This window comes from Macaca thibetana, chromosome 8 (assembly GCF_024542745.1).
Source record: "Macaca thibetana thibetana isolate TM-01 chromosome 8, ASM2454274v1, whole genome shotgun sequence".
NCBI lineage: Eukaryota > Metazoa > Chordata > Mammalia > Primates > Cercopithecidae > Macaca > Macaca thibetana.
In genome coordinates, this window is record NC_065585.1 from 34810495 (window position 1) to 34954673 (window position 144179).

Consider the following 144179-nt stretch of genomic DNA (forward strand, 5'->3'; position numbering starts at 1 on the left):
AAATACCATGTCGGTGATTTAACTCATGTGTGATCATTCATAATATTCTAATCTCTCTATGGTTTATTTTCTTCACATATACAATGGAGATCATAAGAGCTGTACTATGCAGTTGTTGTGACAAAACTATATATGATTTACCTCTTTTATTTCATCTCTACCTCCACTCCCCCAAATTATTTCAGTGGTAATTTACATTGAGAAATTAATCAAAAAGTTTCCTCATGAGAAATCAGCAGTTAATTCAACTCAACAAAATGTTGTTTTGTGTTTACTAAATACAAAGCACTATTCCAGGTTCCTTGAGCATAAGAGTAGGCAAAAGTTCCTGACTTTATGGAGCTTACATTCTAGAGATAAGAGATGTATACTAAAACCCAGTGCATATCGCAAGTCAGATTCTTCATTCTTTCAACATGTATCTATTATCTCCTGTAGTTTTAAGTATGTCAGAAGATGTTAATTCCACAAGAAAAGAAGGAAAATGGGACAAGGACTTAGAAGACTGGAGGGAAAATACTTTATTATTTTATGTAGAATGGAGGAAAGGGAAGAGTCCCCTCATAAGCAGATTTTATCAGTGAAAATAAAGACAAGAATAAAGTGAGGGAGTGAGTTGTGAGGATGTCTAAGGAAAAACATTCCAGGAGAAACAATAAGTGCAAGGATTCTGAGGCAGGAGCACGTTTGGCTTATTCAAGACATTTAAGGAGGCTAATGTAGACATTTATGGAGGCTAATGTAGAAGGGTAGAGCAGCAGCTGATATAGCAGGCAGAGGGCCAGAAAGCATGTAGCTTTGTCAGCTATTTTATTAAATTTGCCTTCTACTGAATGCATTTGAAGACTCTGAAGTTTTGGCACAGCAATTTCATAATCTGACTTAAACGTTGGACTCTATGACCACAGCCATTTTTTTCTGTAGCTTTCTGACACAAGTATGTGGATGAAACACATGAGACAAGTGAATTGTTTTTGGGTAAGAATCCTAAATTCTAGGTTAACTAAGTTATCATATCTATATTATAATAATTCATGTTGCCTAGACTAGAAATAGAACTAACCAGCCTATTCCATTCTTTCTTGATTCTGGGTCTGATTTCTTACCTGATCTTTTATAAGGAAAATAAGGAAATAAGATTTTTTTTTTCCAAATCATCTGAGATTTTTGAGACCTCTGAGCCTCTAGTTATCACACACTTCTCAGGTGGTGATTTCTATCCTACACTATCCCTACACACTCATGTTGAGTAGAGAAGTACCAGGAGATATCCTGGGCTAGTCACCTGAATGATAAATTTATTCGACTCAGCCCTTGATGTCCTGCCCCCTTCTGATGATCAGAGTCACTGACTTGTTTCTTTTCTCAATGACCTTTTGGCACAAAGAACACAAAGAAACTTTGGCATATAAAATTTAATGGAACATTCACTATATTCCCTGATGTGATCTTTCTTGTCTGAAAACCAGTACCTTTAACTACATAGAGCCTAGAGTTGAGAGAACAGAAAGCACAATTGCACGTGGATCACTGAGAATGCCTATAAGAGGAGGCTCCTACTCTACACTTGGGTTCTCAGATCCATATATTCTATCTACTGGAGACATGGCACTATTTGCCACTCACTGTTTTGGGATGAATCTTTTATCACAGGGAAGGGCACCTATCCTTACAGAATATCATCACCAAGCTGAATTCCCAGCTGCACTTTCATTAGTCTGTTTAATCACATTATCAGGAAAGCAGTTGTCTGTCTGGATGGTCTGAAGGGTGGAATATGTAAAGAGACGTGTTCATTCCCTTGGCCACGTACATTCAGCCACAGCTCCTTTGCTATGAAATTGTTCCCTGTGTTTGAAGTAATCTTACCCAAGACCATCCTTGTCAATGGATCAAACACCCTTTAAAAATGTGAATAGTGGTGTTTCCTGAAACTTTGCTGGCAGGAAACACAAACCCATACTTGGAATATGTGCCAATTCCCATCTGAAAGAATCACTTTCCCTTCTAAAATAAAAAAAAATTCAATATATTCAATTAGTCACCAAGTGAGTGATTGCTCCCTTTAGGGGGATGCTTCTATTAAAGTGTGGATCTCTGTGATTGTAGTTTGGATCTTCAGTAGTGACAGTATACATACAAGATTTGGTAATTGAGGCCCCATGATTATTTACTCCATTAATAGTCTCTACCCCTACTACCACGGCTATTCAATTATGTCAGTACTAGGATAGTTAATGACCAAGACTGGTTGATGTTGAAAGGCCACATCGCTGTGTTTACTTGATTATCTTTACTCACATGGTGGATGCTCTCTGATAGTTATTAATGTGATAAAAAGATATTCACACTTTGTATTCATTCTCATTGGTCTAGCCATATTCTTTTTTTCGGATTACCTATACCTTATTATCTAAACTTTTTCTTAAAGATCCCTGAGCAACCATCTAAAGTATCACTGCTCAGTAGTCAATATGCATATTTACATTAGGCCCTTTGCTTTTCAATATACAGTGATGATGAAGTGCTCTTATCAAACTTGTACCAATTAAGAGAATTCCATCTCCATAAGTAGAGTTGTAGTGCAGTAGCTGCCCAGTATCAACTTGTACCACGCACAAAGTTCAATTCATGAAACAGGGTTAGATTTTTCTTCAACAATCACTAGTCAAAATATGTTCCTTACACACACAGGTGGTCACACCTGTGAGCTGAGGGGTATACATTGGGAAATGATATGGTATCTGGATTAGTCAGGGTCCTCTAGAGGGAGAGAACTAATAGGATATATACACACATATATATCCTGTTAGTTATATATGATATATATATTATTAAATATATATATATATATTAAGGGGAGCTTATTAAGGAGTATTAACTCACATGATCACAAGGTCACAAAATAGGCCATCTGCAAGCTGAGGAGCAAGGAAGCCAATATGAGTCCCAAAGCTGAAGAACTTGAAGTCTGATGTTCAAGGACAGGAAGCACCCAGCACTGGAGAAAGATGTATGCTGGGAGGCTAAGCCAGTCTAATCTTTTCACATTCTTCTGCCTGCATTTTATTCTGGTCGCACTGGCAGCTGATTAGATGGTACCCACCCAGGTTAAGGGTGTGTCTGCCTTTCCTAGTCCACTGACTCAAATGTTAATCTCTTTTGGCAACACACTCACAGACATACCCAGGATCAATACTTTGCATCCTTCAATCCAATCAAGTTGACACTCAAGTTTAACCATTCACAGTGCCCGATAGGGAAGATGACATTGATGTCTGGATGACTTACATGTGCCTTCTGCCTTTGCTCATATCTGATCCTGAATGGATTGCTTCTGGGGCCACCCAAGTTTGTGGGTTTTTAAGTCTTGACAGAACCCCGCACTTTAAGGATATTTCTGGCAACATAATCACTTGATGTCCCATAGATAGGCATTTCTTCTCTAAAAGTGCTTAGTAGAATACACAATGATGGTTTTGGAATAGTGCATATTTAACAGTGTATATTCCTCTGTATTTTGGTCAAAATACATGACCTATGTCGTGAATACACTAAAGTCCATTCTTAGTTTTCCTTAATGGGCCCATCAGCAACTTTCTAACACTATAGGGTCTTCTGAGTATTTCTAACACTATAGGGTCTTCTGAGTCATATGACCCAAGTGGCAGACATGTCTTTACCACACACATCACAGAGCCATTTATATTTTGTGCATGATTGAAAACTGTAAACTGAAATCTTCTCTCTCATTTGTATTTATATTTTGTGCATGATTGAAAACTGTAAATCTTTTCTGTCATTTACAAAATGTGCCAGGACAATATGCCCAAGTATAAAATCTACTCTATCCAGAACGTGAAAAGACTTAGTAGGCATCATGGTGAATAAAATTGTGGGATGTGATAATTCTTCCCTTCTGCTGATGGACATGGTACCATATATCCTATATCATTGCCCCACTTGAAAACTTCACTGATATGTTTAATCCCTGGATATTCGGTGGGTTTATCTCCTATCTTTTGGAATTCACATCTTACCAAACTCCAAAGCACTCTTCAGTACCAGCACATTCAGTCTTATGAATAGTATGACATCAATATACTGAATTAAATAGAGATATAACAGGTACCGTCTTCATGCATCCTTTGGGTATCTAAGATGCCATTAATATCTGGTATTTACCCCCTAAAAAGTGAGAATATTCTTTATTTGCTAACTTAGATGTGAAGTGTAATTTCAGAAACAGGCTTGGTATTCATCATTATGATAACTCTTATCCCCCAGACCAATAAATTGATGTGGAGATTTTAATCAATGCTCAGGAATGTCTATTAAAATTGTACCAAAGGGAACATTGAATAGAATTACTTTATCTTATTCCTCCCACTAAGTATAACTAAAAACCCTGGACAAACAGAAGAAGACCATGAAAAGATGAGAGAAGAGGGAGACAGACTAGGGACCTTAGGATCAAGGGCAAAGATAGTGATTAGTTTACAGGGTTTCTTTTTGTCTGATATACTCAAAACTTGGAACTCAAGAAGCTGGAAACCAAGAAATAAAATCAGGTACATAGAAAACAAGGAAATAATTTTTAAAAAATGGCCCCTCAATGTGCCTAATGTGTCTAACCAAAGGACCAGGAAAGTAACATCCAAGGAAGACAGAAGACTTGAAGAAAAAGTTGATTACTCTAACCAAATACCACACACAAAAAAACCATGCCCCACTCCTACCCGTACTATCAAAGGCAAGTGGATAGCATAGACTTCCATCACCAACAGACTGTAATGAGGTAGGGTATTTTTTTAAAAAAAGGCTAAATAAGAATCAAGGACTTCCACCTTTGCTGGGTACTATGTAGGAAGTCTGTCCCTCCCCTTTTCTATTGGGATGATGTCAGAGGAGGCCTAGTTGAGAGTGAGAATTTTACCAATACCCATTAGTAATGAGGCCAGCCCCACCACTCTAATGCCAGTGATACTCACGTGAGGAGTTTAACAAGGATCTACTACCGCTCTCAACAGGAAGGTATCTGTGAAAGACTACTGAGAAGTAGATACTACCATCCCCATTCAATAGCATCTAAATACTGCTTCTGATGTGTTAATGAAGGAAAAGTGAGAAAACTGGACATCAGCCTCTATCTGGCAGAGACGAGGCAGTAACACACTTCTCCTGTTACAGCAGTGTCAGAGACAGGCAGCTATAAAAAATTTTAACTTGATTGAGAGGTTCATAACATAATAACCAAAATGTATAAGTTTGTAATGAAAATTATTTGTTATACCAATAACCAGTGTGATCTCAAATTGAATGAAAAAAACTCAATGGATGCCAACTCATTAATGATGGATATGTTATAATATCTGACAATATTTGACAAAGATTTCAAAGCAACCATCATCAAAAAAAGTCACAATGTGCAGCTACAGACATTCCTGAAAAAACAGAAACTTCTAAAAATAAGACCACAAGTCTCAGAAAATACATAAAACATTTAAAGAAGAAATAAATGTACACTTTTAACTACATATATACGATAACTGGAATGTTGAAAACTCAATGGATGGACTGAAAAAGAAGAATGGAAAACAGAGGAAATAATTAGTGAACTTAAAGATAGACTAGAAACTAATCTGAAAAACAGAGAAATGGACTGGGAAAGGGCTAGTAATAAACAGAGCCTCAAGAACTGTGAGATTATTAAAAAGTACCTAATATCTACCACTCACATCATAACATGCATGGAAGGAAAGAGAAAGAAGGCAAGGCTAAAGAGCATTTGAAAACAGAATAGGTAAAACTTTCCAAAATTGACAAAAGACAAGACAATGGAATCAAGAAACTGAGTGAACCCCAAACACGATAACCCCAAAGAAACTCACACTTCATTGTAATCAACCTCCAGAAAGCTACAAACAAAGCAAAGTCCTGAAAGCAGCAAGAGAGGAATGACACTTTACCTATAGGGAAAAGCTATTTGAATGACAGCAAGTTTCTTACCAGAAACTATTGGGGCCAGAGGGAAGTATCACAGTATTTTTCCAGTGCTGAATAAAAAGGAATTGTCAACTCAGAATGCTGTATCTAATGCAAATGTTTGCTAAGAAAAATGGAGAAATTAAGACATTCTCAGATGAATGAATACTAAGAAACATCGTTGTCCATATAACTATCCTAAAATAGCTAAAGAAAGGTCTCCAAATAGAAAGGAAAGGATAAAAGAAGGAATCTTGAAACACCAAGGAAAAAAATAACAAAATAATAGTAAAAAATAGTTAGATTTAATCCATTATTTCTCTCTTGTTTCTAAAGAAAATTTATCTCTCCTCTTTCTAAATTATGTTTGACTTAGGAAGAAAAAAAATTAAAATATTGCCTGATGTATTCTAAATGTATGTTCTGATATTAATTTTATGTGTCAACCTGCCTAAGCTTTGGGCCCAGTTCTTTGGTCAAACATTAATATAGATGTCACTGTGAAGGTATTTTATAGATATTATTAATATGTACAATCAGTTGACTGTAAGTAAAAGAAATTCATCTTGATAATGTGGGTGGACCTCATTCAATCAGTTCAAAATCTTTAGACAAAAGTTGAGATTTCCTAGAAAAGAAATAATCCTGCTTTAAGATTGAAACATGAAAATCTTAAGTGAGTTTACAATATGCTAGTCTGCCCTACAAATTTCAGACTCGAGCCTACAATATAAAATCTAACTTAAGTTTACAGCCTGCCAATCTGGTTTATACACCTTAGGAGGCTCCAAATCCCTGCAGAATACTGAATGATACATATGCAGGTAAAATATTTAATACAAATATATTAAAATTATTAAGTATAAAATAATATAGAGGAAGATAGATTTATACACTTCACTTGAAGCAGTGAAATTACAACACCAATAGGCTGACATAAGTTATACATATATACAACGTAATACATAGGAAAACCACTAAGAAACATATAAAATAAATAAAGGGAAACAACTATGTATACATTTTTAAAAATCTTTACACAATACAAGAAGGCAGAAAAAGAAAACAAAGACACATAAACACAAAAAAACAGAGAGAACAAACGGAAAGAAACCAAAAATGTCAGACTCAGACCCCATCCTATCAAATATCACATCAAATGTAAATAGTCTTAAGCGATTAACGTAAGGACAGAGATTGGCACATCATATGAGAAAAATGTGACCCAACCATATGTTTATAATAAAGTCACTTCAAATATTAAAATGTAAATAGATTTAAAATAAAAGGATCAGTCTTTAAGGATTTCTAGGTATAAGATCATATCATCAGTAAACCGAGAAAATTTGGCCTTTTTATTTCCAATTTAGATGCCTTTTATTTTTATCCTCATTACTCTAGGACTTCAGTAAAATTTCAGGATACAAAATCAATGAGAAAAAATCGGTAGTATTTCTATACACCAATAAAAAGCTGAGAACCAAATCAAAAACTCATTCTTATTTGCAATAGCAAAAAACAAACAAATAAACAAACAAATACCTAGGAATACACTTCACTAATGAGGTGAAATATCTCTTGAAGAAGAAGTACAAAACACTGATTAAATAAATCATAGATGACGCATGTGGAAAAATATTCCTATGATCATGGATCAGAAGAATCAGTATTGTTAAAATGACTATACTGCCCAAAGCAATCTACAGATTCAATACAATTTCCATCAAATTGCAAATGCCATTCTTTATATAATTTATTTGAAAATCCCAAAAGTCATATGGAGCCTAAAAAGAGCCCAAATAGCTGAAGCAATATTAAGCAAAGAGAATAAAGCTGAAGGTATTGCATTACCTGTCTTCAAATTATACTGCAAGGCTACAACAACCAAAACAGCAAAGTATTGGTATAACAAAACAAACACATAGATCAATGGAACAGAATAAAAAACCCAGAGATAGGCCAGGCATGGTGGCTCAAGCCTATAATCCCAGCACTTTGGAAGGCCAAGGAGGATGGATCACGAGGTCAGGAGTTTGAGACCAATCTGGCCAACATAGTGAAACCCTGTCTCTACTAACAATACAAAAATTAGTTGAGTGTGGTGGTGTGCACCTATAATCCCAAGCTACTCAAGAGGCTGGGGCAGGAGAATCATGTGAATCTGGGAGGCGGAGGTTTCAGTGAGCAGAGATCGCTCCATTGTACTCCAGCCTGGGCAACAGTGAGAGACTACTTTTCAAAACAAAAATAAAAACAAAAACATAAGAAAACAAAAAACAGAAATAAAGTCAAATGTGGATAACTAAGTGATCTTTGACAAAGTAAACAGAAATATACATTGGGAAAAAGACACCCTATTGAATAAATGGTGGTGGAAAAATTGGAAAGTCATATGCAAAAGAATGAAACTGGACTCCTATATCTTACCACATACAAAAATTAAACTCAAGATGGAGTAAATACTTAAACATAAGACCTGAAACTATAAAAACCCTAGAAGAGGCAGGGCGTGGTGGCTCATGCCTGTAATTCCAGCACTTTGGGAGGCCAAGGTGAGCAGATCACAAGGTAAAGAGATCGAGACCATCCTGACCAACATGGTGAAATGCTGTCTCTACTAAAAATACAAAAATTATCTGAGCTTGGTGGTGTGCACCTGTATTCCCAGCTACTCAGTAGGCTGAGGCAGGAGAATCACTTGAACCCAAGACGCAGAGGTTGCAGTGAGTCTAGATAGTGTCACAGCACACCATTCTGGTGACAGAGGGAGACTTCATCAAAAACAAACAAACAAACAAACAAACTCTAAAGAAAACCTAGCAAAAGAAACAGTCAACTGTGTAATTAAACCACCTACAGCATGGGTTAAAATAGTTAACTATGCATCTGGCAAAGAGTTAACATACAAAATCTACAAGAAAGTCAAACAACTCAACAAGAAAAAAACAAACAACCCTATTAAAAAGTAGGCAAAGAACATTAACAAACATTTTTGAAAGAAGACATGCAAGTGCCCAACAAACATCTAAAATATTCTTAATATTAATAATCATCAGAAAAATGTAAATTAAAACCACAATGTGACACCATCTTATGCCAGTTCAAATGGCTATTAAAAAGTCAAAAACACCAGATGTTAATGAGACTGCAGAGAAAAGGGAACACTTATACAAATGTTGGTAGAAATATATCTTAGTATAACCTCTATGGAAAATCATACAGAGATTTCTCAAAGAGTTAAAATAGAACTAGATATTCACTAAAAGAAAAGAAATCATGTTATCAAAAAGACACCTGCACTTATATGTTTATCACAGCAATATTCACAAAAGCAAAGTCATGGAATCAATCTAAGTGTCAAACAAGGGATGATAGGATTTAAAATGCAGTTTATATAGATACATCCAAATGCTATTTTATTCAACCATTAGAAAATAATAAAACCATGTATTCTGCAGCAACATCAATGGAACTGGAGGCCATTAACCTTAATAAAATGACTCAGAAACAGAAAGTTGAAAGCCACATGTTCTCACTAATTAGTAGGAGCTAAACAGTGGGTACATATGAACATTCAGAGCAGAAAATTAGATACTAGAGAGTTCAAAAGATGGGAGGGTGGGAGGAGAGCCACAGATGAAATACTACCTACTGGGTACAATGTACACTATTCAGGTGATGGGTAAACTAAAAGTCCAGAGTTCACCACTACTCAATACATCCATATAACACAACTGCATTTATACCCCTAAATCCATAAACACTTAAAAAGTAAAAGAAAAATCTAAACTAAAAGGATGGAAAAGATACATTATGCAAACATTTGTGAAAAGGGAACAGAATTAATTAATATCTCAATTAATATATTATTATAAAATAAAATAGATTTTGGAGGAGAGAATATTATCAGAAACAGGGAGTTCATTATATAATATTAAAATTGCCAGCTTCCACAGAAGACAACAATCCTAAATGCATATGCACTAAAAAACAGCTGCAAAAATAGGTGAAGCAAAAATGGATAGAACTGCAAGCAGAAATAAACAAATGCAAAGTTATAGTAGGAGAATTTAAAACTCCTCTTTCACAACTAATACAAGAATTAGATGACAGAAAATCAGTAGAGATATAGATGAACTAGGCAACATTGTTAAATGGGGAAAATTTAACTGACATTCATAGAAATACTCTTCCCAACCAAAGCAGGATACACATTTATTTACAGTGCCCACAAAATGTCACCCAAAATAGGTTATTTTCTGGGCCATAAAACTAAGAATTAAAATCATACAAAGTATGTTCCAATCACAATGGAATCAAAATAAATCAATAACAGAACGTAAGAAATTCTCCAAACATATAGTAGCTAAATACATTTCTGAATAATTCACGGGTTAAAGAAGTATTCTCTAGGGGAATCAAAACATACCTTAAGCTGAATATAAATGAAAGTAAAATATATCAAACATTATGGAACACAACTAAAGTAATACTGAAGAGATATTTGTGGCACTAAATATATACAGTAGAAAAGAAAAAGAGTCTCAAATCAACGATTTCGCTTCCACTTCAAGGTAGTAGAAGGAAAAACAGCAAAATAAATTTAAAGCAAGCACAAGGAAGAAAAAAGATAAGGGCAGAAACCAATGAACTTGAAAAGAGAAAAAGTTATAGAAAAAAAATCAATAAAATAGACCTGATATTTTTAAAAGAATAAAATGGAAAAACCTGTAGCAAGACTGACAAAAAGAGAGTAAAGACAAACATTATCAGTATCAGGAATGAAATAGAGCATATAACTACAGACCCTGCAGACATCAAAAGGATAACACCAATTGTATGCAATCACTTTTTAAATAGAAAAAGAGTCATCACTTGCCACTTTTTAAATGAAGTGAGTAATACCCTGGTTCCAAAATCAGAAACACAGAATAAAGAAAACTACAGATCAGTATCTCTCATATCCCTATATATCCCTCATGAATATAGGTGTAAAAATATAACTAAATATTATAATAATCAATAGAAATAATTTATATAAAAAAGTGGATTATACACCATCACCAAGTGAAATTCTTTCCAGGGATGAAGGCTGTTTCAATATTTCAAAATCAATCAATGCAATTAACCAAAATAACAGGCTAAAGAATAAATATCACATGATTACATTCACTGTTGCAGAGAAAGCATTTTACAGCATTCATCATTTATTTATAAGAACAATTCTCAAAAAATAATGAAAAGGATTAGAGGAGCAATTCCTCTACTTGATGAAGAGCATCTACAAAAAAACCTGCAGCTAATTTTATACTTCTTAGGGAAAGACTAAATTCTTTATTCCCAATCTTAAATTCTTTACACCTAAGATTGGGAATAAGGCAAGAGTGTTTGCTTTCACTACTCTTATTCAATGCAAGGCTGGAAGGTCTCAGTAGTGCAATAAGGACAAAAGTGGAAATAGAACACATGCAGATCAAAAAATGAAAAATAAAACTTTTCTATATGCAGGGCCACAGGACATAAGATAAACATAATAACCAATTTTATTTCTGTATTCTAGCAATGACACACAGACGCCACAATTTAAAATGCAATACAGTGTAAAACTGTTTTCAAAAAAGAAAATATTTAGAGGTATAAATGTAACAAAGCATGTATAGGACCTCTACGCAGAAAACTATCCACCATAGACAGAAGAAATTCAAGAATATGTAAAAACTGGGGAGATGATACTGTATTATTGAGTTGAAAGAGTCATAGAAAATATGTTATTTGTTTCTCAACTGATATATACATTTAACATAATTCCCATCAGTTACAATGACTTTCATAGTTACAGAAAGACTAATATTTATATGAAAAAAGAATAAATAACTAGAGTACCTAAGAACATTTTCATGAAAAATGGTGGAGAAATCAGTCTACCTGATTTCAAGACCTATTAGATAGCTGTAGTAACCAAGACTGTTGGCTATTGGTAGGGAGATATACATATACATTAATGAAACAAAATAGAGAAATCTAAAAAGCACAAGAATATGCCCAACTGACCTTTGATGAAGTGCAAAGAAATTCAGTGGAGTGACTGCCTTTTCAGCAAATAATGGAGTAATTAGACATCCATGAGGGAGAAAATGAATCTTGAACTAAATCTCAGAGATTATGCAAAATTTCATTCAAAATGAATCATGAATTCTAAATGTAAGTGTAAAACTATAAAACTTTTAAAAATATTCAGGATATAGAGGAATACAAATAATTTTTGGCCTTGACATCAAAAACAAAATCCATACAAAGCAAAAAATCATAAATTGGGCTTCATCAATTTTCTTTCATTATCTGCAGAAGACCCTGTTCAGAGGATGATGAAATAAGCTCCAAACCACATATCCAAAAAAGCACTATATCTAGAACATATTTAAAAAGCTCTCAAAACTCAACTGTAAAAGAGCAAACAATCTAATGAGAAAATGGGAGAAGACATGAAGAGCCATTTCACAAGAGAATACACAGATGGCAAACAAGCACATGAAAAGATATTCAATGTCATCAGCCATTAGGGAAATGCTGATTTAAAGCACAATGAGATATCACTACACCTATCAGAATAGCTAAAATAAAACACAGTGACAACACCAAATATGGTTGAGGATGCAGGGAAACTAGCTTACTCATATATTGCCAATGGAAATGCAAAATGACACAACCCACTCTGGAAAATGGTTTTGCAGTTTCTTTAAAAACAAAACAGCAACAGCAATAACAATAACAAAACAACAAGAAGTAAAATGTATCTACCATAAAACTCAGAATTGCACCTCTGGGAATTTATAACAAAGAAATAAAAAATTATGTTCACATAAAAACTTATGCACAAATATAAATCGCAACTTTATTGATAATAAGCAAAACCTGGTAGCAGTTCAAATGTCCTTCAGTGTATGAATGGTTAAGTAGCTTTAATGAATCTCAGAGTACTATATTGAGTGAAAAATAATACAATCTGAAAACGTTCCACACTATATGATCCCATTCATTGAAAAGTCTTTACATGAAAAAATTAGACAAATAAAAGACTAGTGGTTTTCAATGTTTATGAAGGTGGTGAGGACTGTATGGAAGTAGATGAGGCTACAAAAAGGTAACACGAGGGACTCTTGTGATCAGTCTTCAATATTTTGACTAAATAAATGGCAATATCTTTGTTGTGATAGTGTAGTTTTGCAAAAGATTACCATTGGTTAAGCCTGGGTAAAGAATATATGGTATCTCTATATTATTTCTCAGAATTGCATGCAAATTTACAATTATCTCAAAATAAAAAAGTTTGCTTTAAAATATGTAAGCAATTGACAGCAAGAGAAATTATTACTATGTGAGTCAATGAAAGCAATGGGCTTACTGTGAGCCAATCTGGGTCATGAATCCATTTATTACCTGATCACCATGCCCTTGTACCCAATCTAACAAAGGTCATGGTGATTTTCATTTCTCTGAACATCATTGACAATTTGGATCATGTATCCAATAGCTCTTAAACTGTTTGTGTATTAGAAAGTGACTGATGGACAGTTAACCAAGTTACTCAATCTAAAGCTTTGCTTTAGATATTTTGGGGAAAAGACTGAAGGTGTCATTACTGTTTACACTCATTACCATGTTGCAAGACTCTCAAAAGGTACTTGTTTTTTAGCCAATGAGTTCCAGATCTAAATAGTTACTCAGATCTGGAAATTAGGCAGGCTATTTTGCCCATTTAAAAAAAAAATTAGAGCATCTGCATTCAGTCATCAGATAATCAATTTTTGATATCATTTGGTTGCATGGGTTGAACAAAATTCTTATCAGATACTCATCTATCTTGATCCTGAGAATTTTGTGCTCTGTAAGCCATATTATGAGTCAAGATTTTAAGCTGCCAATCCCATATTCCCACTAGCAGGAAACATCTAAAATTGACATCCTAACACCACAGTTAAAAGAACTAGAGAAGCAAGAGCAAACACATTCAAAAGCTAACAGAAGTCAAGAAATAACTAAGATCAGAGCAGAACTGAAGGAGATAGAGACACAAAAAATTCCTTCAAAAAATCAATGAATCCAGGAGCTGGTTTTTTGGAAAGATCAACAAAATTGATAGACCGCTGGCAAGACTAATAAAGAAGAAAAGAGAGAAGAATCAAATAGATGCAATAAAAAAAGATAAAGGGGATATCACTACCGACCCCACAGAAATACAAACTACCATCAGAGAATACTATAAACACCTCTATGCAAATAAACTAGAAAATCTAGAAGAAATGGATAATTTCCTGGACACTTACACTCTCCCAAGACTAAACCAGGAAGAAGCTGAATTCCTGAATAGAACAATAGCAGGCTCTGAAATTGAGGCAGTAATTAATAGCCTACCAATGAAAAAAAGTCCAGGACCAGATGGATTCACAGCTGAATTCTACCAGAGGTACAAGGAGGAGCTGGTACCATTCCTTCTGAAGCTATTCCAATCAATAGAAAAAGAGGGAATCCTCCATAACTCATTTTATGAGGCCAGCATCATCCTGATACCAAAGCCTGGCAGAGACACAACAAAAAAAGAGAATTTTAGACCAATATCCCTGATGAACATCGATGCAAAAATCCTCAATAAAATACTTGCAAACTGAATCCAGCAGCACATCAAAAAGCTTATCCACCATGATCAAGTGGGCTTCATCTCTGGGACGTAAGGCTCATTCAGCATACGCATATCAATAAACATAATCCAACATATAAAGAGAAACAAAGACAAAAACCACATGATTATATCAAAGATGCAGAAAAGGCCTTCAACAAAATTCAACAGCCCTTCATGCTAAAAACTCTCAATAAACTAGGTATTGATGGGATGTATCTCAAAATAATAAGAGGTATTTATGAGAAAGCCACAGGCAATATCATGCTGAATGGGCAAAAACTGGAAGCATTCCATTTGAAAACTAGGACAAGACAGGGATGCCCTCTCTCACCACTCCTATTCAACATAATGTTGGAAATTCTGGCCAGGGCAATCAGGCAGGAGAAAGAAATAAAGTGTATTCAATCAGGAAAAGAGGAAGTAAAATTGTCCCTGTTGGCAGATGACATGACTGTATATTTAGAAAACCCCATCGTCTCAGCCCAAAATCTCCTTAAGCTGATAAACAACTTCAGCGAAGTCTCAGGACACAAAATCAGTGTGCAAAACTCACAAGCATTCCTCTACACCAATAACAGACAAACAGAGAGCCAAATCATGAGTGAACTCCCATTCAGAATAGCTTCAAAGGGAATAAAATACCTAGGAATCCAACTTACAAGGGATGTGAAGGAACTCTTCAAGGAGAACTACAAACCGCTGCTCAACAAAATAAAAGAGGACACAAATAAATGGAAGAACATTCCATGCTCATGGATCAGAAGAATCAATATTGTGAAAATGGCTATGCTGCCCAAGGTAATTTATAGATTCAATGCCATCCCCATCAAGCTACCAATGACTTTCTTCACAGAATTGGAAAAAACTGCTTTAAAGTTCATATGGAAGCAAAAAAGAGCCTGCATTGCCAAGACAATCCTAAGCCAAAAGAACAAAGCTGGAGGCATCATGCTACCTGACTTCAAACTATACTACAAGGCTACAGTAACCAAAACAGCATGGTACTAGTACCAAAACAGAGATATAGACCAATGGAACAGAACAGAGCCCTCAGAAATAATAGCACACATCTACAACCATCTGATCTTTGACAAACCTGACAAAAACAAGAAATGGGGAAAGGATTCCCTATTTAATAAACGGTGCTGGGCAAACTGGCTAGCCATATGTAGAAAGCTGAAACTGGATCCTTTTCTTACACCTTATACAAAAATTAATTCAAGATGGATTAGAGACTTAAATGTTAGACCTAAAACCATAAAAATCCTAGAAGAAAACCTAGGCAATACCATTCAGGACACAGGCATGGGCAAGGACTTCATGACTAAAACATCAAAAGCAATGGAAACAAAGGCCAAAATTGAGAAATTGGATCTAATTAAACTAAAGAGCTTCTTCATGGCAAAACAAACTACTATCAGCATGAACAGGCAACCCACAGATTGGGAAAAATTTTTGCAATCTATCCCCCATCTGACAAAGGGCTAATATCCAGAATCTACAAGGAACTTAAACAAATTTACATGAAAAAATCAAACAACTCCATCAAAAACTGGGCAAAGGATATGAACAGACACTTCTCAAAAAAAGACATTTATGCAGCCAACAGACACATGAAGAAGTGCTCATCATCACTGGTCATCAGAGAAATGCAAATCAAAACCACAGTGAGATACCATCTCATACCAGTTAGAACGGTGACCATTAAAACGTCAGGAAACAACATGTGCTGGAGATGATATGGAGAAATAGGAACACTTTTACACTGTTGGTGGGACTGTAAACTAGTTCAAAAATTCTGGAAGAATGTGTGGCAATTCCTCAAGGATCTACAACTAGAAATACCATTTGACCTGACCATCCTATTACTGGGTATAATCCCAAAGGATTATAAATCATGCTGCTATAAAGACACATGCACACATGTGTTTATTGCGGCACTATTCACAATAGTAAAGACTTGGAACCAACCCAAATGTACATCAATGATAGACTGGATTAAGAAAATGTGGCATATATACACCATGGAATACTATTCAGCCATAAAAAAGGATGAGTTCATGTCCTTTGTAGGGACATGGATGAAGCTGGAAACCATCATTCCGAGCAAACTATTGCAAGGACAGAAAACCACACACCACATGTTCTCACTCATAGGTGGGAATTGAACAATGAGAACACTTGGACACAGGAAGGGGAACATCACACACTGGAGCCTGTCGTGGGGTGGGGGGAGGGGGGAGGGATAGCATTAGGAGATATACTTATGTAAATGACGAGTTAATGGAACTCCAACATGGCAGCACATCATCATAACACATGCATACGTGTGTAACAAACCTGCACGTTGTGCACATGTACCCTAGAACTTAAAGTATATTAAAAAAAAATTATCAAAGTAACTATAGCACAAAGCTTTTGTCAACACATGACTTACAATAATTTAAAATGAAACAAACAAAACCCTAGACCCTAGATAGACTAAATCTAGGTGATTGGTCAACTAAAAGATTCTGTTGGAAGAGAGATGGGAACTGCATGCTATGGAACACTAAGAATTGAAGAGAAAAAGAAAGAGAGAGAGATGCCTAAATGCCATCTCTTTATGAATGGACAAGGATTTCAGAGAGAAGTTACACAGGTAGATGCTGGAACAAGAAGAGTTGGGAATGAGGAGAGCAAACAACATGATGGGAAGCTGGAATCCCAGCAGCTTAAATGGCTAAACAGCTTTCAGAGAGGGATATCTAGAAATTAACACAGCATCTTCACTGTTGTGGCAAAAATGCTTTTCTCCTTAACAATTCAGTGAATCTTTGTAGACAAACAAAAGAGCGCTTTTCTTAGTTGTTCTGTAAGTAAGAAAAGGACAGGGCTTTTTATCTAGACTCACATAGTGAGGACAGGAAAAAAAAAAAAAAAGCTGAATGAGAGATCTCTGAACTCAATCAGCAGGTAGAGACCCTGAACCTATATATTCAATAAATAAATGCATTCATTCACATGAATATGAATATCATTTCATTTTAATTGGAATGACTATATTCTCAGACATGGAAAAGACACAAGAACATACTTCTAAGTAAAAAAATATATATATTTGATAATTGGGCAACCACGGGAAAATTCGAGCAAACACAAAACATTTAATGAAATCTATATTTTGAGAAAACCGAGCAGCAGAGGCATTTCTAACGAGGTGTCTATCAAGCTCTGATCTGTCATGCATAGGTTGAATACCATTTATAAAATATGTACCTATGTCTCCCTTTCATGTTAGACCTAAAAGTACCTATCTTTGAACATTCTATTCTCTGGGGTGAATCTAAGCAGCAGGTAAGAATTCCTGCTGTGGTTCACTTAGAAACAGAGAGAATCAAGTTAACATAATAACAAAGAAGGGCTCAATATATAAAAGGTGGGCTGGAAAATATATTCCAATATTTTAGTGAGAAGTGTTTTGGCTTTCAAAAGGCTGAGCATCCACCTGTGTCACCAAACAACTCATCATGTGAAGAGAGAGATTTAAGGAATAGATTTTGCAGTAACTTTTGGTTAAATCAAATATTCTAGGTAATGGGAAAAAGAAACCTTTTATAGAGTAGCTATCATTAGATGTTAAGGTGCATATTCACTAGGAGATATGTTTAGTTTCTAATGCAATTCAAAAATAATAAATACATATCAAAAAGTCTAGCTTTGATCTTTTTTGTGTGTGAGTAACCTATCAATTTTGATTTGGGAAAACAGGCCTAACAACTAAGAGTGCAATATATGAAAATGAACCAAAATTGATTCAAAAACCCATATGGAATTGAAAAGAAGATTATCTCTATGTATACCAGAAAGACCATAAAGAATTCTGATTCTTTTTACACATATACAACTTACAATCACAAATCACTAGCATTAGTATGTGGACCTTAGGATTATGAATCAACAAATAGTGACCCAGTATGTCACTGGGTCACTATTTCGTACATTATTACTAAAGTAATAATACTTTCTATTCCTTCTGAGGTTAGTACAATCCAATCTCAGATGGCTTTCATTGTTAGAACTTTGAAATAACTACAATTGCATTAGGTAATTGCATGAGCTAACTGAGATTTCAAAACAGTACTTTTTATTAAGAGTTCTAAAAACATATTGATAGAGTAACTACTCTTGGGTGACCTGTCAAATTATAATTTGAGCTACATAAGAGCAACGTATATGTAAGGAGTTGAGTTACATAGCTCAAGAATAATTTCCAGACTTAAAATCTCATGGTTAATTGCTGATACAATATGCAATAGTTTTTTTCTCCCTTGCATTTCTCCTTTCCTTTCCTCACTACTTCCCTTCAACAGACACTAAGTACCTAATATTTCCAAAATTATACTAGATTGTCCTTATACTTTATTTTTATAACTATATCATGAAGTATATAATTATCCATTAGCTAAGCACAAATGGGATGTATCTAAGATCTGAAACTCTTTCTGATATTCAGTCTTTCTGGTATTCATTCCCAGAAATATTACATTAAAAAAAATGTATAGCTTAATAAAAGGAATTATACATTATACTTATTCATTAAATGTTTCCAAACAATCCTTTTAGTGGTATTCAGTAACAAATTTATCTCTCTTTTCTATCCATTCAATAAAAAAATTAATTGGGTGAAAATAAATATTCAATAGTTGAGAGCTATCATTTTCTCTGTTCACTTTCCTCCTTGGAAGACTTTTAAACTGCAGACCCAACATCCTGGGTCCTCCCATTGTTCCTTATATGATGTGGTCTTATGTTCCCCTAGCATATAATCTCCTCCTCTGGGTTAGGTTTCTAGTAATTTGTAGCCTTTTGAAAACAAAATACCTAAAATGTCACAAAATACTTCAAAAGCAGACTGACTAATATTGAGTAGCATGTAACTCTAACTCTAACCTCCCTTTTTTCTAGATATTATTTTTCTGTTTAAGCAACATATGCTATGAATATCAATGTATTTTCTTTGAGATTATATATATACATTCTCCTTATTTTGTTGATATGTTATTTGCAAATACCAATTTAAATAATAGTTTAGAAACTAAACTTTCAAATTTCTATGAAAAAACACAAATGCATCATGAACATAGACTTTTCTGTATTCTTCCTGAAACACAGAAGGCTTGCTCCTGCCTTAGGGTCTTTACATGTGCCGATTGCTCTCAAAATTCTCAGGTCCAGTTGTCTGCATAGCTCACTTATTATCTCACTTCAGATATTTGTTAAAATGTTACCTTTTCAGGAATGACTTCCCTGATCACTCCATTGAAAATCATAAACTCCCATCTTGAAATTTTCTATCTCTTTATCCAACCATTATTTTTGTCCAATTTTTATTTACGTTACCTATTTTTGGAAATTGACTGTCTTGCCCTACTATTTTAGAATTTTAGTTCCCCTGATGCCTGGAATTTTTTTCTATTTTGTTTACTGTTGTGTTCCCAATGATACAACAGTGGCAGAAAGAAGCAGATGTTCAATAAATATTTAATAAATAAATGCTTTCTTTTGACAACATGTAGTAATTTCACATCTTCTTTTTTTCATTGAAAAGGAACTCAAAGTCTGGTAATTTAAAAAGTGACTGAGAAGCAAACACAATAAATAAAATTTAGACCCAGTTAATCAAAACACAAAATATGTTTTGTAATATATATAAACATTTCAAAAATGGAATACAGATGTTTTGAAATTCACCTTCAAAAGATGACTCCAAAATCATTGATGAAAACATTATTGAAAAGGAAAATGAATGACTTCTTTGATAGTATTCAAGTATAAACCATTTTTAATATAAATTCTAACATTTCTATGAAAAACAACTTCACTGCCTGTTTGATAATATTCTATTTTAAGTCTTTATTGGTGGAAATTACAATTTTGTAACCAATGTAAAAATCAGTCTGTAAAGTGACTCATGAAAATTTATCAGGATGTTATTTAAGATCATGTTACTTTTCATTTAAATGACATTAATAACTCGTTAATTTATATTTCAAAGTAAAATGTGCATGTAAATCACAATTATTAATCTTCCACAAATCCTGCTACTACACAAAATTTAAATGTCTTTTTATTTCTTTTACTTCCATGGGGTATAACTGGATTTTAATTATATTAACTTAAAAAAGTCACCTGATTCTGAAGTTCAAATTTAATAACAAAAATAAACATACTAAAATACAACTTGTCTTTTCAAATAGGTACTAATGCTTTTTATTTTTGTTTTCTGTTGTTGCTGTTGTTACTTGAGCAAAAGGAAAGAAATATCAAAGACAAATGGACTACAAAGGAAAAATAACAAATACTTTGCTGTCTAAATCATAAAATAATACTAGATTAAGGCATCTTTCTTTCCTCAGGTAAACTATCAAAATTCAGAACTTAAATGTCAAACCTGAATGTCCAGATGCATTTGTACTAGACCAATTAAGGTTTCTTTAAGTTTTATGATTTTTAAAATATTGTGCCTCTTCAAATGTTTTAAATAAGACGTACTTGTGGTGTTATATGGCCATAATGCTAATAAATACAAAGTTAAATATTAACAGCAGCCCCAACCTCAACTGCATGCCAACCCTGTATCTCAATTTTCTTAACAGAATTCGGTGTTCTTTTAGATGAAATCTATTCAAACATTAGGCATGAAAATGTCTGCATCATTTAGGTAACAGAGATCTTTGATTTTAAATAATTAATTCTTTTGACTTTAAGGGCCGTCATAGTATTTTATGTGAGAATTCTAGGTAATACAACTATATCTATTTCTATTGAATTCAAGAAAAAAAAATAGATATGAAGAAATGTTTTCCCCTCCAAATTTTGCTATGAGAAAAAGCCAATGCACTACAACTGCCCTAATCAGTTATCTGATCCATGTACTTGTAAAGTATTCCGCAAATAATTTCATCATTACCAAAAAAAAAAAATTAGGCTGGCTGAAGTGAGGGAGTTGATTTGATTTTTTAGCAGAAATAAAGAGTTAGCAGATTCTTTTTTCATTTAATCTTTCAGTAAACATGGAAGAGGGCTTTGTATCAGTGTATCCTATGGTTCTAATGGCTAGGAGAGGATTCTTACATATTCCTAATTGTTCTTCCAGGCACTGACTCCCTGCCCTATGCTGGTCAAAACTCACCCGGCTTGCTATCTTCTCATCAGATTAAATAAATGGTTGAGAACCAATAATGCCTATTATAAATTGTATCTATTTTCATCCGCACTTATTTTCAGAGAATGAATAAGAAAAGGCAGCGGGGACCCACTCCTTTGGATTATTTATCAAAGAAAAAGAGAAGTCATCATGAAGCTAAACTCAGATTAGACAATCACCAGAAAGTGCTGTGATTTGGAAGAAATTCCAGACCACATTGAGCACTTTTTTTAAACTTAAATAATGCATTCGCAGTTTTTTTTTCTCATCTAGTGATGCTGTCCGCTCCAAGGACCCATTGCATATAAAATTTATATATTCAGAGAGTTATCATCAAGAGTGTTTACCTGACTAATCATATTTAGGTACAAAAACAAATGCAAGCAAGAATCACAGCTGCATTTTCTAAAACAAACTGAAAGGAGATCATGATCTTCAGCATAGTGAATTTTTATAACCCAACCTAGAATTTTGGCTCCAGATGTGAAAATTTAGAAATTTTCTATCAGAACTTTCCCAAATCAACCAGACATTCTTTTTAAAGAAACGATTACACTATTTACAAAATCAGTAGCATATAAGGCCTAGAAGCAACAGCTGCAGGGACTATTAAAAGGACAGAGTGTACTATTATAGCCATTGTACAAGAGCTCCAGGCTGGGCATTAATCTTATATCTGCATATCTGAACCTACCCTATCAGAAAATTTGTCTCCATATGAGATGGTGTATATGCTCCTGAATTTTTATTCTTATGAGTCAAAAGTAAGACAGCTTAACTAGAATTTGAAAAGAGAAAATGAGAAATATAGATGTATATAATATTACAGGTATTTTTCAATAAAATAATTTTTGTGAATTCAACATATGCATATTGAGTGGGGTGTGTGTGTGAGTCTGTGTGTGCATGTGTGTGCTATAACTAGATTCCAAGCCTGTCATCAATCACCAGTAACAGAGGCTAACACCAGGACAAAAGTCAAACTGATAACCTTTACTTTAGAACAAAGCTGGAGGCATCACGCTACCTGACTTCAAACTATACTACAAGGCTACAGTAACCAAAATAGCATGGTACTGGTACCAAAACAGACATATAGACCAATGGAACAGAACAGAGTCCTCAGAAATAATACCACACATCTACAGCCATCTGATCTTTGACAAACCTGAGAGAAACAAGAAATGGGGAAAGGATTCCCTATTTAATAAATGTGCTGGGAAAATTGGCTAGCCATAAGTAGAAAGCTGAAACTGGATCCTTTCCTTACTCCTTATATGAAAATTAATTCAAGATGGATTAGAGACTTAAATGTTAGACCTAATACCATAAAAACCCTAGAGGAAAACCTAGGTAGTACCATTTAGGACATAGGCATGGGCAAAGACTTCATGTCTAAAACACCAAAAGCAACGGCAGCAAAAGCCAAAATTGAGAAATGGGATCTCATTAAACTAAAGAGCTTCTGCACAGCAAAAGAAACTACCATCAGAGTGAACAGGCAACCTACAGAATGGGAGAAAATTTTTGCAATCTACTCATCTGACAAAGGGCTAATATCCAGAACCTACAAAGAACTCAAACAAATTTACAAGAAAAAAACAACCCCTTCAAAAAGTGGGCAAAGGATATGAACAGACATTTCTCAAAAGAAGACATTCATACAGCCAACAGACACATGAAAAAATGCTCATCATCACTGGCCATCAGAGAAATGCAAATCAAAACCACAATGAGATACCATCTCACACCAGTTAGAATGGCGATCATTAAAAAGTCAGGAAACAACAGGTGCTGGAGAGGATGTGGAGAAATAGGAACACTTTTACACTGTTGGTGGGATTGTAAACTAGTTCAACCATTATGGAAAACAGTATGGCGATTCCTCAAGGATCTAGAACTAGATGTACCATATGACCCAGCCATCCCATTACTGGGTATATACCCAAAGGATTAAAAGTCATGCTGCTATAAAGACACATGCACATGTATGTTTATTGCGGCACTATTCACAATAGCAAAGACTTGGAATCAACCCAAATGTCCATCAGTGACAGACTGGATTAAGAAAATGTGGCACATATACACCATGGAATACTATGCAGCCATAAAAAAGGATGAGTTTGTGTCCTTTGTAGGGACATGGATGCAACTGGAAACCATCATTCTCAGCAAACTATCACAAGAACAGAAAACCAAACACCGCATGTTCTCACTCATAGGTGGGAACTGAACAATGAGATCACTTGGATTCGGGAAGGGGAACATCACACACCGGGGCCTATCATGGGAGGGGGGAGGGGGGAGGGATTGCATTGGGAGTTATACCTGATGTAAATGACGAGTTGATGGGTGCTGACGAGTTGATGGGTGCAGCACACCAACATGGCACAAGTATACATATGTAACAAACCTGCACATTATGCACATGTACCCTAGAACTTAAAGTACAATAATAATTTAAAAAAAAAGAAAAAAAAATCTCACAACCAATGTACAAAAGCGACTGTGAAGAAGTAGTCATCCCAGCTTGGTGCAAGAAAAGAAATTCCACTTGTACAAGGACCTTGGATCTCTCTTTATATAAATTATTATATATTATTAAGGTCCTTATTTGGGCTTGATAGCTGAGTATTATGTTAGAACTGCCCTACAATCCTTATAAAATTTATACACAGGGCTATACCAAATGAGGTTTCTCTTTAAAAAATTAGCATAATTGTTACGTTAGTCTTTAACGCATCTCATTTTTCTTGTTAATTCATTGCCATTCCATGCTGTACTTTCAAACCTTTTACTCCAGCCCACTGCCCCACAAGCCAAGGAATTTGCTGATCAGCATCATCTTTTGAGTAATAGTTATTTATGCTTATTTATCAACCAGTTATATATTTATTGTAATAGCTTGGTCTAAAAACATGAAGTGAAATGTGCTTTTTCTTATTAAAATAACTTAGGTGGAAATAAATATAATTTTATAGAGATCTTCTGCTACACTAATAAGTCATATATTAATAGTCTAGTAAAACAGTATATTGGTATAAAGATTTAACATATTTCCTTAAATTTGATAGTGCATTTGGACAGTTAGATCGCAAACTGATGATATTCCATTTTGTCTTAAAAATGAAAAATATTTCCCTTCATCCCTGAAAAGGAAGACTGTCCATCCCAAACAACTGTCATCTTTCACTGAGGTAATAACACAATCCATGAGTATGTCATTCATTTTTCATCCATTCTTTTATTTATAAAACCATTTATTGGACACATTTTATGGTGTGCTTGTTATGTGCCAGTGTATTGTGCAATAAATGTCCTATGATGAATAGATTCCGGATGGAAAAGGACTGTTGGTAAAAGACAATCATAATTAACCAGGATTCCAGTAGATTCTTCCTAATGTGAGGTGTGTGTATGTGTGTGTGTGCGTGCATGCTCGCACATGCTCGTGTTTACAGAACAGATTTAACGTGAAAAAAGCTTGCTTTTTAAAGCTACACCATAAATTTAAATCTTACACCTGCTACTTATTACCTGAGCCATCATGACTATATTACTTAATTTCTTTAAATCTCATTTTTAGCAGTAAAATTGATATTGAAATCATCTCATAGGATTGTTGTGATAATTAAATGTTTAAAGTATGTAAATTACTTAGAGAAGGAGATAGAATTAATTGGTATATGAAGGATATCTGTTATTTTTTTGAACTATGTATTCAGTATCACTTATGTGTGATGTTTTATGTGTCAACTTAGGTTATGTCACCCAGTTATTTAATCCAATACTAATTTTGACATTGATGTGAACATATTTTGTTGCTGTGATTAACACCTACGATCAGTTGATTTTAAGTAAAGGTTACTTTGGATAATATGATTGGGCCTCATCCAATTAGTTAAAAAGGCTTTAAGACGAAAACCCTAGATTTTTGCAAGGGAAGAGAAAATTATGTTCAAGATATCTACATTAACTCCTGCCTGAGTTCCCAGCCTGCTGGCCTGCTCTATAAATTTTTAACTTAACAGTCCCAAAAATCATGGGAGTTAATTCCTTAAAATGAATCAAACCTCTTTGAGACTGGGTAATTTATAAAGAAAAATGGTTTAATTGACTCACAGTTCCTCATGGCTGGAGAGGCTTTAGAAAACTTACAATTATGGCAGAAGGGGAAGCAGGTAAATGTTACATGGAGGCAGGCGAGAAAGAGAGAGAAGGAGGAACTGCCAAATACTCATAAAACCATTAGATCTCGTGAGAACTCACTATCACAGAGAATGAGGAAAAGCACCCTTATGATCCAGTCACCTCCCACCAGGTCCCTCCCTTGAAATGTGGGGATTAGAATTTGAGATGAGATTTAGGAGACAAAAACCAAACCATATCACTTTCCATGATTAAACAAGATACAGCTCACCATGTTGTTCAGTAATTATATAGTCTTCTATAATGTATTATAATACTTAATTAAACATCTTAATTTAGTCTTAATTTATTTATACATACATTTTGTTGTAACATTGAATGGGATATGCCTATTTAATTATTTTTTCTTTTCCTTTCTTTTCTTTTTGGAAATGGAGTCTCACCTTGTTGACCAGGCTGGAGTACAATGGTGCCATCTCAGCTCACTGAACCTTCATCCCCCAAGTTCAAGCGATTCTCCTGTCTCAGCCTTCCAAGTAGCTGGGATTACAGATTCATACCACCATGCCCAGCTAATTTTTTGTATCTTTAGTAGAGACCGGGTTTCACCATGTTGGCCAGGCTGGTCTCAAACTCTTAACCTTGTGATCTGCCTGCCTCATCTTCCCAAAGTGCTGGAATTACAGGCATAAGCCACTGCGCCTGGCCTGTCTGTTTCACTTTTAATTCTAATATTGCTGATTTAAAACATTTAATTTTACATAATGTAACTTACTAATCATTTGGATAAATTATTAATTTCAATATATAGCTTTTTTTGGATTTTCTGTGGAAATTTATATATCTTCTAGGATTCTAGGATTTTCTGTGGCTCAGTTTACAACTTAAACACATTTCATTATTATAATTATTTATATATGTATATCATTGCCTGGGATCTCCACTAAAATGTTCAACAGAAAGGAATGGAATAATACCAAGAACATTCAACAATCATAAAATTGTATTTATCCAAACGTTACTTTAAAAAATTTGAATCCATAAAATGAAACTGAATTTTAAAAAAGTTTGAAAATCTCCTCATTATTTTTAGTTTCTAATTTAATTCAGCCGTTATCCAGAATATGTGTGATAATGATTTTTAGAAATTTGTTGTGTCTTATACTCTATATATCACATAGTTAATTATTTAGTTTATATATGTATAAGTCCATTTTCATGCTGCTGATAAAGACATACCCAAGACTGGGGAATTTACAAAAGAAAGAGGTTTATTTGAACTTGCAGTTCCACATGGATGGGGAAGCCTCACGATCATGGCAGAAGGCAAGGAGGAGCATGTCTTACATGGATGGCAGCAAGCAAAGAGAGCTTGGGCAGGAAAACTCTTCCTTATAATAACCATCAGATCTCATGAGACTTACTATCATGAGAACCGTGTGGGAAAGATGTGCCGCCATGATTCAATTACCTCCCACAGAGTCCCTTCCACAACACATGGGAATTCAAGATGAGATTTGGATGGGGACACAGCCAAATCCTACCATTCTGCTCCTGGCCCCTCCCAAATCTCATGTCCTCACATTTCAAAACCAACTGGGCCTTCTCAACAGTCCCCCACATTCTTAACTCATTTCAGCATTAACTCAAAAGTTCACAGTCAAAAATCCTATCTGGGACAAAGCAAGGCCCTTCCGCCTAGGAATCTGCAAAATCAAAGCAAGTTAGTTACTTCCTAGATAGAATGGGAGTACAGGTATTGGACAAATACAGTCATTCAAAATGGGAGACATTGTCGAAAACAAAGGGACTACAGGCCCCATGCAAGTCCGACATTCAGCAGGGCAGTCAAATCTTAAAGCTCTAAAATGATCTCCTTTGATTCTGTCTCACATCCAGGTCATGATGATGCAAGAGGTGAGTCCCCAGGGTCTTGAACAGCTCTACCCCTGTGGCTTTGCAGGGTATAGCCCCCTTCCTGGATGCTTTCAGGGGATGACAATTGAACAAGCAAAAAAGCAACCACCACAAAATGGGCAAAAGGCATGAACAGACCCTTCTCAAAAGACATATATTTGGGCAGCAAACATGAAAAAATACTCAGCATCACTAATCACCAGAAAGATGCAAATCAAAACCAAGGCAAGATACCATCTCACACCAGTCAGAAGGGCTATTATTAAAAAGTAAAAAACAACACATTCTGGCAAGGTGGCAAGAAAAAGGAACACTTATACAATGTTGGTGGGGAGGTAAATTAGTTCAGCCACTGTGAGATAGCAGTTTGGAAGTTTCTCAAATAATTTAGAACTACCATATGACCCAGCATACCCATTACTGGGTATATTTCCAAAAGAAAATACATTGTTCTACCAAAAAGATAAGTACTCTTGTGTGTTCATCACAGCACTATTCACAATAATAAAGACATAGAACCAACCTAGGTACCCATCAACAGTGGATTAAAGAAAATGTGGTACACAATAGAATATTATCATGTACCACAACCTTATAAAAGAATGAAATCATGTCCTTTGCAACAACATGGATGCAGCTGGAGGCCATTATCCTAAGCAAATTAATGTAAGAACAGAAAACCAAATTCCACATATTCTCATTTATAAGTGGGAGCTAAACAATGGATACTCATAAAGATGGTAACAATAGACACTGGGGACTACCAGGGAAGAGAGGAAGAAGTGGGGAAGGGTTGAAAAACTACCTGTTGGGTTATTATGCTCTCAGTACCTGGGTGACAGGATCAATTATACTCCAAACCTCAGCATTATGCAATATACCCACGTAAAAAACCTGCACATGCATGCCCTGAATTAAAAGTTGAAATTATGTTTTAAAAAAGAATCAAAAATGAAATTTATCACCATATGCTAAATGTCTAATTTCCTTTTATAATCCATTCAGTTTTTAATTTGCCTTTGCTAAGAGTTTAAGATATATAACATTTTAGGATGCTTGTATTTTCTAGGGAGTTATTTTTTAATTGGCATTTATTTAATTGGTTTAATATTTTATCTTTTTCTTTCTTCATGTGTGGCTTTGTTTTCAGTGTGTTTTCCATAAGTTGTATATATCTGAAATTGGTGTGTGTGCACATGCATATGAGTGTGTGTGTCTGTGTGTTTTTTCCTAAAAAAATCCCATAATTGGATATTTTTAGTGATTATTTTTACAAACTATTAGAGGCGGGGTACAGAGAGGGGGGGGGGATCTTTTAGGCACTCATCAACCACTTTAAGAAAAAAGAAAATATGACAATGTTGCTAAAGCCTTTACTATATTCCTCCCCAGTGTTATCTTTTCTTCTTCCTTCCCCAAGGATAATCACTATTCTGAATATTATATTTAATATGTGTGTGCTCTTCATTACATCACATTTGCATGTTTTGAATAATCTATATGAGTGTATATGTATATACACAGTTGGCATCTCTATTTTTTTAAATTATTCTCAAGTTATTATGTTAAAGAGTGTATAGTTCCTTCATTTCCACTTCTGTATAGCACTTTTTAGTATTCCATTATGAATACACCAAACAATGTATTCTGAATCTTGTTGACGGGCACTTACGTTTATTCAAGTTTTTGCTATTAAAAACAATGCCAATATGAGCATTATTGCAAGCCTACTGCATGTGTGCTGAACTATCTCCAGGAAGCCATGAGCATATTCCAGTTTATTAAATGATGTCCAATTTTCTTCCAAAATGATTAAACCAATAGAAAAGTCCATGTGCATAATACAAAGGTCTGTCATAAAATGCTTTAGAAGTATTTCCTTAACAAGGAAGGCATACTATTATATGAGTAAAATAAATCTCTTTCAATTGGGAAAGTTAACATATTCAAATACTGTTATTTATTATACAGACCAAATTAAAATTTCCCACTCATCACAATAATATGCATTATAGCTAAACAAACATTAATGACTCAAAAGTCATCCTAATTGGTTTTCATGACTCTTTGGTTTTCATGACTTTCTTTATGACTACTTTAAAAACCTACTTTAAAACCTTCACCATCCCCATCACCAACTTTCTTTGCCCTCATTGGTGAAGTTTGATCATGAGCATAGTTCTCCTTGACACCTTTTCTAAAAATCCATGGAAGCTAGAAATTTAACAACCCCATCTGGGCAAAGATGAACAGACTCTCAAAAGAAGACATTCATACAGCCAACAGACACATGAAAAAATGCTCATCATTGGCCATCAGAGAAATGCAAATTATTCTCCACCAAGAATGGCAATCAAAAAAGTCAGGACAACAAAAATGGACACCTGGAGAGTTTGATGTTAGGAACACTTTTACACTGTTGGTAGGGAAAACTAGTTCAACCATTATGGAAAACAGTCATTATTCCTCAAGAAACCTCAACCATTATGGAAAACAGTATGGCGATTCCTCAAGGATCTAGAACTAGATGTACCATATGACCCAGCCATCCCAAATTTATAAATTATGCTGCTATAAAGACACATGCACACGTATGTTTATTGCAGCACTATTCACAATAGCAAAGACTTGGAATCAACCCAAATGTCCATCAGTGACAGATTGGATTAAGAAAATGTGGCACATATACACCATGGAATACTATGCAGCCATAAAAAAGGATGAATAGGGACTTGGATGCAGTGAATCCATCATTCTTAGCAAACTTGCATGTTCTCACTCATAGGTGGGAACTGTGAGATCAGACTTTGAACATCACACACCAGGGCCTATCATGGGGAGGGGGGGAGGGGGGGGGGGGGGAGGGATTGCATTGGGAGTTATACCTGATGTAAATGAAATGGGTGCAGCACAGCAACATGGCACAAGTATACAATGTTTTATGCACATGTACCCTACAACTTAAAGTATAATAATAATAATAAATAAATAAAAAAAAAAAAAAAAAAAATAAGGTAATAAAGTGATGAAATTTTTTTTCATTTATATATTTAAATGGTTACTTTAATTCATATATTTGTTTAAACTCTTTTTTGAAATGCTCATAATCATTAAGCAACTTATAGAGTGAGATTTTGAGTGTGTGAACATAATTTTCATCAAAGGTTTTCAACTTGCAATAATTTAGCAAATGTATGTCTTCTAAGTTGTGAAATTCCATTCTAATTAATTATATAATTTCCCCCATCCCATCAGTCATTCTTTTCTTTACTGCTTTTTTTTTTTCCTTCTTTCCAACCTTGGTTGAATAAAAAAATATCTCTTCTTTACTTCCTAAACATTTGGTTTAGTAGTTATTGAGTATATTTCCACTATTTTTATAGTTATATTTTTTCAACTTACATACCTCAGAAAATTTTCTAACAAAGCATAAAATCATAACTTTTCTAAAACATCTAATAGTATTCACAGTTCCTACCAATTTGTCTGTTAAAAATTATAATTTAATTTTTCTTATAATTAAGTTATGAATTGTGATAAAAAACGATCTTAGCCTAATTTATTTACTTTTATCTCTTACCCACCATCAGAATTTTATAACGTCCCTGTTTCATTTTTATAACTTTAAAAATGCACATACCCTACTGGAATTGTTTTTAACTGGAAGTGTTAATTAAATGTAATTATTTGTAAAATTTTCCTCTTAACATCTTTTCATATCTCACATATTTCTATACTTATTAATATTTAATAAGGGCTTCCTGGAAGTGAATTCTCTTAATTTCTGTTTTCATAATCTATTCATATTTTATGTTTGTTATGATATTTTTTCTTGATTTATGCTGAACAAAAATTCTATAGATTTGTGCTGCAGACTCTCCAACTATTCTCCCCACCCCTTAAATGTTCTGTCATAATTGTTAAATCTCTTATTTCTTCTTGTCTGTAATCTGTGGGAATTCCTCCATATTAAATTCCCATTCATCAATATTTATTTGCATGTTTATCCTAGGATTATCCTTCCAGTGTAGTATTTTTATTTCAGTTGTGAAATGCTTTATTTCTAAGATTCTAATTTTTTCATATTTACACGTTTTTGTTCCTCCCTACTTCTTTTTGAGGGTTTCTTTTTTAATCGATGTAATTATTTCATGAGTATGAAGAATTATAATTCCTCCAACTCTCAAATTTAATTTTATCTTACATAAATTATTGTGTGGTTGTTGATTTTTTAGGGGAGATACTGTTTTCTCAATGTTAAATGCCTTCATATATTTTAGAATTTTATTGTTAGATTGAGATTAACCCTCTCTTTCTCACTCTCTCTCATTTCTCCTCTCGTTTCTCTTTGTTCACTCTTTTCTATTTCTTGATTTTAAACAGTTTTATCTTAAGACTTGGGCTCCCATTTCAAAAGCAAATATATTTTATTATGGAAATTGGAGATTCTTGCTCCTGTCATAGAAAGGATATTAAAAATAAAGCTATTGACTGGATAAGTTAGTTCCGTTTTTTCTTAATGAAACAAGGTTCATGTTGTCTCTTGTCACTAAGGCTGCAATTCACTATGAGATGCACTTCAAGTAACCAGCAGAAGCATATAGTTCAGTCTCTTTTTCAAAGTAGAAGAGACCCAAATTTTTCCTTAGATTAAGAAATAAATCTGAATCTAGATCGAACTCATTTGGAAATTGTTTAATCTTTACTGTTCCACAGACATGCTTTAGTGACTAACTCTCAACCTGGAGTCTCGTAGGTTCATGGTTTTCTATACCTTTCTATTCTGCTTTTGTTTTATGAAAATGTGATATGATATTTGCAAACAGAAATAATATATTGGTTTTCTGTTTTGATATTGTGTCTGTCATTCTGTTAAGTCTGTATTAGAGAATGGAGCAGAATGTGAGGTCTTTGCATTGATGTGACCAGAACCCAGTATCTGCTGGCATGTTCTGTGGTATTCGTGCAAAAATTTAAGATTGATATCCTGAGAAGCTACACAGCTAGACACTAGAGCTCTCTCTGTGTAAATTGCATGTGTATTTCACTGCAGCCTATGTGTTACAATCAGTAAATTATCAGATATCAAAAGTTCAGAAAAGCAGTAAGCAAGGAGGGTGGTATATCAATGTCTCAAGGTGAGAGTCAATTTGAAATGTGAAAGAGGAAACAATAAAACTTTCACATAGGAACAAAAATTAGAAAACATTTAGTCTGTACATTGCTCTCCTATCTCATGTCTTCTATTTTGTGTGTGATAAGGGATAGAAAGTCAGATACTTTGTTTATGGTGGGTTAATGCATGTAATGGAGTAAAATGGTCAAAAATTGAGGAGAGTAGAAAAAGTACATCATAATACTTCTCTAAAGTGGGTGAGAGGACTTCTATTTTTGGAAAGGTGGAGTAAAAGTACCCTTAGAACAGATATCGATTTTCAGATTTAAAACAACTCAACACATGGCCAGGGCAGTGGATGAAAATTAACACATATATCAAAGCAAATATGAAATTTCAAGACAGCATGAACAAAAACGATCCTCTCAGCTTCCAGACAGCAAAACAATAAGTCCTAAGAATTCTTTCTTATAAAGCCATTGATATATGTGTTTCTCAAAAACAAGGAAATAAATCATTAAAGAATAAGACATAGCATCCAGGCAGAGAAAAAAAAAGATAGAGGCAAAAGAAACCTCATAGTGCCAGAGAGAAACAAATTCAGACTGAAGCATGTCAGAAGAAATTGAAGTATATAATATAGTTCTAAATTTATGGACAGTAGATTTTTCACAAGTGGGGAGATTTTGAGTGTTAATCGTAGGTACCTCATAAAGAAAGCAAATGGAAACATTTGCTCAATGAAAAAAACTTGAACAAGAAATAAACATATTCATAATAAATAATAATTATCATTTTTCCTCACAAATATGAATATTTACCTAATCACGATAATATAAATTTTCACTTATCTAGTCAAAATTATAACTGATGAATGAAGTGGGAAGAGGGGGACAGACAACACATGTTCTGTGTTTGCATCTGAATGTTTTAAGAACTATAACCACAACTTCAGTGGTAGCTAGTCAGTAGATAATATCTAACACTAAAACATTTAAAAGCATATATTTTTTAAGTGTTTAGAGATACATACCAAAATAGCTAAAGACTTGAATATGATGGCCTATAGGGAATTGGAAGCTGGGAAGATGCTATTTTTATGTAACACACCTTGAAGTTTTATTTAACACTTTATATATAAATATAAGTATTTTTATGTATTCTTAATATGAATATATAACTACTTAAATATAATTTTATTTTCATCAAACAATGTAACTTATACATAGGCAGACAAAGCTATGAATTTATATATGAATTTATCTTCTACATATTTATCTATGAAATCTTTGGCAATATTCTCAACCTCTTTGAATCTAAAATTTTTCGTCTGTGAAATTAACATAATACAATCTACCTAAAACAGTTGCTAGTAAAAGGAAGTTATAGGCCATGTAATACTCTTGATATGTTGTCCATCACATAATGGGGACTAAAGATATGAAGTTTAAAATATACATAATTGAAAATTGATTTGTAAAATATTTCCAAAGCTTTTTAATGGCTATTTTGCATCTTGTTAAATTAATGTCTTTCCACTATAATGTACAAGATAATTATGTACTCTAGCAGATGAAAGTTTAAGGGATAAGATGAATAGGGTAAAATAAAACTATTCATGTAGACTAAAACTATTGAAAGATCAAATACGTCTGTAGAAAGGTTTAAGATTTAGATTAATATTCAATTACTGACCATTAAGAGTCTGCTTTTTTATTGATATATTTATTATCTCTACATGGTAAAATGTTGAGCGCAATTAGCTTTACAGTGGAAATTATAAGATTAATTATACCCGTTGCTTTTGTTTCTGCTCATAACTTGTTTTTTGACTGCAGCATCCTTTTGCTCCGAGTCCGGCCAGTCCTGGACTGAGTGCATCGCATCGTCTTATTGCCGCTCACCTTTGCAGAGGATGCAAAACCAAAGCTATTTCACTTTCTAAGGGTCTTTCTGAACAACAACAGAAGTTTACCTCACAGTGAGGTTTTATATGATGTTCCACAACAGAGATTATCTTATACTTGGGGAAGAGATGTCGTTGGGCCCAAATGGAGCCTATTTGAAATGTGAATTTTATTTTGATTTCTTAAAATTGTTAAAGATGAATAGTTAGAAATAAAATTGGACAGAAATGTTTATCATTATTATAGACATTTATTTTGAATATTTATGGCATAAATATACATTTCAACAACTTTATAGATGTCCTAATTGACTAATAGTGATGGGACTGTCTTACACACAATTACGTACAATTCAATGTATAAATTTACCCTCTCTCCAACTTGTGGGCAGGGTATGAGATGGGAAGAGGGACCAAAGTGTTTTTTTTTTTTTTTTTTTTTTTTTTTTTTTAATTTTGAAACAGGTTAATTTTTATGAAAACTTTGATGCTCTTTTTAATCTTATTCTGTTTTTTTTTTGTTGGTTGGTTGGTTGGTTGGTTATTCTTGTTTCCCCTACATTTGTGCAAATAACAGCTAACATTTATTGAACATTTTTTGATTATTATGGTAAATTCCATTTCTATATCTTTTCATTCAATCCAGATGATAATCTCTGATTTTTTTAACTATTCACTTTCTCATTTTACTTTTTCATGTGGAAAAAAGAAATTGAAAGTATGGAAGGGCAAATGCATGGCCCAGAAACTCGGAGCTAGTAAGTTATTTATGTATTTATATAGATATGTATGTACTTATTCATTTTAAATGAAAAATAAAAATTTGTATGTATTTATCATGTACATGTTGTTTTAAAATATGTACATATATGGAATGACTAAATTGAGCTAATTAACATATGTATTACTTCACTTTTTTCTGTAAAGAACAATTAAAATCTACCCTCTCACCAACTTTTAATACAATACATTGCTATTAACTACAGTGATCATGATGTACAATAGATCTCTTGAACTTATCTTCCTCTCTAACTGAAATTGTGTATTCTTTGACCATCTCCCCAAGTGTCCCCCTACTCTGCCCAAAGTAAGCACCATTCTACTCTCTACTTCTTTGAGTTCAACTTTTTTAGATACTACAAATAAGTGAGATTATGCAGTATTTGTCTTTCTGTGTCCAAATTATTTCACTTAACATAATGTCCAACAGGTCCATCCATGCTGTTATAAATGAAAGGATTTCCTTCTTTTTAAAAGCTGAATAGTCTTCCATTGTGTATTTACCAAATTTTATTTATCAATTTATTCACTGATAGGCACTTAGGTTAATTACATATTTTGGCTATTGTAAATAATGCTTCAATGGCCATGGGAGTGCAGATAGCTCTTTGGCATACTGTTGTATTTTCTTTTGAATATATACCCAGTAGAGGAATTGTGGGAACATATATTTATATTTTTAAATTTTTGAGGAACTACTATACAGTTTTTCATAATTTTGTGCCAATTTATATTCCTGCCAACAGTGTTCAAGACTTCCTCATTTTCCACATTCTTAATAAAACTTGTTCTCTTTCTTCTTCTTTATAGTAGCTATTCTTACAGATGTGAAAGGAAATCTTACTATGGTTTTAATTTACATTTCTCTAATGATTAATGATTTTGAGCATTTTTTATATCTCTGTTGGCCATTTATATTTATCCTTTTAAGAAATAACCAGTCAGATCATTTGTCTATTTAAAATCTAGGCCTAGCGCAGTGGTTCACACCTGTAATCCCAGCACTTTGGGAGGCCAGGGCAGCAGATCACTTGAGGCCAGGAGTTCAAGACCAGCCTGGCCAACATGGTGAAACTCCATCTCTACTAAAAAAAAAAAAAAAAAAAATTAGCCTGCCATGGTGGCACATGCCTGTAATCCCAGCTATTCGGGAGGCTGAGGCAGGAGAATCTCTTGAACCTGGGAGACGGAGGCTGCAGTCAGCCTAGATCACGCCACTGCACTCCAGCCTGGGCAGAAAAGTGAGATTCTGTCTCAAGGAAAATAAAATACCTGGTTATTTGTTTTCTTACTACTGAGTTGTCTGGATTCCTTAGGTATTTTGGATATTCACTTTTCACCAGATACATTGTTTGCAAATATTTTCTCCCATTCTGTAGGCTGTTTCTTTACTCTGTGGATTGATTCCTTGGCTGTGCAGAAACGTTTTAGCTTAATGTAATTCATTCATTTTTGCTTTATTGCCTGTACTTTTGGATTTACATGAAAAAATACCATTGCCAATGACATGGAGGTTTTTCCTTGTTTCCTTCTAGTAGTTTTACAGTTTCCAGTCTGCCATTTAAGTCCTTATTTTGCATTTATTTTTATGTATGGTGTAAAATAAAGTTCTGGTTTTATTCTTGTGCATATGAATATCCAGTTTTTCCAATGCCATTTATTGCAGAAATTGTTCTTTCCCCATGTGTGTTCTTGGCATCTTTGGTGAAAACCAATTAATTATAAATGTACGGAACAATTTCTGGGCTTTCTATTCTGTTCATTTGGTCTATGAGTCTGTTTTTATGACAGTACAATGTCAGAGCTAGTAATTTTGATGCTACACCCACGTAACCAAGTATTATTTCTTCACTATGTCATGTTATCTTTACGAGAAAAGTAGGAGGTTCATTGAAAAATATGCATAGACAAATATTTTCAAATAATTGACACTTTTTCTTAAACTTTCATCATTAAAACTAAATTATTTTGAATTCAATAAGCATTCTTTTAAAAATAGGTATGTTAGTTAAATGATACTGTATTAAACTGAATATAAAAGTATTTAATATCATAGGGAAGACTACCAGTTATTTGCACAAAAATAATTCAAAGAGAAAACCTCTTATTTCTTGAACTAGTTTCACATCAACAAAGTCATACTTTCACCTGGAGAGAGAAAGTAGAGTTAGTGCCTACATGTTGACAAACAATAATGCAACCCAAGTATTTCCAGTGTTCTGGGAAATGGTTTCTCCTCAGTCCATATGCTATGAGTCCAAGTCCTTTATTTGGGTACTTCTGACATTGAGTTTGGCTCAATGATTTCAATGAAAAGTTCATTCCACACCAGACCAAACCAGAAAATTTCACTAACTTACATTACCACTGGGCTTTTTCCCTTTTTTTCAGATTTCTAGAAGTGAGGGGTTGCCAGGATTGTATACTAGTGTCTGATAGGAGAAACTTAAGAATTTGAAGTTGTAATAGGCCTGATTCTGCTGGTCTACATCTCTCTGAATTTTATTTAAATTATATCTGCAGCATGAAAGGTGGTCTTTCTTACAAATTGGATTTTATGAAATTAATTTTCTGCATGCAATTGGATTTTATTTAGAGCAAATGGGTTGTTCTCAGATGTGTAAATACCACTACCTGTCACTTGGCACATTGCCCCATGATGAAAAGTTATGCACCTCTGAGACTTCAATCATTCTTTCAAGCCTAGAACATCATTTAGCTTATTCCAATAGAAATTTGCTAAATGCTAAGGTAGCATTTAGCACACTCTAAGATTTATACTCATCTGAAAATGACTCTATTATCTTATTGGTTCAAAACAATTATTGTTGTAAATTTTTTAAATGTGGAAGTTTTTATCAGGCAATATAATGCTTAAGAATTAGGACTGCTTGGTTCTTTTAGTTTCATTTGTGTAATGTTGCTTTTAGAATTTCATAGTTTAGACACATAACATTTTTCTAAGCAGAAATCAAACTGCCTTATATTACAAATAATAAAGTAGCTTCAGAAAATGACTTGCAGAACAGTAGGTGTCCACTACTATCTCTTCCTCTCTCTCTCTCTGTCTCTCTCTCTCTCTCTCTCTCACACACACACACACACACACACACACACACACACACACACAGAGTCCCCACATTGTTGTTTCACTGATTGCCTTTCTTTTCTTTTTTAAAATATTTTTTGTCTGTTTTCTCTAATAAAAATCTCTTGACCTCCAAATAGAATATTTCCTCCTGGTATGCAATCTTCCTACCATGACATTTATCATATTTCATAGTTTACTTAATTACATATCTGTGCCCACCAGACTCTATACAATTTGTAACAAGGACCATGCCTATATTATTCCTGATCATATCCCTAGAATTTTGCACAGTGTAAGGCATATGGTATAGTCTCAGCAAATATTTGTCGAACGAATTCAGGAATTAATATGATTTTAACTCAAGACTCAAATAATGATCCATGATTACCTAGCCTGAGCTTTTGAAAGTATATATTGTGTGAATACTTCTCAATATACTTTTATGTATGCAGTTTCCTGATTACCATCATATCCCACACAATGACATTATTTTTATTGTTTCCTTCTTCCTAACAGAATATTTTAATGAAAACTACTGAAAATAATTTCTTCTAAACAGAATAAAATATTAAATAAAAACTTTAAATAAAATATTAGATTTTGTTCTGTTTACCATGAAGAAAATCAGAAGAGTGTGTGAGTGTGTGTGTACATGTGTATGGGTATGTGTGTGTGTGTGTGTGTGTGTGTGTGTTCCTTAAGGTAGCTGATAAGGCACATTTCAAGGATGAGAAGGAATCCTGGATTATGTTAACCACCATAAATAATTGGAGGGCACACGTCTTGCTAACTATAACTATTCAGATGTCAATCAGAGGCTCATTAGCCTTACAAATATCAATCTCAAGTGCTCTCTGTACTATGTGTGTTCTCAGAAGACTAATGAGTTACACTAGACGTATATAACAAAGCCCCTTATATGAATGCATTTTCCCACTATCTGGGTATCACACAAATGCTGTGATGAAAGTTAAGGCAAATGAAAAAGCACCACTGAAAAATCAAAGGTCAACTTTAAGTCACCTTAATATTACTGGGGAGAGAATTGGGGAGGAAATGATGAAATGGTAAGGAAGTATGATTTCCTATAGCCAATTCCACATACATAAAATTAACAGAAAATCTATTCAGAACCCATTGGAGACAATTGTATTGGAGACAATACAAAATAGGAAGCTTACATCTGTAAATATACTAAACATATATACTTTTTCATGTAAACAGTGGCTGATCCGGAATTATAGTTATTAATTATGCCGACATTTTGTTTACAGAAAAAAAAATTTTCATCTTTGAAATGCTAACCTTAAACTAATGTTAAAATTATACAAAGCATCTGTAACAGAAAAACAGCCACAATATGAGCCAAACAAGCAAATGCTTGACCATAAATACATGGATAATTGTTTCTAGTCCCATCATTTACTACCATTTTGGCCTTAATTTTTCTAAGCCTCAGTTGTCTGATAATGCAAAATAGTCCCACCTGAGTAGGTTTCTAGTGAAGATTAATAAGATAAAGCCCTTAATACAGTTTGTGCTACAAAGTAGGCATCCAATAACAAGTATTATTGTTTACTTGATTTAGAATATGAGAAGACTCAAATACACATATATTGCCAATTATGCTAGAACATAATTTTTAAACTAGTAAATTAATTTTTTAAGCCATTCCTGGTTTTTTAAATGCAATTTTTTCCTCAGTAACAGATAAATAAGCAAGGATAATTTAATGACAGTTCCAGCATTGTTTGTTCATTTTTTTGTTTCCCCTGAGTCCCTATCATTGCCTGTTTTATTTTCCATTGCTTAACAGATTGGAAGTGAAAAAACATAAGCAAAGAAATACAGCTAAAAAAATAGTCCCCATGTTGATTGAAGTTATTTCAAGAGGATTTCAACAAATTCCCTCTTCATCAACCCAGATTAGTTGGAAAGCCTTTGGTATTTGTCATTCTTCACAGATCCTAATGAACAACTTACTTTGGCAATATGAACTATCCCAATCCAGCTATCTCATCTGGACGTTTTTCCTATTAGCTAACTTCCTGTGGCTCAAAAGATAGCAGTACAAAGATCTGAAAAAACAAAAGGGCAAAAAGTGAGTTCTAGACATCATCCCACTTTCTCCAATACCCAGGCACTCATATTTCCTGTGCCCAGTTTCTTTTGGCTAAGTGAAAGTTAAATGACTAAATATGGGAGAGTGGCAACTTGGATTGCCAGAACAATTTTCAACATTAAGATTGTGGATTGTCCTTAACTTGCATATTGCTGCGGACTTGACATAGTTTCATTGTTTTATGACTCAGAATTACCTACAGAAACAGAACCAATAAGAGATGATAGATATTTACATAGATAGATAGATAGATAGATAGATAGATAGATAGATAGATAGATAGATAGACAGAGAATTTATTAGGAGAATTGGCTCCCACGATTATGGAGGCTGAGAAGTCACAATATAGGCCATTTGCACTCTGGAGAAACAGGGAATTCAATGATATAACTCTCAATCTAAAGCCAAAGGCCTAAGAACCTGGAAGTTATTAGTGCAAACCCCGGAGTTCAAGTGCCAGAGAACATAGTAGTTCCAAAGTCCAAAGGCAGAAAAGAAAGTTGTCCCAGCTCCCAAGAGGAGAAAAGGAATTCACCTTTGCTCTGTCTTTTTATTCTATCCAGGCCCTTAGTTAATTGGCTAGTGCCCACCTACATTGGTGAGGGTGAAACTTTCTTAGTAGACTGATTCAAACGTCAGTCTATTAAAGACTATTATTTCAGGCACAGCCAGAAATAAAGATTTACCAGCTATGTGACTATCTAGTCAAGCTGAAACCTAAAATTAACCATCACAGGTACCATTTATTAAGGCAAAATATAAGGAAATAAATTAATTATGAAGAAGCCATTTTATTTTCTAAACTAAAATAGATATCAGGGCAAATGAAAAGTAAGTATAAGATTTGGTGTCTTCCCCAAAATAACACATTACATAAATAGATCTATATTTTAAAAGCACATAAAGGAGTCACAAAGTATAAAACAACAATCCAAAAGGTACCAAAGGGAAGACCATGTAACACAGGGAAATTAGAGTAAGAAGAAACGAAAGGCCAGGCGCTATGGCTCACGCCTGTAATTCCAGCACTTTGGGAGGCCGAGGTGGGCAAATCACGAGGTCGGGAGATCGAGACCATCCTGGCTAACACGGTGAAACCTCGTCTCTACTAAAAATACAAAAAAATTAGCCGGGCGTGGTGGTGGGCTTCTGTAGTCCCAGCTACTTGGAAGGCCGAGGCAAGCAGGAGAATGGCGTCAACCAGGGAGGCAGAGCTTGCAGTGAGCCGAGATTGCACCACTGCATTCCAGCCTGGGCCACAGAGCGAGACTCCGTCTCAAAAAAAAAAAAAAAAAAAAAAAAAAAAAAAAAAAAAGAAGAAACTGAAACAAACAAACAAAAAAAGAAAAACAAATACACTAAGCATACAGAATGTTTCCACTTTCTATGAGTTATTTTCCTAGGTGACATTTAAAAACAAGCATAAATAAATGAAAGGAAGAAATCATGCTGAGATAAACAAGCAGAGTTGCCCAGTATGGAGATGAATATATGATAGCAGATAACACTAAACATGTAAGAAAGTGTCTATACACTTAAAACACAGGGCTTTTTGTTTTTTTTTTTTTCCTGTAGTTTTTCTAGGAGATAAGAGTTGAAGTCTTTATGTGCTAGTCAGAAAATGTTTTACCGCATCCATTTTTCTTTGTATGGATAGATGCAGAGAGCAGCAAAAGTGGACTGAGCAGCTTTTCTTGAGCCTAATATATTTTGGTATTTCTTTTTTAAGAACTGCAAATGACCTGTGAAAAGGGAGGATATACAGTCAACTTTATTTTCAAAAAAAATTATCCATAGAGCATTTTGTAATTTGTCAACAGCTCTGTACTCTTGGGGATGATCAGCTCCAAAATTTTCTGGAACACTTCCATATCTCAGACAGGTAGAGCAAAACAGGAGCTGTTCTTTTAAAACCAGTGGTTTTGACTATTGTCTAAAAATAAAAATAAAAAATAGGAACTCCTTCATGAAAGATAATGGAAACTAATTAAAAAGAATAAATGTTGTATACTTGCCTAGGTAATAATGACTTTTATGCCTTTACATCCTCTTATCAGTCAAAATGAACCTACATGGTAAAACTTCTGTATTTGCACCATAAACAAGAGCGCAGACAAGATTATAGAAATAGAAACCTCTTTTGTTTTTTCCATTTTTGTAAAAGTAAAGGAAAGTAAGTTTTGTTGTTTACAGTGCAATTACTGTGAGGTGACAGTTACTTATGTGTTAATCAATAAGGCAATACTCATTTCTCTCTAGGATTTCATGTTTGGAGATGACCTGAGTTAAACAGGACTGGTCCTTAACTCAAAATCAAATTTGGTTTATAAATAAAATTTATCTCATACCTTCTAAAAGTGTGAGCTGGTCAGTCATATCATTCAATTCCTCATCTACCCTCATGAGAGTACCTGGTTACAACAGGCAGTCAAAATGGATTAGCAATTTGAAGCATAACTAATTTTTAAAAGAGACATTAAAGCTTCTCCTCAGTGGAATGTTGACTGTCGTAACAATTGAAAATGGGTCATTTACAACTAAACACATGAAACCATTTCTACAGTTAAAGCATTGTCATTTTTATAATACCTGAAATAACTAACACAAACAAAAAATACATTACAAAAAGCCATTTTGAAGTCTTTATGTAAATTAAAATTTTATGACATTAAAACAAATGTGAATTTTGTTTCTGGAAGTGTGTGCTTTTGAATAAGCATTTGCTAAACAAGGTGTGAAATGTTTTGTGTGTACTTTCTTATGTAATCCTCAAATATGCTCTATACAGTACCTCACAGAGGAAAAAATCGCAAAACATTTTACGTATTTGAAGTTGTCTGCATCTGAGCTTTTGGTATGTCATCAGAATATTCTGTAGCAAACTCATTTGTTAGTAAGTATAGTAATACTGTTTCAGATTACTTATGTTATATGAGATTTATGCTTTAGATCGAATGCATACATATATTTGAAGAGAATTGTTTGAATATGCTGTACATGTATTTGAAGATATTACATTGTCCAAGTGCATCAAACTACCAGTATGTTATAAAAACATTAAGCTGCAAAACATTAAAAAACCTTATTCAATGTTTTATATTATTAACTTTCTATGGCTTAATTTTTTAAATATTTCAGTTTTCAATATTTAGACTACTGTGTAGTCTAAATATTCTGTCATGGGATAACCTAAGGCATAGTTTTAAAACTTGAGCCTTTGTGAAACTGTTTTTTGATGTTCTTAATAGCTGTCTTCCAAATAAATTTATAAAACAAATCTATTTTTAAGAAAGTATCTGCCTATAGTGTAAATGATTAGCCACTATTGTGCAAATATATTTCAAAGCACCCCAAGACGCTGGATGTACAAGCATCAATGAAATAATCACAATGTTAATAAAATACAAATATAAAATACAATATGCACTCCAAGTTTAAATACACTGGTTAATTTAGTTCACCTATCTTGCAAAGTTAGGTTACCATAATTATTATAATTGATCACCACACACAATTTTTATGACATTTAAAAATCTATGCAATGGTTCAGTGACTTAGAATATGCACTTTTAAATACAGGACTAGGACATTCTCAATATGGCCCTGTAGGACAGATTAACATTGGCATGTAAGATTTCCTTTGTGCAACCATAGACATGAACCAAGATCAATCATCAAATCAACAGTCAGAAACAGCCCCGGGCTACAGAAACACATTTTTTAAAAGGTCCCCTCTCATACCCTAACTCCCCACTGCAACCAGCCTGGATTCAGTAGAAATCTGACAATTCTGAAATATTAAAAATAAAGATACTAGTAAAATTGAACTTGAAATATCTTTTTTAAATATCCCCTTAACTGAATACTATGACCCAGAGCTTTACCTTTGAATCAAAAGATTGGTTTGTGGAGATGCCAGAAAAAAATAAAAATGTGGTAAATCTGTATTTACAACAGAATATACATACAATTAATGTGCACTTAGAACAGACATGCATATTAATTAGATTGAGTGGCATATTTATGAGCTTTAGTAATAGGCTGAAATAAGTTGACCATCAAATGAGAGATCAAAGGATTATCATAAAAAATAAATTTGCATGACAGATAAAAGTTATTCTTACATTCATGTGGACAAATTGTCTTTTAGCCAAAGCAGCTATAACTTGCAGCTGATATATGAAATCAAAATTGTTCAGCACATCCCCCAATATCTTGCCATATTAATTAGAAAGCTTTCTACACTATTACAATTTAGCCATGAAACATGACATCAAAACTTCAGATTAACTGCTAACTGGTGATTTACATGATAAAAGTCATATTTGCAGTTGGAAAAAAGAAAATGGCCAAGGAAAATTGTGAACTGCAAATGCAGTAAAATCAAACCTGTATAAGGTCTTCAAGAAGTAGACAGTGATTTTGAATTGCTTATGCTTAAGAAATGCAATAATTTTACTTTAGAATAAATGTTTGCCCATAGTTAGATATGACATATTTTACCAACCTATAACCCCCTTTATTTTTTCTTTAAGAGATAGAATCTCACTCTGTCGCCCAGGCTGGAGTGCAGAGGTGCAATCTCGGCTCACTGCAACCTCCGCCTCTGGCGTTCAAGCGATTCTCCTGCCTCAGCCTCCCAGGTAGCTGGGATTACAGACATGCACCACCATGCCTGGCTAATTTTGTATTTTTAGTATAGGCGGGGTTTCTCCATGTTGGTCAGGTGGGTCTCGAACTCCCGACCTCAGGTGATCCTCCCACCTCGGTCTCCCAAAGTGCTGGGATTACAGGCATGAGCCACCATGCCCAGCCTCCTATAAACTTTTTAGTAGCCCTACGCATGCTGACATTTTGCTACAGAATGAAGTTTTGAGTAAATATTATCAATGACACAATTAAACAACTAATGATACATAATAGTGTTTTAGATAGTAAAGGATTAGGTTTAACCACATGCAACAAAAACATCAAAACAACGGTAGCTTAAATAAAGTCAATTGTTCCCCCATAAAGCAAAGACCTCTTGTGTTTTTGCTTTATCATCTTGATTGCATGGATTTCTTTTCAAAGGGTACAATATAGTCCAGGAAACTTGCAGTTCACATAATCATACGCATATTACACATAGCAAGAATTCAGAAGAAAGAAAATTATCAATCTCACTGAAAGGCAGCTCCTATATCTTTCTCAAAATGCTCCACGACACTTTCATTTGCATCTCACTGGCTAGAATTTGGTCACAGGTCACTCCTAGCTACAGGAAATGTTAGAAATGTGGTCATTGCTGCCTAAATAAAAATAGAAGTTACATTAAGCAAGTAGAGGATTGATATTAAGTGAAAAATTATAGTTTGCTAGAAATAGTATTTTGGGTCACAGAGGCTCCTGTTTTTTCTTGTTTGTTTTTTGTTTGTTTTTCTTATTCCATCATATCCTAACTTCTTTAAAATAAACTGTTAAGTCTTTAGATGAGTGACATAGCAGTGCACATAATGTGTACGAAACCTAGAGAAAGTTCTGTAAGGACAGCAGATACTGCTATATTGGTTTCAGCCAATCTAGACACTAAAATTATGATGCTACTTTACAGTAGCATATACTGTGGCAAATTACCTATGTAAAAAATTATTTAAACTACTGATTCTTTTATGTGCAGATTTTAGAAATATTAAAATTTATTCTGTTGAGCATTATTAAACCTTCTGTGTGTTGAAGGCCTAGTCCCATAAACTATGAGCAACATCTGAAAACACCCTGATGATAACCAGAGTGGCTGGAGAAATGCTCTCTGCATTGTCACTGCTGGCATCTATTTGATTTCTTTCCCCCTCCATGATGTATACTAGAACTTCAGATTGTTCTTTTAAGTCCCTTATCACTAAATCCTACTCACTTCCTTATGTTTATGCTTCAATAGAGTCATTAAATATTGAGGCTTCTCTTGTTGCTTTGAGATTATTGTCTTTACTCTGTTTCCCCAACTTTGAATTATCCAGGCAAACTCAAAATGCAATCACAATGTAGTTTATAAGATGGCAGCAGAGGGAGATTTGATATAAACAGATAAGCTAACATAAGGATGAAGGCAAAGGTAAAGATTTTAGAGATGTAGCCACAAGTCACAGAATGCCAGTAGCCACTGGAAGCTAGAAGAAACTAGGGACAAATTTTTCTCTAGAGGTTTCAGATGGAGTATGGCCCTTTGACACTGTGACTTTGGCTCAGTGATACAGATTTCACACTCTAGCTTTCAGAAAAGAGAATAAACTCCTGTTATCTTAAACCACCCAGATTGTGGTAATCTGTTACAGTTTCCACAGGAAACTAATACAATAATTTTATACAAATAAAAATATTTTGAGTCTTAATTATTGCCTTTATTTTTTAACATGGATTATTTTTTCTTCCTGCTTACCTGCACAACTAAAATTCTACTCATAATTGACTTCCAAAAACTGATAGCAGGATGACTTTTTGTAACCACTACACACTGAGAGGAGCTGTTAGAGGTTATCCATGACCTATACGATATATCAGGCTGTATACGTGACACTGGATACAAAACAGTAAACTAGAAGTTGCAGGTCCTTTCTGCAAAGATTTTACAGTCTGTTGGAACACAGTAACAGGTAAAACAATAAATGTTTAACTATGTTATGACTCAATGTGGACTAGCAATAGAAGGACTCGTTTTAGATTGGGTGGTCAGATGCAACTGTCATGAATAGATTATAACATTTAATTTGAAACCTAAGGAATGTCAATACCGCAATGATATTATAAGTAAAAATTAACATGTAATTTTACTCTGGGTTTCAATACAATAGTGGCTTATAAAATCAATTAAGTGAATCATGACTAGTCATTAAAATTTTAAAAAATATTCAGAGATATCACATATGGTAAGGATAAGAATCAGCATTGTTTTGTAAACTCTAGTTTTAGTTTTTACACACACACACACATATGCACCCACACATGTTGCGTCATGGTATGCAGTTTATTTCTGATTGTGAACTATGGCCACAAAAGCTGAAAAGACAATATTCCAGGTAAAGGACACAGTAGGTATATAGGTCTTAAAGAAAAACAACAGTTTGAACTATCTAAAGAACTAAAGCACCTCCGTGGACCCTACCTTAGTGAACACTGGGTGGAACAGTGGTGGCGTGGGGCAGGCATGTGGAGGAAGGAGTTAGGCATGAGGATGGTAAAGTCAGCAGGGCCTGCTCATGCGTGCTGTTAATTAGAGGCCCTGCCTTCTATTTACACATTTACTCAGTTGTGTGAAAAACATATTGGAAAAATCAAGAGTAGAAGCAAGAATGCCACTCCGCAAGATCCAACAGTGGTATAGGCAGGAGATATTGGTGATTTATACACAGGTGACTGAGATGGTAGAAAGAAGATTCTATTGGGAAAAGGTTGAAAGGTATGTACTACAGTAATGCCAAAAATATAATGTTTGCGTACTTTGGATTTGGTTTTCTTTTTACCTTTCTTCATATCTTGTATCTGGATAGTACTCATCATATATCCATAGAATTGGAAGAAGATATGTTATTGTATTTAAATTAAATGTATTTTATTTTCTTGCCTTAATCTGATCTACATTTTTCCTTTACTTGTCTCCTTTCTATTTCTTCAATTCCTTTTGTGATTTTCTGAAAAACAAGGACTACAACGTATTTGAAATTGATAAAAATCAAAATGAAAATGAAGGAAAATTAAAATAAATTCTTTGTCCTTCTAAAGATGGCCATGCAACATATTATCCAGTTTCAGAATCTTACCTACCTTCAACTGACAACTTGAGGCTGTGGTCAGTCAGCTGATTCCAGGACCAATGATGCTCCTAGGGGTACATCACTCAGTCCACACATTTCTGTTTTGAAAATACACAACAGGTTAGTGACCGTAAATATTTTGTTGGTAGTTTCCTTACTTTTGCTATTTGTTTTTATTTTCCATTTGAACATATTTTCTGCCTTTCCCCCTAAGCATAGCAGGCATAACCTCCTCTAGAAATGTAAAGAATCAGAGGTAGAATGGGGTTCTGAGGTAACTCATACTCTATATCAATGTATTTTAGTGCTATTTTAGTGACTTTTCCAGACCAGTAAGCTTTTGTGTTTTGTTTTGGTTTGTCTCTCCCTCTCTCTTAATTCTACCATATCTCATATGCAGAAATAAGGTGCAGAGAAAATTGCTAGGAGAATTTGGCATGTGAAAATCAATTTACATTCTCTTTTCCCATCTGAGCTGCTTCCTCTTTGGGTCATTCATAAGGTGCCTGTGGGTAGAGATATTTTATTTAATGAGGATGAATTCTTTCCACATTGTGCTTACACACCCTGGTCAATCAGCACATCCACACAAGTCCTCAAATGCAGTAGAAGGGAAGTACCACACTCATGATTTACCAGTCCAGTGCTTTACCATTCCCCTCATCTCTTAAGGAAAGCTAGTTTGGCAAGCTGTAGGTATACTTTTATGCATTTGCTAACGGCAGTATTTCTGTGTATAAAATTAATACCTCCATGTATGGGGGTTCCCCTTGTGTGTTTTCCAAACATAGTTTCTATCCAAAATGGCTTTAGCATTTTCTGAAGCAAAAAAGTCCCTTATTGTGGTCTTTGGTTGTAAATTCTGTGTCCCCTCCTAAGTTTTTACCCATATGATTTTACAAGGTTAGTAGGCTGAGAAAAGTTTGAGACACTGTGACACGCACACAAAGCGTTAATAATCCATACAAGTATCTCTTAAATAATCCATTTAACAAATACTTTTAAAATCACACATGTGATTCAACTTATAATCACAAGTACATTTTTATCTTAAGTGTTGATAGTACCTGACTGTGCTAAAAATGGGCATATTTGTGGTGCTCACAGAGCAATGGTCTAAGGACTGTACTAAATCTTATTGTTATATACAAATACATTTTGCTTCAATGAGAGAAAACTCACAACACGCAGACAGTGACCAAGTGGGGACCCTCGATGTCTGATTCAGGAACTTCAGGCTTTTACAATTTAGTACAGAAAAATCCATTCCTTTTGGCCTTAATGTATCATCTACGTTTATTCCACATTTTAAAAAAAATCAAAATAATAAAGACAAGAGGGAAGATAAGGTAAGCCATGAAATCATTTCAATAAGTTCCACCTACATTTTTTCTTTCATTTTATTCCTTGCTGCTTTATGGGAACAGTATTTTCTAATATCAAGATAAAAAATCTGGAAGAAGTGAGTAATCCTATTTCCAGTTGTTAGAGTTGTATGAGTGTTCAGGAACTTGTATTGTGTTATGCTTTCAAATTCCATTAATAGTCATTTGCCTTGACAGAAAAATCTCTGCTATTCTGTACTTTTTTTAAAACTAAAACCCCTCTAATGGATTTTACCAATAAGCAAGTGCTTGAGTCTCAGTTTTGTGAGCTGAGACTGGCACCTACTGGTAAAATAATATAGATCTCAGTTGAAATAAATTTTTTCAGTCATAGGTAGAAGTATATGGTTTCGTGGGCTACTGTGATATTGCTTTCTTTCATTTGAGTTAGTAATATCAAAATTAAAAAGTATAAATTCTCATTTTCTATATTCATATTATCCAAGTAACATTTAAAAGATAAAAGGCGGCTAATGTCCACTGATTTCAAGAAACTTAATAAATCTATAAACTACTTAAATTTCCAAACAAATTAGAATGAATCTGTCTGAATTTATTATCAAGAATAAGTGTGTCCCACGGAACTGAGTTAAGAACTATAATGGACAATACATAAATGGTCTCATATATGCCTCAACATTAATTTGAAATCAGGAGTGCCTTATCTCATAAGGTAATTCTATCACTCGTGTTTCTAAATCCAGGCTGGATAAATATCAGTCAAGAAGACCATACAAGTGATTTATGTAATAAACATGAGGTAGACGATAACATTTAAGATACTTGTTTTCTGTCCTTCATGTCGGTTCTTACAGACCTGGTTTGTAGCATCAAGGTCTACAGAGTTGCCTAAACCCAAAAACGTAAGAAGCATTCTTGATTTCTTGTTTGTCCCTACTCTTTTCATCCATTTCCTTAGTAAGTTTTAGCTCTCCATCAGACATATGCCCTATATTCATCTGTTTCATTTAAACTTTACTGCTCCCCTTGCCAAATCACCATCTTCTCACCTGGAATACTAGGCTGTTAGTTGACAGTGGTGGGGGGAGGATCTTCTGTTTTATTGCAATTCTAATAATCCTATTCTGAACACAGCAGAGTGATATTTAACTGTAAATCCCATATTTAAATTGCATCATGAGCTACAGAAGAAAAAGAAATGTTTCTGTATTCAGGATGGTGTTTGGCACATATTCTATCTACTGTATTAGCAATATTTGCTATTACATTATGCTAATTAAAATTTCTTTACATTTCAAAAACAGGATACTAAACTCCCTTAAATCACAAGGCAAATTTAGCTAGATGATTTTTTTTTAAAGATGTATAAATCATAATTCATAGGATTAAATTTGTTCTTAAATTGATTACATATTTGATACACTATACTACAGAGTCTCCAGTTTTATGAATATCTTAGCACAGAGAAAGTTTACATTTTATTATTGCAATTCTATAGATTTTTGTCCTGGGAGTAATAAAGTTATACATGTTAATTATTTGTCTTCAACCTTTTCCATTAGGTAGTATGAACATCTAAATTATAGGTGTCAAGTGCTACTTTGGATATTCAGAATATTTTTAACAGCTTTATTAAAGTATAATTGACATTGAGAATTATATGCTCTCTCTCTATATATATGCTATAAAAATATACTTCCATTTCTCCTTGACCAATTGAGTGAAGTTTACTTTTACATATGTTATAAACACTTCAATACATTATTATTTTTGTTTAACAATTATTTTTTAAAGAAAGTGGCCAGGTGTGGTAGCTAATGCCTGTAATCTCAGCGTACTGGAAGGCCAAGGTGAGAGGATCTTTTGAGACTGGAGTTTGAGACCAGCCTGAGCAACATAGAAAGACCCCCATATCTACAAAAATAGAGTTAGTCAAATGTAGTTGCACACGTCTGTTGTCTCAGCTACTTTGGAGACTGAGGTAAGAGGATCACTCAGCACAGGAGTTTCAGGCGGCAGTGAGCTATGATCATAGCACTGTACTTCAGCCTAAGTAACAGAATGAAATCAAAAAAAAAGAGAAGGAAGGAAGGAAGGAAGGAAGGAAGGAAGGAAGGAAGGAAGGAAGGAAGGAAGGAAGGAAGGAAGGAAGGAAGGAGGGAAGGAAGGAAGGAAAGAAGGAAGGGGAAAGAAGGAAGGGAAAAGAAGAGAGAAAGAAAGAAAAGAAAAGAGAAAGAAAAGAAGGAAAGAAAGAAGAAAGAAAGAGAAAGAAAGAAAGAAAGAAAGAAAAGAAAGAAAGAAAGAAAAAGAAAGAAAGAAAGAAAAGAAAGAAAGAGAGAAAGAAAGAGAGAGAAAGGAAGGAAGGAAAGAAGGAAGGGGAAAGAAGAGAGAAAGAAAGAAAAGAAAAGAGAAAAGAAAGAAAGAAAGAAGAAAAGAGAAAGAAAGAAAGGAAAGAAAGAAAAAAGAAAGAAAGAAAGAAAGAAAGAAAGAAAGAAAGAAAGAAAGAAAGAAAGAAAGAAAGAAAGAAAGAGAAAGGAAGGAAGGAAAAGAAAGAAATTAAACTAATAAGTAATTCTGTAATTTGCTATAAGAAAAATTTGATAAAATAGATATGTTATCTAAAAAAGAACTAAGATCAGAATATTTATCCTTGTGTAGATCCATATTTCTTTCTCTTTTTGTCTACAGTCTGAAATTATTATATTGTAATGAATTATGCTGGTAATGAGTTACTTCAGCTTTTGCACGTATGTCTGGAAAAGTCCTCATTTGCTATTATTTTAAAGCCAATTTCACTAGGAATAGTTTCCTAGGTTATTATCTTCTGCCTTTTCGTTGTGCTTTAAAGATGCTGCTCAATTATCTTCTTACTTACATTGTAACTGGCAAGAAATATGTTGTCATTCTTATCCAAGTTCCTTTTTATACAACATATCTTTTTTTGCTCTAACTAATATTATGATTATTTTTTCTTTTTTACTGGTTTGAGCAATTTGAATATCACGTATGTTGGTAGAATTGTCTTCATGTTTCTCGTACTTGTACTTGAAGTTTACTGAGCTTCTTGGGTACAAGGGAATAGAGAGGTCACAAATTTGGAAACTTTTTAGCCATAATTTCTTCAAATGTTATTGTCTACCCTCTCTCTCCTCTCAAGGATCAGAGAGCAGAGATCTGTACCCAGGCGAAGGCAACAGGGAGGCTTTTGCTTGGTGATAAAGCATTGAAAAACCACACAAGCCATTGCGGATTGCAAATAGAAGTTGAATTAAAAGAAACAAAGAAATATTTATGAATTTTGTTGTCATACCAAATAACACAAGCAGTTTAAATTAGTGAACTTTCTTTTGTGCCATTGCATTGCTTTAGTGTAACATAGAAACTTCCTTGAGTTGATTATAATATGATACGTAACCATTTAAAAAAATGACCCAATGTGAGCCTTTGACTTGCTCTGGACCAAGTCTCTTCATACAACCTTTTTCCTCACCACATTTTAAGCTTCAGGAAAACAAAGGCAATGTCTGGCTTTTTTCCCATTGCTATATTCTCTGTACCAAACATAGTGCCTGTTATATAAAGGGGACTCAAAAATTGATGTACTAAAAGAATAAGTCATCAACAGCTAGAAGAATTGGAAGAGAAGAATGAGAAGAAGTATTTGTATTTGAGAGAACAGCATATATGTAGGCAGAGAGTAATAAAAGAGCATATTGCAATTAGGTTACTGTAGGTACCTTTATAGAACAAAGAAAATTCAGAGGGGAATGATAATGGAAGTCACAAATAGCCTCATAGAGCTGAGAAAAAAGAAATGCTGCTTTATGGTGGAAACTTCAGTGAAATATTGAAACATAATCAACTTATGGATTAAAATGAGTAGGTTTAAATTTTTGAAAGTTCATGCAAAAATCTAGAGGCTAGATTGAAAGTGGTAAAAACATGAGAACAATAAACTAATTAGAAGTCTATTGCAGTAGGTAGAAGCACCTGAGCTAAGAGAGAAGCAACAGAAATAAAATAGGAGGAAATCTATTCAAGATAATTATAAAAATCATATTCTAAAAACATGTTTTCTTTCTTTTTTAGGTGAAGGAGTGGTGAAAAGAAGTATTTTCAATCTATAGGTGGCATCAAAATCATGTTGGGGAAGAAAGAAAATAAATTAAGGTTTAAAAGCTTGAGGTTGAGGTACTTGTGAAAAATCTAAGTGAAAATAGCTACTTAGCTTTAAAGTTCTGAGAGCTAGTATTCATTCATTCAGTTCATCAGTGATTGTTTACTGAGAATCTTTTCTTGTGTGTTCCAGGCACTGTTTTATAGGTGCTGAGGGTTCGGTAGTGAAGAAGTCCTTGCACTTATAAAGCTGAGAATATAAAGTGGGTATAAACAAAAATCAAGGAGACAAATGAATACATAGTGGAATTTCAGTTAGTGATGGGTAATGGGAAGAAAATAAAGCAGTTTCAGTGTCTAGAGTAGAGGCTATTTTAAATTGGGTAGTCAGAAATCCTTGTAGGCTAGGAGATGATATTTAAACACAGACTTTCATAATGAGAATGAATTTTGTCACATTAGCTAAGGGAGAAGAAAATGTTAAGTGGTGGCAAGTTGTCAACATTGTCAAAACCTACAGAGATATAACAAAATCAGGATATATAAATGTTCTTTGGCGCTAGCTATTTGGAGGCTACTGGTGACCAAAATGAGAACAGTATGAGTAGGAGAACAGATGTTGGATTGGAAAAGAAAAGAGTAACTGGGTTTGAAAAAGAACAGTTAGCATAATTTTTAAAAGAAAGCTTGATGGCAAAAGAACAGAGAGAGAGGTAGGACTGATTCCAGGAGAGACTGGAGAGTAATTTGTATGTTTTTCCAATTATATTTTTATGACTCTTCATAGTACATTTTATGCAGTCCTCTTGAGAAAATATAATCGAACTCACTGAGAAAATAATATGTTATTTTGGGGTGTGTGATAATATATTTTTCTTAGACCATTAATTCCATGGAGAACTAAAGTGGACAAAAGCTACAGTGCTATAAGTAAAATCTCTGCATGCTCCCTGACATAGAGCATTGAAATCCAGCCACTCATGGCTTATACCGTAATGGTTTGGGCTTAGTATTTTTAAAACATTTTTAAAATTAAGGGGTGAGACTTGTTCCTTGAATCATTGTTTTTATAACGAGATTTTAAACTATCCTTTAGAGAATGATTAAAATATTTGCTCTTTCTGATTTAACATCATGGGAGCAAGTCTTGGTAAAAATGTTACACTTTCAATAATAAACATGCAGATATGCCTCTAAAAATAAAAGCTGAAAGACTAAGTATAATTTGGTCTAATAATCTTAGTTCCACCATGCTGGTACTCTTGAGTGTATAAGCAATTCTTATTGTACCAAATAACCCTTAAAATGTATTGTCAAACGATGACAACAATCGTTATTTTCTTCTCCTTTCAGTGATTGTTCCTTTGTATTATCAGGCAGTGATGCTTTTTCTGATTTTTAAAGTAAGATTTTCTAGCTATTTTTTGAAAGCTTTTATCAAGAAAGCCTCTGGTGCTGAAAATTAAATGTCTCCAGCAATGTGTTTTGTCATTAGAATGTGAACTAATGATCTGATTGGGTCTCTACCTAGAAACTGCTCAGGAGACCTAGATTTTAATTGAGTCTAGCAAGTTAAATAGGGCTGTGTTTGCCATGCTAGGCAACCTTCAGGTCTCAGACAAGTTGCTGAGCATTTTTCATTACCAATTAATGTATGACACTTTAAATAATATGGCTTTGCTATTCTTTACTGAAAAACAACTAGGGCAGGGTTCTTAAATGAAAAAAATGTTAAGAATATCTTCAACTCCTGCAATTAGATTTCTATTCAGAATTCCCTGCAATTATTTCTAAAGGTAGAAAGGTGACTCTAAGACTTTCCACATTCTTTAATAATCTAAACCTTTCTCACCACAAGAACAATGTCTACATTATGTGCGTGCATAGTTGCTGAAAATACTTAGGAAATGACAATGCTTTATCATCATTTGGTGAATAACAAATATATGACTTTTCTTTTGGATCTGCCAAATCATTATTAATTGAATCAAATTATTGTACAGGCTAAACCATTTTTTAAACTAGGCTTTAGGGGACTCAGATTTTTTTTTTTTATCAAGACCTTCCAGAGAAACATGAGTCTGTAAATTAATCTTTACACTGCTTTGTCTATAAAAGTGAGCAAAGAGAATGTAAATAGCTATATTTATTCTATACTATAAATTCAGACTTCATTATAGGCAGACTTCATATTTTCTCTTTTCTAAAATGTTGTTTGGAAACTGGTTGTTTTCAACTTGAAAGATATTTCTGATAGCAAGAAAATTAAAATTGATGATAAGTATTTAAGCTCCCACAAGTCCTATATATTAGATATTGTATAGTCTACTCATATTACTAATTGAAATAAAATTACATTGAGAGATTTATATAGAGGGTGGAGGTTTTTAAGTCTTACTTCTCAACAAAATATAGGCTTTTGGAGGGATAGAAGGAGATGTAAATTGTGGGAAAGAATTACACGATAGCCACATACAAAAAATGAAATACCAAGAAATACAGCTAACCAAAGAGACAAGAGATCTCTACAAGGAGAATTACAAAGCATTGTTGAAAGAAATCAGAGACGACACGAATAAATGGAAAAATTTCCATGATAATGGAGTGAAGGAATCAATGTTGTAAAAATGGCCTATACTGCCCAAAGAAATTTACAGATTCAATGCTATTCCTATAAAACTACCAAAGTCATTCTTCACAGAATTAGAAAAAAAGTATTTTAAAATTCATAAGAAACCAAAAAAAAAAAAAAGAGCCCAAATAGCCAAAACAATTCTAAGCAAAAAGAATAAAGCAAGCATCACACTACCAAAATTCAAACTATACTATAAAGCCACAATAACCAAAATAGCTTAGTACTTATACAGACACAGACACATAGAGCAATGGAGCAGAACAGAAACCTCAGAAGTAAAGCAGCACAGCTACAATTACCTGATATTCAACAAGGATAATAGAAACAAGCAATGAAGAAAGGACTTCCCATTCAATAAATGGTGCTGGGATAGCTGGCTAGCCATATGCAGAAGAATGAAACTGGACCCCTATCTTTAACCATACACACACAAAAAATGGATGTTTTAATTTATGTATGTCAAAAGGGTCAATGAAGTTACTTAATCTATTAATCACCTCATCAATTTATCATTATTTTGTAGTGGGAACATTAAACATCTATCCTTTTAGCACTTTTGAAATATAAAATACATTGTTCTTTGTGGTCACCATTCAGTGCAGTAGAGGACTAAAACATATTCCTTCAGTCCAACTAAAACTTTGTACCCTTTGGTCAACATTTGTCCTTACCCCATCACCTAGATTGCCATGTAGAGTGTACTATCTGTCTAAATTAAATTCAAGATAAAGAAGAAAGAATAAGAATAAACTGTTTCCTTTTATTTTCCTGTATTCAATACTGGTCTTCAGCAAAATTTTCCAAAGTCCTGTGTACACCCAAATCCTACTGTCTCTCCAGCTTCATAGGTTGTCACAACTTTCTCATAAAGGGCAAAGGCCCTCTAAAGAACCACTAAACCAAGTCAAGAGACTAACAATTGGAGAGTAATTTTTAACATACATAACAGACAAATAATGACTAATCTTACATAGCGCTTTTTACATATTGTTACAAAAAGAAAAAAGCACTACAGAAAAATGTTCAAAAGAAATGAATAGGTAGTTCTGAAAAAATAAATGAGAAAGTGTCTCATGCTCATTTGAAAGGATATTCCACTTCTCAAAGAAATGAAAGTTAAAATAATCCTTTGGAAATCACTTTCATCTACCAGATTTAAAAATAATGAACATTTTGTTATATTTAATTCTCTCAAATGAATGGAAATTTAGAAAATCTTATTAACATTAGCGGGAAGATAAAATGATACAAGGTGTAGGAACAGCAATTCAGCTAAATTGGTCAGTGATTAAAATGCACAAACCAATTTTTTTTGTAACTAAGTCGAATTTTAACTTTTATCTTTTTATAAACTTTTATTTTAAATTCAGAAGTGCAGATACAGGTGTGTTACATCAGTAAACTTGTGCTGTGGGAGTTTGTTGTATAGAATATTTAATCACCCAGGTACTAAACCTGGTAACCATTAGTCATTTTTCCTGATCCTCTCCCTCCTCCCACCTCCCACCCTATGATAGGCCCCAGTGTGTTGTTCTCCTATGTATCCACGTGTCACTAAACGCAATTGCAACAAAAATATTGTTTTATCTTTATTCTGTTTAAGAATGTATAATAGACATACCAGTCTGTAGGTATGTAAGCATAGTCAAAGAAAGCAAAGACATACATTCTTTGATAGTAACACTAAAATTATCTGAAACGGTAAATGACTAAAAGATAAGTTTATGTGCCATTTGATACTTATGTACCATAATATATTTCATTAGAGAGTAGTTTATTTCACTGCCCTTTAGTGAAATAAATTATGGTATGTATGCCTCAATGAAAAAGAATGAAGCAAATTTAGGCATCAAAATAAAGATACTAGAACAAAGGTATTAGCATGGTCTTATTGGTATAAAACATGTCAGAAATACATGGAGGGATACTCAAAACTCTTCATGCTGCCTATGTGGAATAAACTTGTAGCTCTAAGGTGAGAGGGAAACTATGTTTTAGAGCAAATTTTTTTCTACATTTTTAATATTTAACATGTGCATGTAGTAATATTTTCTAAAGGTGGTTCTGATACACAGGCCGTTATTTTTAAAACGTTTTCTTCTTTATCCATATAATCTGGTTTTTACTAAATTGAATTAAAATTTGAATATATTCAATAGCCTTATAATCTGCAATTTCAAAGATGTTTTCAGGGGAAAGGAAAAAGATAATTGAGAACATATTCTATGCTCTGTCCATCTTGCTTCTCACAATTTTCCTATGAGGTAGACTTTGCCATCTATTTTATTGTTGACAAAACATAATCACTATATTAGTTTGCTCAAAGTCACAAACTAGAAAGAAGCAAAACAAAAATTCAGAGTTTAGTCTTTGATGAAAGACTAAATTTTAAAAAATGCTACAAATAAAAATTTTCAGCTGGCAAATTTCAGTGATATGAAAAATTTCAGTCATAATTGAATAAAATCAAATCAGGAAAAGACATTTTGTTTCTCTAGTTTATTGTTTAGATACCTTTTTGCACTTTTAAGATGCTTAAGTTTTTATATTTTCTTCCCTTTTTCACCTTTTAGCTTGTGGATTCTCATGAGGTTCCTTCCCCACAAGAGTGGTTAAAGAAATAGCAGCTGGCAAGAATCAGTGCATAAAGACAGAATCCCTTATGAGGAATATGTAGAGGGGAATAAAGACGGCACTTGGGAACTCTCAATATGTGAGGTATGGGGGAAGATCATAGCTTCCATTACAATTATGTCCACATCATTGTATCAATACATAAAGTGAGAATTTAAAAACTCACACAAAGAGGTCTTCATGTTTTAGGGTAGTAATATTAGTAAAAATAAAACAGGACTGCAAAGCCAACCTCACAGAGAATTTGGGAGCAAATACCCTGCCCAAGTCTAAAAATTAAGACTTGTAGGTATTGCCTCTGTTTCCCCCCAAAAAAGTTGTATAGATTTCTAAGATTAGGAGCATATAGAAAGATCAAGTAAAACAAGGAGAAAAGATATTTGCTTCTTTTAATATTATATTCCATAATGAAGTACCAATGAGTTTATAGTGGAAATTAAAAGATTCACACAAAGACATTACTATATTTTAGATCAATATTATTAATTTAACTGCACAAAGTTCAATCAAATAGAATGCAGCATTTAATCAATTTGTTACATATGGCCTATCTATAGGAACAGAATTTATTTACCTGCTATTGAGACTTTATTTTAGTTCAGTATTATCTGACAAATTTGTTTAAGCACCTCATGTATCCCAAAATTTACTAGGCACAGATAGAGAAAAATGAGTAAGACAGGATTCTTGACCTGGACAATTTCACTATATTCTTGGGTATGACACTACCTGAGTTGTTTGAAAAAATGTTGAGCTACCAGATTGATAACATCACTTATATTTACCCACTAACTTGAAAGAAATCAGATTTCATATTTGCTGGGAAATATCTAAATCTTGCACTAAACCTAGTGACATGTTGTTCTGTTTTTCAACTTGTGTATTACACTGTGTCAATCTTTTGATTTCACAGTCCAGAAGAGACAAAAGCATAGAATGAGGCCCAACCACAGTCTACTGTTGCCTAAATAAGAAATCTTACTTTCCTTATACTGACATTAATGGGATGTTTTATCCTGGTACAGGCAGAACGCTAAAAGCCTGACACTGTCTTAAAAAAAAAATGTCCTAAGTCTTGAGATTCTTACTGTCATCTTGGAAACAAGTGTATAAGACAAAAAAAATGAAAAGTAAGAGAATGTTTTTCAGAAAATATCACAGAAATCCATTACATAATTAATTAAATCTGTGAAATTAGGAAATTAGCTTACATGTAATCTCTTTCCAAGAACTTCATATTTAAACCCTAGCTGAGATACATGTCTTCTTTTATATTCACATAAAACATTTTTCGGGGAAGTAGAATAGCTTATTATATTTAAACCCTGAAATTAATAGGATTTAACAACATAAATTTGTGTTCATGCATGACAAAAGATGATGACAAATTATTCCAGTGCCCAATGTGGGTTTAAGTATTTTTACCTCTCTGTGGTTTTGCATGCTTGTTTCCTTTGCAATAGCTATGCATAGATTTTGTGTATGTCTTTCTAGTTATTAATTACTTTCAAATGCAGCAAACATGTCATGAAAAGTATTGTGGGGAGGAGATGTGGTAATTCTCAAATTATATTTAGATTGGCTGTCTCAAATCCCTGTAACCTAATTTGTATTTCCTTCCCATAGGGCACATTACCCCCTCCCATATCTTCTCTGCATCAAGTTTTTGATAATTCAGTGAAACTTACTGATTATCACCTGCTCTCGAGGTAGTCATCTAGTGATAGGCATAGTCTCTTTCTTGTTGTGCCTCACATTCTAAGCTCAAAATTTAGTTTTATCAATTGTTGTGGTGGTGGTTGTGGTTGTTCAATTTTGTTTTTTCATGTACTGTGGGTTTCAATTGTGCCTCTCAGACTAAGACACTCTCCTATTTCAATATGATTAGCACCAATAAAAACCCAAGCTTGAATAATGTGAAACAAATTCAAGTATGTGCACGTAACCTGGATATTCGTTAGGCCTCACAAATGTATGAGCCTGACTTAGGGAAGATCATTGTATCTGTAGGTTTGTTTACTGACACAGCCACTGTTTATGCTGTGGTACCTGATATGGTTTGGCCAGGTCCCCACCCATATCTCATCTTGAATTCCCACCTGTTGCATGATGAACTAGCTGAAAGATAATTGAATCATGGGGGCAGCTCTTTCCCTGCTGTTCTCTTGATAGTGAATAAGTCTCATGAGATCCGATGGTTTTAAAAATGGGAGTTTCCCTTCACAAGCTTTCTGCTTGCCGACATTCATGTAAGATGTGACTTACTTCTTTTTGCCTTCCACTATAATTGTGAGGCCTCCCCAGCCATGTGGAACTATAATGCCATTAAACTTCTTTATTATTATTATTATTATTAATATACTTTCAGTTCTAGGGTACATGTGCACAACGTGCAGGTTTGCTACATATGCATGCATGTACCATGTTGCTGTGTTGCACCTATTAACTCGTCATTTACATTAGGTATATCTCCTAATGCTATCCCTCCCCTCTCCCCCCACCCCATTACAGGCCCCAGTGTGAGATGTTCCCTACCCTGTGTCCAAGTGTTCCCATTGTTCAATTCCCACCTATGAGTGAGTGGTGTTTGGTTTCCTGTCCTTGCAACAGTTTGCTCAGAATGATGGTTTCCAGCTTCATCCATGTCCCTGCAAAGGACATCAACTCATCCTTTTTTATGGCTACATAGTACTCCGTGATGTATATGTGCCACATTCTCTTAATCCAGTCTATCACTGATGTACATTTGGGTTGGTTCCAAGTCTTTGTTATTGTGAATAGTGCTGCAGTAAACACATGTGTGCATGTGTCTTTATAGCAGCATGATTTATAATCCTTTGGGTTTATACCCAGTAATGGGATGACTGGGTCAATGGTATTTCTAGTTCTAGATGCTTGGGGAATCACCACACTGTCTTCCACAATGGTTGAACTAGTTTACAGTCCCACCAACAGTGTAAAAATGTTCCTATTTCTCCACATCTTCTCCAGCACCTGTTGTTTCCTGATTTTTTAATGATTGCCATTCTAACTGATGTGAGATGGTATCTCATTGTGGTTTTGATTTGCATTTATCTGATGGCCAGTGATGATGAGCATTTTTTCATGTGTCTGTTGGTTGCATAAATGTCTTCTTTTGAGAAGTGTCTGTTCATATCCTTTGCCCACTTTTTGATGGGGTTCCTTGTTTTTTTCTTGTAAATTTGTTTGAATTCTTTGTAGATTCTGGATATTAGCCCTTTGTCAGATGAGTAGATCGCAGAAATTTTCTCCCGTTCTGTAGGTTGCCTGTTCACTCTGATGGTAGTTTCTTTTGCTATGCAGAAGCTCTTTAGTTTAATGAGATCCCATTTGTCAATTTTGGCTTCTGTTGCCATTGCTTTTGGTGTTTTAGACGTGAAGTCCTTGCCCATGCCTATGTCCTGAATGGTATTGCCTAGGTTTTCTTCTAGGGTTTTTACGGTTTTAGGTCTAACATTTAAGTCATCTTGAATTTTTAAGTCATCAAGATGAATTAATTTTTAAAATTAATTCATCTTGAATTAATTTTTGTATAAGGTGTAAGGAAGGGATCCAGTTTCAGCTTTCTACATATTTCTAGCCAGTTTTCCCAGCACAATTTATTAAATAGGTAATCCTTTCCCCATTTCTTGTTTTTGTCAGGTTTGTCAAAGGTCAGATGGTTGTAGATGTGTGGTATTATTTCTGAGAGCTCTGTTCTGTTCCATTGGTCTATATCTCTGTTTTGGTACCAGTACCATGCTGTTTTGGTTACTGTAGCCTTGTAGTATAGTTTGAAGTCAGGTAGTGTGATGCCTCCAGCTTTGTTCTTTTGACTTAGGACTGTCTTGGCAATGTGGGCTCTTTTTTGGTTCCATATGAACTTTAAAGCAGTTTTTTCCAATTCTGTGACGAAACTCATTGGTAGCTGGATGGGGATGGCATTGAATCTATAAATTACCTGGGGCAGTATGGCCATTTTCACAATATTGATTCTTCCTATCCATGAGCATGGTATGTTCTTCCATTTGCTTGTGTCCTCTTTTATTTCACTGAGAAGTAGTTTGTAGTTCTCCTTGAAGAGGTCCTTTCCATCCCTTGTAAGTTGGATTCCTAGGTATTTTATTCTCTTTGAAGCAATTGTGAATGGAAGTTCATTCCTGATTTAGCTCTCTGTTTGTCTGTTACTGGTGTATAAGAATGCTTGTGATTTTTGCACATTGATTTTGCATCCTGAGACTTTGCTGAAATTGCTTATCAGCTTAAGGAGATTTTGGGCTGAGACGATGAGGTTTTCTAATTATAAAATCATGTCATCTGCAAACAGGGATAATTTGACTTCCTCTTTTCCTAATTGAATACCCTTTATTTCTTTCTCCTGCCTGATTGCCCTGGCCAGAACTTCCAACACTATGTTGAAAAGGATTGGTGAGAGAGGGCATCCCTGTCTTGTGCCAGTTTCCAAAGGGAATGCTTCCAGTTTTTGCCCATTCAGTATGATATTGGCTGTGGGTTTGTCATAAATAGCTCTTATTATTTTGAGATATGTCACAGCAATACCTAATTTATTGAGAGTTTTTAGCATGAAGATCTGTTGAATTTTGTCAAAGACCTTTTCTGCATCTATTGAGATAATCGTGTGGTTTTTTTCTGTGGTTCTGTTTATATGCTGGATTACGTTTATTGATTTGAGTATGTAGAACGAGTCTTGCATCCCAGGGATGAAGGCCACTTGATCATAGTGGATTTTTGATGTGCTGCTGGATTAGGTTTGCCAGTATTTTATTGAAGATGTTTGCATTGATGTTCATCAGGGATACTTGTCTAAAATTCTCTTTTTGTTGTTATTGTTGTGTCACTGCCAGGCTTTGGTATCAGGATGATGCTGGCCTCATAAAATGAGTTAGGGAGGATTCCCTCTTTTTCTATTGATTGGAATAGTTTCAGAAGGAATGGTACCAGCTCCTCCTTGTATTTCCAGTAGAATTCGGCTGTGAATCCGTCTGATCCTGGACTTTTTTTGGTTGGTAGGCTATTAATTGTTGCCTCAATTTCAGAGCCTGTTATTGGTCTATTCAGGGACTCAACTTCTCCCTGGTTCAGTCTTGGGAGGGTGTCCAGGAATTTATCCATTTCTTCTAGATTTTCTAGTTTATTTGCATAGAGTCATTTGTATTATTATCTGATGGTAGTTTGTATTTCTGTGGGATTCATGGTGATATCCCCTTTATCATTTTCACTGGGTCTATTTGATTCTCCTCTCTTTTCTTTATTAGTCTTGCTAGCGGTCTATCAATTTTGTTGATCTTTTCCAAAAACCAGCTCCTGGATTCATGGATTTTTTTGAAGGGTTTTTTTTGGCTCTATCTCCTTCAGTTCTACTCTGATCTTAGTTATTTCTTGCCTTCTGCTAGCTTTTGAATGTGTTTGCTCTTGCTTTTGTAGTTCTTTTAATTGTGATGTTAGGGTGTCAATTTTAGATCTTTCCTGCTTTCTCTTGTGGGCATTTAGTGCTATAAATTTCCCTCTACACACTGCTTTAAATGTGTCCTGGAGATTCTGGTATGTTGTGTCTTTGTTCTCGTTGGTTTCAAAGAATATCTTTATTTCTGCCTTCATTTCGTTATGTACCCAGTAGTATTCAGGAGCAGGTTGTTCAGTTTCCGTGTAGTTGAGCGGTTTTGAGTGAGTTTCTTAGTCCTGAGTTGTAGTTTGATTACGCTGTGATCTGGGAGACAGTTTGTTATAACTTCTCTTCTTTTACATTTGCTGAGGAGTGCTTTACTTCCAACTATGTGGTCAATTTTGGAATAAGTACAAAGTGGTGCTGAGAAGAATGTGTATTTTGTTGATTTGGGGTGGACAGTTCTGTAGATGTCTATTAGGTCTGCTTGGTGCAGAGCTGAGTTCTATTCCTGGAAATCCTTTTTAACTTTCTGTCTCATTGATCTGTCTAATATTGACAGTGGGGTGTTAAAGTCTCCCATTATTATTGTGTGTAGTAGTCTAAGTCTCTTTGTAAGTCTCTAAGGACTTGCTTTATGAATCTGGATGTTCCCATATTGGATGCATATATATTCAAGATAGTTAGGTCTCCTTGTTGAATTGATCCCTTTACCATTATGTAATGGCCTTTGCCTCTTTTGATCTTTGGTGGTTTAAAGTCTGTTTTATCAGAGACTGGGATTGAAACCCCTGCCTTTTTTTGTTTTTCATTTGCTTGGTATATCTTCCTCCATCCCTTTATTTTGAGCCTCTCTGTGTCTCTGCACATGAGATGGGTCTCCTGAATACAGCACACTGATGGGACTTGACTCTTTAACCAATTTGTCAGTCTGTGTCTTTTAGTTGGAGCATATAGACCATTTACATTTAAGGTTAACATTTTTATGTCTGAATTTGATCCTGTCATTTTGATGTTAGCTGGTTATTTTGCTCGTTAGTTGATGCAGTTTCTTCCTAGCATCAATGGTCTTTATAATTTGGCATGTTTTTGCAGTGGCTGGTACGGGTTGTTCCTTTCCATGCTTAGTGCCTCCTTCAGGAGCTCTCATAGGGCAGGTCTGGTGGTGACAAAATCTCTCAGCATTTGCTTTTCTATAAAGGATTTCATTTCTCCTTCACTTATGAAACTTAGTTTGGCTGGATATGAAATTTAGGGTTGAAAATTCTTTTCTTTAAGAATGTTGAGTATTGGCCGCCACTCTCTTCTGGCTTGTAGAGTTTCTCCTGAGAGATCCGCTGTTAGTCTGATGGGCTTCCCTTTGTGGGTGACCTGATCTTTCTCTCTGGCTGCCCTTAACATTTTTTCCTTCATTTCAATTTTGGTGAATCTGACAATTATGTGTCTTGGAGTTGCTCTTCTTGTGGCGTATCTTTGTGGCAGTCTCTGTATTTCCTGAATTTGAATGTTGACCTGCCTTTCTAGGTTGGGGAAATTCTCCTGGATAATATCCTGTAGAGTGTTTTCCAACTTGGTTCCATTCTCCCTGTCACTTTCAGGTACACCTATCAGATGTATATTTGTTTTTTTCACATAGTCTCATATTTCTTGGGGGCTTTGCTCATTTCTTTTTACTTTTTTTTCTCTAAACTTCTCTTCTCGCTTCATTTCATTCATTTGATCTTCAATCACTGATATCTTTTCTGCCACTTGATCAAATTGACTACTGAAGCTTGTGCATGCATTACATAGTTTTCATGCCATGGTTTTCAGCTCCATCAGGTCATTTAAGGACTTCTCTACACTGGTTATTCTAGTTAGCCACTTGTCTAATCTTTTTTCAAGGTTTTTAGCTTCTTTGCTATGGGTTTGAACTTCCTCCTTTAGCTCGGAGAAGTTTGGTCATCTGAAGCCTTCTTCTCTCAACTCGTCAAAGCTATTCTCTGTCCAGCTTTGTTCCATTGTTGGCGAGGAGCTGTGTTCCTTTGGAGGGGGGAGAGGTGCTCTGATTTTCAGAATTTTCATATTTTCTGCTCTGGTTTTTCCCCACCTTTGTGGTTTTATCTACCTTTGTTCTTTGATGATGGTAACGTACAGATGGGGTTTTGGTGTGGATGTCCTTTCTGTTTGTTATTTTTGCTTCTAACAGTCAGAACCCTCAGCTGCAGGTCTGTTGGAGTTTGCTGGAGATCCACTCCAGACGCTGTTAGCCTGTGTATCAGCAGCAGAGGCTGCAGAATAGCGAATATTGCTGAACAGCAAATGTTGCTGCCTGATTGTTCCTCCGGAAGCTTCATCTCAGAGGGGTACTCGGCTGTTTGAGGTGTCAGTCTGCCCCTACTTGGGGGTGCCTCCCAATTAAGCTACTCGAGGGTCAGGGACACACTTGAATAGTCAGTCTGTCTGTTCTCAGATCTCAAACTCCATGCCGGGAAAACCACTACTCTCTTCAAAGCTGTCAGACAGGGGCATTTAAGTCTGCAGAGGTTTCTGCTGCCTTTTGTTTTGCTATTTCCTGCCCCCAGAGGTAGAATCTACAGAGGCAGGCAGGCCTCCTTGAGCTGCAGTGGGTTCCATCCAGTTTGAGCTTCCTGGCTGCTTTGTTTACCTACTCAAGCATCAGCAAGGGCAGGCACCCTTCCCCTAGCCTTGCTGCCACCTTGCAGTTTGATCTCAGACTGCTGTGCTAGTAAGGAGCGAGGCTCCGTGGGTGTTGGACCCTCTGAGCCAGGCACCGGATATAATCTCCTGGTATGCCATTTGCTAGGACCATTGGAAAAGCACAGTATTAGGGTGGGAGTGACCGGATTTTCCAGGTGCAGTCTGTCATAGCTTCCCTCGGCTGGGAAAGGGAATTCCCTGACGCGTTGCACTTCCCAGGGGAGATGATGCCTTGCCCTGCTTCAGCTCACACTCAGTGGGCTGCACCCACTGTCCTGCAGCCAATGTCCGACAAGCCCCAGTGAGATGAACCCGGTAACTGAGTTGGAAATGCAGAAATCACCGATCTTCTGCGTCACTCACGCTTGAAGCTGTAGACTGGAGCTGTTCCTATACGGCCATCTTGGAACTGCCCCTCTCCATTAAACTTCTTTCTTTTGTAAATTTCCCATTCTTGGGTATGTCTTTAATCAGCAGTGTGAAAACGGACTAATTCAGTACCCAACATATGGCCACTGATTACTTCTTGTTCCTTGATACTTGGGGCATCTTTATTCTCTTTGGTACATTCCTCCATAGTTTAATAAATGTCCCTTCTTATGATTTCCACATCTCATCCTCTCTCCCGAAAAGAAGTACATTTTTCTTTCAGAGATTGTTGGGGAAGAGGAAGAGGAGTTCTTTAGCAGAGAGGGTGACACTCCCAGTGAAACAGTGCTTTAGTTTTCATGCAGCACTTTCCTTCCAGTTCTTTTAAATAGAGCTCCTGGGATTGGGAATGCCAAGGCCTGTTGATAAATAACTGTTTATATAACTGATATGTTTTGGCTGTGTCCCCAGCCAAATCTCATCTTGAATCGTAGTTCTTATAATCCCCATGAGTCATGGGAGGGACTTGGTAGGAGGTAATTGAATCATGGGGTGGGTTTTCTCTTGCTGTTCTCAGGAGAGTAAGTCCCACCAGATCTAACAGTTTTATAAAGGGCAGTTCTCCTCCACATGTTCTCTTGCTTGCCACCATATAAGATGTGTCTTTGCTCTTCCTTCCACCTTCCATGATGACTGGGAAGCCTCTCCGGTCATGTGAAACTGTGAGTCAATTAAACCTCTTTTTTTTATAAGTTACCAGTTTCAGATATTTCTTCATAGCAGTATGAGAATGGACTAATACAATACCTGTAAAGATTCTGTGACAGTCAAGAAGCTTAGTTTGACCAGAGTACTCAAAGCATTTTCAGGGTAGGGGCTAAAAAGCTGAGTTTATATGAATACATAGGCATATACATATGCACATACACACACACACACACATGCATATACATGTTTTTATATATATAAATGACATTTTATATGTATATATGTTTTTATATATATATAATGTTATATAGAGAGATCAAATGTTACATAATTTTACAGAATTATATTTAACATCTCCTAAGTTCTTTAAATATAAAGCAACCCCCAACTACCACATTCACTTATTTTATTTAGTCCTTAAAAAACTGAGGGGTGTTGATTACTATATGTTTTAAACCCAACAATCAAGAATGTAAGCAACTTGCTCTGTCATATGACTATTAATGTGTATAGCCAGCAGTGCAGCCAGTTTTAAAAGGCATTGTGGTCTACATTCTTTCCATTACTCCTCATCTCATCCTATTATTGACCCATCATAGTTGATATAGGAAATCAGTAATAAAAATATAAAATTTTAAAGAGTTTAAGATTCTCGTGTTGTAATTGAATTATTTGAACTGAATAACTGGCCAGTGGATTTGTAAAGTTACACAGATTGCTCATGATTGAGGTAGGACTATAGGCAATATTTTGATTCTTGGTAAATCCTTATTATTCTGATAAAGCAACATGCTCCAAGGAAGTCATTAATATGTGTTATCATTAGTTAGGCTAGAATTAGTGCCGGGACTCAAATCCATACTATGTTTTCTACAATAAGACTGCTAGGACATAAAATAGGGACCATGGGTAATTAATTGATATTTCCTCTAATGGAGAAATAAATATTTTAAGACACCATGAAGAGAAATTTGCTGAAATTTTAAAATAAAATTTGAAGAAACATTTTTATATCTAGCAGTAAAAATTAAATTAAATACACTAAAATCAGTGCAATAAAGAAATAGAATTAATTAGACACTCAAAACAGAGAGTTTTTATAACAACTAGATATTTAGAGAAAACAAAATGAAAACTTTTTATAGCCACTTATGTATTTCAACACTAGTATTTTTCATTCAGTTTACATTACTATCTAGAGAGCAACTATTCTAAGGCTGTTTGCTAGCCACAACTTTTTTGGTTTACAAAAAAAAGTGAAAATAATATTTTTTATAAAACAGGAATTTATTGACATACATACCTTAAAAGTATTTTAACAGAGGCAAGCGTGACTGGATCTGCTGGATTAAATAATGTTACTGAATTCCAGTTTCTTTCTGTCTCTCTATTCTGCTTTTCTCTGTCTCTATTCCCAGGTCCTTAACCACCCCTGACTTGAATAATCTTTATTACCAGCAATATCAGTTGGAAAACATGGACCTTCTTCCTAAGCACTCCATAAGTTTACATGCCTGAACTCATTCCTAGAGTCAGAAGTATATAACAATCAGATTGGCCAAGCCCAGGTCACATGAACTGGAATATGATGATGGAATCAACTCCATAGGAGGTTGTTAAAAGATGTAGGGTGTTTTCCCAAAAAAGGGAAGGGTATTAATGAGAATGGTGAAGATGCTTGGGCAGAATAAAGCAAATGGTATCATCATCTAGACCTGTGTCTCAAAGAGCTTACAATTTAGTAAGTTAAAGCAGTAGGCTCATAATCATAGTTACCACTGAATCCCACAATTAAATGTAGCTTTTTACCAAATGATGGAGTAATATTTTATTCAAAAATTTTACTGAGTTCAAAGCAGAGCTTTTCTGGGTTCAAAGCCATGCTATAAGCTATGCTGTAGAATTGATGAGGCATAAGTGAAACAGTTTCTGGTTTTAATTTATCTTCTTTGAGGGACACAACATGATACCATATAGGTATGTAGGTAGATACATAGATAGATAGACCACTAAAACTGTGTCAAACAAAAAAAAAATGTATAGACAAGGGAGATAAAAATACATTAAAATCAAAATATTCAAGATTTATTCTTTTTTCTTTATTTTACTAGTTAGGAGACTTTGAGCAATGCAACTAATTTCTCTAGGTTTTATCTATAAAACTGAAATAATAGCATTCATATATGTCATACTTTTGTGGGAGTTAAATGTGACAAAATGTCTGAGAATTCTGTGTCATTGGTGAAACGCTTTCCCAATGAAGGCTTTAAAAGTGTTCCACATATAAATAAGTAGTTTGTGCTAATTTGTACCATTAGCTTACTGTCTGTTCAGTTCTATTAATTTACTTTTGGGTTCAGTGGCTGTTTGAAGTTTCAAAAATAATAATAAACAAATATATACATATATGAGACATATATATGTCATTTAAATTAATTGAGGAAACTTTGGGCATTAAATGTCCTTAAAACCCAGGGAAAAGCTAAATTAGCAATGAGAAATAAATTAACAGTCTGATTTGTTTTGGCTGTGTCCCACCCAAATTTCATCTTGAATTGTAGCTCCTATGATTCCCACATGTTGTGGGAGGGACCTTGTGTGAGATAATTGAATCATAGGGGTGGGTCTTTCCTGTGCTGTTCTTGTGATAGTGAATATGTTTCATGAGACATGATGGTTTTATAAAGGGGGTTCCCCTGTACAAGCTCTCTTTCTTTGCCTGCTGCCTTCTGTGTAAGACATGACTTGCTCCTCCTTGCCTTCCACAATGATTGTGAGGCCTCCCAACCATGTGAAACTGTAAGTCCATTAAACCTCTTTCTTTTGTAAATTGCCTAGTTTCAGGTATGTCTTTATCAGTGGCATGAAAATGAACTAATATACAGTCATTTGTAAAAATCTGTCATGTGAGAGAAATAAGACATAGTTTTACACATACAAATTGAGAAGTGACCATTTCAAAAGAAAAGAGTATAATTACCAAAATATACACTGACAGAGCACTCTGTGTAAGGCAAGGAAGCTGTTTTAATTATTGCCTATGTTGAGGGGTTAGTGTAGAAGATGGAGGTCAAAAATCTTTTTTGTAAAATGTTAAATATTAATGATTTTAGGCTTTGAGAACCAAAAAGTCTATTATAACTACTCTGTCATTCTAGCACAAAAGCAGCTATAGATAATATACAAACACATATGTGTGACTGTATGCTAATAAAAACTTATACACAAAAAACTACGGATTTGGTTGAGGGCTGTAGTTTATAAACCCTTGGTTTAAGGCAACAAAATCATTAACAAATTTAGCGAGACATAAGTCAAATTTGTTTTTCCTTTCTCATGTCTAGCTTTTGCTAGCTTTTTGCAAAAGGCAAAGTGGAAGGAATGATTTTAAAAGTGTCATAATATGATAAAGTATTATTGTAAAATTTTACCTGAAGCATAAAGTGTCTCAAAAGTCATTTTTACAAGACCCATTTTGATGTAATTTAACTAAACAATGCAACTGTATCAAAAAATCACTGCATCTTTGACAAAAATTTACTTATCTCACTTACCAAAAAAGATGCCATTTCCATTAGCATCACTTAAAAATTCAAAACTCTTTAATTCATATAGAGGCAGTTGAAGATCAACTTTAGATTTTCCATTAATTCACAAAACAATTACCAAGGAAAGGCCTTAATTATCATGGGTTGCTTTTACAATTACATAGAAAAAGGTAATCACCTGTCAACTGAAAAGAGAAAGATATGTATTAATAATAATAATTGTGTATGTTTGCATATGTGAGAAAGAAAGCAGGGATATATGATATGTAAATAGATATATATCTATGAAGATGAATAAAAATAGTGGGAAATGGAATATTCATCTATTTTTAACTTTCTGGAACCATTTCAGCATTTTTTATAACCACTCTGCCAATGTTGAGGAATTATTCTTTCCTACTCTCCCATGAGCTTCTCCCGTTTTCTACACATAGGCCTGAATACTTGGTCCAAGAAGAGATAGTAAGAGCGTCCATCCCTTCCAATCACAGTGCTTGGCTGAGAAATGGGGGAGTTGATACAACCCCTTCAAAACTTTCCCTGGAATTTAATGACTGAAGATGGGAAAGTCACTATGTAGCCTGCCAGAATTATGCTAGATGTTTATGGAAATATTTTCTGATTATGAATTTCTCTCTATATATGTACATGAAAAGATAAGATCATCATATACTCTTGTAGTTGTCTTTTATGGGAAAATATACACTTTTATTCATAATTAAATTGTAACTTACTTATATTACTGTAAGTTATCCAATTCAGTTTATTAGGATCATAATATTTTGCATACACACAGATACAAATTTGTCCCTCCAAAAGAATTTACCACGTAGTCTCTCAAATAAGAAATGACATTTACAGCTAATATCCAATGAACATATACTGTGTGCCAGACATTGCTTTCATGTAATAATTTGTGTAATCCCAATAAAATCGCTATCAGGTGGTGGTTGCTTTTGTTATTATTATTATTATTGTCATTATTATTATTTCTTTACAGAGATGGAAACTAAGGCCCAAAGAGGTCCAATAACTTGTCCATGACAATATAAGAACTGGCATAACTGAGATTTGAACCCAGCAATCTAATTTCATAAGACCAGCTCTTAACCACTATGCTATTGTTCTATGTATCTGAGAACAAGTATCTGAGAATGTTTACTATGCTCTTGTTAACGTAAGTATTAGCAGCCTTTCAGATTTTATCAAATTAATGGTTTAAAACATTTCGCTTCAATTTATTTGATCAATAGCAGGTTTAAGCATCTTTGTAGCTGGCCATTGGTCATTTGCTTTTCTTTTATGAATTACCCCTTCAGAGGTGTTTTCTATTTTTCTGTTAGGCTACATGTGTTTTAATTATCGATTTGAAGGAAGTCAGTCTGTTATAGGTGTTGCAATAATTTTCCTTTATCTTGGCATTTACCTTTTATATCTATTTATGATTTTCTCTCTGTAAAGACATTACAAAAGTTTCATGTGGTCAAAACTATCAATCATTTCCTTTATGAATTATTGATATTGTGACTGGCTGAAGAGAAACCACTACTAGAGAATACAAATACATTTTCCCCTAATGGTTTTGTTTTATTATAATGTTAAAATATTTAGCATTTTGAATTCAGAAATAAAAGACCTTAATGTATCTTCATCAAAATTAGTAAACAATTACCTTTGTCTATTGAAAAATCATTTCCCACTGATTTTAAATGCCACATACATAATTCCCAAACTTCTACAAATCCTTGGGTCCTATTTCTGAAGCTGCTCTTTTATTCCATTGATGTACGTTTCTTTTCCTAAGTCAGTAATTTATTTCTATTACTTCTAGACATTAGTAATACTTGTAGACACCAGTTAAAGCTGGTCCCATTAAATAGTTATTTGTTTTCAAAACATTTTACCTATTGTTACAAATCTTCCAGATAGGCATTATAGTAAGTGTTGCATATTAATATAAGTATACTTAACACTCTTACTATATTAAATCTGGAAAATGTTTATTCACACTATTTGTACAAGGCTTTTATCGTTATACCTTAAATCTTATATATTACCTAGACATTTCTTATCCACTTGTTTTGATGTTGCTATGTGAGCGTTATATTTTTCTCCCTCATATTTCATTACTACTTTTTAATTCACCACACCCAAATTAGCTTCATTTTTAACCATATTTTTAAATTTTTAATTGAGATATAAAATGTGTATATATTTGCCACATACGACTTGGTGATTTTGAAGTATGTATACATTGTGAAATGGCTAAACTGGACAAATTAATATAATTTTGAACATTGCTACAAGAGTAGATTTTAAGTTTTTTCAACACAAATAAGTGATGTTTGTGAGATAATGAATTACTGCTTTTGTATCAAAATTTTGCCTATAATTCAGTCATTCCACTAAACTTTTATTTCAGTCCTAACAGTTCGTAACTGAATTAATAGCATTTTCCTGATAGATAACTCTATTGCTATCACTAAGAATCACTCATCTCCTTTCTAAATCTGTAGTTCTTTATATTTATTCTTTATCTCATCTTGTTAGAAAAAAACATTCAAAAAATAGTTGAATCATATTTACATTGCACTATGGTAATATCATATTTGGTTGATGACATTGACAGAAATTAGTATCTTTTACAGAATCTCAGAACGTGGCTTTATTTTGGAAGAAGATTGTTACAGATGTAGTTAGCTAAGATGAGGTTATCGTAGCAGGACAAACATCACATTAAAACAGAGTCAGAGATTAACATAAACCCAGGGATGCTCAAGAATGCCACCAACCATCAGAAGTTCAGAGGGAAGCAAGGAGCAGATTCTCTCCAGTGCCTGCTACAGGAACCAGCCCTGCCAACACCTTGATTTTGGATTTTTAGCTCCCAAACTAGGACTGAGAGAGAACAAATCTCTGTTGTTTTAAGTCACCTACTTTGTGGTACTTTGTTGCAGCTGCCCTAGAAAACAAATACATGTGTTGACTGTAGCTTTTACTAAGGGAAGATGACATCTTTAGGGTTCTAAAGATATTCTTCATCAAGTTTAAGAAATATCCTTCTACTCTTCTTTTACATAAAGTTTATACTATGTTTGTTAACTAGAATCACTTCTCAGCAGGCATAATTAATATGATCCTATTGTTATTTTCTTCTTTATTAATATTGTGATAGATTGCAAGAACCTCGACAAAAGCCTCTCTTCCCTTCCTGTATGTACAAATCATTACAATGTGCTTTTGCAGTTACTGGGCATTAAGAGGAGAGTTCTGGTTTTCCATCCTTTGAAGTTCTGCTGTCTTTGTGCCTTACCTTGTGCAACAGAATGTAGCAAAAGAAATATTTTTCTATTCCAGGACCAGGCCTCAAAAGAACTTGCACTTTTTGGTGCTTCCTTTTGGAACCTGATCACCACCATCTGAGCAAGTCTGGGCTAGACTGATGGATGATGGATTCTTCCTGAACTGACAACCAGCCAGCTACCCTATAATATAACTATGGTTATCAAGTGCTAAGAAACCACAGAGGCATGACTGAGTCTAGCCAAAGTCAGCCAAGCCCAGCCCAGACTAGGCACACTGCTCAGCTGACCCACAGACTCAGAGGGATAATTAATGGCCACTGGTTTTGGCCGCTAGGATTTGGAGTGATTTGTTATGCAGCAAGAACAACTGCTAAAAATATAAACAACTAAATAAATATATGTACATGCATATATAAACTATATAAAAATATACAGCTGATACATATATATACATATATACAGTTTATCAATAGATTTATATAATTAAAGCATCCCTCTTTTTAAAGAAAGGGTCGTGCTATGGAATTATTATAAAATAGTGTTAGATCCAAATTGTTAACATATCATTTAGAATTTTTTAAAATCTATGATCCTGAATAAACAATCTTAATTCTCCAGTCAGTAAAATACATTAATATGGCATTAGAATTCAAATCCTAATAGGAGTAGAAATAAATTATTTTTGAGTCAATGTAAGATATTGATAAAATCGGGCAAACTTGGTTTGGCAATTGGGGTAGGGATAAATCTATTTCAAATTCATACAGAAATAAATTTGAAGCTAAAGTTTTTAAAAATTATTTTCAAATGGAATCAGTATTCAAAAACAAAAGTGAATCTTTGTAATATCTTGGTCTTAAAAATTATTTTAAAAGACAATCAGAGGCAGAAATAATAAAGAAATTAGTGATATTTTTAATACAAACACTTTCACATTCTTGTAATTTAATCATAAAGGAAAACAACCCCAAAACAAAACCCTGTAATTATAAATGTAAACGACAAATGGAAAATAATTTACAATGGTTATGCTAAAATTATTAATATACAAATATATACTTAAGTATTAACAGTAAAATCATGTACCATGCCATGAAAACAAATATGTAATAGATATGACTAAGTAAGTCTTTGAGAGTAGAAATTCAAATAGCTATTTATGGGCATTGGAAAACTGCCCCTAAACTCAGGAAGAGGAGAAAGAAAGCCACAGCTCATAAGTGATGCATGTCATGGGCTCTGGAGTGAGGACAGGAGAAGTATCAGAGACATTTGTCATTCTTGACTTTTGTCATTTCCCCTGATGAGAAGTCCTTACATGCCTTTCCTTTGCTTCTCCAAGTTCTTTTTCAAAGATTCAGTTCAAATCCCACCTCTTCAACAATTATCTCACTAGCCCATCTATCCAAGCCTATAATAATTATTGCCTGTTCGCATACAACTTAAAGCCTGAATCCTACCTTTGGCTCTGGTATGTCTTACTTGAAAGGTCATTCATCTGTTCATCCTATAGGCTCTATCGTGTCAAAATGTGCTTCTTTCTAGAATGTAGAATTTTGCTTCAGTACATAATCTACATAAATAACATATACACAGATATGTGACCAATCACATTACTTCTTTGTCTTTCAGTGATTGGTCACTGCATGTGTGATAATCACTTTATATACCAATAGTTAAATGTTATTATTTATTGGTATCTAATAAGAAAGGTGTTGCCTTCTTGTCTCCCACTGATAAATCTACATGACATTTTCAAAAGGGGATAATAAAAGAGGGACTTGGCGGTCAAAGATGAAAGTATAGCAAAGAAAAGAAAAGTTAAAATTTTGAAAGTGAAATTTGAATCAAAGGTACAAGGAGTTGTAGAAGAAATCTGTGTGTGAGTATGCTGACACTGCTACCATTTAAGACTCTAGATGTGTTGCCTGATGAACTTAGTGAAGGCAAAATTATTTAGGTAAATGAGGAAAGGGGTTGTGAGGTTCTGTGTCCCAGAGAAAGTGAAAATGGCAACAAAAACAACAACTACAAAACACATTTTACGTTAAAGAACCATTTAGAGTTATTTCATAAGATTGAAAGCACAAAGAATAAAATGTTGAAAGTTGATCAAACTTAAAAAGGAGAATGCTCTATTGTAATTTGTAAGACAAATGCAGAAGAAAAGCAATGCTCCAACTATGTTGGATAAGATTTTTTTATAAGAAATAAAGCAACTTATTTCCCAATGTTTCTATTTTAAATAACAGTGTACTGGCCGGACATGGTGGCTCACACCTGTAATCCCAGCACTTTGGGAGGCCAAGGTGGGTGGATTACCTGAGGTCAGGAGTTTGAGACCAGCCTGGCCAACATGGTAAAATCTTGTCTCTACTAAAATACAAAAATTAGTCAGACATGGTGGGGATATCTGTAATTCCAACTACTTGGGAGGCTGAGGCAGGAGAATTACTTGAACCCAGGAGGCAGAGGTTGTAGTGACCCAAGATTGCACCATTGCACTTCACCCTGTGCAACAGAGAAAGACTCTATCTCAAAAAACAAAAACAAAAACAAAAAAAAAAAAAAAGAAAGAAAGAAAAAAAAGAAAAAGAAAAAAATTTACAGTGTACCAAATATTCATTTTACTAATTTTAATATCTACATATACTAATACCTACAGTAAGATAATTTTTAATGTGTTGACAAAAATGTCTGAAGTTCAGAAACAATTGTAATTTATCCCATTGATTATTGAGATCATTTTGTATGCTTTCAGCTTTCATAGTCATTTTTGCATTCCTGCACTACTGCATTTCCTTCCCTCCAGATAGATATAAACATAGAAAATGCATACGTACATACATATAGCAGTTAATAATAAATGCTATCAGGAAAAATAAAATAAGTGGTACAGAGTGATAGGTGTAGCTGGTCGAGAAATATATTTCTATTGTCATAAAATGATTCTTTCAGGTAAGTTTTTGTTGTCCTCCACCTTCTCACCCCTTCTACATTATATATGAGTGAATTAAGGCTAAGAAATAAGTAAAGTACTGATCCATGGTCATGAAAATATCAAGTGCTAGAGCTTGGAATCAGACTCATCTTTATCTGAATATAGGCCACATTCTTTCCACTATACTATGCAACTTCCCCAAAGAATTTGTAAACATGTAAATGCTGAATGCAACTTTAATGTAGTAGGTCTCTTAAATGACTTTAGTTGATAGTCTGTAGTGCAGCTAAAGCCATTCATATACAGGTTTTGCTGATTGAGAGGCCCACAGTGTGATCAATAGTCTAGTCTTTTTGAGTCTAAATAAACAAGACTTTCAGCAGCTCACTGCCAACAGCACTTCAGGTATTCCACAGTCCGTTTTACTGGTCAAACATTGGCATGTTACCAAAAGACAGTGAAAAGAGTATTTGCTTAAACTAACACATGTTCCATTTAGAAAGAAAAATCATATAGCAACATGACTTCACAAAGGAGAGTAACTGTAGATAGCAGTGTAACTGCTTTGAGAGATGTGGATAGAGATGGTCTATGATTTCAGAACATTGCTTTTTCCTCCTGGGAAAATTAAATTCTGATAAAGATCTCTAAGTATAGGGAACTAAAATTGGTCTTTGATTTCTTTGCATTTAATGGTCTTTAATTCTCTTGCATCTAAAAGTCTTTGGCAACCATGCAATCATCAAAACACTTCAGCAACTTCTTAACTAGGAAACTTAACACCTACTTACACTATTGTTAGCTCCAGTAGTTCAAAGAATGCAAAGTCAATAGCAATTAGGAAAGAAAACCTCTGAAAAAGGGAAAGATAGTAATAAAGCACCTAATTGTTTCTCTTAAAACCCACTCCCTTGGTACCTTCAAATGTTAATGAAATGTCATTTCCCCATGACAAGTGGCACACAGATCTTTTTCTTCTTGGGTAGGAAAAAAGGCATACTGTGACAACATATATAACACTATTCATTACTAAAACTTACATTATTCTAATGTTACTGGCTTATAATTAATGTGTAAGTGATTCTAGAAGCTTAACCCCTAGTCCCCTATTTGTTGCTTAGCAACAATCAAGCTGAGTAAAATACTGCTAGGCTATTGACTATGGGTCACTATGGGAAAACCGGCTTAAGAATTATTCAGTTGGGATTGCTTTCTCTGGAGTCTTTTAAGCATTATCTCTATGTAATTTAGTTGAGGCAAACTTGCCTTGCTAATGGGAAACCCTGTCTAAATAAATGTAGTGCCATATGAAGACAGAATTACTTACTGTTGACTTTTTACTACAATGAATATGAAGATTATTTTTCAAGAACACATTGAATTTCACTGTTCCTAAAAATGTCTTGTTTAAAATATAAATCAGTGTTAATTGCCCTTTATGGTATAAATGCAATGATTGTTTCTTTTCCTTGAGGCTCAGCAGAATAAGCAGGTGTAACTCTCTGGGCATTGTACATGGCTGGGGAACATTTCTACGTCAACTAATGCAAATTCAAGTGAAAGATGGAGCCAGTCATCAAAAAAAAAAAAATTCAGACTCCAATTTCTTCTAATAAAAACACAAGAAATCAAGACAAGTGTAAAGAATTCAGTTGTGTTAAAATGGTCCAGAGAATCATGTGGTTGTGTGTACTACTTTCATGACAATTTGCCACCTAATCAACTCAATTGCTACTTTTGGCAGCCGATAGGTCAGATAAGAAACTGATCTGAGGAAAGATTAAAGTCAAATGCTTACATGAATCTCTCTCTCCTTCTCTCCCCCTTCCTGCTTTGAATTTTCCATGTATTACAGAGATATAGGCATATAAAATATTTATCTATCGTTCTAAAAATAAAATGAACATTTATTGTTACTGATTCAAACTTCAGTTTTAGTAGGGAGAAAAGGGATTATAGTTAACCAGTCAGCAATTTCTCAACTTCAGTGGCAGCCAATGTGACATTAGAGTGTTACTGTTCTTTTTTTCTTTTCTTTCTTTCTCTTTCTTTCTTTCTTTCTTTCTTTCTTTCTTTCTTTCTTTCTTTCTTTCTTTCTTTCTTTCTTTCTTTGTTTTTGTGAATAGCAAGACGATGTGAAATCTCTCCATTTTTAAATGTAGGTTTTATACACACACACAAATTTTTAAAAATCCTGTGAAGGCCAAAAACAAAAAAAAGAAAAAACCAGATATCTGTGACCATTTCATCCCAGAGCTACCAAATTATAACCTCTAATTTATATAGCCAAAACAAAAATATGGAAATGTAAATGATGTCCTTAAGGCAAGGAATTTGTACTTGTAGATTTTTGCTATACATGAAACTATGAAAACAGGTAAAAAAGCAGGTGTTTGATTGGGACTCACTTAAATATTTAGTGAAGGAAACAAATTATTTTCCCATAACTTTTACTGTATGTTTTTATCCATTTGGAATATTGATTGAAATGTGTCTTATTCTACTATATAAACAGAATAATTTTTTATCATTTATTCTATTAATATGTTACTAAATTAAATAAAACATATATGCTATGAATGGAAGATAATGCACAAAAATTTGTCACCCAAATTTATACTGACTTAAGGTTTCTGTTAGATATAAAACTATAATATCAAAATTATTATTATTATTATTATTATTTTTTTTTTTTTTTTGAGACAGAGTCTGGCTCTGTCGCCCAGGCTGGAGTGCAGTGGTGTGATCTCGGCTCACTGCAAGCTCTGCCTCCCAGGTTCACGTCATTCTCCTGCCTCAGCCTCCCAACTAGCTGAGACTACAGGTGCCCGCCACCTTGCCCGGCTAGTTTTTTGTATTTTTTAGTAGAGACGGGGTTTCACCAGGTTAGCCAGGATGGTCTCGATCTCCTGACCTTGTGATCCGCCTGCCTTGGCCTTCCAACATCAAAATTATTTTAATCCTTATCCAGACGATGTTAGAAAAACTAATTCACCTCTTAACTTTTACCTAGAATGCTGCTAAGACATCAGTGAAAACATTCTTTATTCTGATCTTAATATCATTTGATAGTATGCCACAACGTTCATAAGGAAGGCCTATAAAGAAATAGCCCACACTGAGATGAGTAAATATGTGGTCGTGCAAAGACTTTGTTAATATGCAAACTGAATCACATAACTAAAACTAATTCTGCACTTAAGTGATTCCTGCTAATTAAAGATCTGAAGTGAATATAAAATAGGTACAAGCAAAGAGAAAGAACTGTCAGTATGTTTCTAGTACTGTCCATTGAGGAGTGACTGATTGCCTCGGATATTTGAATTTACTATGTTGAGTGTAATCATTAGGTGGAGATACTAGGTTCCCATAAACCAATCAAATTAGCCATTAATCAATTACCTAGCCTTCTCTGTCCTAATTAATTACTCATGCTGAACAATCCTTTATTTACAATTTAACTTCATATTTAAATTTGCCTTCAGAAAGGTGATAAGCAACTGATATGACAGTTCAATAATAATACAAAGCAATTGTATTACTTATCACATGTATGTGTGCATGGGTGTGCATACACACACCACACAAATTACTTTTTATTGATTTTAAACATGCTATCAATTAAGCTTTATTATCACATGTCAGGAACATAATGTCTGAACATAATCACTTCTGAATGCAGGCTTAATTATGTTCATATGCCTCTAAAATATGATAATTGGATGTCAATCTTCATGAACTTCAGATTCATCTAAGGAGATTTTATAAAGTAAACACTCAAAGAAAGCACTTCCAGAGATTCTGATTAATGAGGTCTGGAATAATACATCTCCACTTTTAAAGATACTCATTTCTGGCATAATAGGGTGAATAGATCAACATAGCCTCTTTCCAAAATCCACCTAAACCCAAAGCAAGCAGAAAGAAAGAAATCTTAAAGACTACAGGGAAGAAAAATGAAATAGAAAACAAAACAAAATCAATAGTAACAGTCATCTGATCTTTGACAAATCTGACAAAAACAAGAAATGGTGAAAGGATTCCCTATTTAATAAATGCTGCTGGGAAAATTGGCTAGCCATAAGTAGAAAGCTGAAACTGGATCCTTTCCTTACTCCTTATATGAAAATTAATTCAAGATGGATTAGAGACTTAAATGTTAGACCTAAAACCATAAAAACCCTAGAAGAAAACCTAGGTAATACCATTCAGGACACAGGCATGGGCAAGGACTTCATGTCTAAAACACCAAAAGCAATGGCAACAAAAGCCAAAATTGACAAAAGGGATCTAATTAAACTAAAGAGCTTCTGCACAGCAAAAGAAACTACCATCAGAGTGAACAGGCAACCTAAAGAACGGGAGAAAATTTTTGCAATCTACTCATCTGACAAAGGGCTAATCCAGAACCTACAAAGAACTCAAACAAATTTACAAGAAAAAAACAAACAAACCCATCAAAAAGTGGGCAAAGGATATGAAGAGGCACTTCTCAAAAGAAGACATTTATACAGCCAATAGACACATGAAAAAATGCTCATCATCACTGGCCATCAGAGAAATGCAAATCAAAACCACAATGAGATACCATCTCACACCAGTTAGAATGGTGATCATTAAAAAGTCAGGAAACAACAGGTGCTAGAGAGGATGTAGAGAAATAGGAACACTTTTACACTGTTGGTGGGACTGTAAACTAGTTCAACCATTGTGGAAAACAGTGTAGCGATTCCTCAAGAATCTAGAACTAGAAATACCATATGACCCAGCCATCCTGTTACTGGGGATATACCCAAAGGATTATAAATCATGTTGCTATAAAAACACATGCACACACATGTTTATTGCGGCACTATTCACAATAGCAAAGACTTGGAATCAACCCAAATGTTCATCAGGGACAGACTGGATTAAGAAAATGTGGCACATATACACCATGGAATACTATGCAGCCATCAAAAAGGATGAGTTTGTGTCCTTTGTAGGGACATGGATGCAGCTAGAAACCATCATTCTCAGCAAACTATTGCAAGAACAGAAAACCAAACACTGCATGTTCTCACTCATAGGTAGGAATTGAACAATGAGATCACTTGGACACAGGAAGGGGAACATCACACACCGGGGCCTCTTGTGGGGTGGGGGAAGGGGGAGGGATAGCGTTAGGAGATACACCTAATGGGAATGATGAGTTAATGGGTACAGCACACCAACATGGCACATGTATACATATGTAGCAAACCTGCACGTTGTGCACATGTACCCTAGAACTTAAAGTATTATTAAAAAAAAAAGAAAAAGTAAACGAAACCAAAGTTGATTAGTTTTTAAATATCAACAAAATTGACAGTTAATCAAATAAGAAAAGACACAAATTACCAAAATCAGCAATAAAAGAGAAAACATTACTATGTATGATGCTTCAGATAGTAAGACTAATATAAGGGAATATTTTAAACAAAAATGCTATCAAATTAGACAATTTAGATGACATAAAAATTTTCTAAAATGACAAAATTACCAGAACTAAATTATGAATAAAATTTAAAAAATTGAATGGTAAATATGTTTCATTAGTAATTGAAAACCTTTCTACAAAGAAAATCCTAGGGCCTTATTGGTGAATTCTGTCAAGTTTTTCAAAAAGAAGTAATGTAAAATTTCAAAAACACTTTTAGAATTTCAGGAAAGAATCTTTCCCAACTCATTCTATGAAGCACTGGTCTCAAACAAAAAGACATTGAAGGAAAATAAAACAAGGATCAACATATTTAATGAACACAGATGCCAACGTCCTTACAAAGTATTAGAGAATCAAGCTTACCAACACATCAAAACAATTATACATCAGGATCTTGTAGAATTTTTACCAGAAATTAAAGGTTGATTTACCATCTAAAACTCAATTAATGTTATATTTTATATTTCTAGATTAAAGGATAAAAAAACAACTGATCACCTCAAAAGACAGAAAAAAAGCCATCAAGAACATTCAGCATTAATCCATGATTAAAAATCTCAACAAACTGGTAACATAAGGGAATTTCTCAACTGGATATAAAAAAAAACTCCCAACTAAAACTTATATCTAACATCACACTTAAAAGACATAAAATGACTTATTTCTTCCTAACATCAGACAAATTATATTTGTAAGTTTAATTGTGGTCCAAGAGAATAGCCTGCCATAATGTTGTATGTGTTAATATTAAAATGCAAGTTTGAGAAGCAATTTAATAAAGATGGAACTAGTACACCTTTTCCAAATAAATACAGAAGTAATATAAGCACTCATAGTTATTCTATTTCCAAAGAAAGCTAATATTAACTTTTAAAAATATTTTCTTCTAGTCTTGTCTATGAAGAAGCTTTATTTTTTATCCATATAGTTGGGATCATGTTAATTATCTGTATATTATTTGTAAACTTCTTTTATCTAAGCATTTTCTGAGCAATAGATATGTTATCCCATATTGTTGAATAATATTTAATATTTTAATATTTTATAATGCTTTTATTGTTTGATTATCCAATATGTATTTTAAGAAATTAAAGTCTCTCAGCTTTTCAATAATATCTACTTAGTCTAAAATTTATTTGCTTGTATGTTTCAAAATTTGTATTTTTTTCTTTGAGAAGTATGAAACTACATGAATATAGTTAAGTCTGTTGATATACAACTTCCACTGATTCAAATTGTCTATCCAAAGAGTAGCATCCTGGTGACCATAATATCCATTCCACTGCATACTTGTTCATCCAATTCCAAAACCAAACTCTATTGATTTTGCCTTTTTGAGGTAAAATTTAGTATCTATTAAAACTACTCTCCCTTTCCCCAATAATCATATTTTGTATAATATTTTAGCTTGGGTATTACTAAATGTTTTTTTCTTCCACATGAATTTTAAAGTTATTTTATCTGATTTTTATAAAAAAATCATAAGATTCAAATTAGATTTCCACTAAACATATATTGATTTTTATTTGCATATTTCTTGACTATGTCTTACAATAAAATAATGTCATTTTCTCACATAAATCTTAAATATATGTTACTTGTGTTACTAGATATTTTTAATGTTCATTATTACTTTACTAAGGATCGTTTTAAATAACTTTTCCAGCAAGTTATCGCTAGAATAAAACAATTTATTGTTTGCGTATTTGGCTTGCATTCAGCTGTCATGTTAAATTCTCTTAATGATTCTGATAGAGTGTCACTTCAATCTTGCCTTTTTGAAACTCACAATTACTTAAAACTGGAAGAATGAAAGAATGCTAATGTCAATATATTAGATAAACTCTTTAAAATAATGTCAGATGCTAAGTAAAGCTAGAAAGATTGAATGAATGGATCTCCTTATATTGAACTGCGCTTGCTTTCCTGAAGTGAATTATATTTGGACTATTTTTTCATTTATTATCTATATGAATCATTTTTTATCTGATTGAAATGTTATTATGTTGGGAACAGGCCTCCAAATCTGGCCATATACTGGCCCCAAAACTGGCCATAAGCAAAATCTCTGCAGCACTGTGACATGCTCCTGATGGCCTTGAGCCCATGCTGGAAGGTTGTGGGTTTACTGGAATGAGGGCAGGGAACACCTGGCCCACCCTGGGTGGAAACCCGCTTAAGGCATTCTTAAACCACAAACAATAGCATGAGTGATCTGTGCCTCAAGGGCATGTTCCTGCTGCAGATAACTAGCCAGAGCCCATCCCTTTATTTCGATCCATCCGTTTATTTCCCAGAAGGAATACTTTTAGTTAATCTATAATCTATAGAAACAATGCTTTTCACTGGCTTGCTGTCAATAAATATCTGGGTAAATCTCTGTTCAAGGCTCTCAGCTCTGAAGACTGTGAGACCCCTGATTTCCCACTCCACACTCTGTATTTCTGCATGTGTGTCTTTAATTCCTCTAGCACCGCTGGGTTAGGGTCTCCACGACTGAGTGGTCTTGGCATTATTGAGATTTTTGGAGTTCCGGGTCAGTTGTTACAGTCCAAAAATCTAATATCTAACTAGAAATTCTGACCTTGTACAAAGTGCTTATGTATGGGAGGGGATTAAGCTATGTGACCTCCAAGTTCCTAATCTTAAAATATACATATTACATAATACATTATTTTAATATATATATTGTATATTATATAACTGTAAAATACATATTTTACAATTAGGTACCTGGAGCTCATCTAGCTTAGCAGCTATACACACACACATGCACACATACACACTGTATATTATATATGCATTATATCTATATCTTTATATATATGCATTATTCTGGGGAGCAGTTTTAGATTCACAAAAAATTAAATGAAAGATACAGAGACTTCTCTTATACCTCTTGCCCCCATATATACACATTCTTTTTACATTTTGTTAAACATGTTGCCCTTTGAAATATTGGAAAAATAGCAGTTTTTGACATCTCAAAATGTATTTTTACAGGTAGAAAAATTGTTAGCTTACAAAAAAATAAAGTTTTTCTTTTTATAGAAAGAATAAAAATAATTTTCATAGACAAAATAAGACATATTCAGCAATAAGTAGACCAAATATTTAATTTGTAATATTGAGAGATTTTCTAATACCTATGAACTTCAAGGACCTCATCTTAGAAATCATATTAAAAATTCCAGCATACTTTTCTTTAGAAATATTTTGTGATTGTTTTCCCACTACTCAGAATTATTGCATGTAGTTTTTCTTTTGTAATGGTTCGAGTAATAATTTGCAGACTTCTCACTTCACAGAAATTCTGATGCTTTGTGATTGCTACTTTCACCCCATGAATTCTAAAAGCACCTTTACCTACAATCCTTATTGCTCAATAACAGTGGCTTCATTTTAACTGCTGGAAGTTTTGTTAGTACACAAATATATTTATAGCTTAAAGACACAGTTTTATTACATTTAGAAACATTTCAAGTGTCTGCTTTCATTTTAATAGTATTTCACTTTTTTTTTTTTTTTTTTTGCCCTGCATTTGACTTTATTATCATTTGGCAATTTCCTGTCAGAACAATTATATTTAGATTTCAATCCAATGATTTCCCTCTGGCTTATTCTTTTGTTGCAAGCCTCATAGGCAATTAACTTTCGTTGCATCGCCCTCCTGCTTGACCTCACATAGCAGCATTAGGAAACATCAGGAGAACAGTTTCCTTCTGAATTTTTTTTTTTTTTTTTTTTTTTTTTTTTTTTTTTTTAGTTTAGATTTCTCCTTTCTGATGATTGCAGTCAAGAATTGCCACTCATTTCTGAGATATTGCACTCCTCACCTTTTCCATTTCAGGCTGACTAGCCAGAACCATAATTCTGTTTTCCTCCAGGGTAAACTCCTTATTGAAAGAAATTCTATGTAGCTCTGACATTACCAATGATTTTAAAACTTTCTAGTGGTTTCCAGGCTAGTTGTTAATTAATTCATAATAAATCAGGGTGGTCACATTTCAGGAATGGGTGACACTAGGTACCCAAGACCAAGAGAGGTAATAGAAAGTGAATTATCAGGAAGAATTTCTTTTTTTTTTTTTTTTTTGAGACGGAGTCTCTCTCTGTCACCCAGGCTGGAGTGCAGTGGCCGGATCTCAGCTCACTGCAAGCTCCGCCTCCCGGGTTCACGCCATTCTCCTGCCTCAGCCTCTGGAGTAGCTGGGACTACAGGCGCCCGCCACCTCGCCCGGTTAGTTTTTTGTATTTTTTAGTAGAGACGGGGTTTCACCGGGTTAGCCAGGATGGTCTCGATCTCCTGACCTTGTGATCCGCCCGTCTCGGCCTCCCAAAGTGCTGGGATTACAGGCTTGAGCCACCGCGCCCGGCCAGGAAGAATTTCAAGTACCAGCTTGCTGTGGCTAGGATTCTACTAAATTCAAGTTATTTGACAAACCTGAAATTCTCTTTAACCCAGCATATATAATATAAAATTTGATTGATAGTATTGCTGTAACAGAGTGGAGACTGCCCTACAAAAATCAGTAGGTAATGTTTCATTGAAAGTCCTATGGTTCTTGAATTGCCTGTATGGTAACTTACTTTAAAAGTATTTCAGTCTAAGTGATAAGAGATGTATGTGTCCACATCAACAGAATTATTCTGACAGCAGTTGGATTACCTTAATCAGGAATCAATATTCCCAAAATACTGTTCGGAATTTCAGATATCATTATGGAAATCTACACCAGACAGTTTGCTCATTAGCAAGGGGATTTTAGAGGAAATTCTTTTACTGGTAAAATAGAGATGTTCAAGAAGAATGATTTGAAAAATTTGCATGGGCATTAGTTTTCTAAGATTAGGTACAAGAATTTGGAAAGCAGGACCTATAGCTTTTGAGTTATATAACCTTGTGGTATGTTATTTTAATGGGCCTAGATTTTTACCTTCCCCAATATGCACATTCTTTGCCATTCAACTTTTGCTGTTTCTGACTTAAGAGGTGAAGTATGTTACTCTGCTTCTTCATTACTGACTTGGCCTCATGGCTTGCTTTATCCAAGGAATATTAGTGTAAGTGATATAACCAAAAGCTTGCCAAGTACCTGTCCAATTGAGTGTACCTTCTTTTACCTCTACTATTCCCATAAGATGAGCTTCCCCCAGGGGGTGCTTCTCCAATTGCCTCAGACCCAGAGGAAATCCCATCTCAGCTAGGAGCCAAGCCCCGCTGGAGCTACAACTTAAAGCAGAGTCACCCAGCCAAGCCTAACATAGATCAGCCAGACACTCCGCCCTAACCTGCCAACATTAAGAGACATGAACTAAACATATGTATTTTAAGTTTTCTTTAATGTCATTGAGAATTTGTGTCTATTATGAAGGACTACTGTAGTCATTGTACACTGGTACATTTCTACATCCAAATTCACAGGGAAGTTAAATTTGCCTTCATTATAAGGTTGGCAAGTTTTTTCCTTAAATAATCCACAAGTCCACCTTGGAGTCAAGTCTTCATGCAAAGTATTGGGAGAATGTCTAAGGTAAAGAGAGGCACTTGCCCAAGTCACCAGATTGGTTATATGACCATTTCGTGAATACTTGCTGTTAAATATTTGTACGTTAGGCAGTATTTGCTTTTTTGATACCACCACCTGGTACTAAGGATCTGAAAGAAAGGAATTATAGTTCCCACCTCCCTCTCAACCCCAGAGACTATGAATATTTATCAACAGATCCCTGACATTTGCTGAATGGTCAAAGGGCTTAGGTCAGTTCTCAATAGTGAAGAAGAGTAATGCTCAATTTTAGAAAATCACAGACCTTTTATCAGGAAAAATTTCATATCTGCTTCATGGGAGGATGTCCCATTATACACAGCTATATTTTCCTGCCCCCATACACATAAGAATAAGATATAATACCTTCTAAATTGCCAACTAACAACCTCAAAGTTTGGGATTATATTTTACTGTAAGCTATAGACAGAGATGTTTAAAAATTTATACTTTCCTAATTTATGATTTGTGGATTTCTAAAATTTATGACAAGAAAAAATGTCTCAACCTCTTTTATATACGCAATGTTTTTCTCACTGCTGAAATTGATTTTGCATTTCTTGTGCATTTCTCCTCTCCTTTCCTCACATGCTGAATTTATATCAACTACCAGTTTTCAATCCTTGGAACAATAATTCAAGTTAGAAATTACTACCTAGAGTTGTCCTCAGTTATTCAAACCATATTCTAAATCCTCTGATTTCCAAAACTCAACTAATTTTAATTCCTTTAAATGTAAATTAAATGTCATACAGATATTTAAAAAAAGAAAAGGGGGAGTTATTTTTTAAAATATACATGAAAACAAGAAAAATTTGTATGATATACCTCTAACAGCTCAAGATAAATTATTCTTCTGATAATAGGATAAAAACTTTGCTGATCTTGACTTGAATGTCATTTGATATGAAAGATAAGAGAAAAAACATTTTAATGTTATACAGCTCTCTGTTGGTATCTGTGGGAGACTGGTTCCAGGACTTCCTGTAGATACCCAAATTTAAGGATGCTCAAGTCCCTAATATAATGGTGTACTATTTGTACCTATTTTCATACACTTAAATAATCACTAGATTACTTGCAATGCCTAATACAATGTAAATGGTATATAAATCGTCTTTGAACTGTATTGTTGAGGGAATAATGGCATGGAAAAAAGTTCAGAACTGACAAAATTTCTTTTATGCTAATATTTTCTATCCTTGGTTAGTTGAATCCACAGTTGCAGAATCCACAGATAGGAGGGCTGACTGTATTCACAATATCCTGATGCTGGAAGATTTCTTTTAGAAAGACCAAGCACTATTCACAATAGCAAAGACTTGGAATCAACCCAAATGTCCATCAGTGACAGACTGGATTAAGAAAATATGGCACATATACACCATGGAATACTATGCAGCCATAAAAAGGATGAGTTTGTGTCCTTTGTAGGGACATGGATGCAGCTGGAAACCATCATTCTTAGCAAACTATCACAAGAACAGAAAACCAAACACCGCATGTTCTCACTCATAGGTGGGAACTGAACAATGAGATCACTTGGACTCGGGAAGGGGAACATCACACACCGGGGCCTATCATGGGGAGGGGGGAGGGGGGAGGGATTGCATTGGGAGTTATACGTGATGTAAATGACGAGTTGATGGGTGCTGACGAGTTGATGGGTGCAGCACAGCAACATGGCACAAGTATACATATGTAACAAACCTGCACGTTATGCACATGTGCCCTAGAACTTAAAGTATAATAATAAAAAATAATTTAAAAAAAAAAAAAAAGAAAGACCAAGAAGCCCTAAGTTCTGATTTAGGGGATTAGTTGTACATGGTAGGACAGAATGAAAGGATATTTTCATTGCACCCACATTTCACAGAATACATTTTTAAAATTCATTAGCAGCTGAAATCTTTGGAAACTTTAGCTCTAATCTAAATGTTGACATCATGGATTTATCAGAATAATTAATAAATTGATATTTGACTTGGAATTGCACAGAATCAGAACTGTCTCAGAAATCACAATATGACATCAGAAAATCACCCACTGAGTGAAATTGCTTGTAGTGTCAGAATTAGATATTTTGCCCTGTATTTAATCACCTAGGTCACATGCTTTTGGTTTATTAGTCTTTCAACTACTCATTATTTTGAATATTTAAATATTTAACTTTTTAACATATTTTAAGATGGTATTACAAAATCATCATATGATGGCAATAAGATTTGCATGTATTTACTTGGTCAGACATGTTTCTCACAGCTAATACATTTTAGTTATGTTTAATTATTTTTCTAATATGCGACTATTAAGCTGCCATTTTGCAGGTGCTTTATTAATGTCAGAGAGTAATAGTTGCTGATCCGAATATCTGCTCTCCTAATCTCCTGTAGCAGAGAACCACGAAGCTCTGCGATTAAGTTTTGACCAAAAAGACTAAAGTGGAAACAATGGTAACAGCTCTTAATAACACATTTTAAAAGACAAAGGATGTATTTGCCGCTTCTCCATTTTGAACCTTTCCACAATGTTGCTGTCTGAAAGCGAATTTGTACAATGAAAATAGAACTCATGTAAGCAATCTTGGAGTGAAAGGAGAAGGGACCCTTCTGAGTAGAGAATATTTATATCTGGCCAGGACTGCTTGCTTCTGGACTTAATTCAAGTAACAGCAATTTAAGCTCTAATGTATTTAAGTGCCAAATATTTTGGAGTCAGTTTTTTTTTTGTGTTTTTTTTTTCATTCAGTCCATCCTTAATCCTAATGTATATACTCTTTAAGGATTAGATATAAATATTTATTTGCATAACTTTGGTTTTATTCTCACTTTGAAACTATCAAACGAAAACATTATTCAAGGAAACCACTGTTGAGGGAATCAATATTCACATTTTCTGAAAAGATAAGCAGAAATAACTAATGAGCAAAAAAAACTCTTTTTGTGTGCCAGGACAAATCCACCACAGAACACAGTTACGGTTACCAAGACAACACAGTCTCACCAGGAACAACAGCTTATGATACAGCTATTGCACAGGTAAGACAATTTCTGGCGTGTGTTTGAGTCTCAGGCCCTTCACTGTGACGACTCCTATTCCTCTATGATCTATGACAGAACTTGCTGGTTTAATTATATGCCCTAGGTTTATGTATGTAGCCCACCCACATGCACACACACAAACACAGGTATGTGTAACCCATAGAAATGCGCATCTATTTCATTTGTATACATACACAGTTAACAATTTAAGGTAGCTTGTAATTTTGCCACATAATTGTAAAACAACAAATTATATAAAAGCTTAGAGACATAAGACATCACTTGGCAGCAAGTTTCTCAGAAACAGAGGAGCTTGAGCAGTTGCTGAAAGTTTATGTAGAATATGGGTGAATGGAATAGAAAGAAAGTGATTATTAATAGAAAAGATCATAAAGAAGCAAAATGACTGGAAAGAGTAGAAATTTTATGGACAAAGGAATGAGAAACTACAACTTTGTTTGGCTGATGGTAGCTGCATTGACTATGGCCAGAACTCTGAGAAACTGGTTTCTCTACAAGCCATATGCCATCACTTCAATATTCTGAGAACTCTCTTTAAAATGAACCAGGACTTCCTAAAGGATTTTTAACAGATCAGAGATCTTTTTGAGATATTCTGTACAATGAAAGGATTCAATGATCAAATAAAGTGGAAAATACTTTGTAGTGATCATTATTTTGTCGGCCCAATAACATATGCTCTTTTCAAAAGCACTTTGTTTTTCTTTTTTGAGCTCTTCACTTCTAAGCTTTAGGCATATGGATCTAGTGATGAACCAATCATAGTATTCCACCCCCAAAGTATGTTCCAAACCAAACCCATTATATGCTTTTTAGCTTGTATTCTTTTAACTGAAAATGGGGCATTCTCTCTTTGTAAGCAAAGCCATGAGGTACTAGTTTGGAAATGCTAGTGTAATGTACCATGTCATTGAGAAAGACAGTCTGTAAAGAATGAAACTGATAAATAGAAGCAGAAATAAGATATACAGCTAACCCTTACAGTATCCCTCCCTTTAATTCAATTCCTGGTTTGAACTACTGCTCACTTTTGCCACAGATTTCTATAGTTTGGTGTACATAAATTGTGGGGGTTTGCCCTCCTTAAACTCATTCCAGATCGAGTTCTCTCACTTACAGCAAACATGAACCAGGTTAATTCAAGCTGTAGACTTTTCTCATCAGATAAAGATTAGCACTATATATTAGCATATACAAAGTTTGAAAAATTAGTCTTTCGGTTGTTTAATGCAACCCAATATTTCTCCCTAACTGTAGAAAAGGAATCTCCATTATGTCTTAGGGTGGTGACTCCAAACCCATATACACTCTTCCTTCTTCTTGTGAGCCAAATTATGCCATGGACGCCCTGTGTGAGCTCATTTTCCTTCTATTCTTAGAAGGGATGAGAAATACGAATCCTCTTAAGTAATAATTCTGATGGATTGGGAATGGCTATTTGGAATGCTATGTTAAGAAGAATTTGCATGCTGCACAGAGCTCAGTGAAAAAGAGTGCCATATTGATTAGTAGTATCTGACAGGGGATTACCACATAGAGTGCTGGTGCAGGTAAAACAAAATCTTCCTCCTTTAGATTACTAGTGGGTGGATTGGAGTGATGTTGCTAAAATGATATAAAATGTCAGTTAGAAGACATAGGTTCAAGAAATCTATTAATACCATGATGGTTATTAACAACATATTGTATACTTGAGAATTGCTGAGAGAATAGATTATTTTTTAAAATGTGTACTTTATTTATATTGATACCTAATAACAGCACATATTTATGGGCACATGTGATACTTTGATATATGTATATAATGAGTAAAAATCACATCAGGGTATTTAGGATACCTATGACCTCAAATATTTGTCATTTTCTGTGTTGAGTACATTTCAAATCTTTTCTAGCTATTTTGAAATATGCTGTCAATAACTAATAGACTTCATGTTTTTAGCACAAGAAATGGAAACCATGTGAAATAATGCATGTACTATGTAGTTTGATTTAGCCATTTTACAATGTATACACATATCAAGCCATCATGTGTACATCATAAATATATAGAATTTTAAACTGTTAATTTAGATTTTTTTTAAAAATAAGCTACTACATATGTTGACCTTTCATGACCCTCAGTCATAAAAAGATGGATCTAGAATAACAAAAACAGTTGGCTCAAGGTGCTTCTGCAATGCTTTTTTTTTTTCTAAAGGAACCACTTTAGGTTCTGCACCTTCTAAACTTGGAGAACCCTTTCATATTAGGACAGGCTCAGGTTCCTTGTGTTATAACAACAAAATGAAATTCAGAAGAAATGGAAAGAAAACTGAGGAAAAAGAGCTGCTCAAAGGTACATAATAAAAAGCAAAGACATTTGATGATGTGTTATTTTTTTCCTCCTAGAAATGCATACTTTACTTTTACCTATATAAGCTCTCTTCTTCTGAGGACATTCAATATCATGCACTCTAATCCCTTGCAAGGGCATTCCATTGTCCAAATCAGGGACAAGGAAGCCTAGATGATGCAATCTATACAGGACAGATGCTATGATGACACAAAGAGGTTATTAGAAGAGTGAAAAGTAGATCTGGAGGGGTAAATGAAAAATATCCAGCACAGATGCTATGGGCCAATAGGGAAAGAATCAGTAACAACCTTATATCTGAGCTAACAAACTGGAATCATAAAATGTTGTAGGTATAAAACTAAAACAAGACTCCCATTCTTTATAAATTAGCATGACCTACTATTAGAAATACCAGAGTGAGAGAGCTCTCAAAGCGTCAGAGTCATAAAAAGACAGGGTAGGAAAGGAAACAGTGGGAATTGAAAATAGATTACATTTGAAGGTAAATATACTCTTCCCTCTTACTTGTAAAGTCAGTCACATCATGGATGCCCTGTGTGAGCTCATTAATATCAACCCTCTTAAGTACTAATTCTGATGGATTGGGAGTGGCTATTTGGAATGCCATTGTTGAGAAGGATTCTGGTACTGCACAGAGCTTAGTGAAAAATGACTCTTCTTTTCTTCACTTCTAAGCTTTAGCCATACGGATCCAGGAATGGATTGATCATCCCTAGATGGCAGCAAGAACTGAGCATAGTTCGGTAACAGTTTACATAACTCTAAAAGATATAGTAGGAAGCCAAGAAAATTTGTTTTGTTTTGCTTTGCTTTGTTTTGTTCCACTTTGTTTATTTCACATTTAGTTGGCACCATTTAATAAGTACTGTTAAACTGATTTGCAAATGTTGACTTATATAATCCATTTAACACTAGACATAAGTGCTATGCTTCTTCTGGGGAGAGCAACAAATCCATTACAGTGAAGTTCTTGACCATAGAAGGCAAGACAGACAAGTGAAGACTCTTCCCTGACAGGCAACCTGACAAAGAAAATTGTATTCTCCCTAATAAAAAAGATCATCTCAGGTAGAATGTCACCAACCCCATTTTAGAAACATGGCATCAAAGACATGAGATGTGAAATATTCCTTAACAATATTCACTTGGATAACAAAGAATTCCTTAAATTACTATTGCTATCCTATTTTCCTGTAACTTCCCCAACACCCCTCTATTTTTACAGAAATAAACTTAGATTTAATAGAAGTCGTATTTGTTACATTCCATCGAATACTTCAGAATCCTAATTATTGGCTAACTCCCCAAATCCATTGTCTTAGTTCATTTTGTGTTGCTAAACAGAATACCACAGACTGGGTAACTGATATAAACCAAGATTTATTTCTTACAGTTGCATAGGGTGGGAAGTCCAAGGTCAAGGGGCCCAGGGAATGATAAGTCCCTCTTTCTGTGTCATCCCATGGTGAAAGGTATAAGGGCAAGAGAGTATGCGAGAGAGCAAAAAGAGGACAAACTTGCTTGTACAACAGGCTCAATCTCATGATAACAAACCCACTCCCACAATCACAACTTCAATCCATTTATGAAAGCAGAGCTGTCATGTCTTAATCACCCCTTAATGGTCCCACATTTTAATACTGTCATAGTGGAAATTAAATTTCAACATGAGTTTTTGATGAAACATTCAACTTACAGCATCCATAAAACTCTTTTTTCCCCCAGTTCTACTGCCAATAGCTGTCTGTCTCAGAGGCAATCTCTGTGGGCATAATTCTCAATGCATTTTATCAGGATCATACACACTATCTCCACTAAGTCTAAATTCTGTTTTTAAGAGCCATTAAAAACCCTAGAATCTTCATGAAGATTTTATTTTTTTCTCATCATCTTTAGCCAGAAATAATATTTTCCTCTATTGATATGTTTCTCAGTTTATCCTCAGCCTACTTCATTACAATTACTTGGACTTTTGATTAGGAATGAAAATTCTAGGCCCATTCTAGAAGACAAAGGATCCAAAGCTGCATAATCAACAAGGTCTCAGAGATTCTGATACCAAATTTTAAGAAACACTGTTCTAAATTAATACAACACTTTTCTTGTCTATTTCTCAAAGCACTCATCAATATCTGCCATGATTCTAATTATTTTGCATCCATCACTAGATTGTAGGTACTTCGCAACAATGGCTTTTGTAGAATACATAATTCTTTTATATTTTTATCCTTTATAATATCCAGCAATTTCTCAGTATTAGATATATTTTAAATAAATATTTGTTTCATTTTTACAATTTTCTGGGAAGAATTAGGTTTTTTTTTTTTTTAGATACACAGTCAGTCATGCACGACATAGTGAAGTTTTGGTCAATGATGGACCATACAACATATGTGATGGTGGTCCCATAAGAGTATAATACAGCTGAAAATTCCTATCACCTAGTGGTATTGTAGCCATTGTAAAATCTTAGCACAATCAATTACTCCTGTGTTTGTGGTGATGCTATACTGCTAATCATATAAAAGTATAGCTACAATTATGCATTGTATATATTTATTCTTATAAGAAGTGACTGTGTTACTGGCTTATGTATTTACTATACTATACTTTTTATTATTGCTTTAGAGAGTACTCCTACTTATAAAAAGCCTCAGGTATGTTCTTCAGGAGATATTCCAGAAGGCATCGTTATCATAGGAGATGATAATTCCTTCAATGTTATCGACCCTGAAGACCTTCCAGTGAAACAAGATATGGAACCAGAGGACAGTGATATTGATGATCCTGATCCTGTATAGGCTTCGGCTAATGTATGTGTTTATGTCTTAGTTCTTAACAAAAAATAATTTAAAAATGAATACATAAAGATTTTAAACACAGAAAAAAAGCTTATATAATAAGAATAGGAAGAAAAAAATGTTTTTGTATAACTGTGCAATGTGTTTATTTCCAGCTGTCATGAGTCAAGAAGTTTAAAAAAAGTTTAAGTGAAAAAGTCACAGGACGCTAAGGTTAACTTACTATTGAAGAATTTTTCTATAAATTTCATGTAGCCTAAAGGTACAGTGTTTATACTATCTATAGTAGAGTACAGTAATATCCTAGGCCTTCACATTTACTCACCAGTTACTCACTGACTCACCCACGACAACTTCCAGTCCTGTAAGCTCCCTTCATAGGAACTGCCCTATACACGTATTCCACCTTTTGTCTTTGACACCATATTGTATTGTACCTTTCCCATGTTTAGATACACAAATTCTTATAATTGTGTTAAAATTCCCAATAGTATTTGGTACAGTAACACGCTGTACAGGTTTGTAGCCTAGAAGCAACAGGCTATACCATATAGCCTAGATATGAACAACAAAGCGCCTTAAGGACTCATTTCTCAGAATGTATCTTTGTCATTAAGTGATGCATGCATACAGTTCCATTATTGCACCAACAATGTTAATTGCTCCTTTTAAAAATTTCATAGATGATAGATTGACATGCTATATATAGATTGACATGACGTATATAGCTATATAGATATTTACATATATTGTTTTTGTGTATATTTGAAAATACCACTTGTTTACCAGCATTAACAATAAAGCATGAGGCTTGAAAGTTACTACCAAGATATTTATACAGTAGGAAACTCAGGATAGTGGAAAAATGTAAAAATAAAAGATTTAAGAAGGGTCTAAGATATCCCTTGAGCTAAACAGAGATCCTACCTCAATGACAGAAATATCTCCAAGGAATATGCCCCCAGATTTACCCCATGCTTCCTCTCAGATCATTTAAACAAGAGCCCAACTAGGTTGTCTGCTTCCTTTTGAAATTATATCTGCTTCAGGCAGAGCTAGGCTCAAAGGGACCAATTACAGTGAAAAGGGTGGGGGGTGGTTATTTCCCTTCAAAGTACCCTTCTTAGGTCTTTCCATGTAGTCTTTTTTAGGACTATAAACCTAGTTGGGCAGACTGTTTTTTTCCCTTATAATTCCCTATAGTAACTCATCCAGTGCTCCCTGTAACACACCCAGAACTTTCATAAATTGTGTTAATCAAGCTGAGGATAAAATGTTCGTCTCTGTGTTTGTACTCCAAAGTGTTTAGTTCATTTAGTGGAAGTTTAGCTTTATAAAAGCACCATATTTCAAGCAGAGAGGATTTAGTTCTGATTTTTTGGGAAGGTTAATATCTATCTAGTTATCCAGAAAGTTTCACATGAAGATCAATTAACCTATTTTTCCTCCCCCTCAAATTAGGCTTTCCTGTCTTTGGGGAGGTTGACTATCTTGAAAGCCAGTCAGAAAGGTTTTTATTAAATAGCTCTACAGTCTAGCAACTTTCACTCTTTGAAAACCTTAGTCAGACATATTACTACAGAGGAGACCTTAGGCAAATAAATCAAAGAAACCCAGGGTATACGTCCATTATCCATGTTTCAACAGTTCTCTTTCTGACAGATACAACTCAGGTGAACCTCTCTTTTGTAATTTCTCTTCTCAAATTTGACATGGTTCTGTGAAGTCTGTCATAGAGCAATTAAAAAGAAATCCAATCACACAGTTCAACTGTATCTTAAAGTTTCAGCTTGTTCAGCTAAGACAGCTGAGACTTTTAAATAAGGAAAAAAAAAAGAGCTTGCATAATGCCCTTTCTATACCATTTTTATTCAACTATGCATGTGTGTATAGCATAGAATGACATTTACACACTTTTAATATTATATTAAAGTTTTAGCTAAACAATGTGATCACTGTAAGTTTACTGTGTCAAATACTTTAAGATTAAAGTAAATCAAAGTTATATTTAGATACATATGTTTTTTAATTATAGCCTTTCTCAAGCAACACAAAACTTGATTGGTTATTATTCCAATTAGTCTAACTGCCTAAGAGGATCTGGAACAATTTCCATGTTAATGAATTATCACACCAAGTCTTTTATTTATTTGGGAGCTATTAATAAAAATGCACTAGGGAAAAAAGGAAGAAAACCCATTCTGTGCTATGCGTCTTACAAAGAGAACTAGACTGGAGTTTCTGAATTCTAATCCTCATTTTACTGCTATTGCTTACAAAAATAAAAATCTTTGAGTGAAAGCAGAAATGACAATAGACAGGAAAAGATACTGTTTTGTTTGTTTGTTTGTTTGTTTTGAGACAGAGTACCACTGTGTCACCCAAGCTGGAGTGCAGTGGTACTGTCTCTGCTCAATGTGACCTACACCTTCCCGGTTCAAGCGATTCCCCTGTCTCAGCCTCCTGAGTAGCTGGGATTACAGGCACAGATTACCATGCCCAGTTAATTTTTTTGTACTTACAGTAGAGATGGGGTTTCACCATGTTGGCCAGGCTGGTCTTGCATTCCTGACCTCAGATGATCTGCCCTCGTCGGCCTCCCACAATGCTGAGATTACAGGCGTGAGCTACTGCACCCACTAGATACTATTTAATATTCATTACATGCCAGAAACTACACGTTGTTTGATTAATATGACAAATAACCTCCTTATTTCTTCCTTTTATTTTTTTCTCACTCTGTGGCCCAGGTTGGAGTGTAGTGGCAGGATCACAGCTCAACAGTAGCTTTGAACTCCTGCACTCTTGGGATCCTCTCACCTCTGCTGAGGTGAGAGGTAGCAGAGATTATAGGCAGACACGACCACGCCCGGCTAATTTTTTATATTTTTGTAGAGATAGTGGTCTCCCTATGTTGCATAGGCTTTCTCAAACTCCTGGGCTCAAACCATCCTCCCTCTTTGCTCCCCCTCCCACAAAGTGCTGGGATTATAGATGTGAGCCACTGTGCCTGGCCTTATTTCTTCTTAATCAAATAGAGCAGACATCTGTATGTGGGTCAAGTCAAAGTATCTTTTATTGGATCAGTCATTTCTAAATGTCTTCTATTTATAAAACCTCAGATTTTATCTTCCTAATAGAACACCAGTTCTTAAATTTTGCACTGGATATGCAGACCCGAAAACCAGAGAGGAAAATATGAAACATTTGTGTAAACAGTCCTGAAGTTTTGGTCATTCGGGATCATCTCCTAGTCTTAAAAATCTAGATGTGAGGTTTTAAGAATCTTATGGATACAGGAGAATCAGGGTATATGGAGAACTAAAACTGTGAGTCTACATTCCTAGTGAAAGGGTAGACTAGGAAAAAAGAAAAAAAGAAAGAAAGCTTATCTGCTTTCTGACCTAAGTAACAAAAATAGTCACCTCCAAGAAATCGGTAGCCAGAATTCTATCCTGCTGTGTATTTGATATTGAATTAGCACTCTTTGTATTGTTGCCCACAAACTCCAAAGCAGAGAAAGCAGAAAAAGCAGAAGAGCAGAAAAAGCCATCCCAGGCTTTAATATTCCTGTCAATACACCAGCTAAAATACCCTTTGGAAGTTTACATTCTCATCCCAAGTCCTCATAAAATTCTCTCAGATAATGCTCTAGTGAGCATGAGCTCACAGGACCAAACTTAAATATACAACAGGAGGTTAATCAATATAAGGCAGAGTTTGCAAAAAAAGCAAACAGCAGAACCCGAACTACAACAAATTCAGATATGAAACAAAAGTGGAGTGACAGGTTTAAATTGTTATAAATAACTTCATATTATGGGGATGGAGGGAAAGAGAAGAAAAAATAATAATTAGCATTCATCATTTCTAAATGAAGTATCTGTATAAACATTTTAAGAGTATCTAAAATAAAAATGAAATGTATGTATTTTGATTTACTGTCAAGATTTTTGGGGGCATTCAAATAAAAATTAATTTAAATATACAAAGAAAGCATATTATCTAGGTGTATCAGATTTATATATTGTAAGTCATACGTATAGAAAGCATAAAATTAGCATATATGTACAAAACTATCAATCATAATAAATACTTATTGATTGAACTCAAGAGTTAAATATGAGAAGAGATGATTTTGTTGGATAAAATAAAATCCAGCTATTTGCAATTTAAAATCTGCCTGTTCAAGGCATAGGACACAGAAACTTTGCATGTAGACTAACAGAAGAATGTGACTAATCGCAACCTAAAAATCCATCAAGCAAATATCAAGATAACCATAAAAACGGGCAAATCCATAATCAATAAATATAGTTTAATACAACTCTCATAATTGATGGATCAATTTAAAAAATTAATAATAAAGAAGATTTAAACAAAGTGATTACAAATTACTTAATAGACACAGATAACCCTGTAGTCAACAGAGAATACATATTCTTTTCAAGTATTTGTGGAAAAGAAAGTAATATTTTTATTAGATTGAAAGCAAAAGTACTCAATTTTTTAAAAAAGGAAACAAAACACTCAGACATAATTATCATTAGTTAGATATCAACACATAAGCAAAGATAGTAAAATAAATTAAAAATTAAAAAGCACAATTCTGAGCTTAAATCATAATGGATATCTGAAAATATTTAAATATAATGAAAATGCTATCTATAATTTTTCCTTTGAGTGCTTATAAGAGGAAATAAACCTGAAAATTAATAGGTTAATTATTTCAAAAAATCAAAAGTACATAGAAAAGTTAAGTATACAGTAAATATACAATTAAAATTTAATGAAATTGAAGGCAAAATGCAATACATAAGATTCTTAAAACTGAATATTGGTTATTTAAAGAAAAATTAACAAAGTAGATAAACCTATGAACATTTCAGTTAAAGAAAAGTTTCAAATAGGCAATATTAACAGTATGGAAGGGTAAATAACAGCAGTGTTTTTCAAAAGATATATAAAAATATATACACTATGACTACTTCAACTTGAAAACATCTCACATTCTAGAGAACGCACTAGAAAAGTACAATTTACAAAAATTAACCCAATAAGAAATAAAAACCATTAGTAAGGTCTACATATTAATAAGATAAATCATGCTTAAATATATAATCCAGAGAGAGAGGAAGAGAAGAAAGAGAGACAAAGGTAAAGGAAGAAGGGAAAAAAGGAGGAAGGAAGGGAGGGAGGAAAGGAAGGAAGAAAAATAAAACATCACACACAGATGGAAAAATAAATGATTCATCATATATGAATTGTTCCAAGAACTTGAAATACAGCAGTCTGTCCTATCAATGCATGAATCAGTATAAATTATTGTGATAAAGATTGGTAAACATGGTAATATAATCCATAACATTTTGGCTGCACTCTTAGGTCACCAGTTAGATACTACATTTCTTATTATGCCTTTTTAAACTGTTATTTTAGGTTTGGGGGTGCATGTGAAGGTTTATTACATAAGTAAACACGTGTCACAGGGGTTTGTTATACATATTATTTTATCACTCAAGTATTAAGTCCAGTACCCAATAGTTATCTTTTCTGCTCCTTCCCCATCTGCCACCGTATCTCCTCAAATAGATCCCAGTGTCTGTTGTTTCCTTCTTTGTGTTCATAAGTTCTTAACATTTAACTTCCACTTGTAAGTGAGAACATGCAGTATTTGTTTTTTGTTGTTGTTGTTGTTCCTGAAACACTTGCCTGCATGCGTCTTTGTGGCAGAATGATTTACATTCCTCTGGGTGTATACCCAGTAATGGTATTGTTGGGTCTAATGGTTGTTCTGCTTTTAGCACTTTGAGGAAAAACTATATTGCTTTCCACAATGGTTGAACTAATTTACACTCGTATCAACAGAGTATAAGTGTCCCCTTTTCTCTGCAACCTTGCCAGCATCTGTTTTTTGACTTTTTATTAATAGACATTCTGACTGGTGTGAGATGGTATCTCATTGTGGTTTTGGTTTACATTTTTCTAATGACCAGTGATGTTGAGTTTTTTAAAAAATATATGATTATTGGCTGCCTGTTATGTCTTCTTTTGAGAAGTGACTGTTCATGTCCTTTTCCCACATTTTAATGGGATTGTATCTTTCTCTTGTAAATTTATTTAAGTTCCTTACAGATGCTGAATATTAGACCTTTGTCAGATGCATAGTTTGCAGATATTTTCTCCTATTCTGTAGGCTGTGTGTTTACTCTATCGATAGTTTGTTTTGCTGTGCAAAAGCTCTTATGTTTAATTAAATTCCACTTCAATTTTTGCTTTTGCTATAATTGATTTTGGTGTCTTTGTCATAAAAGTCTTTGCCTGTTCCTATGTCCAGGATGGTATTGCCTAGGTTGTCTTCCAGGGATTTTATAGATTTTATAGTTTTACACTTAAGTCTTTAATTCATCTTGAGTTGGTTTCTGTGTATGATGTGAGGAAGGGATTCAGATTCAGTCTTCTGCATATGGTTGCTAGTTACCCCAGCACTATTTATTGAATAGGGAGTCATTTCCCCATTGCTTGTTTTTGTCGGCTTTGTTGAAGATCAGTTGTGCGGCCTTATTTCTGGGCTCTCTATTCTGCTCCATTAGTCTACGGGCTTGGTTTTGTACTAGTACCATGCTGTTTTGGTTACTGTAGCCTTGTAGTATGGTTTGAAGCCAGGTAACTTACTGCCTCCAGCTTTGTTCTTTTTACTTAGGATTGCTTCAGCTATTCAGGCTCTTTTTAGTTCCATGTAAGTTTTAATTAGTTCTTTTTTTCCCCCTAATTCTGTGAAGAATATGGTTGGTAGTTTGATAGGAGTAGCACTGAATCTATAAATTGCTTTGGGAAGTATAACCATTTTAATGATGTTGATTCACACTATTCATAAGCTTGGGATATTTTTCCATTTGTTTGTGTCTTCTCTGATTTCTTTGAGCAGTGTTTTGTAATTCTCATCATAGAGATCTTTCAGCTCTCTCATTAACTGTATTCCTACATATTTTATGCTTTTTATGGCAACTGTGAATGGGACTGACTTTCTGATTTGACTCTTGGTCTTGGTTTGGCTGTTGTTGTTGTATAGGAATGCTTGTGATTTTTGTACACTGATTTTGTATCCTGCAACTTTGCTTAAGTTGTTTATCAGCTGGAGAAGCTTTTGGGATGAGGGTTTTCTAGATGTAAAATCATGCCATCTGCAAACAGAGATAGTTTGACTTCTTCCCTTCCTATTTGGATGCCCTTTCTTTCTCTTGCCTGATTGCTTTGACTAGGACTTCCAATACTATGCTTAATAGAAGTGGTAAGAGACAGCTTCATTGTCTTGTGTCAGTTTTCCTTAAAGCTAGATAGGCTATGAATCTATATTTTAGCCAGTAAGAAACAATCAGAAATCATTCACAAAAACTTTGGAATAACATCCTTAAAAATAGAAGCTAGTTGCCTCTCATTTTCTCTTCCTCTCTAAAGTAATAAAAGTTGATTAAATGCAAATGACTAGTATCCATTTAGCAGAATGAGGATGATAGAGTGAGATTTTGTGTAGGGACAGTTTAGAAGCAACTTGGTCTCTAGACGTCTTAATATCTGAAACATCTGCCTGCATATGAACTGAGAAATAATCTTTTCTCTTCTTTGTGCTATGGTGATTGTATCTCTGTATAACACTATACTAATCTTTATCCTACAACACCAACTCCAGACAAGGATATCATGACACAATAAAGGTATCAGCTAATTTTACTTTTATATGTAAATCCAAAGGAACAAATGAAATGCAACCAAAGAGAATCTTCTAAAATATATTTTAGAAATTCATAACCAAATTCAGTTATTCAAGGAATATAAAGATGGTTTAACTATAGGATAGTACTTTACCATATTACCAGATTAAAAGGAAGAGAAAATTATCATCTCACTAGGTGCAGAAACAAATATTTCCCTAAAGTTTATAAATTCAATATTAAAATTAAAAATATAAACAAGTTCTCTGCAATCTAGGAATAGAGCAAATTTTTTAAATTGAATAAGGTGCATCTATCAAAAACCCTACAACAAAAATGAATATAAAAATGTTACAAATATTAGCTTTAAGAGTTTGAATAAAACAAAATCCTTATATCATAAAGGATATTAAATATCATACTAAACAATTCGGTCAGTGCAGCAACTCAAGAAAAACAAATAAAGGTATAACAATGAAATAAAAAATATTCTTAGTCATTTACAATATAATTACTGGTTAGAAACTGGAACAGAAGTTACATTTTTTTCTTAAAAATAATTAAATAAGGATATCGAATATAAGATTATAGAAATCAATATGTGTCATATAAAAATAATGCATAAAACTTAGTAATAAGTATTTAGAAAAATGTGCTTTAAAATAAATAAATGTTCTCAATTCTATGTACGTGTGTGTACAAAATAAAATAATTCCAGTAAAAATGTTTAAGTTTTTGGGGGCATCAGGGCAAACTTATTCAAAAACTTGTATGAAAGAGTAAAAGACCAAATATAGTTAAAATATTTTGTAGTTAAAACAATTGGAAGGTGTCGACTTGCCCTATTAGATGTTAAATGTTATGATAAATTTATAATAGGACTGTAAGTACAGTATTGATGTAGTGATAAATGAACAGACAGAAGAGAAAAATAACCACAAAACAAACATATGTCTACAGGGAAATGTCATTGGTAATGAGAAATGTAATTGAATATCATTGCAAAAAGGTCAGACTGATTTAAAAACTACAGTTGGAATGATATAGTAAACTATATAGATTCCTATCTCACACCATGCACAAAAGTACATTACTGAGAAAAATGAGAATTTTAAAGCTTTAGAAAAAAATAAAATATTTTTTAATTTCCAAAAGGGGATTTTTTTTTCTAAAACATAAAGTATATATAATTTAAAATATTGAAAGTTTTAGCTGTATTTAAATTTTTATGAGTGTCTAAGAGCAACATAAGCCATAAAGAACATGTCACAAATGGGGACAGTCAAATAGCAATGTTTATATTATCAATATAACTTAGTAGCCACACATATTAAAAATATCTGTTAGTCAGGAATGAGGTTGTCAATAAGTATATACAAATGTTCAACCTCATGGGTAATCATGGAAATATAAAGAAAGTCACAGTGAAATTCAATTTCACATGTATCAGACTGGCAAACAAGTATTTAAGTGAATGTAAAAAAAACTAAAATTTTAACCACTGATGGTGAGAGTGCAGTTTAGCACAATGGCATTTGATAACTAAGTTGGTGAAATCCTAATAAAGTTGAAAAGCTGCACATGTTTCAACTAAGTGATTCCACTATAGGTTTATGCCTTAGAGAAACGCTTGAATATTTTCTCTTAGAGACATGTACAAGAATGCTCAATGCAGTTGAAACCTCAAGTTTCAAAATAACTTAAACGTCAAAATAACATTTGTCAAAATAAATGATAAATGTTAGTATATGCATATTAGGGCACTCTACAGCTATGAAAATAAATTATATAAAGCTCCATGAATAATCATAATTTTATATTTCAGTATATATTAAAATATGAAAAATAATACTATACATTGCATTAATTTGTATACTTATATAATAAAGTACATGGGAATAAATGAAATTTGTAAATGCTAATTCAAATTTAAAATGATGATTAACTATGATTGGAAGGGTAGAGAATATAATCCAGGAGAATTAGAAAAATTTTTTTGAAATATTATTTTCCTTTCTGCTTTTTTTCTATTATTTCTCTTTCTGCTTTTTGAAATTACTTCACAATTCATATAAAATGTATCGATATATTAAGATATTTTTTGTAGTATATGACTACCTATTATAGTTGTGGGTGAATATTAAAACATAAACACAACATTTTATATAAGATAACTACATTAAAACAAACAAAAACACTGAAGTTACATCATTTTAAATAAGTTGATTTAATATTAGATACACCAATTTTAAGAGTAGAACCTAAGTCAATGAAGCTATTTCTTTGAAGAATCTATTCTTCCCTGCTTTAGCACAGATAAAATTTTCCCAAACTCAGGAGCATGTGAGTAATAACACTATACAGATACTTGGAGGAACAAAGAATTTGTCACCATGCTAGGAACTCATCTGCTTTTCTGATTAATATTAAATGTGAGCAATTTCAGACTACTGATTAGATTTATCAATAATTTATACAATGTTATTGTGGATGATTGAAGTTATTTCTTTTAATGGGATTCTCAAATCACTTTTAACATCATGATATAAATTCTTTATGACATACAGCTCTGCATACACTTTGGCAACCCTATCAGACATGCTTTGTAATAATAAATCAACCAATCTCAGGGCACACAGGAGGAAAACATGTTTTAGGCTAATGTCTAATAAATGCTTACAGAAAAATATTAGGGGTAGCAAGACGGTTGTTCTTTTGCATCTCTGTGACTTATTTTAATTTTTAACTTATTTCATTTTAAGGTTTTTTGTTTTGTTTTTTGTTTTTGTTTTTTTTTGGTGATGGAGTCTCGCAGTGTCATCCAGGCTGGAGTGCAATGGTGCAATCTCAGCTCACTGCAACCTCCGCCTCCGGGGTTCAAGTGATTCTCCTGCTTCAGCCTCCTGAGTAGTTGGGAATACAGACGTCCGCCACCACGCCTGGCAATTTTTTTGTATTTTTAGTAGAGGCAGGGTTTCGCTACATTGGTCAGGCTGGTTTCTAACTCCTGACCTTGTGTTCCGCCCGCCTCGGCCTCCCAAAGTGCCGGGAGTTTACAGGGGTGAGTCACCCTGCCTAGCCAGGTATGTTTATTCCATAATTTTATCTGCATATAATAAAAGAAAGTCGAAATAACAGCTTTACAGTCAATTTAGTGTATCATTATTGTAATATGTACATTTGTAATGAGAGTTTTTGTTATATTTGGAGACCTTATAAACAAGTCTATCAAAATAAAATGTTAATATTCATTAAAAATATAAATTGTCATTATCTCCAAATGTAATTTTTTTTTTTCTTTTGAACATTCCTGCTCCTTGGTGTCACAGAATAGATACTTTAACTAAAGGAAATTAATATGTGTTTGTATGCTAAATCTCTCCTGAGAATATAAAAGTTGATGGAATAGTGAGACAACTTCTTGAGAATTCTTGAGCCAATGAAAATGGCTATTGAGGAAAATGAGTGATATCTACAATTTTAGAGGATCTACATAACATTTGCTCAGAACTCTACATGGCATCCATGAGTTTGAAAGTATGTTCCGGAAAGAGTGTAACTTCATCCCAGAAACACATTTTAAACTGTTTAAAATATCTAAAGTCTGTAATTCTATATCTAATTGAAGAGTTTTACATAAAACTATACAGTCAACTTATTTATAATAGCAAGAATAAGGTGCCAATGTTCTGATTGAATTAGAAATGTGCAAAACCAATACAAAAAGTTGATAAACTTTTCCTTGAGCTATATATGTACTTTTTAAATAAATGAAGAGATATAATGTATTGCTTGGTGAAAAAACAGTTGTAAAATATTAGCTTCTCTTAAATTATTGTACATACTTTGTGTAAATACCTGTGGGTTTTTAAAAGTTTTATAATTATTCTGGACAAAACAGTCATTATATAGCAATACTTCTTAGTCAAGACAACCCTATGAGGCAGGTATTTTACAGATGATGCAATTAAGACTACGACAGTTTAAGTTTCTGTTATTTTCTGATATTATCCACTTATAATTAGTGCTGTTTTTAAATTCAACTTTCTCTGCCTCCAAAGTTATTTCTTTCAAAAAAAAAGAAAAACTATGCTCTTTTGAAGAAAAAAGGAAAAAGACAGAAAGAAAACAAGAGGAAAGGAAGAAGAAAAAAAGAAAGAAAACAAGTAATTAACATATTCTGCTACTGTGTCAGAAACAGATTGACAAAGCAATGGAAAAAAAATGGAAATGCATAGGTAGCTATGTAGATATATATGTATTGTATCATTGCATATACAATATATAACAAAATATTTGACATAAAATATAATTATCTATGATTTTGAAAATATATGATATAATTAGATATGATTCAACATAATAAAAGAACCATTTCAAATCAGTTAAAATACAGCAAAATAAATGAAGTTGTGACAAAAAAAAACTACAGCTCTGTTTCAGACAACTGACTACAATAAATTATGAGTAATAAACCATTGTACGACTTGAGACCATGATAAGCAATAAAAATGGACAAAATGAAACCATAAGGCAATAAAATAAAAACATAGGAGTCTGTTCACATGAATAGAGTACAGAAGACTTTTTAAAGTTAACCCCTAGGACAGAATTCTAGAATTCAAAAATTTCTAAAAATGAGGAGTTTTTTTTCACAATTCATCTGGCAGCAAAACCTGAATTCCCTTAAACTGAGGCAACAAATGTCCTGAACTAATATGAGGTTATTCTCCCACATACTGTGAATTTCAGTTATTTTTTTCTTTTCAGCAGAAACCTCAATGTTAGATTATAGGATGTTTCCCCAGACTTCAGCAATGGGTTAAAAAATATATGGTATACACATAGTACTGTCTTTTAAAGTCAGAAAAATTCTGAACTCGACTGTACATCTGATCCCAAGGGTTTTAGTTTATACCTCTTATTAAATCAGAAAAGCACCAAAAAATAACTAGAGGCATTCAAAAAAATTGCAAAACATTCCAAAGATTTTATACCCTTAATATAAAATGAGTTCTTTGCAGTCAGAGAAAAAAATGTATTCACTATACTAACAGAAAAAAAATGTTGCATTGGGTTAAAAAAGCAGATAAACCACCAAAGAGGAAAAACAATTGGCTCATAAGAATAAACAACAATGCAAAATGTCACTGGTAAATAGATACAAAAAATAAATTATTGCTGAGATATCATTTTTCCTTTGTACAATTATCAAAGATATAAAAGGAACACTAATACTCAGAATTGGCACAGGTTTATTGAAATTTCAAGAATTTGAAGAGATGGACATTCACATACTCAGCTGGAAATAATGTAAATCAATAAAATTTTTTAAGGCCGGGCATGGTGGCTCATGCCTGTAATCCCAATACTTTGGGAGGTCAAGGCGGGTGGATCACTTGAGACCAGGAGTTCAAGATCAGCCTGGCCAACGTGGTAAAACCCCAGTTGTACTAAAAAAATACAAAAATTAGCTGGGCATGGTGGCGGGCACCTGTAATCCCAGCTATTCAGGAGTAATGGCTGGAAGTCATTATCCTTCTCAAACAAACATAGGAAGAGAGAACTAAATACCACATGTCCTCACTTAGAAGTGGGAGCTAAATGATGAGAACACAGGGATATATAGAAGAATTGAAAATTTTCAACTGACTCTTGCAAAATTTTATTCCCCAAATTGGCCTATTCATCTTCCTAATCCCAAATCAATTAATAGCAGTATGAGTGTTGGTATACTGTAACTTGCTGAGGCAGGAGAATCACTTGAACCCAGGAGGTGGAAGTCACGATAAGCAGAGATCGCATCACTGCACTCCAGCCTGGGTGACAGAGCCAGACTCATCTCAAAAAAAATAAATAAATAAATAAATAAATAAATAAATAAATAAATAATTTTTTAAAGATAAGTTTAGTCATCCCTACCAATCAGCAACAGAATTTCTTAAAAATAGATTTGACAAATTATCTTAAAGATAAAAATACTTATTAAAAAATCTTTAGCTTTTATGATAGTCATTGCCACATTATGAATAATGGAAAGTTATGAAATACTTAATACCTAACAAGAGGTTTTGTTGATAAACAATGCTGTCTCAGAAATGATCACCACCAAGGCATCAAAATTATGTTTTTGAAGAAGTATTAATGAGAGAGATGATCTGGTAAATATCAGGTTATAAAATAATATGCATATTATGGCCACATTTATTTGTTTTAAAATTTTCATACACACATATAAAAATACATAAACATAATATAGAAATGTTTTTTGATTTTGTAATCAAATGTAGTAGAATTCTATGTCCCAAGCCTTCACTGGCCTGATTTAGGAATTATCCAAATATCAGCCCTTATTACCAATCACTCTTTGGCCTCAAATCATGAAAAAATACTCAGGTCTATTTAGTTCAGAAGATTTTTTAAAAATGCCTTTGTTTAGGTTCATTTAAAACTCCACAACTTTGTTCTCTACAGAAGTCACTTCATTTATTCTTAAGTGAACTTTGATTATCTTAGCTTTCCCAGTACTTCAGTACAAATTGCAATGTGCATGCATTTTTTAGTGATCACTTAGAGAGGAAATTAATTTGTCTTTGATCCTTGAAAAATAAGATTTGATTAGATTCTGTAAAATGGCCTGTAAGATCCATTTCTATTTAACCTTCATTTTCACAACAAAAAGCCTTTAAAAATGTAACCTGTAACTGACTGGTAATTTTTAAAAAATAAGTTTATTTTCAATAGCACTCCAATCTTGCTGTTTATGCCCAACTAGATATAGTGGAAGTAATATAATATATTCATGAAGAGTGCATTCACTGAAATCATATTATTCTGCTTTGAACTGCAGCTCTGCTGCTTACTAGCTGTGTAGTCTTGACCGAAATCCCTAGTTTATCTCTGCTTCAGTTTACTCATATTTGAAATAAAAATAATATCTATCTCATAGGATGATTATCAAAATTACATTAGTTACTAATTGTAAGAATCTTAGAACAGTCATCAACATGTAGTAAGTACTAGGTAAGTCTTCATTAATGAATGAATTATAATGTATTCAAAAGCAGCATATCTGTTTCTTTACACTTAAATATAGTAATTTGTCCAGTGGTCACTAAAAATCCAGAAAATGTTCAGCAATAGGAAAATAAATAAACTATTATCGCAATCATTTATTAATAATTTCACAAAGAGGAAATAAAGATGTGTGTTCTAATAAAGAGCAAGATGATTCAGGATTTTATGGCAGAGATAGAGGAAGATTAAAGTTCACTTTTATTTCAAGAACTGTTCCCTGTTCAAATTCTCAGAAGGCATGGGGAAACAGAGAATGTGTTATTCATAAGGCATGTTGTGGGATACCAACACTTATACAGTTATTAATTGATTTGCAATTAGGAAAAGGAATGGACCAATTTTGGGGCTAAAATTTTGCAAGGGTCAGTTGAAAATTTCCAATTATTCTATGTGCCCATGTGTTCTCATCATTTAGCCCCACTTATAAGTGAGAACATGGGGTATTTGGTTTTCTGTTCCTGTGTTAATTTGATAAGGTTAATGACCTCCAGTTCCATCTATGCCTCTGCAAAAGACATGATCTCATTATTTTTTATGACTGCAAAGTATTCGATGGTATATATGTACCATATTTTATTTATCCAATCTATCATTGATGGGCATTTAGGTTGATCCATATCTTTGCTATTTGCAAATGAACATACACATGCATGTGTTAGAATGATTTATATTCTTTTGGGTATATACCCAGTAATAGGATTGCCAAGTTGAATAGTATTTCTGTCTTTAGGTCTTTGAGGAATCTCCACACTGTCTTCCACAATGGTCGAATTAGTTTACACTCCCAGCAACAGTGTATAAGCGTTCTTTTTTCTCCACAAACTTGCCAGCATATTTTTTTTTTCCCGGACTTTTTAATAATAGTCATTCTGACTGGTGTGAGATGGTATCTCATTGTGGTTTTGATTTGCATTTCTCTAATGATCAGTGATGTTGAGCTTTTTAAAACATGATTATTGTCTGCATGTATGGCTTCTTTTGAAAAGTGTCTTGCTCACGTCCTTTGCCCACTTTTTAATGGGATTGTTTTATCTCTTGTAAATTTGTGTAAGCTCCTTATAGAAGCTGGATATTAGACCTTTGTAGGATGCATAGTTTGCAAAAACTTTCTCCCACTCTGTAGGTTTTCTGTTTATTGATAGTTTCTTTTGGTGTGTAGGAGCTCTTTAGTGTAGTGTGGACAGTAGGAGGAGGGAGAAGATCAGGAAAAATAACTAATGGGTACTAGGATTAATTCCTGATTGATGAAATCTGTACGACAAACCACCATGACACAAGTTTACCTGTGCAACAAACCTGCACATGCACCACTGAACTCAAAATAAAAGTTATTAGGTAAAGGAAATGAGCGATATTTACACACAATAGAGCACTATTCAGCCATAAAAAAGAATGCAATCCTGTCATTTGCAACAACTTGGATGGAACTAGAGGTCATTATGTTAAGTGAAATGAGGCAAGCACAGAAAGACAAACATTAGAAGCTCTCCTTCACTTGTGAGATGTAAAAATAAAACAAAATGAACGTAGGGAGATACAGAGTGGAAGGAAGGTGGGTAGTGAGGAGGTTGGGAGAGAGATGGGGATGGTTCATGGTTGGAAAAAAAATTAGTAAGAATGAACAAGACCTGGTTTTTGATAGCACCACAGGATGACTACAGTCAATAATATTTTAAGTGTACATTCTAAAATAACTACAAGAGTATAATTGGATTGTGTATAACACAAAGGATAAAGGCTTGAGGGAATAGATACTCCATTTTCTATGATGTAATTATTATTATTACACATTGCATGCCTGGCCTGTATCAAAACATCTCGTGTACCCCATAAATATATATATCTACTATGTACCCGAAAAAAATAAACAAAAATGAGAATGAAAAAGAAAAGAATGAATGAACAAATAAATAATTCAATTTTTCCATCATATTTTATACAAGCAAGGAGAAATAAAAGAGAAATTGAGAAAAATTAGGATTCCAGTAAAGGATTATTTGAGGGTATTCCCACCCTCAAACCCAAACAGAAATAAATTCCTCTAGCTATGCCTGGAGCTCAACAGAACCTGGGGTGTATACATGTGTGGTTTCTGCTACACTCCTGCTGCAGTGAGTTACTTTAATCAGAATTACACTCCAGGGGTAGTGAAGTAGCATTAGAAAGAGAAAGGAAACTCTCCAACTGGCTACTCCTGCCAGAGGCTCTGCTATAATCAGAATGAATGCTAGAAATAGACTTGTATGGCTAAAATTAATGTCTCTTCATTCATATATTCAAATTGTGTTATTGGTGAAATAATGAGTAATAGTCAAGAAATGTGGTCGGGATAAACTATCAGAAGACTACTCTTTGCATAAATGAATGAGAGTCTGTTAAGCCCAATAGCCTCTATATTTAGGGACAGTGATCTATACTTAAACCATAAATGATTACATGTCCTCTGCCGATTTTTAAAAATCCAAGGTCTCCTGACTCAGACAGAAGTTAAACTAAGCCCCCAAACTGAAATGCTGTTAAATTTTCCTCAGGTAAAACTTTGAAACAAAATATTTTCCAAGGTTTCCAAGGACAAGAGAAACACAGAGAGAGAAGGGAGACAGCAAGAATTTGGTTTCTGACATTTTTCTTTACAACCTAGTTGCAGGACAGGTAATTTTCTCCTCCAACTACCACTGCCAAACAAAACCAAACCAACAGACTCACCAAAACAGCTGTGTATTGCCAAATTGGGATAGACTAATTCATATTTTTAATTTCATAACAATTATAAAAAGTATTATTTTTCACAGCAAACAATTGTAGTTACTCATATATATTTAAATTCCATGTCACACTATTAAATCATATGCTATCACCATTTTCATATTGCACACACTTAATTTGAGTATGTGACATGGAAATTTGACTCCAAATTTTCTAGAAAATCTAGAAAAATTTCCGAATTAATGTAGAAAAAAAAAAAAAAACCACTAGTTGAGAAAGAAACGTTAGGGAGCTATCTCAGAAAAAAAACAAAAATATTTCATGGGCCAGTGGGTTCCAATATGACTTCTAGGTAGCTGAAGTTACTGCTACTATTAACTGTCAATTGATTTATTTGACACTTATCAAAGAACACTGTGAACAGCCCAGTAAGCAATGCACTTTTACAACAGACTTAAATTTGCAACCATCTGTGCAATTTAGAAACAGATGGTAAAAATTCTGGCCTTTTTTTTTTTTTAACCTGGCTTTAAGGAAGGCGAAAAATACTCTCATTTCACAAATTGTTATATTCAGCTCCATTTAACCTATTTTAGTCTCCATAGGATCTGAAACAACTGCTTTTATAAATCATTATGTTATCTTTAAATAGAATCATTTGATTTAATTTACATACACATTATGTTTCTTAAGTTAGATCTATGTAATAAAGAGGAAGAACATATTTATATATGTAAATACTAAACTAAAATAACAACTATATTAGCATGGTCATTATATTCTATTAAAGTCCTACTCTAGTTATCCCTAAACTTATTTTTATTAAATACTTTCAACACTGGCAGAATAAAAAGAGGTGCATTTGGGAGTTATTGCAGTTGCTACTTTGCTTTATATTTCAAGCAAGTTGCCTAATTATCTGCTGGATGTTAGAGACTAAGACTCCCCAAAGAACAGATGATACAGAGAGTCCTTCTGCATTGCTTATCAACATTCTTACTTGGCTTGGGAATGCCTTAGGATTCAGAGAACTCTCAGTGTATTGTAGCTACTCTCAAAAATGGCTAGTGACTGACACATTGTGATACATTTAAATTTCAACAAAATATGTTAGAGTGGTGGGGATGTTCTATGGCACCAGACTAGCTCAGAAAATGCCCACGACTACTCCCACTCAGATTTTCCAGGCAGTGGGAAATGGAAGTATAGTGAAGAGAGAAGAATGACAGGAAAGAATTTCTGTGTCATAGAATATTCCCTGTTTTATGATCCATGTGTTACAAAAGTTGACAGATTATAGGTCAACTCCCAAGTATCTATGCCCACCCCATTAATCCACACCCAATTTTCCAGTCTATCTGCCTGAATTTGCATCTGGCGTGAAATCAGAAACAAAGATGGGGCCAGGCATGTTGGAAAGAGAATACTTGGTCTGGCATGAAAGCATTGAACAGCCAGAGCCAGTAGCAGAGTTACGGCCAGCTGGATCCAAGGAGGAACTGGCATGAAACAGTGGTGGGATCAGTTCCCAAAACAGAGACGAGGCTAACCAGAAGGGAGGAGAACAAGTGGCCACATGGCTGAGAAGAGAGCCAGGCATTCAGGATTCCCATATATCCAAATCAGCCTCATTCCCCAGTGATCCAGATATAAAAAGTTTTGTTTTATTTCTACATAAAGACACAGTATTTGGTATGAAGCCCAGTGCCAATGCAAAGTTTTTGCCAGCAAGCATGGCCCAATTCAGTCAAAATTCACAGGGAAAAATTTTTTAAAAGAAAAACACAAGCACAGTTTCAGTTATGTATTATGTTGCAAATACTTGAATTTCAGGATAATACTTATCATACTGACAATGTAATGACAATATCAAATTGCTATGATGTGTAGAAAATTCAAATAAAGACAACATTAAAGGATTCAAACGTAATCATTATAACGTATTGCGGATTGCAGATCTGATTTTAGAAATTTAATAAAGATGATGGTAATGCTTCTTTTTTTCTTTTTCTTTTTTTTTTTTTTTTTTCTTTAGAGAGAGTCTCACTCTGTTGCCTAGGCTGAAGTGCAGTCTCCAACTGCTGCCTCCAACTCCTGGCCTCAAGCACTGCTCCCGTCTTGGCCTCCCAAAGTGCTGGGATTACAGGTGTGAGCCACTGCTCCCGGCCCTGGTAATACTATTTAAGAAAATAGTATATTTGAGTCTTCTTATATAGTATTAGTCAGACATGACCCTTTTTCATAATATCATCTATGCTCTGAATTCACAGCCCCTTGCTTTCTCTTGCTTTTTTTTTTTTTTTCCTTGAAGAAATTTCCACATCTACTGGCTTCCTTTTACAAATATTTAAACATGTTCAGGTCTCTCCTATATTGAAGTAAACCATCTTTCCTTGACACAGCATGATCAGAGTTTGATACTTTCATATCTATAATTCATTAAAGGTGGGCTGTCACAGGAAGGGGTGTGAACTGGACAATCCCTGAAGAGGCTGACAGCTGATGACTGCTGGCAGAGAGCACTCCCAACAGTGGATTCAAGTCCTTCCTTGAGAAAGATTGAGTGTCATATCACAGTGTCCAGTACAGTTCATCCTTTTAGTTATGTGGACTTGCTTCTTCAAAGACATTTCTGGAAGTAGCTCCTCCAGAGTTCTTGTATTTTTTTCCTGAGGAATATAGAAAAAAAAGAGGTAGTGTCTGTACAGCTATAGTGGGTCTCATTGTCTTCATCAACTCATCTAGCACATCTACTATCTTGCTAGCTTACATATAAATGTTATGACAGAGGCTCTCATGTTTGAGGATTATAGTCCTCTAATCTAATCTAATTAATTCTCAAAAGAGAACAAATTATTTGGCTGATGAACATATTCCTCCATTTTGTTTAACTGGAGCCTTATCTCTTTCTACTTAAGATCAGTTATCCCAGCTGGGCACAGCTGTAAGCCCAGCACTTTGGGAGACCGAGACAGGTAGATCACCTGAGGTTAGGAGTTCCAAATTAGCCTGGACAACATGGTGAAACCTCTTCTCTACTAAAAATACAAAAATTAGCAGGGTATGGTGGTGGATGCCTGTAATCCCTGCTACTCGGGAGGCTGAGGCAGGAGAATCACTTGAACCCAGGATGTGGAGGTTGCAGTGAGCCAAGATTGCACCACTGCACTCCAGTCTGGGTGACAGAGTGAGACTCCGTCTCAAAAAAAAAAAAAAAAAAAAAAAAAAAAAATCAGTTATCCCAACTGGATATTGACTCCTCTTTTTTCCTTCTGGTGCCTGAGTACAAAGAGCCTGTAGTTCTTAAGCAGCAGTTGCAACTTATAATGCAATGGGTCTCTTATGCCCCTGACAGAAGGATCCCCTATTTTAGAAATGAAGTTTTCTAAACTAGCAGTGCCCATGAGTGAAAGGATTGGAAGTAAAACTTATGCAAGTGGGTCAACCTTTTGTTATCTTTTTTTTTTTTTTCATAACATGAGTAGAGCTTAGCAATGATCATTTATTTGCCCTTTTCTTTATGTTTCTAATTACTCATGATTTCTCAAATACGATAGCTATATCATACAAGCTAATACATCTAATTCCACCAGTATAACATTCCAATATGCTACCTGGTGCTAAGATTAACAGCTCCACCTAACACCAATGATGAAATCCTCATTGTCAGCTTGGTAGTAAGTGATCCAGCTTTAGAGCTTCCTCTTTAGCACTAACTTTCTTAGACAGCTTGGGCTTCCCTAGAAGTATGCTCTAACATGGAGTTTAGCATGCTAGTGGTTTATTATAGAATGAGGAAGGAAGCAGGAGGCAGCAGAGGGAAAGTCAAGCTGCGATGCAGACCCAATCACATTTTAGCAACTCCATGGGAAACACCAGAGCTAGAATGGCCTCCAGAGATTTTCTGAACTAGATACAGATCACCAGAGCTTCATATATCTGTATCAGCCATTGGATGTGGGATGTCCATAGAAGGGCTTGGGCTAGGTAGCTTCTTTTCAGCTGAAACTTCTTTTGGAGTGCCCTGAAGGGGCTCAGACTAAAGGCTGTCCACTGACAGCATCCCCCGTACCTAGTACAATACATATTTCATTGAAAGATCATCTATTAGGCAAATCACTGTGTTTAACACATTTATAGTTATGAAAGTTACCTTCAATTCTATATTACTCAAGAGTACAATTGCTGGGCATATGCTTTAATTTTGGTAAATACTATTAGATTTCTTTCAGACGGTCTCAAATATTTATATTTGTAGAGGCATCTGGGAGAGTTCCAACTCCTCACCACATCAACCTTTAAGTGAGGTTACGTAATAACCTACCTTTCTGATTATAGTTCTTCCATTGGGCAAAGGGCAATTTTTATTACTTTTATCACTAGTGAATTTAATATCTATGCAGCTGTCAGCCTTTGGAGGTTCCCCTCTGTGAGTTGCCCGTTCACCTCCATTAGCTGCTTTTCTATTCAGTTTTATGTCTTCTTTCTTTTTCTTTTTAGAAATTAATCTCTTGTCATTTTCAGATGTTGCAAATATTTTTTCTCAACTTGTCACTTATTTCTTCAGTTGGTTTATGATCTTTAGAAATATTTAATTTTAGTATAGACTAGTTCATCAACATCTGACTATGCGAATTGTAATTTTACAGCTTTTTCTACCTCAAAGTCATAAAAATGTTGCTTTATTTTCTTGTTTTATTTTATTACCTTTACATTTAGGTGTTTCACACTTTTAGAGTCTACATATAAATACACAACCAATTTTGGCAATTTACATATTAATTTTATCTTATTTGTCCAATGAAGATAATATAATCATTCATTACATTATAATGTTTTTATCTCTATTTATATTGTAATTATGTCTCCTTTTTTACCCTTGATTTGTATTTTTCTCTTTTCTCAATAATTGGATGTGAAATGCCAGGTTTTAATATTTGAGTGACTAAATGGATACAGGATTTATATGGCTTAAGTTCTGCACATGCTATTTTATAAAAATGGGGATAATGGTAGTATTTATCTCATGGTGCTATTATAAAGACAAATGAGAAAGTAGGAGAGGGAAGAGGGAAAGTCAAGCTGTGCTGCAGGCCTGGGGACAGTTTTAGGCAATTTTCATTGCCTCAATTGCCTCAATTGAATTTTACATAGAATACTTTGAATGTAACGTGAACAAAACAAGAGCTTAATGAATGCTATTCATTATTATTATTAATACTACAATTATCCTTTATTATTTCATCAATATTATTATTTGCAGGTGAATCATAATTTTAAGCTTTCTAGCAGCCAGCTTGAAAAAGATAAACCTAATCAAGTACGCAGTTCACACAGTCCAAATATTTTGAGACATTAATTTTTCCTTTCTGTATTTTCTACTCTTAGCTCTCCAAAATACCCATACATACACACACACACACACATACACACACACACACACCTGCAGGAAAGAAGCAGGTGTAACTCCATTGTTAAAAAGTAAGGAAGGTCTGGGGTACAATGTAAAACAGCCTGAAGGACACAAGTAATTATTTTCTGCCAAACTAAACTTATATTTCCCTTTGGGAGAAACAAAAGTCATGGGTATCAATAAAATGAGATGTAGGTCCTGTCTTTGTCAGAGAGTGAGGGCCTGGAGTGAGACCACGATCCCAGACAGGAATGCAGGAATGGCTGCAAGAAGCATAGAGGGAGATGGAAGGACAGATTTCAAGATGTTACCCTCATCTATTATCTGCTGATTCAATTAATATTTGACTTAATAGGTCATAAACTTGAAATTTTTAAAGTCACACTTTCTAGGCTTTATCTCATAATTATTGAAACAGAATTCCTGGTGCAGAAGCCCAGAAAACCTTCCATTGAATGACTTTTTTGGAATGATGTTTAAGAATAGCTAAAGAAATGATGAAGAAATGAATAAGGCAATGTCTCTTATTCAGCTATTATATCCGATCGTGCTTGCATTTATTCACTCCTTCACAGACAAAATATTTACTGATTTCTTCATATATCCAGCACTGTAGTAACATTGGGAAGAGAACAGATATAATTCATGCCTTACCATAGAGTACTGTTTGATAAGTTATATAAAGAGATAACTTACATGACAGTGTGATAGTCAATATGACAGTGCTGCTCCAATAATGATGATGTGGGAGCACCTAAAAGGGGATATTTTCAATAGATTTTGAGAAGCTTTGAGAGATAGAGAGATTTTCAGCAGTAAGCTTGACATTGTCCTACCCTGGAAAGTATGTATCCAGGCAATACAGTATCCCCAGCACAGCATCTATTTCTCAGAGTGACTGACTCAACAATTGCTTCAAGTAAATTTTCTCATCATTATTTCTCATTAACTAATGTGCTGGAATCAGGCTGGCATCCTTCCAACTATCTTAAGGTTTTATACATCCGTAACAAGTGATTTGGCTTTGTTATTTTCTTGATATCACTTCTAGATAGCAGCTGACATTTAAGTTATCAGATGAGACCTCCTTTGTTGCCTACATCTTTCAAAACACGTTTCAAGTTCCTTTTAGAAACAAAAATAAAAAGCCACTGTGCATTAAGAAATCAAGCATGTGAGGCAGTGAAAATGTAGTGGTCTTCACATACCTTTTGATTTCTTTACTTAGAGCCTAGACATAGATTTGAGATACCTCAATTCAGTTCTCGGTACCCTTTCAAGTTGTAGTAGTCTCCGGTGTCTTATAAACTGTCATAATTAAGGTCCTTGGAAGATTGAAGTAATCCTAAATATTACTCTTATTTAGCAGTGGCATACATACCCAAATCAACACCCAGGAACACAGACACTATTTCACTCAGTGTAATCAATAAGCCAAACTTTATAAAGATCCTGGGTTATCTGTGTAATTAATAAAGCATGGACACTAAATAAGATTGACATTTGTAGAATTGTCTGAGGAGTTTCAAAACCAAAACTAAAATAAAGAAATGAAAGTACAAACTACCAAAGAATTACAGGCTATATTCTAAAGTTGTAATTTTCTTAAAGACTTAAGACTATTTTCAGAATGGAAAATTGAAAAGGAAAAGAAAATGTTTCCAGGCTGGGCATGTTGGCTCATCCCTGTAATCCTGGCATTTTGGGAGGCCAAGGAAAGAGGATCACTGAGTCCAGGATTTCGAGACCAGACTAGGCAACATAGTGACATCCCATCTCTACAAAAAATAAAATAAAATACATTAGGCAGGTGTGGTGGCTTGCACCGGTAGCCCCAGCTATTCAGGAGGATGAGGTGGGAGGATTGCTTGAGCACAGGCAGAAGAAGCTTCAGTGAGACATGATTGTGCCACTGCACTCTAAGATGGGTGACAGAGCAAGACCCTGTTTCAATTATTAAAAATGTTTCCATAAAAGTTCTGTTTAAAGGAAAAGTATAAAAAGCCTTTCTATTATGAGACTTAGTAAGACCAGAAAGTAAAATGGAAATAAATAAAATAGTTTCAAGGGTTGTTGAGATTATTTCTTTTTCGTTTGAGCAAACCTTTAAAGAGCTCAAATAAATGTCACTTTATTTACTTCTGTGAGACCTGAACACTCCTGATAAGTTAGTAGGAAAAAGAAATAGGAATTGCATGTGAAACTATTATAAATACATAGTTTGTATTCCTTGGATTTCATTATGAATGCAAAGAGCACATTTAGCAAAATACCATGAAATTTCATTTGGTATTTTTAATTAAATCTCACGAAATACAATAAAGGAAATAATAATAAAAATGATATTTCCAATACTTTTCCAACAAGTGAATGTTCAAACTGAGCTAGTGAGACAATAATGGTCCTGAATGCTAACTGCATGTAATATTCAATTGCAGATCAGTGAGTCGCTGGGTTGAATTATAACATCACTACAATTATATATAATTTTAGAATAATTTTGTATAATTTTAGAATAGGTTCTATATATTGGCTAATAAAAATCAGATAATTTAATTCAGAAAATTGGTACACAATCAATTATATTAATAAAGGGACTCAAGTACTAGGATACTCTGTGGTAAAATTAATCTTGCTTTATTTTCATACCCAATACCAAAGTTTAGAAGTTATGAAAGCATGCATGTTCACCCCTGACTTATTTTTTTTAAACTCAGTGAGTTGTGATTTCTAATTTAATAGTAGAGTTCTCTAACTAGCTGACACAGTTGTTCAAAGCTTTGTCCCTAAAATTTTGCTAATCTCATTGTAGAATATTTTGCAGCAGATAACACTAACAGTGAGCATAGGTTATGAGACAGAGAAATGTTACCTCTTCCCAGACAGAAACTCAATGTTCTCACAGTGTTCTTTGAAATATGCCTCTATATGTCTAGGAAAGATTGTGATCTCAACAACTCTTTGCTGACAGTACACTCAAAGGCAAAATAAAATATCTATTCTACCTGCCAATTAGTTTCTCACTTAAAGCACCTTACTCTGCTCTAAATGGTCCTCTGTTCCTCATTTCTGTCAAGAAAAAGCATTATGAAATTCATAATGAAATGACTTGCAGTGGTGCCAAAATTGTGGTTCATTTTTATCCAAACAAATTCCAAAAATACAGGAGAACCCACGAAATCAAGGAAAAATGATTAAGGATAATGGATGCCATATTAAATAATCAACAAATATCAACACCTTTACTGGATACATGCCAGAACCATTCTAACAGATTTAGAACTCATGGGAGACTACCTAATGTAATTAAAATTTTGATTTTTTTCAAATATCTTTTAGGTAATTTTGCCAGAGAGTATAAGATGAAAATATAAAGATGGGGCTGGGCGCAGTGGCTCATGCCTGTAATCCCAGCACAATGGGAGGCATAGGTGGGTAGATTATTTGAGGTCAGAAGTTCGAGACCAGCCTAGCCAACATGGTAAAAACCTGTCTCTACTAAAAATACAAAAAATAGCCAGGTATGGTTGCGGGTGCCTGTAACCCCAACTACCCAGGAGGCTGAGGCAGGAGAATTGCTTGAACCCAGGAGTCAAAGGTTGCAGTGAGCCGAGATCTTTCCACTACACTCCAGCCTGGGCGACAGAGCAGCACTCTGTCTCAAAACAAACAAAAAAAAACAAACAAAAAAGAGAACTTTTTGCTTTCTTGATGATATTTAGACCATGTTGAAGCACAGACTGGCTTCCTTATATGAACTCTTCGCTCAGTGAGTTTTCTACTGGAGAAGTAAAAAGGAGCAGTCAGATCAACATGAATACTGCATATCTTATACAGTAGAATATAGGAAAGTGAAAAAGCTCTTTACTTTTTGCCTAAACAAGAGACTTTGGTATTTACGTAATGGATTGTTGGGGCAATAGGAACAAGCAAAAACCTAGAGCAAATTCAAACGTAAAAACGCTGGTATAGGCCGGGCGCGGTGGCTCCTGCCTGTAATCCCAGCACTTTAGGAGGCCGAGGAGGGCGGATCATGAGGTCAGGAGATCGAGACCATCCTGGCTAACACGATGAAACCCCATCTCTACTAAAAATACAAAAAATTTGCCGGATGTGGTGGCAGGCGCCTGTAGTCCCAGCTACTCAGGAGGCTGAGGCAGGGGAATGGCATAAACCTGGGGGGTGAAACTTGCAGTGAGCTGAGATTGTGCCACTGCACTCCAGCCTGGAGACAGAGCAAGACTTCATCTCAAAAAAAAAAAAAAAAAAAAAAAAAAAAAAAAAAAAAAAAAAACAACGCTGGTATAACCTTAAAATATATTGGATATCATAACCTGATATGTTTTCTTCATAATTGACATGGGATGGTAATAGACTTTAGAGGAAAAAAGATTTCTATGTACAAAAAAATGGCAAGCAATGGTTTTGACATGTTAAACTATATGCAGTGAAACAAAATAAATATTCTCAAGGCATTTGATGAGATTTTATGATTTCTATATGAATTTCCAGGAAGGTGATATAGAACTCAAGTAGCATTTACAAATGTACTTGGATATAGAGTTCATTTGTCGTCTACCACAACCTGGGTTTAAAGATATGTGGAATATAACTTAGGAAATGCTGAATGAGTTACAGAAAATGGGTATGAAATAGAGCCATTCTTTAAGCCACTCTTCCATAAAGGCATATGGATAAAATCAAGTTCTGGCTTGTCTAAATCCAATTCCAGTTTATTTGTTTGTTTTAATACTATCTACCAGAAAATACAGTAGTCAGAATTTAAAATAACATCATGTGCAACCACAGACAAAATATCTGTCACAGGTAACAAGTGACAACCATTGAAAGAATAAATTTTTCTCCATTTACTGTCAGTCATTCAGAAAATAGTTATGAAATAATACATGTCAGACATGATGTGAGATGCTTGGTTTCCAAATATGAATAAAATAAATACACCATAATCCTTGCACCCAAGGAACCTACAATCTAGTATTTGGCAGGTGGGAAGAGGGGAGACATTTAAAGAGATAATACAATCTACATTGTAGATTTCATCAAAAAGGAAGCACATAATTCAAAGTCATGCATTGTTTATGAAAAGTCGCTAATATAAGCTTTACATCCAAAAATCATAACTATAGAAAAGTGTTACAATTCCAAATTCCATGTATTTTTCTAAATAACTTGGTTATTGTATGAAATCTAGACTTTCTTTGTGCACATTGCCCATTATCTATTTTACACTTACAATAACATGCTGTAAATCAAAATCAAGCCTCCAAACATACCTTTGAAGAGAAAGAATTACAAATAATGTACAAAGGCAAACAGCTGTTGCACTAGATTACCCTTCCTGAAAAATGTGATAATGCAGACCCTTTCCTTTCCTGACAGCCATTTAATAAAATAAAGCTCCCCCAAGTGAGAAGTGCCTGCCAACAAAGCTTGAAAAAGGTGGTATGCACTCCAGTGTCTTTTTTTGCTGTGTCAGGATCCATACAGAAACATTGTAAAAATAACTTCCATAAATCCCTTTCTTTTGTTCACATTTTTCCAAACATTCTTGTTCTGTTTGATCTTTTTCTTTTCTTTTCTTTTCGCTTGGCTCAATAAAGTTATGTGATAGTTTTGCAATTTGTTCTTCTAGGATTATCTAAAGGTGTCATTTATGTACTCTTGTCACAATGTCCCAGAATCTGTCACCTAAAATAGATTAACAGCAGCTGGCTTCAATGATTATGGTGTTCTCTTTGCATTCTGTCTCCAGAAGTTGAAGTAGAAAACAGGAAATTTTGTAATTCTTGGAAAATGAAAATAAACTAGTAGTTGTGCTGAGGAGAGATTGTAACTAATGTGCTCCATGAACACAAATAACTGAGTTCAGAATAATACATAAGTTTAATTAATAATATTGCTTTTAAGCACTGCAAGAAATAGAACATTTTATTTATTGTTCACATAATTCATATTTCTGAGGTGAAACCAAGGTACTAAAGACCCAGTCTTTGGAATTTCAGATGTTGAGAACTGTTAATTCATTAGTTGATTTTTTTTTCTTTGATCTCCTCAAAATTTCGTGTCTTGAAGATAAACCAAAAATAAACTTAAGAAACATGGAAATCTACTAACTCAAGTAAGGAAAAACTCTAGAGCTAAAATCTTCAGATATGGATGAATTCAAGTTTTATAATAAAGGGTCTGTTTCTTTCCCACTGTCTCTTATTGCTACTCTCTTAATGGTAAAAATGATGGCCCAAGACTCATGCTATTAACTGATCAACCTGCTGCAAAAAGAGTGACCTTAGCAACATAACTCACATAAATTCCTAAATGGATACTGATTATTCTTAGCTTAGATTGCTCCAGTGTTACTCATTACTTCCAGGGAGGTGGAGTATTTTGATTGGCCAACCCAGATTATGTTAGACACCTGTGAAAGAAAAAGAAAAAGATCATCTGATAATTTAAAAAGTCCACAGAATCACATGGAGTAGAATAAGGGTTATTTTCCAAAGAAAGAATCACTAGGCAAGAAAAGAAAATTGGCAATTGTCTCCTATATCTTACTTTCAAAATATGTCTTTAAAGATAACATAATTAAATTGTAAAATATTTGAGAAACAATAAAGAAAATTAGTTAACTATATGTCCACCACCCTAATATAACTGTTGCCATTTTCATTTATTCTCTTTTTAGATATATATAGACAGATGATAGACAGACAGACAGACAGACAGATAGATAGATAGACAGACAGACAGATAGATAGATAGATAGATAGATAGATAGATAGATAGATAGATAGCAGACTTTACTGGCATAATTATGCATACAAATACAATACTTTTTTCTTAACACTAGGACATAGACTTTTTTCATGTGTTAGTTTTCTTTTTCCTTTTCTTCTTTTTTAGTTTTTTTGAGACGGAGTCTCACTCTGTTGCCCAGGCTGGATTGCAGTGGCACGATCGATCTCAGCTCACTGCAACCTCCGCCTCCTGGGTTCAAGCAATTCTCCTGCCTCAGCCTCCTGAGTAGCTGGGTTACAGGTGCATTCCACCATGCCCAGCTAAGTTTTTTAAAACTTTTTAGTAGAGATGGGTTTTCATCATGTTGGCCAGGTTGGCCCCAAACTCCTAACCTCAAGTGATCTGTCCACCTCGGCCTCCCAAAGTGCTGGAACTACAGGCGTGAGTCACCATGCCGGCCTTATGTGTTCATTTTCAAAGGTACTTAAACTGTCCTCTTGTGATGACTTCTTAAATTGCTTCACACTTTCATTATAATAATTAACCTAACAATGAACATTACTGTGCATATATTTTCTCCCTCTTTAAATTAGTTGCATAAAATAAATTCTAGGTAGACTCAATAGTCTAAAGCTTAGGAGTATTTTATGGGAAAAGATAATTTTTAACAAAATTGTGTACAATACTTTGTAAATCTCTCTGTTATAGAACTTATTAGATTATGATCTGTTTCCTCACAGTGCATACAATTCTGAATATTGATCATTTTTCTCATAATACTGTTTTTAAACTAGGATTTAAATCTTCTTCTTATTTTATTTTACATTTTAAAAACCTGACAGGTAACATTGCATGTATTTATCATATATAAGGTGATATTTAGAAGTATATACCCATTGTGGTTTGACTACATCTAGCTAATTAACATGAACCTTACCTAACATGGTTATCATTTCTGTAATGAGAAAACTTAACATCTACTCTCTTAGCATTTTTTAAGAATACAATAATTTTGCCGGGCGCGGTGGCTCACGCCTGTAATCCCAGCACTTTGGGAGGCCGAGGCGGGTGGATCGCGAGGTCAGGAAATCGAGACCATCCTGGCTAACACGGTGAAACCCCGTCTCTACTAAAAATACAAAAAATTAACCGGGCGTTGTGGCAGGCGCCTGTAGTCCCAGCTACTCGGGAGACTGAGGCAGGAGAATGGTGTGAACCTGGGAGGCGGAGCTTGCAGTGAGCCGAGACCGCGCCACTGCACTCCAGCCTGGGCGACAGAGACTCCGTCTCAAAAATAAAATAATAATAATAATAATAATAATAATAATTTTATTAACTAGAGTCACCATGCTGTACAATAAATCATTTGAAATTATTCCTTCCACAAAATGGGGAAAGACAGTATCTTTGAGAAATTAATCTAGCAAAACTGGATATCTACATGCCGAAGAATGAAATTTTTGGCATTTTCTCACAACATACACAAAAATCAACTAAAATTGATTAAAGACTGAAGTATTAGATCATAAACTATGAAACTGCTAGAAGAATACATAGGGGAAAAGCCTAGGGGTCTAGGCAACGATATTTTGGATAAGACCCCAAAAGCACAGACAACAAAAGCAAAAATTGACAAACGGAGTTACCTCAAACTAAAATCAATCAACAGAGTGAAACAATCAACAGAGTGAAAAAACAACCTACAGAATAGGAAAAAAATTTCCAAACTGGACATCTGATAAATGGTTAATAACCATAATACCACATAAAAAACTCCACTCAATAAAAGAAAACAAATAACTTGATTTTTAAAGATGATTGAAATATTAATTATTTAAAATACTAATGATTGTCATAAATTTAATGCCCATTGTGTGACAAGTGCACGCTAATTTATACTATGAGGAAGTTTTGATACTCCTATTTTTCAGATAAGAAAACTAACTCACAGAGAAATAACACATTTCCAAGTTCTCTCAACTGGTACAAAATGTAAATTAAAGACTTCCCAACATAAATATTATCAGCCTTTCCCATTACTTCTGTGTATCCAAATTTGTGATCTAGCACCTATATCAATAAGAAAATATTTGATCCTACACTACAAATATGTGTTTGCATAAATATATATAGATTTCGTGCTTGTACTACTAATACATCATGTATATTTTTGAAACAAATTTCAAATAAAGAACTTCAAAAAGTAAAATACGAATAAAAAGTGAGTCTGTTGTTTCTTTACACATCCCAGAGCAATGGCTTACATATCCCCACCCTTTCTGGCAGCCTCCCTTGTCTGTTCTCTTCCCACAACTAAGATTATCTGACTCTCATCTGCAGAATTCAGTATTCCTGTGGCTCTAGCTAAAGGAGCACCCTAGCTAATAAAACAACCCAGCTAAGGAAACACCCTTAGCTTTAGGTATATAAGTATTTAATTTTAGGGTGAATTTATTTTTCTTTCAAATGATACTTGTACATTTCACTTTGATCTCAGGTTCTAGTGGGACTACTGCACTTCCTAAGGGTAAGTGTTCGTGTACCTTAGGCTGTTAATGAAGTTCTACCATCCCTCTTCAAATTTAAGCCTTAATAACCAACACAGTACTTTGATACCTTTAGGTTATGGACTCTATTTTCCATCCCAACTCCAGAGAGAAATATTTTATGTAAATCACAGAATGATTTAACTCTAATAGCAATGGTTTTCCTACTCTAATTTACAAATATTGAGCTTCTTTTCTTGCTCTGTTTCTTCTGCGCTGGGATTCATCTTTAGTTATTGCTTAATTATCTTATGCAAATTATTTCCAGATTTAGCACCTATTGCTTGCCACCGTAATCTTAATTTTGTTCTATCTAAATAAAATCTATCACCTGTTCTTTACCAGGGTTTGGCCTTCTATCCTTCTAGATCCTGAAGTCAAGCTCCAGTTCTCATCCCCATTTGGTCTACTCTGCTTAATATAATTACACTTTTTTTCTGCCACATATCATCTGGCTTACCATATTTCAGAGAAGAGGAAATATTGTTTTTCTTTCTATTTGGGCTGATTTCTAATTGAGATTCTTTAAAATAAGCTTTACACAATGACTAAATGGTTTTATTTAAGAAAAAATTATATATGATATATGTATATGTGTGTGCGTGTATATATATATGTTTTATGCAGACCCTTGATAATCATAGTATTCCTTCTCCCTCTGGAAGTCAGTTTATTTAATAATGTTCTTTATTATTTTAGACTATAGATTTGAGTCCAATTTTCTCACAATTACCCAAGGGACCAAGTACAGAAAGATGTAAAAATTCATCAACATTTCTGCAAAAGCATAACCTTCAACATTTTCCTAAATGTGCATTGATGGCAATGCTGGTCCCAGGCAAAATCAAGAAGTTGAACCACCTGTATTGCCTTCTGAAATGCAACTTCAATGTGGAACATCCTTATTTCACAGGTGTTTTTATACTGTCTTAAATCCATCTGTAAAAAGAGTTGCAATGTAGAGAAAAATGTAACACTATTGATAATACCATGGATTCCTCTTCCCAAGATATATTGAATTTTATAAGATAAAAAAATGGGAAAGCTATATTTACCATGGGAAAGCATCAACATTATCAAAGAAATCACAGTTTACCTGTTCTGTCCGGAGGGTCCAATCTTAATTTTTAAATAAATTTTGAAGGATATTAGCTCTACAAAAACTTACATTAAATTATTCAATGATTTAAACATAATTTTATTAAAATTAAAAGAATGTACTAATTGAACAAGGAATTCTTAATAAACAGTACAGGAATTTTTAATTAGTTAAAATAAATATTTTTAACATTTACATAAAAATTATATAATTTCTTTTTTATAGTCCATAAATGTAGTTGCTGTGGTCTTGAAAAATTAGTTTATTTTCCAAAATTACATTGTAACCCTTACGTCTATCCTTCTGATTAAAATAGAATGCACTTCTCTTATGGTTACTTCATTACGAAGCCTCATATGCATACTGCATCGAAAAAAATAGAATAAAAGAAGAATAAATTAGTATCTTCCACAGTTGCTTACATCCTTTAATTGATACTCATAGCTCAGTCAATAACATCTAGGTTCAAAATTTTACAAAGTCTGTTTTCAATTTACCTGTTCTTTCTTCAATTTATACTTTAAATGACTCCTATGTTCAAGTCAGATTTGAAACAACTCAATACTCCCTGAACTAGCCACAAACGTTCCTACCTTACTAGAATGCCCATTTTACCTCTGCCTCTCCAAATTCTTCAAGGCCTAATCATTGGTAATATTTCCTACGTAACATAGGCCATCTTGAGGATCTGTTGAATGCAATGGTATCTGTCGATAAACACACACACACACACACACACACACACACACACACACACTTCAGTTGTAATACTTGGGCTATCATATGTTCTTTATATTAGAAACTTCTAGCCTATGTGATATGATATGCTGCTTCATCAGTGACTTTTTTTTTTTTTAGTACTGTTACAAAAAAAGAAAAAATGTTAGAAGATGATGCAAAATATCTGGATTTTCAGCTCTGCAACTAACTTGAACAAGTCACTTCATCATCGTGTGCCTCAGCTTTGAGTATGAAATGTGATAATAATGGCATATATCCATGAGTTACTATCCTATTTTTAACATTCTGATTTTGAGATCCACATCCCAAAATATAATCACGGAAAGTTAGGCTTCTTATTGTTTATTTTTATTCATTAATTAATTTAACCCATGTTTATTAAAAGCTGACTTGGCACTAGATGTTGTAGTAAAATACTTTAATATTAGTTTAATGAGACAGAAAACTCTAGAACTTGTCAGGAGATTTTAGTGAGCTAGGGGGTATACTCTAATCCATTTGCTCCCAAAAGCAGACTTCATTTTTTCAGTTGGGTATCAGAATTCAACATTTCCTTCAATGCCCACTTTCTTGGGTGGCCAGTAAGTCCTGAAGAAGTCTGTAACTGTCCATCTCTCTGTCACTGTTGCATGTTAAGCAATTGGACTTTCTCATAATTAAAATATCAAGGAAAAGCACAAATGACCTGTTTTATTATTTAATATATATTCTTAAATCTTTCATTTTTGATATTTTCTAATGTTTCTCTCCCAGATTGTAAACGGTTAACAGACAGTTACAATTTCTTGTTCATCTTTATAATCTATATGCCTTGTATATAATTGGTAATCAATATAAATTTACTGATTTATTTATCCAAACACATCCCTCTCAAATATAGTGTGTACTATTTCACAGAGAAGGAATTCCTGCTGCAAATTTGGGTTATCCAAGTAAAACAGCCTGAAAGAAGAAATATAAGTTCTTTCCTACTATTTAAGCTACTTGCAACTCTTCTTGGGTAGCTGGTTATTCTATTACTCAAGTAATAGTTAAGTCCTGAATAAGTTCTGCCTTATGTACTTATACATATTTAGTAAGTATTTAATCATCTGTTTAAAAAATAATTATTTGCTGCCTACTTTGTGAAAGAAAAACTGCTATAGAATTTAAGTGTCTACAGAACAGAGGTAAGACAGCTAAACTCTCAATGAACTTTCATTCTAGTGAGAGAGACAAACAGTAAATGTATAAATAAATGAGCAAAATAATTTCACAAAATAGTATACACTATGAGAAAAATAGAAATGTGTTGACACCATACACTGTACAGGGAAGGACTCTGAGTAAATGAGAGTAAGCTTAGAATTTACTGACAAGGTCAGCAATGTGACAGTTGAAACATTCCAGGTAAAAAAAAATGGAAAATGTTTCCAAAATTCAGGACAAAATGCAGTGTGGCTGAAATCTAATTCTCTAAAATATGTTGCAGTAGATCACATTCAAAGATATATATATGAGCCAGAAAAATGTGAAAACATCTAAAAAATAAAGTCTATACCAATGAATTAGGAATTTCATATCATCTAATCCAACATTCAGTAGTAATTATGTTCTTCCTATTTCATAGAAAGATAATTTGCCATTCAAAGACTTTGTGTAATTTTACCAAAGAGATAACTGGTAGAGTTGGTGTTTGAAAGCAAGAAATTTTCTTTACAGAGCCCATACTTATCTCACTATACTGGCCTACTTTGACTGTATTTCCCAGGGTTTTTTGTTTTTGTTTTTGTTTTTTTTGTTTTTGTTTGTTTGTTTGTTTTTTTGAGATGGAGTCTCGCTCTGTCACCCAGGCTGGAGTGCAATAGCACAATCTCAGCTCACTTCAACCTCCGGCTTCTAGGTTCAAGCAATTCTCCTGCCCCAGCCTCCCAAGTAGCTGGGATTACAGGTGTGTGCCACCAAGCCAGGCTAATTTTTTGTATTTTTAGTAGAGATGGGATTTCACCATGTTGGTCAGGCTGGTCTTGAACTCCTGACTTCATGATCCACTGGCCTCAGCCTACCAAAGTGCTGGGATTACAAGCGTGAGCCACCATGCTTGGGCTGTTTCCCAGTTCTTGATCTTGGATCCTTTTAAGGACTTCTATGCAATACATCCTCTAAACATTTTTCCTACAGACAAATGTTTCACTTAAGTTTTGAAGTATCCCTTGACTAACTTTTTGGTACCAATTGTCAAAATCCTCCCATTCTTCTGTTTTTTTTTTTTTTTTTTCCTTAATTAAAACACCTTCACCACAATCAAGGTATTACACATATCCATCATCTTCAAAAATTTCCTTGTGTTCTTTTGTGTTTTTTAGTCGAACTTGTCCCTCGATGCTGTGCATTCCTTATATTTCATTTCAGTCTATCCCTCTGCTGTGCCAAGTGAGATAGCCTCTCTGGAATTCTTAATTTGTTGATTAAAAATTATATAATTTCTTTTAAAAATTCATATTTTTTAAAGCAAAAAGAAAACAAAAACATGTCACAAATACTCCTTTTGGATTACAAAATTCAAAAAGCGAATAAGCCATAAAGAATGCAGAGATCAAGAAAGAAATTTTGTTATAAACAGAAAAGAAGTTTTAAACAGATGGAATCTTTAATGAGTAGGATGATAGAATCTAATCAAGTTTTGCTAAACAAGATTGAGTGGTTAAAAAACCGAAGTTGATTGTGTATTACTAGACTCTAAGGTCGGTGAATTCTAAAGATGATGATTTGATTGCATTTATGGAAATATGGATTCCTAAGTTACTGGGGACTGATACTGAGAATGATCAAATTAGAGTAAAAGGGCATTTTAGATGCCATGGAGAACATTAATAATGTAAGAAAACAGGCAGCTCCAAATCTCTGATAACAAAAGGTACACAGACATTTCCATAAAGAGATATAGATAAATTACTTTTTAAAATTATTATTCATTCTGCCAATCTTATCAGAGCAAAGAAATGAAAGATAACTCTTCCACTTACTGTGCCTTAAAGAAAATAGCTGTGATAAACAAAGACCCCAGAGAAATCGTTAATCAAGAGGTTCTGCATTTGTTTTCCTCGCCTCTTGACAAGACCTATAGTAATAAGATTCAACAACAATGGATAATCTTATAAAAAGGTGCACCAGTCCACTTGGCCATCTATTCAGAATTTTAATAGCTATCCTATACAGTACATTCATTATATATCACAAACATTTATATTTTTCTTTTTTCCACTTATCAACTCATTTTAATCCTCACAATAACTATCTGAAGTGCATTTTAGTATATCAACTTTATAAATTAAAAAAAAAAAACTGTGTCACAGGAATGTTATATATCTCGCTCAAAGTTAGATGGTAGTGAGTAAGTTACAGATCTTGGATTCAAACTCAGGAAGTACCACTCCACATTCTGTGCCTTTCATCACAATATTTTTCTGTCTGTGTTCTGCCACAGTGCAAGGGATCTTGAAATAAAGCAGTGCACACAATTGGCAAGTTATAATATATAAAGTTCCTTGACTCAATTAACTTGACTTTGAAGACATAATTTTACTCTTTCCCAGGCAGCCTTAATATGTCTTCTTAACAGGTATAGTTAATTTTTTGGAGTCATTATACCTTTTTTACCAGTTAATCTTTACTTCTGCCCCAACCACTATCTGTTATCTCCTCTGATCAAAGAAGGGAATGTATTTTCCACTTACCCAAAAACATATTTTCTCAAATCAACATTGGCATAACCAATAAAATTTGAGAAGGAATTATCTTCAAATTGCAAAAATTACCGTGCTCGGCCATTTCCACATCAACCTTTAAGAGATACCTTCCTAATAGTTCCCCCCAGTCTTCCCATTAGATCTCTGCTTCTATCGTGCCACTATCCCTACTCACCTGGGTGCAAATCTCTCCCTCTAGCAATTTCTATGATTTGTTGGCTATATAGCTCAAGTTAATATTCTAAAATTTTTTTCCATCTTTAATCTTACATTTCTTTGATATTTCTACTTGATTTCAATAAAATCATCTTGGGGCATTGACCTTCTTCACAAAAGTCCTTCCCATTTCTTTACTTCCAAGAAACCTGTATTCGTCCTGATATCATCCTTTTCCACAAACCTTCACCAGTTCCAATGTACCATCTCCCACCTTCCACAAAGAAAAGTAAGTTTATAAAGGGGATCGGAATATTCTGCTACAACTTTCAGCTTTTTAAAATTTCCACATTAGTCATACAAACACCTTTTTACTTGCCTTCATTTCAGACAAAGTTTAATGGCTTTAGTAACTGAGTCACAATTTTCCTCCCTATTCTAACCCCTCCTCTCTTTTTTAGTCTACTCACAAATTTCCTACCACTATCTTCGACTTCAGGACTGTGCTTCACTTCCCCTCAGCTTCACAAAATAAGCATAGTCCTACCAGAGATCTTGTAAGTCATTCAGAATGTTTTAAACTCTGAGATCACAGACTGTAAAATTTCTTTTTCTAAACACACTCTGATCACCACCCACTTACCACATTTCGGTTGTCCTTCTGGAATCTGCTTCAGAGATTGTAATTCGTTTTCACAGAAATCTAGAATTGGAAATGACCTGTTCTGAACTCTAATAAAGAATGCCTAAACTACTCTTGAAGGCGAAATTCTCTTCTGTGTTTAAGAAATTTACAGATGGAGAGATTAGTACTTTGAGGAGAGTGATGTCAAGAGATAGTTAATTTGGACTTGTGCAGACGTAAGTCCTATTTAATGTTTAAATTCATCTGTAGGCGTTAGTTCTCAACTTCAGAGCAATACACAATACATTTTTTACTCTCTAAAAAATCATAAATACCTAAGATACAAATACTTCAGATAAACCTTCTTGTTTTTACTGATTTCATCTTTTTTCCTCATCATATATATTATTGCTAAATGCACGCCAACGCTTTGTCAATAAGTCCATAAACTTGGGGTGCAGAGAGGGGAGTAGTCTTCCGCTAGTTCAAAAATACATACTATCGGGCCGGGCACAGTGGCTCACGCCTGTAATCCCAGTACTTTGGGAGGCCGAGGTGGGTGGATCATGAGGTCAGGGGTTCGAGAAAAGCCTGATCAACATGGTAAAACCCCGTCTCTACTGAAAATACAAAAATTAGCTGGGCGTGGTGGCGGGCGCCTGTAATCCCAGCTACTGAGGAGACTGAGGCAGGAGAATTGCTTGAACCCGGGAGGCGGAGGTTGCAGTGAGCCGAAATTGCACACTGCACTCCAGCCTGGGCGACAGAGCAAGACTCTGTCTCAAAAAAACAAAACAAAACAAAACAAAAACCAAACAAACAGACAAACAAACAAAAAACATACTATCACAAAAACATCAGGTGTGGAGATATGCTTACCCCATCCTCAGTACTGAGAACAATGCCTAACACATAGTAGATACTCCATATATATTTACTAATCAAATGAATGAATGCATAATTTGAAGGGTATACTTCAGATGTGCTATATTTAACATACACTATAATGGAATTATTAGTACTTTAGACACTGCTTTAGCTTACAAAACCATATATTGACTCAATTTTTATAATAGCCTTGTTACATAATAATACAATTTATGGTTTACTACAATTTCCATGTCTTGACTAGGTTGAATTTATTTCATTATGAATTAGTTTTTATTGTGCCATCACCTCCCTTGAATTCAACGCAGTTTTGTTTGTTAAATCCAAGTGTAGTTTTCACAGTTTTCCTGTTACATTTCACTTTCTTAGATGTAGCCTATTTCATCATTTTATTTGAAATCTTTCTGAGTCACAATGCTGTAGTGCATCACATTAGAGATTCTTTGCTAGCTTTGGGTCATTCATCTGTTTGATTTAAATAACCTATTTAGAGCATATGGTAAACAGAGATTGACCATTACGTCTCTATTCCAAACATTGTATTAAAAATGCATAGAGCTTTTTCTAACATATCTACTCCCTCTGCCATCTTCCCTGGAGTTTCCATCATTTTGAAAAGCCATCTATGTCTTTATATAATTACTGAGTAAAACAGGACATTTCTGCACAGTTCTGCAAGGAATCCCATCCCAATGATGATCAGACATTCCTTGATTCAGTAAATATTTAACAAACACCTACTGTATGCCAGAGTCAAAGTTATTACATTAAAAACAAGTCCTGATGTTTGTAGTAGAGACAAATAAGTTCATAATGGTAGATACTGTTTAGTGCTATGTAGAAATAAAAATCTATGGTAATGCAAATTGAGCATAAGTATGTGTATTCTAAATAAGTGATCAGGGAAGACCTTCCTAAGGTAATATTTGAGCAAAGATTTAAATGAAGTGAAAAAAAAAAAGCTATTACAATATCTAGGTGAGGAAAAACAGCAAAGCTTTGGGGTATAATTATTCTTGGTCTATTCAAGGAACAACAAAAAAAGCCAGTATGGCTGAATCAGAGTAACACCAAGAATGAATCAACGAATTATTCAGCACTTCTTGAATACAATGAGGCATGTAGTCACTTATTCATATAATCACACTATATTCTAGCTAAAATATTTCCTTTTGTGAGCAGAGTAACAAGAAAAATAACGTCAAATGCCTCACTAGATTTCATATACATCATATTTCTGTTACTGGGTATATAACTCCTAGGTCTCCTAACTCCATTTACCTTCCAGATCAACCTGAACATGAGTATTAGCCATTCAATGATAATTTCTATGTTACTCTACAATCCCTTACCTCTTTATTCTACTAAAACATATGCTATCTAATCTCCCCTTAATCCTCAGAATTGTTTGAGTATCTCTAAATGATTCACTGTAATGTTATTAATGTCAGCAATTCGAAAATCTTGTCTACCTCTTATGCTTTCACAACAACTTCCTAGTTGAAGAGTATTGTTTTCTTATGACTTTTCCCACTGATAAGCTTTTCACTACTCTCCTGTCATTTCTGGCTTTCTTTGATGTGCCCTCTACCGCTCTCACACATTGATAAATTTGATTTTTCATAATTGAGTATGATTTTAGAGAGTTATAAGCCTACCAGATTTAGATGTAAGTGAAGTCCTCTTTGTTGATTTTCATGAATGACAAGACATTGAATTATAATGTCTCTCTATGCCAATTTCTTCATCTGTAAATTGGAGATAATATAGTTTCTTGCTTGGGCACTTACATTGACCTTAGAAGACCTCTCTCCAGCTCAATGTTGTTCCTTCTTTAATCCACGGGATTCTTACATCTCAGTAAATATTTTATCCTATGATACTGTAACTCCAAAGTCATGTCCTTGCTCATGTTACCCTCTGCCTGGAATACTTTTCCCTCACCTCACTTCCTTTGGTTCTTGGTAAATGCCTATTGTTTTCCCACGCATAGGTCAAATATTTATTCCTCTGAAACAGCTTGTTTAGGTTATCTAGGCAGTTGATTTTACCTTATTTAGCATTTTCATAGGACTTCATACATGCCTCTAATATTATATTTTATTTGTGTTTCCTAGGGGACTGGAAGATACTCATGGGTTGAATTATTTATATATGATCACCTTTAAAAACCTTAGAACAAAGTGGAATATAAATATGATGTTTTTATTGTCTTAAAAAAATCTTAGAACAAAATGGGATATAAATATAGCTACCTATCCTATGTATAATTTTGTATATATGATTATATATATAATATATATATAGCATATTATATTATGTATTTAGAGTGAAAAGTCTTTTTTTTTTTTTTTTTTTTTTTTTTTTTTTTTTTTGAGATGGCATCTCACTCTGTCGCCTGGGCTAGAGTGCAGTGGTGCGTTCCTGGCTCACTGGACCCTCTGCTTCTGGGTTCAAGAGATTCTCCTATCTCGGCCTCCCGAGTAGCAGGGAATACAGGCACACATCACCATGCTCAGCTAAGTTTTGTATCTTCAGTAGAGATGGGGTTTCACCATACTGGCCAGGCTGGTCTAGAACGCCTGACCTCATGATCCACCAGCCACAGCCTCCCAAAGTGCTGGGATTATAGGTGTGAGCCACTGTGCCCGGCCAAAAGGCAATATTTTTAAGATCCCAAGCTCTATGGTAAGAATTTGTGGGTTTATAGTCCATTTCTATCACCTCAAAATTGTATTACCTAGGAAAATTCACTAAATAATCTTTGAGCTCAGCCTCAGTTCCTTACTCTTTTAGCAATGGTTTATAATTATTCCCACATCACAACATCATAATGAGAATTAAATGAGTGCCTACAGAGCACTTGGATATTTAAAATCTTAAATATTATCCCCCTTTCTCTTCTAATATATTTTCCTCTTTGAGTCTAGCAATGCATCTTGTACACGTCAGGGAATCACAGGCATCCACTAGGGCACACAGCACAGTCTCTGCAACATAGTAGATAATCAATAAGTGTTACTGAGTGAGAAATGCACAGATAAAACACTGCCTTTCTACAAGCAAATTTCACAGAAATTTTACTGAAGGGAAAACTTAAAATCCTAGATATAAAGTAACTTGTCTGAAAATATAAAGCCAGCAAGTAAAGACCAGAGTTCCACTTTTTACCATTCTAGTTTCATAAAGTACTCCTCACTACACTGCATTTTCACAATTGATGTGTGTGTATTATAAATAAATACAAGGAATGAAGTAAATGTTCAAGGAAAGAAGGAAAAGTGAAAGAGTAGGGGGAAGCAAGAAAATACGTTCAGTTTAATTACAGTTTATTTTCCATGGCCTCTAACTAATTGAGGGAAATTTATAAAGTTTGCCATCTTTTGACCAAACTCATATTTGGGATTTGGAGATTTATAATGTTTCCCTTGACCACTGCTGTGTCTACACTGCTCTGTTTTTTCTATAGCCAAGCACATACTCTACACTCTTCCAAATAAAACATACCTGCCAATATTCCTAGCCATTTGTTTTATCTGGACACAGATTGTGTTATTCAAATAGAATCCTAACTACATGAAATACAATTTAATTAATATTTATTGAGAGTCCCTAAGGTGTATTCATTAACTAAATGAAGAATGATTTGTTTTTAATAGCAACATGACACAATGCAATCTGAAAGTGTAGTTGGAAGCTCCTACAATCACTAATTAAAGAAGAATGAGTATATTAATGACCATGAGGGCCTTTGCCACTGGGAAGGAGAGATTTGGATGACACATATAATCAATAATGAAGCGAAGGACTGGTTTATTTTCCCTTTATAGTCTAAATCCAAACTTAATGGCTTGGACACTAATATAAGTTAATGAGAAGTTCACAGGAGAAATTCTATAAAGTGTATGCTGACAATGCAAGTGCTGTGAACTGACTAAAAGCAGGAACATTCTTAGCAACTTGAATAAAGAAACCTTTTATAGTCAAACATTTTCATCGCAGGTAATGAAATAAAATTTATATTGCCTTTTTCTCGCTAAGCAGGTCTCTGGAAACATACACTCACATGCACATAGTTATGTATATTACACTAAAACACATATACACACATACATGAGTAAACCAGAATGTCTTTCAGAAGACCTACAAAGAGTAATTATATCAACAAAGCTAAAGTTCTCCTTGGTGGTTATGTTATCCCATCCTTCTTATAGTTGTGGTATGTGAATTACTGCAGATGACACCTTCAGTGGGACAAGTTATCAACATAAGAAATTTCAGGAATAAAGCCAACTGGAAAGACACGCCAGTTACAGCAGAATAAAAGACAGTATGACACCAAAGCATTTATAGAACGTGTGCTGCTTTATGGATCCATAAGCACAGACACTGCAATACTGCCTGCAAGGACAGACTGGGGCTCAAATGTCAACAATGTTCACTACTGAGTCAATCATCTCTGAGTATAATAATGACATACCTGAAGTAAGTTTTCAGTAGCTTTTTAGTTCATACTTTTCGCTGTTCATATCTCTGTTCATCTGGACACCCTCTATTTAAGTGGTAAAATTCAGTCCTTCCACATCCCTTTACTGAATTGTTCCAGCCAAGGCCTTTCCTTACATAGCGGAAGTGCATACCATTTACTTATTTTCTCCTAAGATGATCCAAATTCAACTCTCCTACCTCCCCACTCCCATAACCGTTGCCACCATCTCTATAACTGGCATCCTGTAAAACATTGGGTTCCAAACTCAAGGATCATCAGAATCACCTGGAGGGTTTATTAAAACACACATTGCTGGGAGCCACCCCCAGAGTTTCTGATTTAGAAGGGCATTTCCAGGAAGTTCCCAAGTGATGCTGATTTAGCAGGGTATTTCCAGGAAGTTCCTAGGTGATACTAATGATGCTGGTCTAGGGACAATTTTGAGAACTGTAACCTACAAGGTATTTAAACACTCATTAATATTTATCCATTAAAGGGCAATGATAATACCCCATGATCCCTTTAAACGTATTTTGTAAATGTACATAGTATAATACCAATGACTATACCTTTCAGAACATGAGTGAGTGCCTAGCACATAAAAGGTGTTTGATAATATTTATTAAATGAATCTAATCCAAAATAATAAATATATAATATGTTTGTACCAGTAATTTCAAGATTAGGCAGCAACTTGAGAGGGAAGAGCCTTTCCTATAGACAGTTGCCTGCTCTGTGATATAGGAAAAACACAAGAGCTCACAACGGTGATGCCAATGATAGTAATAACACAAAATTACAAAATTTCCATAAGGAGAATTTTAAAGATTTTAAAACACTTTCATAGCCTTCACATACTGGACATGAAACAATTAAACAACACATCGGAGGCTGAAGCATACTAGAGAAATGTGTGCAGCGCAGCACAGTGCACGTCCTAAAGTCATTGACATCTACACAGCAGGGAGGGCTGTCTCAGGTTGTGACCAACTGAATGTTATTCACTTACAACCAACATCCAGAACAACCCAGGTGTCCCTTCCCTACTAGAAAAGGCTGCTACTTCTGGCTTTACAGGTAGGCACTTCACACAGCACATATTAAAAGAGAGCACACATTCTTAACGTTACAGCAGATTGAAAATTTTAATCAGAACCAAATTAGAAACAGTGAGAATCAGAGCAATACAAATCCATGAATGTGGGAGATGTCATTTAAGAAAATGCAGATAGAAAAAGGAGGGCTCCCTAAACATAGTTTCAACCCTGGAACAAAGATACATCCATTTTAATTCAACGGATATGAGATAGAAACAGCGTGGGGCACAGAAGATTAGTAGGGTAGCAAAAGAAAAATTTCCAAGAGAGATTAGGACAGAGACAATTCCATAAGCCATAAATGGACAATTCTTAACTGTTGAGGTAAGGGAGATTCAACATTATGTGTAATGGGAGACATACAAGCTTAAATTCACTGTATATAGAAAATTGAACATTTAGAAACTATTGAAATTATTCTAGACAAATGCAGCATATCTTAGGGCTTGGTTTTATAACAGGGCATGTTTCCTTTTTATGTTATCTTTTTAAAAATTTTACCTTACTTGAAGTTCCAGTTCAGTTACATGTGCAGGATGTGCAGTTTTGTTACACAGGTAAACATGTGCCATGGTAGTTTGCTATCAACCTGTCACCTAGGTATTAAGCCCAGCATGCATCAGCTATTTTTCCTGATGCTCTCCATACTCCCTTCACTCCCCCAACAGGCCTCAGTGTGTGTTGTTCCTCTCTCTTTGTCCATGTGTTCTCATTGTTCAACTCCCGCTTATAAGTAAGAACATGCAGTGTTGGTTTTCTGTTCCTGTGTTAGTTTGCTGAGGATAATGGCTTCCAGCTTCAGCCATAAAGACCTGTTTCTCTATGGATAGCACAACACTTCTTTTCAACCCTCAGCATTCAACCCTGTGAAATGAGCAATGTTATGCCTACTTTACAGATAGAACAAAGAACATTGAGGCTTAGAGCTGGGACTTGAACTCAGGTTATTTGAGTGCAATCTCAGCATGTGTTTCATATACACAACTGTCTCTTTTTGGTGCCTTGCAGTTAAATCCCTGGTAATTATTTAACTGAATGCCATACCTAGGAAGAACATAACAAAGAATATTCAGGTCTATTCTTCAGACAGATTTACAGTCTACATGATTTTGCAGCAAGTATCTCAGAAAATAACTCCTCCTTATCAGTTTATTCACTTTTATGGGAAAATACCAAGTTTTGAGGCAGGATTTTGAATACAAACAAAACATAGCTTCTCAATGGGTTCACAGGAAATCTTACAGCATTATGTATTTAAACAAATGCAGGTTACTATGTTTAGACTAATGGTCCCACCATTCTTTATAGCCTATACTTTACCATATTTCTTCTTATTTTAATTTCATACCAGTATTTAGTTTGAAAAATATTTCTAGGTCGGGCGCGGTGGCTCACGCCTGTAATCCCAGCACTTTGAGAGGCCGAGACGGGCGGATCACGAGGTCAGGAGATCAAGATCATCCTGGCTAACAAGGTGAAACCCCGT